Source organism: Crinia signifera, chromosome 6, assembly GCF_055691185.1.
Source record: "Crinia signifera chromosome 6, ASM5569118v1, whole genome shotgun sequence".
NCBI classification, from domain to species: Eukaryota; Metazoa; Chordata; class Amphibia; order Anura; family Myobatrachidae; genus Crinia; species Crinia signifera.
Genome location: NC_139222.1, coordinates 175,721,926 through 175,866,104, shown reverse-complemented (window position 1 = coordinate 175,866,104; position 144,179 = coordinate 175,721,926). Strand labels below are relative to the sequence as shown.

At 45.0% G+C, this 144,179-nt stretch overlaps 1 protein-coding gene across 1 annotated transcript; it reads left to right on the top strand.

Moving 5' to 3' along the window:
- The first annotated feature begins 27,920 nt into the window (after positions 1-27,920).
- On the top strand, positions 27,921-104,305 carry CACNG5 (calcium voltage-gated channel auxiliary subunit gamma 5). The gene is made up of 6 exons (XM_083148197.1): positions 27,921-28,386; positions 73,718-73,952; positions 75,400-75,486; positions 97,095-97,235; positions 100,106-100,251; positions 101,453-104,305. The coding sequence occupies exons 1-6, from the start codon at positions 28,312-28,314 to the stop codon at positions 101,708-101,710; spliced, it is 942 nt and encodes a 313-aa protein (XP_083004323.1). The 5' UTR covers positions 27,921-28,311; the 3' UTR covers positions 101,711-104,305.
- The last annotated feature ends 39,874 nt before the right edge of the window (positions 104,306-144,179 follow it).

Here is a 144,179-nt window from a genome sequence, read left to right as displayed (position 1 = left end):
TATATATATATATATATATATATATATATAATGTGGCAGAGACAGCATCTCTCCACATGAGAGTAATGTGGAGGATCCAGACCAAGTCTTGGAAGCAGTAGCATCAGCAGGGTTGTGAAATCAGCAGTATGTATGACCACACTTAGGTCCCCATCCTTCTATATTTTGACCACACTGAGGTCCCAATCCATCTATATCATAACCACACTGCGGTCCCCATCCTTCTATATTATAACCACACTATGGTCCCCATCCCTCTATATTATGACCACACTGAGGTCCCCTATCCTTCTATATTTCGACCACACTGAGGTCCCCATCCTTTTATATTCTAACCACACTGAGGTCCCATCCCTCTATATTATAACCACACTGTGGTCCTCATCTCTCTATATTATAACCACACTATGGTCCCCATCCCTCTATATTATGACCACACTGAGGTCCCCATCCCTCTATATTATAACCACACTATGGTCCCCTATCCTTCTATATTATAACCACACTATGGTCCCCATCCTTCTATATTTTGACCACACTGAGGTCCCCATCCTTTTATATTCTAACCACACTGAGGTCCCATCCCTCTATATTATAACCACACTGTGGTCCTCATCTCTCTACATTATAACCACAATATGGTCCCCATCCCTCTATATTATGACCACACTATGGTCCCCCATCCCTCTATATTATGACCACACTGAGGTCCCCCATCCCTCTATATTATAACCACACTGAGGTCCTCATCTCTCTATATTATAACCACACTATGGTCCCCATCCCTCTATATTATGACCACACTGAGGTCCCCATCCCTCTATATTATAACCACACTATGGTCCCCTATCCTTCTATATTATAACCACACTATGGTCCCCATCCTTCTATATTTTGACCACACTGAGGTCCCATCCCTCTATATTATAACCACACTGTGGTCCTCATCCCTCTATATTATGACCACACTGAGGTCCCCCATCCCTCTATATTATAACCACACTGAGGTCCCCCATCCCTCTATATTATAACCACACTGAGGTCCCCATCTCTCTATATTATAACCACACTGAGGTCCCCCATCACCATATATTATAACCACACTGAGGTCCCCCATTCCTCTATATTATCACAATGAGGTCCCCCATATCTCTACGTTATATCCACATTGAGGTCCCCATCCCTCTATATTACAACCACACTGAGGTCCCCATCCCTCTATATTACAACCACACTGAGGTCCCCATCCCTCTATATTACAACCACACTGCGGTCCCCATCCTTCTATATTATAACCACACTATGGTCCCCATCCCTCTATATTATGACCACGCTGAGGTCCCCCATCCCTCTATATTATGACCACACTGAGGTCCCCAATCCTTTTATATTATAACCACACTGAGGTCCCATCCCTCTATATTATTTATAACCACACTGCGGTCCCCCATCCCTCTACATTATAACCACACTATGGTCCCCATCCCTCTATATTATGACCACACTGAGGTCCCCCATCCCTCTATATTATAACCACACTGAGGTCCCCATCCCTCTATTTCATAACCACACTGAGGTCCCCATCCCTCTATATTATAACCACACTGAGGTCCCCCATCACCATATATTATAACCACACTGAGGTCCCCCATCCCTCTATATTATCACACTAAGGTCCCCCATCCCTCTGTTACAACCACACTGAGGTCCCCATCCCTCTATATTACAACCACACTGAGGTCCCCATCCCTCTATATTACAACCACACTGAGGTCCCCATTCCTCTATATTATAACCACACTGAGATCCCCATCCCTCTATATTACAACCACACTGAGGTCCCCATCCCTCTATATTACAACCACACCGAGGTCCCCATCCCTCTATATTATAACCACACTGAGATCCCCATCCCTCTATGTTACAACCACACTGAGGTCCCCATCCCTCTATGTTACAACCACACTGAGGTCCCCATCCCTCTATGTTACAGCCACACTGAGGTCCCCATCACTATATATTATACCCACACTGATGACCTCACCCTTCTATATTACACCACCAGGGGTGTATTGGCAATAGAAGTTACAGGGAAGATTCCTGGTTTGCCATCGTGCCTGCTGGGCTGCCTATGGCCAATAGAAGGTGACATACTTGTGGTGTGGGTGTGTTCTGGATTAGAGGGTGTCATGCTGGTGTGTGTGTGTGTTTGTGCGCGCGCAGGTTAGAAGGGAGGCAGGCTGGTGCTGTAAACTTGCAAAGGGCCATTTTTTCCAGGGCCACTTTAAATTCACAATCCACCCATGACACCAGGGAAGGGGAACTGTACTGTAATTAAAAGACACATCTGCAGGAAAAGACATTTCCTGCAGACAGCTACAACTGTGTCCAACTCAGAATAGGGCCCTATGAGGAGGGATTCTGCCCCTTCAACAGATCTCACCCACTCAACCGACCCAGTCTCCATGAGGACTACTTCCAGAAATTTCCCAGGGCTGTTTTTTTTGTTTTTTTTTCAAATCTCAATCCGCCCCTGTACACAACACATGCAGTTCATGCATGTGTCACAACTGAAGGGCTGGATGGAGTCGTGTGGTGTGTAGCAACTGGAGACGGACCAGAGGAGGAAGGATTAAATCGTGCAGGTTTAATAATAGAATTCATAAATGGAACAATACACACTTGAATACTTTCTTTAAGTGGCATTTAGTGGCAATAAGAATTGAGCCAGCACGGCACTTTGAAAGAAGAAAAGTTCATTTAAACAATGACAGTTCAAGCACTGCGGACGGCAGGCTGGGGTCTTGAGAAATGAAGAAATCCGGAAAGAGAATGTACTTGATGGTAATGAGGGATCCTTGAAGACTAAAAGAAGATGGATGATGACAGAAGAAATGGGAAGTTGCTTGGAAGCAGACGGCTTGAAGAGCTTAGGCCAGGAAGCTCAGGGATGCAGGCAGAGACCAGACTGTGGAGAGAACTGGCAGCGATGGGGTTAAGCTGAACCGAGACCAACACAGAGCACTGAAGCAAGGCACCAAGTCAGGAGAGGTGAGTCAGAGAGCCAGAGTCAGCTGGGAGCTGTGAACGCCTCTGGAGACTCTTTGTACTGACACTGAACAGGCCTAGGCAGATCCCCTATATCCCTAGAGGGCGGCTGCCATTGGCTGTCAGGTCAGTATGGGCGGAAACCTCAGACAAGGACCAATCTGCTATTTGCCCTTAAGCAAGATGGCGGCGCCGGCCTCCCGGCGCCCCTACAGCACATACCGCTACACTTGCCGGCGTCCCACGCTGCCTGCTACCCACCAGACTGCCGCTGCCTGCTGCCGCTGAACTGGAGACCACTACACGCTAGCCGACGGCGGGCGCGAACGGGTGAGTAGTAAGCCCGCCGCGCACCGCCGCGGCTGAGTGTGACAGTACCCCCCCTTTCTGGGTGACCCCAGGGCACCTACGCACCTTGTGTGGATTCCTTTGAAAGAATTGTCTCACCAGACGGGGAGCATGGAGATCTGCAGCATCAACCCAGGAATTCTCTTCAGGACCGAATCCAAGCCACTCTACCAGATACTGAAGATGGGTATTGCGGCAACGTGAGTCGATAATGCGCTTCACCTCGAACTTTGTCTCTCTCTCTGAGCCAATCTTGGGCGGTTTAGGCACCTTTTTCTGATATAAGTTCAATCGCAAAGGTTTCAAAAGAGACACATGAAAAGAGTTTGATATCTTTAAGGAAGAAGGGAGCTGTAGTCTGTAGGCCATCGGATTAATCACCTGAGTGATTGCGTACGGCCCGATGAACCGAGGAGCCAGCTTCATGGATGGTAACCGAAGGCGTATATGGCGGGTAGACAGCCATACACGATCTCCAACCTTCAACTTGGGAGCCGCTCTTCTTTTCCTGTCCGCCATCCTTTTATATCGAGCGGATGCTTTAAGGAGAGCGGTATGAACGTCTGACCAGATCTTTGCAAACCGTTGTAGGGAAGAAGCAGCTGCATGGACATCGGGCAATGATAGATCTGAGAACTCTGGAGATCGGGGATGTTTGCCAAAGACAGTAAAAAAGGGAGTGGTGCCAGAGGATGAATGATAGGAATTGTTGTGCGCAAATTCCGCCCAAGTCAGAAGGTCTACCCAGTCGTCTTGAGAGGAAGAGATGAACAAGCGAATGAAGGCCTCCAAGTCCTGGTTGACACGTTCTGTCTGTCCGTTGGTTTGTGGGTGGAAAGCAGTGGAGAACTTGAGCTTGACTTGTACAGTGGAACAGAGGGCCCTCCAAAACTTTGCGACGAACTGCACGCCACGGTCAGATATAATCTCTTTCGGCAACCCATGGAGTTTGAAGATGGTGGAAATGAAGAGCTGAGCCAACACTGGAGCAGATGGAAGGCCTTTTAATGGGAAGAAGTGCACCATCTTTGAAAACCGGTCAACCACCACCCAAATTACCGTATGCCCTTTGGAGGGAGGAAGTTTGCAGATAAAGTCCATAGAGAGGTGGGACCATGGTTCTGTTGGTATGGCTAGAGGTAGAAGAGGACCGGCAGGAGACGTTCTGGAGGACTTATGCTGAGCGCACTTTACACAGGAGGCGACAAAGCTGGTTACATTGCGACGAATGGTAGGCCACCAGTATGAACGCAACAGGAACATTAAGGTCTTCTGTGCCCCGGTATGCCCTGCGAAGCGGGAAGCGTGTGCCCAGGACTGTACTCTCTTTCGGAGACTGAGGGGAACGAAGGTCTTGCCTGGTGGAGGTGAAGGCTGGACTGTTACTTGAGCAAAGACCAGAGGGTCGAGGATGGGTCGAGGAGGAGTCTCTAGGTCAGCTGAAGTTTCAAAAGAGCGTGAAAGAGCATCGGCCTTGGCATTCATCGTCCCGGGTCTGAATCTGATTTGAAAGTCGAAGCGTTCGAAGAACATGGCCCAGCGGGCTTGACGAGCTGTAAGACATTGGGCGTGCTTGAGGAATGAGAGATTTTTATGGTCGGAATACACAGTAATTTTATGTCGTGCCCCCTCCAGGAGGTACCGCCACTCCTCCAATGCAGATTTGACTGCCAGTAACTCCTGCTCCCCAATGGGGTAATTCTTCTCTGCTGGAAGAAACTTCTTGGAGAAGAAGGCACAGGGGTGAAGCACCTGGTCCTCCCCTCTCTGCGACAAGATTGCCCCTACCCCCTCTGAGGATGCGTCCACCTCAAGAATAAAGGGTTTGTCGAGGTTTGGCTGGAGAAGAATTGGGGCGGAGACAAAAGCATCCTTAAGTTGTTGGAAGGCTTGGGAGGCTTCAGGGGACCACTGACTTGGATCGGATCCCTTACGGGTGAGAGCAGTAAGGGGTGCAGCAAGGGTGGAGAAGTTCCGGATGAAACGACGATAATAGTTTGAAAAGCCCAGGAACCTCTGGATGCCTTTGAGCGTGGTGGGCGCTGTCCAGTCTAAGATGGCTTTTACTTTTTCTTGATCCATCTCTATCCCAGTGCTGGAGAGGATGTGGCCAAGGAATGGAATGGAAGTGACCTCAAAGACACACTTGTCTAGCTTGCAGAACAATTTATTTTGGCGAAGGCGCCGCAAGACTTCAGCTACTGTTTGCCGATGGAGATGGAGGTTAGACGAGAAGATGAGGATGTCATCGAGATACACCACAACGGAATGATACAGTAAATCTCGAAATATGTCGTTTACAAATTGTTGGAAGACGGCTGGAGCGTTGCAAAGACCAAATGGCATCACCAGGTATTCATAGTGGCAGTCTCGGGTGTTGAAAGCCGTCTTCCACTCATCTCCAGATCGGATTCGGATCAAGTTGTACGCCCCTCTTAGATCCAATTTAGTAAAGATGGAAGCCCCTCGGATTTTGTCAAATAATTCGGTGATAAGGGGTAAAGGATAGCGGTTCTTGATCGTGATATCGTTCAGGCCCCTGTAGTCGATACATGGCCGGAGGGTTCCATCTTTTTTCTTTACAAAGAAAAACCCCGCTCCGGCTGGCGAAGTAGATGGGCGAATTAACCCTTTATTCAAGTTTTCACGAATGTAGTCAGACATGACCTTGGTTTTAGGCAGAGACAAGGGGTAGATGCGGCCCCGTGGTGGGAACTTCCCAGGTATCAACTCTATCGGACAGTCCCAGGGACGATGAGGCGGCAGGGTACCGGCACCTCCCTTGCTGAAGACGTCAGAAAAAGAAAGATATGGTGTGGGTAACGACAAGGGTGAAGCTGGTGAAGACGAAAGACTCGAACCTCCTACTTCTTGAGGATTAGTTTGATGGAGTGGAATGACACGAGGCATGCAAGTAGTTAGGCAGTTCGTACCCCAGGCTTTGATCTCCATACTGGTCCAATCAATATGAGGGTTGTGCTTAGTAAGCCATGGTAGGCCCAGGACTACCTGGTGTGAGGACTGAGGAAGGACAAAAAATTCTAGAGTCTCTTGATGTAAAGCACCCACGAGAACTGTCACTGGATTGGTTTAAAGGGTGATTTGCCCACTGCTGATGCGACTCCCATCTACTGCAGTGAGAACCAACGGATGGGCCAAAGGTTGCACCGTCAAGGAATGTTGAAGGACGAAAGAAGAAGAAAGGAAGTTCCCGGCCGCTCCGGAATCTAGTAGAGCCTGGATCTTGATTTTTCCCTGAGGGCACACAAGGGTAACAGGAATGGTGGGCACCGTTGAAGAGGGAGACGAAAGCAGGACTCCTAACCTGACCTCCCTCGGGGAGGTTAGGAACGGTCGTTTCCCGGACGCAGTGGACAGGAAGACAGCAGATGAGCGGAAGAACCGCAGTACATGCAAAGATTCTCTCGACGTCTACGGAACTTTTCTTCAAAGGAAAGCCGAGAGCGGTTGATCTGCATGGGTTCGTCTGGTGGTGTAGTTGTGGAGGGACTTGGTCTAGGAACAGGAACAGCGTTGGTGGTGAGACGAGGGCGGAGACGATCGGAGCGATTTCTCTCTAGTTGACGCTCCTGCATCCGTAGATCTACTTTGTTGCACAAGGAGATGAGTTCAACCAAGGTAGCAGGAGAGTCACGGGTAGTTAATTCGTCCTTAATACGACCTGCCAGCCCATTCCAGAAGGCGGAGACGAGAGCCTCTTCGTTCCATTTTAATTCCGAAGCCAGAGTCTGGAACTGCACAACATATTGTCCCACTGAACGACTGCCCTGGCGAATCCTCAGGAGAAGACACTCTGCCAGGTTCGTCGAAGATGCGACGGAAAGAGGTAATGAAAGCTTCATAGTCATTGAGCAGGGGATCAGTGCGTTCCCAGAGAGGGGACACCCAGTCCAAAGCTGACCCTGCCAGGAGAGACACAATATATGCCACCTTTGCCTTGGAGGTAGGAAAGTGAGAAGACTGCAAGGTGAAATGAACATCGCATTGGTTCAGAAACCCACGGCATCCTCTCGGTGAACCATCATATTTGCTGGGGGTTGGTAATTGCATATGATGAGGAACCACGGGTCCAGGTGTAGGAACAGGGACTGGAACTTCTGGTGCTGAAGCCACAGAAACTGAGGGAGCCGCCTGGGGCGGAGCCAAGGCCTGAAGAAATTGAGCCACTTGACGTTGGGTAGCCTCTACTTGCTCCAGACGAGCCATGATGCTGTGAAGTGCGTCCGCCATGGAAGCCTCTTCTTCACCCGACTCCATCGGGTCAGTACAAACTGTCACAACTGAAGGGCTGGATGGAGTCGTGTGGTGTGTAGCAACCGGAGACGGACCAGAGGAGGAAGGATTAAATCGTGCAGGTTTAATAAAAGAATTCATAAATGGAACAATACACACTTGAATACTTTCTTTAAGTGGCAGTCAGTGGTAATAAGAATTGAGCCAGCACGGCACTTTGAAAGAAGAAAAGTTAATTTAAACAATGACAGTTCAAGCACTGCGGACAGCAGGCTGGGGTCTTGAGAAATGAAGAAATCCGGAAAGAGAATGTACTTGATGGTAATGAGGGATCCTTGAAGACTGAAAGAAGATGGATGATGACAGAAGAAATGGAAAGTTGCTTGGAAGCAGACGGCTTGAAGAGCTTAGGCCAGGAAGCTCAGGGATGCAGGCAGAGACCAGACTGTGGAGAGAACTGGCAGCGATGGGGTTAAGCTGAACCGAGACCAACACAGAGCACTGAAGCAAGGCACCAAGTCAGGAGAGGTGAGTCAGAGAGCCGGAGTCAGCTGGGAGCTGTGAACGCCTCTGGAGACTCTTTGTACTGACACTGAACAGGCCTAGGCAGATCCCCTATATCCCTAGAGGGCAGCTGCCATTGGCTGTCAGGTCAGTATGGGCGGAAATCTCAGACAAGGACCAATCTGCTATTTGCCCTTAACTAAGATGGCGGCGCCGGCCTCCTGGCGCCCCTACAGCACATACCGCTACACTTGCCGGCGTCCCACGCTGCCTGCTGCCCACCAGACTGCCGCTGCCTGCTGCCGCTGAACTGGAGACCACTACACGCTAGCCGACGGCGGGCGCGAACGGGTGAGTAGTAAGCCCGCCGCGGCTGAGTGTGACAGCATGCTCCATTTTACCACATTTGTCACTGGAAATATGGCACCCAGGAGAATAGGGAAAGGTGCAGGAGCCGTACACCCTGGCTTAGAAGATAGACATTTTGACTGCTTGTATTATTTCGAAGTAATATTTATAAAAATACAACTAAAACCTATAAAATCCTGGAAATTATAAAGGAATTGACAATTGCAATAGGTTTCAAACCAAGCCTCAAAAACTATGCAAGTATAGTCACCATATTGTTACAATGAAACTTTTAATTACTGATGGCAGATAGAATGTACTACAGTATATTTCATTGACTATTTTCTCACTTTCCGTAGCTAACCAGTCCTTGGACCGAAGTATAGGCAAAATGAAGGTACTTATGTATTTGCATCTGCTTAGTGGGCGATTCTGCGTAAGAAATGCGATGCGATTTCCCTACGGTGCCGTGCGTATGTTAATTCGGCGCCCTGCTAATACATAAGTACCAAAATTAATTAAAAGTTTCTTAAGAGTATAGCTCTATTGCAAAGTGTAACATTAAATTAGTTCTTGCAGATATATTATAGAAGCTATTAGCTAATAGCGTGATAATTACTATCATAGCAAATTACTATCATAGCAAATTAAACCAATAACAGAGATCAGCTGTTTCATGGAAGACTTAATGAAATATCTATTTTCAAACTCATCATTGTCCTACAAAACCATCAGGTAGTTTTCTATGTTGTATATTTGGCAATAATCACTCGTAGTGTGATATAACAGTATGGTGTGGACATAACAAACCTTTGCATACTTATTGCTCAGTCTGTCTTCATGACATGACACATGCGTGTGCTGATGTTCCAGTGTAAATAAGCCTGCGGACAATACATTATATGCTTGGAACGCCTTTTGATGAAAAATAATATAATAAATGGCAAATGAATGGCAAATGTTATGGCCAGATGTGGGCAATACTGTGTAATGGTTAGCATTACTGACTCCCCGAGGTCATGGGTGAAATTTTAATAGGAGAGATTCCGAAAGTGAGAGATTTGATAAGAACTCTCCAGTTTTTTTTTTAAACTTCAAAATTAGACTAGTTTTGCCGTGTAAATGATTGCCGCTTTAAAAAAAAAACCAAAAAACTGTAGATTTCTTACCAAATCTCTCACTTTCTGAATCCCTCATCCTATTAAATTTCCCAAATGTGTTAGATGTGCACCGTGGACCTGTGTTGAGTCTGTATATTCTCCCTTCTTGCATGTGTTGCCTCCCACAACCCAAAAATATGCTGGCATATTGCACAGATACATAAAGTCAAATAGAGTTTGGATGGCATCTCTCACCACCACTGAATTTGGACTTCTTTACCTCTGGCCCTATGGGCCTAATTCAGACTCGGGGGGGAGGGGGGGGGGCAAGACGGCCAGGAGGTAGCAGCCACCACTGGACATAACTGCTGTATTAGACTATCCAGCAAAGAGTCCTGAGATGAAGAATAGGTGGTTGAGGCAACACTGACATGTATTGAGGGGTTGATGTATCAAGCAGTGAAAAGACCCATAGCAACCAATCAGCTTTTACCTCTCATTTCATAAAATTTAATGAAAAAGTTTTTTGATTGCTATGGGCAACTTATGCACTGGGCCTGCATTATACATCATCTGATCCACAGTGCCCTACACTCCCTGAAATGGTAGCAATCTCCCTGTCTACCTGAAGTCATCTCCCTGATGTCACTTATCCCACATTATGCATTTGATCTTTTGGGAAAAAATAAATCCGAGTTCTATACATTCAAATGAAATCATCAGTTTCATTCCCTTCACTGGTTATAAAGCACAATGATACCTATGACTACTTGCATTTTAAATAAGATTTCTTGTTGCCACTTATATGGAACATCTAGTAATGCACAATACATGAATAGGTATTGACACGTATCAGTGTCTTTTCTTCAACAAATACAATATATCTTACGGATTTTAGTCTCATCTACTGTACATTTGGATGGAAGTCATTTTATGACACCCCCCTCAGATGTAGCAATACACATCCGTACCTGTAGGTGCCACCTTCACAATATCCCTGACATGCTTTTTCAGAAGTACTGTAGGCAAGTATGAGCTGATCTAAGGTAACTGCATAAGCTCTGACTGTATGCAGCTGTACATAAGGAGCCAGTGTTACAGAAGATCAGGACCAGAATAGAACCCAGTCTTGTTAAAATGTTCAAGTGGAAGAGATGGAGAAACCACATAGAAGTTTGTACCCACAGATGACATATCGATATCTCCCAACTGTCCCGATTACAGTGGGAAAGTCACACTAGATGGAGACTATCCTGCTGTCCCTCCCACAGGTCGCAGTGTACCGTGGTTGTGGGGGGAGCAGGAGATCACCACTGCCCTGCTCTGTAGAGCAGCCGGTGATCGCTGAAGAGATGCCGTACATCTCCAGTGCAGAGGGAGTCGGGGGCTGCTCAGGGTGCCTCTAAAGTGACAAAAAACAGGGGTCCTGGCTCTAGGCCATGCCCCTACTTTACCCGAGGTATGCCATAACTGTACAGTATTAACAAGGCATAGTTGCCCATAACTCAGTCATCAGCAGTTAATCTTAATTAGTGAATCAGATTGTAAAGCCACTACAAGCTTCTAGTTGCAAAGATCACAGCTAGACACAGCAGTACTCAGAGCTGGCCCTAGGCATAGGCATTCTAGACGATTGCCTAGGGCGGCAGCCTATGCCTAGGGGCGGCAGCAGGGAAAAATATGTAATGATTGGGTCCATGCCCATGAATATGTAATGAGCGGGAACACGCGCGGCTCATTCAATATGCACTGCGCTGGTTCCCCTCTCATTACATATGCGCTCTGCTGTAGCCGCCCGGGAGCTAATCACTGTGCAGCTGCAGCAGCTAAGAGCCGGCTCACCTTGGCAGGGACAGAGAGGAACTTCTGCTGCAGTGCTGACCGACCAGGACCCATGCCGGCCAGGTTAGGTCATTGTCAGTGCTGAATTGGAGGAGCTGTTTTTTTTTATTTAAAAAGGGGCATGGCCGCAGAGGCCCATGATTAGGCCACGCCCCTCACTTTATCTGGGCCCAGTGATCTACGTGCAACGCTGCCAGTGCCTGCTCCCCTATGTCTGGTTAGTGCAGGAGGAAATGAAGCCACCATGTGGAGCCCTGCCATAATGGAGGACCAGAGTAACCCATTCAGGAAGGAGAAGGTAAGGTGTGTGTGTGTGTCAGTGTTATTGTCAGTGTATCAGTCACTGCCACATATATAGGGGTGGTTATGAGGTATATAGTATTCCCTGTCACAACACTTTCAAACCTCCACTCTCTCCCCAGCTCTAGCTTAACTTCCTTCTCTCTCTCACTCCCTCTTTCTCAAACTTTTTTGAGGTACCCCCACCTTCTCCTTCTCTCCTGCTCTCTCCCTGACCACCTGTTTGTCTCATCTCTCTTTTCCATTGCCTCTCTCCCTGTATCATCTCTCTTTCCCAATGCCACCCCCTCCCTTTCTCTGTCTCATCTCACTCTTTAGATGTCTTTCTCACTCCCTCTCCCATCTCATCACTCTCTCTCTCTATCTATCAGGGTAGCCTACCTGACCCTCTCCTTCAGGGAGAAAATGCTTTGTTCCTGGACATCCCTGGTAATGTATGATTGCCATCACCTGTGAGGAGCTAGGTAATTGATAAGAAAGGTGTCATCACAGGTGATGGCAATCATACATTCCCAGGGAAGTCCTGGAACAGAGCATGTTCTCCCTAATGGAGAGGGTCAGGTAGGCAACCCTGCTCTCTATGCCTCCCACTCTCTCTCCCTCCCTCCCTCTCCCTCCCCTGTCTCATCTCTCTCCCTATGCATGCCTCTCTCTCCCCGTCTCATCTCTCCCTATGCCTGTATCACTATCCCTCCTCCCTGTCTCACTCTCTCTATATGCCACTCACTCACTCTCTCTCTCTCTCTCTCCTCCTCCCTGTGTCACTTTCTCTCTGTATGCCTCTCACTCTCTCTCCTCACCTGATCACTATCTCTCACTACGGGTGAGATTTAATAGGATGAGAGATTCAGAAAGTGAGAGATCTCCAGTTTTTTTTAAAGCGGCAATCATTTACACTGCAAAACCAGTATGATTTTGCAGTGTAAATGATTGCCGCTTTAAAAAAAACTGGAGATTTCTCACCAAATCTCTCACTTTCTGAATCTCTCATCCTATTAAATCTCACCCCATGTCCCTCTTTTTCCAGCCCCTCTCAATATTTCTCGCTCCACCCTTTTTTATTCTCTCTTTCCTTCCACTCTTTGTCTCTCACTCCCCTTGCTCTTTCTTCTACCCCCCCCCCCCCCCCCCCCCGGGGGTATTCCAGTGACAATGATGGGGTGGGGGGGAGGTCTTTCAAGATTTTGCTATAGGGCCTATGAAATTCTAGTAACACCCCTGTGTCAGTGTATTTGTCATTGTATTTGTGTGTCAGTGTCTTTCAGTGTGTCAGTAAAAGAGAGTGTGCCCGTGTATACACACCACTGCATTGATCAGGCTGGATACCTCTGATTTTGGCTGGGGGGGCACCAGCCAAAACCTTGCCTAGGGCATCAAATTGGTTAGGGATGGTTCTGGCAGTACTGATGCTAATATGTAGCGACATAAAATAAAAATCCAATGGTGGCAGCAGTCAGTAAAGCTCCAAATAAGAATACAGTATGTAAACTGCTCATCTTTTAAAGAGCAGATTAACAGTAGTGTGACAAGAGAGAACTAGAATAGTGAATAAATCACCTCCTAACCTGCACTTATTAGTTACATAAGATGGGCACTGTTCACCAAACTCCTCACAGCTTCCAATGGCCCTACCATAGCCTGCACCCCCAGCCTATTACCTGGGTGGCTATTCCACCATCAGAAGCAATTAACCTCTGCCATGGACAGAGATTTAACAGACAGCCACAGGTGCCGCTAATCAGCCAAACCCTGATCCTGAACAGCCTAGGAAACCTGGATTGGATCCAAAATTATCCTGCTGCTGCTCTAAAACCTGGTCCATGTAGTTCATTCAGGTCATGGGAACATATGCTGTCCCTGCCACTATATATGCCACTATATATATATATATATAGAGAGAGAGAGAGATATGTGTGCACTATATAACACTATGCACTATATAAATAACTGGTAGTAAATAATATATATGTGTATATGTTGGTATATATATTTATTTATTTATAAGTGTGTGTATATACTGTATATGTACATACAGCTGGACCCTCTTTCTTCAACTAGCCTTCACCAATGTTTATTATCATCTATTGTGCTCAGCTGCAATACAATACATAGAACAGTACAGTAGGGGATTAGCAGAGGATTATGTCCGACAGCTCTGGCTCACTTAATTCTATTAAAGGGTTAGATAATGATGGCTCGATCTGTGTGTGTGTATATAGATAGATATATAGATAGATAGAAAAATGATACCCAGCGAATAGAGTCCTGGGGCGAAATGTAATAGGGTGCGATTTTTTAGACATGTGCGATTTTTGGTAAAAAACGGCCGAAATCGCACATTTTCCGAAAATCGCACATTTAATAGGTTGAAAATCGCGGTAAAAAAAAAATCACACTTTTTACCGCGAAATCGCACTTTTAGAAGTGCGATTTTTAGTCACATTTCAAAAATCGCAACAAAAATAGACCAGGTTCTGACAGGCGAATTTGACAGAACCATGCACAGATCATTGAGATCTGTGCATGGTCCTGTTAATAAAAATGTGTAAAAGTGTTTTTATAAAAAAAAAACGGCGTAGGGTCCCCCCTCCTAAGCATAACCAGCCCCAGGCTCATTGAGCCGGACCTGGTTCCAAAAATACGGGGGGACAAAAAGCATAGGGGTCCCCCGTATTTCTGAAACCAGCCCCGGACTCTTGGACCGGTCCTGGTTCCAAAAATACGGGGGACAAAAAATCTGGGGGTCCCCCGTATTTTGAAACCAGCACCGGGCTCCAACAGCCCACGGTGTCATGCCACAGCCGGGGGACACTTTTTATACAAGGTCCCCCGGCCAAAACATGAGCACCGTGGCTGGTCAGCCTTGGACGGGGTACCTGGAGGAGTGGGGTCCCCCCCCCAGGCTTCACCCGTCCAGGGCTGAAGCCCGGGGCTGTCACCGGCGTCCGTGGCCAGTGGACGCCGGCCTGATAGGGTTAAATCGATCATACGTTACATTGCTTTATACCGGAGAACTACAAGTGCCAGCAGACCTCCCCCGCATGCTGGGACTTGGAGAACCACAAGTCCCAGCATGCGGGGCATTAATGGGCCCGCTGGGACTTGTAGTCCACCTGTAAAAAGAATGTTTATAAAAAACACACACACACACAGGCACTTGTAGTTCTCCGGTATAAAGCAATGTAACGTATGATCGATTTAACCCTATCAGGCCGGCGTCCACTGGCCACGGACGCCGGTGACAGCCCCGGGCTTCAGCCCTGGACGGGTGAAGCCTGGGGGGGGGGGACCCCTTTATTGGGGGGGTCCCCACTCCTCCAGGTACCCCGTCCAAGGCTGACCAGCCATGGTGCTCATGTTTTGGCCGGGGGACCTTGTATAAAAAGTATCCCCCGGCTGTGGCATGACACCGTGGGCTGTTGGAGCCCGGTGCTGGTTTCAAAATATGGGGGACCCCCAGATTTTTTGTCCCCCGTATTTTTGGAACCAGGTCCGGCTCAATGAGCCCGGGGCTGGTTATGCTTAGGAGGGGGGACCCCATGCCGTTTTTTCCTAAACTTTTTTTTTTTTGCACAAAATCGCATTTATGAAAATGCGCACATTTTCATGACTAAAAATCGCCCGAAATCGCGGCAAATCGCATTTTTTGCCGCTAATTCGCATCTCATTACATATGCGAATTCGCTGCAAAAAACGCGATTTTTAAAGGTGCTATTTCTGGCGAGTTTGGAACTCGTCCAAAAATCACACCCTATTACATTTCGCCCCTAGAGTCTTATTCCAGTCCCAGAATCTGTGCTGCTTCACTTTTAGGATCCAGCCAAGAATCCCGAACAGTATGCTTGTAGAGTAAAGATAAATGAAGCGCACCAGTCAGCGAAAGATATAAACAACATTTACGCATAATAAGCTGACATACATAAGGGTTATTGAATAAAAGCTTGCCAGAGGAAATCACGAGGCGGTACTGTAGGACATGCACAGATGCGGCAGCCGCTTAAGTGATGATCAGTCATCGGCGGAACATGGAACCAACAGCCACCAGCCAGGGAACTCCAGAGACGTCATAGCGCTGAGACCACAGCAGCCACAACCAACGCATTTCGTCACAGGCATGGACTTTGGCAGGGGGTGTGGCTACCTCCTGATATCCACATACTCTTATACACACATTTAATTTATCACAGGTGCCGCCAGGCAAAAGATTATTGCTATACATTTGAAAGTTGAAAGCCACATTTACAAAAATATTAATACATAATATTTACAATTATATTAAATAATTACTAGGTGATAAAGTGATGAGTGCAAAACTACGTAAAAATACATATTTTAGAAAAGTGCAAATAATGTAATGAAAATATATAGCATATAAATATATATAATAATAATAATTAATTAGGGCTTAAAAATATCTATAATAGCATATCGCTCTATATAATAATAATAGTAATTAGTGCTTGAATGTCTGTAGTAGCAGCTTTCAATAGTATCAGCCTGCAAGATTCACAAAAAGAGACATAACATATTATATACATACAAAATATATATATTTCAGCAAGTCCAGTAATTCATAAAAGTATATATATAAAAATAGGATGGGAAACACGGTATAAATAAACAGTATATATCAGGGTTGCCTACCCTCCCGGAATGGCCGGGAGTCTCCCTAAAATCGGGGTCCCCCTCCCGGCCCCCCGGAAAGGTGTGTAACCCACCCGGATTCAGTGGTACCCCCACTGCGCCCCCCCCCCCCCCCGATCGCGGCCATCTTATCCCTACCTTGGCATTTAAATCCCAAAATCCGCGGGTCTCAGAGGAGGGGGCGGAGCTAAAACAGCACAATCGCGTCATTTTAGCCCGCCCCCTCTACGGGGAGGGCTAATTGATATCACGTCCAAGCCCCACCCCCAAGCTGCTGCTGAATGTCTCCTCTCCGGGCTTCTTCCAGCTGGTAGGTGTTGGTGATTGGCTGACCATAATTTAAAAGGGGCTCCATGGAGATGGTGCCCTGAGCTTCTGATGAAGGACCCCTTAGCTCCGAAAAACGCGTTTAAAGCTTTCAGGGCACCATTTCACTGGATTCCACTGGGACACCTGGGAAAATCCTTTTGCATTCAAACATCGACCAGCTGATTGTGGGAGCCGGCACCCTTATTTCCAGTGGCTCAGCAAGTATTTATCCTGGGCAAATCTCTTCCTTCATTTACCCCTGTGTGGGGTTACATGCTGTTTTTAAGTGTTCTAAATGTGAGTGTACACCTGTAATAAATCCCCCTGTCTTTAAATGATACAGTGTTGCACTATTGCATATTATTTAAGTTGCAGGAAGTGTGGCAGCATCATTGGAATCCCTGCGAGTGATCCATGCAGGACCACAGTGTCCATAATACGTTTTATAACCCATATACCATGTGAGTGGAACTCTGAATAATAAATTAGTACAGTATATGTTGTCAATACCATCTACACCAGGGGTGTCAAACTCAAATTCATCGGGGGCCGCATCAGCAGTTTGGTCACCCTCAAAGGGCCGGTCCCCCAAAAAGTACAAATGACAGAAAACTTTTACAAGGTGTACTTTAAAGCAGTATGAAACAGGACATGCATATAACAATAATGCGATAACAAAAATGGTGGGCCATCAAACACAGAGCTATGCTGCAGAAATTTAATTCCATATCCAGTACTAATTATATTGAGGTGCAGTGTTCAGTGGTAGACAGGGACAGAAGGTACAGAGCTGCCTTAGGGATGCTAGAGGAGGTGACACCATTTTGGGAAAGACATTTTAATGTGGGCTAGCAAGATAGACACGCAGTGACTAGAAGAGAGCATGGCCTGGTGTGTAAATGTCACCCTCAGTGACACAGTTCCCCACGTACAGCGACCAGCCAGAGCTATACACTACTAACCTATTTCAGTCAGTCGCCTCGCACACACGGTTACCGCTACTACCAGCAGTCCAGCACGGATCGCCAGCTGCGTGACGTCCCAGTCCCAGCAACCAACCCTGCAGCTCCGGTGAGCGAGCGAGTGCGCACGGGGTGGGGGTGGGTGAGAGGAGGTGGCCTAGGCAGGAGCTGGGACACACTGCCCCTGCGTGCTATCTCCTCGCGCGGGCCACATGACAAGGTCTGGCGGGCCGGATTTGGCCCGCGGGCCTTGTGTTTGACACCCGTGATCTACACCATGGTTTTCTTTTTGTGAGCCTTCTTTTAGATTGGCTCTATGAAGCAATGAAACCTCTAAAAATAAAATGGTTTTTCATGTAAGAAATCAGTTTATCTCTCTGTACATGTGGTTTCACTTAGGGTGACAAAATATTCTGTGGTATTGTGGTTTCTTTTTTACTTTGGTGAAAGGTAAATTATTTTTGTCCCTTTAGCTGAATACCAGAGGTGGAGCTACAGGGGAGTTTTAAAATCACCTGCAAGCATACATACCAGACAATATGCACGATATATAGTTAACAATAGCAGTATTATGCATATCATTAACAATATAAATATTTGTGTGTTCCGATCATAAAAAGAGACTTTCCTGCATTCCTCTCAGATTCTCTTTACATGTGCTGGACTTTGAACCTTGTGTAAAAAAAAATCCTAGGCTTATCAGCTTCACCCAGCCTAGGGTTACCACCTTTGTGTTGAGAGGTTCCTGGACAGTGGCCCGCCCCTTGACACATCCACAGCCCACCAACTGACCTGCCCACAGCCCCACCCCTCAACCCATCTTTACTTCAATTCTATTCTTGATTTTGCGCACTGTAATGCCCATTAGACGTTATGCCACACACTGTGATGGCCATTACACGTTATGCCACACACTGTGATTCCCATTATACATTATGACACACACCATGATGCCCATTACATGTTATGCCAGGACTCAACAATTTAAGTTTAATTAATGCTCCTTGCCAAGGTTGAGTTTAATTAATGCTTTTTGCCAAGTAGGAGCTAAGCAGCTGGGCAACCACTGGAGAGTTCGCCTCAGACCTAGATGCTCGTTGGCTATTTGAAATATCGCACCAGCCCGTGGTCCGACAGCCAATCAGGAGATGCTCCTTAACTCAGACATTACTGTATGTCGCAGAAAGGATGTTGTGGGCTAATGGATAGTGGGTGTTTTCATGGTCCCGCTATGTCATCAAAGTGAATGGTAGCAAGCATGTTTTCATGGTCCCAGCTATGCCATCAAAGGGAATGGTAGCAAGCATGGAGGCTGTCTCCCGTTCACTTCAAAGGGACCTGGCAGCAATGCAAAAATGTTTTGGAACTTTTATGAGTGAGATGTTCCTCGGAGCTTTGTGTTTTGGTTTTGATTCTAATTTCATTGTCGTGCTTTTGGTTTTGCAAATCCACACTTGTGTTTTGGTTCGGAATTCGGATTTAAAAATCTGAATATTGGGTTTGGATTTTTTTTAAATGGATAAAATCAGCGCAAAATGTATGTTATTTTGCAATCCTAATTCTACAATTTAAAGTCAAAATCTAAATTCCAAACTGCGGAAGATACAGGCTGGGTTCTGGATTGACTCAGATTCACAACATTTGAGAGGGTACGAATTTTTAGAGAACTGACCCTCAAATATCTGTGATTGAGGTTCAGTTTAAAGATTCTAACCAACCCATTGATTGATTCCAATTCCCCTACCAGGAACCACCTTGTGCTGAATACCTTTCTTTCTATAGGCTTAAGGACATACAACAGTACACATGATCAAAACAGTTTGCATTGGTAACAAACAATAAAAGCTAACAAGAGCTATTAGACAATATTTGAAAAGTATTCAATTAAGAATCAGAGAATTGCTTATTTTAACTATGCAGAGCCTAATTGCAAATGACTTACAGGTACTTTAAAACGTAAACTGATTAGTTCTCCGTTTTAGCAGCACAATATTTCATTTATTGTAAAACTTTATCTAGCATGTCTTGAACTCCCAATGGCTTATTGTCTTCCTCAAACCACTTCTCATCAGGGACGGATGAAGGATTTGGATACCTTAGGCTAATACACTTGTAGCACCCCCTGTAATTCTTCTAAACACGAAGCACAGTGCTCAGGAAATCCCCATTCATACTGTGTAAGTGGAGGCAATGAATGTTGTACAACTGACATGTTTAATCTTTGCATCTAATGATGTTCGTGGAGTGTAAAGGAGATGTTGGGATCTGGGGAACGATAAGGAAGCCTAAAGATAATCACACACAACTCTTCAGTCTGGATAAATTGTAGCACAATGTAAATAAAGCTTTTAGTAGTACGTAACATGGTCACACAGCCATCTGGGAGTACCTTTAAAATTTTCTCTCAACACAGCCTTGGGCTGCCTGGATAACAAACATGGTTTTTTAATTAAGCTGTGCTGCTGCTAACATGGAATGAATTAGGTCTTCATTTTATTCCCTTGCTGCCTACTGTGTGTACCCCCCCCCCCATGCCCCAATACCTGATGACTAACCAATAGGCTGATTATGCTGCAGCCTAAGGCACCAAGACTGGTTGGGGGCAATTGCAGGTGAAAGCTTTTATTCCTGTCTTGTTAGCTATCACCTGTCCCGTTGTACTGAGGGGGTAAAGTGCTTAAGGTGACTGCCAGATGGCTTTACCAATGTAACTTACTGATAGAACCGTTACTCCATGTACATTGTGCTACAGTGCCAGCTGATCAGCATAATTCACTCACCACAAGCATTAGATCATACATGCCAGTTATATGCTCATGGGCAGTATAAACAGCGAGTCCCTTAGCACCCATACATGTGTGTTTAGCAGCATTACAAGGGAGATACATGTGTATTAGCCTCAGGGCAAGTGACAGGGGGTCAAAGGAGACACCCATAATGGGCCCAGACCTTGCAGGGGCCCCAAGGATCTGAGTGACTCGGGCTTTAAGCATGGACAAACAGGTTAAATACAATCAGGTTGTGGTATCAAAAAATATCAACTGGAACATATATTTAATGTAAGGTCCACTGATCTTCAGCCCACTGCAGCCGTCTATGGAAACCTCCTTATGGGTTTTTCTAAATGGGGTGAATAGCTATATGGAAGAAAATACTGTGAGAAAGGTGAGTGTCAATTACATTATAAATACACAGAAAAATGTTAACAAAAAAGTTTCATTAATAAATATACTTTTTTAATTATAATTTTTCTGTTTAAATATATAAAGTAATTGCCACTCACCTCTTGCCCCATGCGCAGTCTTTTCTTCCAAACAACGCTTTAAGCATGGATGCATAAATGCAGTGCTTAGTAATAGTTTATGAAGGTGCCGGCTGGCTGCCTGGGTTTCTGGAAGGGAATTTGCTCAAACCCTTGTCTGATATATCCCCCTGGGATTGGTCACCTGTTCAGCTCTCAATGCCACTGAGTTTAGTTACATCAAAAGCTCCGACCTCCACCTGCCCTTTTCCTGTTCTGTCCCTGCTGTGAGGGTGGTCTATCCATCTAGGCGGAGCAGGACTTCAGCATAACATATAGAAAAGGGTTTTGGAACAGACTCCTCAGGAGGCGCATAAACGGAACGTGCAAAGTGATACTATTAAGTGCTGACACTCAAAAAATTGTGACTTTGTGTGATAACAAAGAAAAAAATAAATGAATAAAGTAAAATAAATGTCCTTGAGTTTATGAAGGTGCCGGCTGGCTGCCTGGGTTTCTGGAAGAGAATTTGCTCAAACCCTTGTCTGATATATCCCCCTGGGATTGGTCACCTGTTCAGCTCTCAATGCCACTGAGTTTAGTTACATCAAAAGCTCCGACCTCCACCTGCCCTTTTCCTGTTCTGTCCCTGCTGTGAGGGTGGTCTATCCATCTAGGCGGAGCAGGACTTCAGCATAACATATAGAAAAGGGTTTTGGAACAGACTCCTCAGGAGGCGCATAAACGGAACGTGCAAAGTGATACTATTAAGTGCTGACACTCAAAAAATTGTGACTTTGTGTGATAACAAAGAAAAAAATAAATGAATAAAGTAAAATAAATGTCCTTGTCTGATCTTTCTGGTGATTATCGGCTGTGTCCTTTCTTTAAAATAAAGGTGCTCCATGTTGTGGTGGTTATTTTCCAAGAATGATGTAATCAACGGTGTACATACAATGCGAGGTGAAAAATTGATGGTTAACTTCTTCAGCCGATAATCACCAGAAAGATCAGACAAGGACATTTATTTTACTTTATTCATTTATTTTTTTCTTTGTTATCACACAAAGTCACAATTTTTTGAGGGCCAACCTAGGTTTTTCCTAGGTGTAAAAGGGGTATTACCCCCTTTTACACCTAGGCACCCCCCTTCCCCTGTCGCTGCTGCACAGACCTGCTCTCCTCCCGGTCCCCGGCGCCTGTGCTATGATGACACTCTCTGGGACTGGCGCATGCGCAGTACAAACGTCTGTACTGTGCATGCGGCCAGCTTCTATGGGCTGCTTCGACAACAGCCCATAGAAGGAATCTTGGTCCTATACAATACAAATGACAGGCACCGAGACCAGCATGTGTGCAGTACCGATATAGGTACTGCGCATGTGCAATTGACAATTTTGCATGGCAGCCCGCAGAAAGGCGTCCCAGAGGGAGGGAACACCTTGGTGACTGGCAGGTCAGACTTCCAATAGTAAGTTACTGCCAGTCACAGATAAGCCAGTGCAGTCACACAGACGGCATCTGGCTTCACTACAGTGGTACCTGGGGGGTGGCTGCAGCCCTGCAGCCCATAGGCAAAATCCGCCACTGACCGATAATAACAATTATACCCGAATAACAGAACAGAACACAGTAGGGAACACACAGACATACAGGGGATCACATACGTATATGTAACAGTCACAATGGCAGTGAAGCCAGAGTGACGCCTTCACAAAATCAGAACTTCCAGTCATATCACACATAACCATGAGGCCACAGGTAGGCCTAGTAGCATAAGCAGGTTCACTCCTGGCGACCCTGGCTCAACCGTCATAACTAACTGTCAAACATGTAGTAGGTATGAATATAGGGCCTGGGTAACTACCAATAAGAAACTGATGAGGAACTCGCAGTCCTCCAGGTTCAATACTATGGGCTTTATTCTGCTAGGTGCAGTCCGTTTCGAATTCTTTCGTAAATGACAGAACGCTACGCCGTGCGGACATTCTAAGAACACACGCCCACAGGTCGTCCGCATCCCTTCGGATGGACTCTCTAAGAAGAGGGAGTGTCTTCGGACTACATCTAAACGTGCATGTGCGGTGGGAAAACAAAGATTCTGCACGGTCTTACAGCGTCCGAACGGACGGGAAGCTGGCCGTACGCATCGAGTTGGTGTATTTTCGCAAACCTCACTACTCTATTCGGAACTCATGCTTCTGCAACATGACACACTTATGCAATTAGCCAACCTCATAACAAATTGTTTGTTTTTAAATGTAATCAATTAATTCCTAATTAATACTTAAACACATTACTAGCACTTTAGATTAACCCTTACATCATGTTAAGTGGTATTACTTCATTGTTGCCCCTTTACCGGTCTTAGTGGTTCCAATTGAACCTGTGAAAAGAGTGTAATTAATCACTAATGAGTAGAGGAGTGGATTGTATTGTGGTCAGCTGAGAGTGCTTCAGGTGCGGCCGTACTAATTGGGCGAACCGAATGCCTAGCGCATGAACAAGTGCTCTCCGCAAACTGAAACATGCTATGGACACTTTCATGCGAGTTGGTTCGCTTGCAGTCGGTGTCCTGCCCGAAAGCATGCCTACCACAGTTCGTGGACTCCCACGTGTATGCCCAGATTTACGCCCAGTTTTGCCCACTTTGAAACCGTGCCCTTGTGTACGGCCGCATGACGCCCATATTTCCTAAGTCAATTCGGTGCACATTTCTGGACGGTATTGGTGAGAAAGAGTGGGGAGACTCTACGTTGCACATGCGCATTACGTTGCCTACACATGCGCAGACGGCTAAAATGCGCCCTCCGAAAGAATTTGGAACGGACCGCACCAAGCAGAATAAGGCCCTATGTGGGGAAATCCATTGTTCCCCTCCAGCATGGAAAATGCCACATTTCTGAGATGGAGGGATAGTGGCATTGCATTCGATAAAAGATGTGTTTGACCCGGGTGGCGTACTGCTTTCTTTTTCAGCGCTGAAAGAAAAATTCAACTTGTTAAACTTTTACATGTTCCTGCAAGTTTGGCATTTTATCCAAACACAACCTACTCCCATGCAATCCGAAGGTGCCACAGACCCTGTTCAAATGCTGCTATCCACCACTCGAACAGGCACATGTAGACTCAGATTATACTATACGCATCTACATAACTCAAATAGGGATAAGAAATGGAGTAATTCTCTCACTAAATGGAAGTGTGATATACCAGATCTTACATCTGTAGAAGAAATTCTGGGACACTCACTCTCTACGCTGAAACATCTATACTGTGCCTCCTTACAAGAGGTCTATTTGAAAATCATATCCCATGCCTACATATCACCAGCTCAAAGGGCACATGTGGTGCCCGGCTCATCTGACTGCTGTATTAAATGCTCGAGCCGAGCAGCATCCCTATTCCACAACTGGTCGGGATCTGGTAGAATAGCTAACTTCTGGAATAGAGTGAATGGATTCATCAATTCGGTGTTCACATTACAAATTGTTAACTCCCCTTGTGCATGTGTATTGCTGAATTTTAAGGAATGGGATTTAGGCGTAAGAAAGAAGGAACAATTTATACCTATATTAACGGTTGTTTTAGGTGTGGCAAATAGGTTGGTGATGAAACACTGGTTCAAGCGTTCTGCTCTCTCGGTAACAGAACTCAAACAGGCTGTACGTAACATTTTATACATGGAATGTAGAGCCACTCTCCCAGATGTAGAGAATGGCATTTTCGATTCTATAAAAAATGGGGCCTATATCTCTCACCTACTGCGCAAGGACATGTTTTGAAATTGTTTGAAAACACAAATTGCTTCCTGCATCGACAGTTATACACCCTTGCTGTTGTGGGGCCTCAAATACAGAATGTATCGCGTTCTTCACAATGATATTGCTCTTTGCCCTCATATATCAGTGATCTGGGAAAAGTTCCACAGGACACACTTTACATTAGATAATGCATATTATCCTAGGTCTTGATGTTGTTTTTGTGTGTCTATTAGAGTAGCTATTTTTGTCAATTGTTCCTTTATGTTCATGCATCAGAACACTTTACTGCAAGTTTATTTCCACTTGTTACGTAACTAATGATAATGTATAGTTTTACTATTTATAATAGAGGGAATGACATTATGATATGTTGTTTTATTTTGATCACTGCAGTGGCCGAGCACGTTGGATATTAGAATGTACGATGCTATGTTGTGTTGGAAATGGACCTGCGTACTAAATATCATTTTGGCTATGTAATATACAAACGATGAGAAACTCTGTCACAATGTTAATTGTAAAATGCAAAATTCCACAAATAAAATGTTAAAAAAAAAAAAAAGAATAATAGCGTCATCTCATTTGGACAGTATGATCGGCAATATCTGTCCCTTGAGCTGTTCTCAAGTGTGCCCCTAGATCTAGATATGCCCAAATCAGTTTACAGCCACCTCAACTGTTCAACTGTTATTTACTCGTCTCTTCATTCAAAGGGCCAATGTATTTTATTTTTGTTACCTGTTGGGGACAAGTGTGATTGTATTTATATGGAGCCAAGAGGTTTGTTTTTTTCCTGTGGTGGCCAATGTTTTTGGCCTGTGGGGATCTCATGGTGTGCCTTGGCAATTTTAAAATCTTATTCAGTGAGCCGCAAGGTAAAAAGGTTCAGACGCTGCCTGGCCTACAGCACTGTGCAGCATGACAGTCAGAGGTCACGCTGCAGATGCCAAACAGCCGCTCTACCCACCCACAGCAGCACTGCATGCCTCCAGTTCAACGGTCAGCAGTCTGGCTCCCATCTACCCAGCCTCCCGCCCAGATCCCAGGTGCTCCCGCCAGCACCCTGCCATAAAGGTAATTTTTTTAATTAGGGAAGCCAATCCCGGGATCCCAGGATTGGGCGTTTTTCAATCCCTAATTCCGCAATACAACAAGTATTGTCCATCTTACTAAGGGGGAGATTCTCTTCTCAATTATAATTATAGCATATGTTCTAACATATGCGATAATTACAGCAAAGGACAGCTCTTGCGTTAAGAGCTGTCCTTTGCGGTGAGAGTCGCCGGGTCCCAGCAGGTCCCAGCGGCTCCCCCCTCCCTTCCACACCCGGCGCTGCTGCGCCGGGCTCTCCTTCTCCCTGCACCCGGAAGAGGATCAGTGCAGGGAGGAGGTCACAGGTCCGGGCAGCACAGCTCTGTGCTGCCCAGACACAGGTGAGGGGGCGATGCGGGGCGGCGGGGGTCCGTGCGGGGCGGCAGGGGATCGGCGCGGCGGAGGGTTGCGGTAGAAGCCCATTGGCTTCTATGGGGCATCGCCAGATTTTTCTGGCGATGCCCCCCGCCGTAGTAACATCCCAAAAATGCGGTAAAAACCCTGATAACGAGTTTTTACCGCATTTCAAGCTTAGAGAATCTCCCCCTAACTGCTTCTTGGCTCATCTGCATTTGGATGCATAGTAAGTCATTTTATGACATGCCTCTTAGATGGGTGTGGATTATTAGATATAGTTATAGACAGTCAATAGGTCAACATGCAATAGGTTGACAGTGTCAAAAGGTCAACATGAGAAAGGTAGACACATGACAAGTTCTGAGTGTTTCAAATATTTGGTGCCAATTTCAACAACTGTCGACATGGCTCCTTATTAGTGTAACATGTATCCTCGCTTAGTTTTTCATACACAGCTCACTGGCGTTATCACCACTTTACCAGGCCTAATACATCTGTTCTAATGATCCCTATGGGTACAGTACATGCATTTGTAAATGAAAAATTCTCGTAGACACAGTTTCTCTTTAATACTAAGTAGACAAACAAGCCCTGAGAAATCAGTGATCTTTCAACAACAGAATGGGGTGTTCCAGACCTGCTTGTCCTTCTATAACATATACTACGTACTGGTAAGGGTATAGATCATTGGATAGACAGACATTAGGTCGACATGGGTTAGGTTGACACAAGCATTGGGTCGACATGGGAAAGGTCGACATTCAAAAGGTTGATATGGGGTTTTTCACTTTTTTTGTCCTGGATATTGACACAGTCGACAAGGACACTAAAAAGTGCACCCTGTCCCCTCGCTGTGCTCGCCATGCTTTGGGCTAGATGACTCACTATGTTTGTCACACTATTTTGTTCACCCACCACACTGTAGTGGATGGTAGGGCATTAAATACTGCCTGTCGGCACATACAAATGGAGAATTCCCATGTTGACCTTTTGAGATTGTCAACCTTCCCCATGTCGACCTAATGCCAGTGTCGACCCATTGTCCCTGTCAACCTAACCCATGTCGACCTTCAGTTATGTCGACCTTCATGCATGTTGACCTCCAGTGGTCGACCTGTTGCTTGTCGACCTAGTGACCGTGTCCCCTAGGTAATGTGTTTCATTGTGAGTGACGCTGACTGTAGGATAGAATATGCAAGTTTACTTTTCCTACATTAAAGTCAATCAAGGAAGCCTCATAGGTTGCTATACTGACTGATTTTTAGCTGTATCGCACACATCTTACATATAGCAGTAATCATCTGCGCTCATACTGTAGGTGTAACTTACACAAACATGCTTTTCCAAAAGCAGGCAAATATGTTCCATGTACTTGTAGCAACTTCCCAATCACTGCCTAGGAATATCCATTATCCTCCCACCCCATTTCTGGTCCAGTCTGTCTGGATTGCAACAGCACCTTTGTGTACTAAACACCAATTGCAGCACTTTTGAAGGGAGCTGTCCCAGTGCTGAAATTCCATCAGATACAGGACAAGAATAACGCACACACACACACACACACACACACACACACACACACACACACACCAACACACACGCACACCAACACACACACACTATAGTAGGTCAGAAGACAGCAGTGTATAGCAACATTTGGTGGCACGTATGGGTATGAGACTGCCTTGATTAAGTTAATGTAGGAAACGTAAGCTTGCACATTCTATTCTACAGTCAGCTTCACAAGGAAACACATTACCCCAGCACGTAATATCTATTATAACAAGGCAAGCAGGTCTGGAACACCCCATTCTCTGGCGCACCTGCTACCAGACTTCTCCCTTCTCATCATCTCCTCAGTCTCCCCCCTTATTAGAGGCAGGGGCGGGGCTGGTGTAATGTGCTTCAGGGGGCTGGGATGGGAAGCCATACAGAGAGTGACAGAGAAATGACATTAGTAGCAGAATCCAGGCTCTCCCCCTCTGCATTGTGTGCTCGGAGCTAGCTGAGAGAAGGCATCCACATCTCATGCCACACAGACCGAGCTCCCTGCCCAGGGAAGCCTGTAGCTGCCCATCCGCACAAAGGGGAGATACAGGACGCCGACCCATCCGTGGAGGCACCTAGATGGTAACCCCCAGGTCCTGCTCCGGCTGAGTGAGTGTGGCGGCGTGCTGCTGGCAGTGTGCTTCCCTCCCATGCGCTGGTGCAGGCTGCTGCTTAGAGGCGGAAGAAAACCGAGGAAGTTTGTCCTGCGCCTCCTGTATACACAGGTGAGAGGGCCGGCGGAGGGGGACACATGGCACGGACGTCTGTGCATAGTAGTATGTCAGGGACTCTAGTTTAAGTTATGCACTATGCCAGCATTGTGGGGTGGGAGCGTCTATCCTTACACAAATGCAAAATAACACTCCCAAGTGAGTATGATGTGTTTAGTGGAAAACATATAAAGACAAAACAAACAGTGTATCTGGATTAGCAGACAAGTGGATTAGTGTCTGCAATGCATGAGCTGTCCCATAATATATCCAGTACATCTGGGCAGTCTGTAGGACAGTAGGGACTCGGAGTAGGCACATTCTGATCTATAGTGTACTTTTGACTCTACATATGTAAGCCTGAGGGTCTAGCACTATGCATGGGTAGAAGTTTCCTAGAAACAAGGGGGCAGTTTCATACTGTAGGTAACAGAGGGTGCAGCACACATTCCCAGTCATTATCTGTACTTTGTAGGAGGTTTTATCCTTCGTTATTATCATATAGACACACAGCTAGTAACTATTTCCTTACCTTGCTTTCTAATCAATTTGTGGGGCAGATAGCAAAACATTGCTCAATACTTTCTTTTGTACATTGTGAAAGTGTTGATCGTAAGGGAGGGATTTTTGATATGGGAAAGTGTGTACTTATTTCAGAAATAATTGTCTAACGCCTGACATTGAAAATTCTTATTTGCTTTTTAAAAAGTGGTGTTCTATGGGATTAAGTAAAAACTGGACCCGGATAAGACCCCGGAACGCCCGACCGGACATAAAACTCTGCATTCCAGAGCTTCTAGTGTCCGGTCCGGGGGGTGTCCTATCCGGAAGGGGTCCTTTGGGGGGGGGGGGCTGCCTGTGATAGCTTTCACCAGGGACAAGGGGAAGGGGAGTTTACAGCCTCCCCGTGTGCCGGAACCATACAGGGAGGCTTAATTCTCTCCCTCCTCTCCCTGGTGACTGCTGTCACAGGCAGCCCCCTAACCCCCCCACAGGACACCCCTGGACCGGACACAAGCAGAGTTTGATGTCCGGTCCGGCATTTTAACATAAACATCCATTGAAACCATCATTTGATGGTTGCCGACCATCGAATGATGTGGAACATACACGCATATCTAAGTGACTCTCAGTTTACTTAGATTTGCATGCACCCTCTGGAGGAAGTGGGCGGACACTGACATTTGGTGATGCCAGCTGCCCGCCCCGACACCGACGTCACAGCCCGATTACCATGGGAACGCCCAGCGTTTACATAGGAACGCTCATGAAAGCTGGACATTCCCATGGGCGCTACTATCTGCCACCGCCGCACACCCCCCTAGGCGTGTGCACCCAGCGAACAGTCTGTTTGCCTTGGCTGCACTAACCCGGCGTATGCACATGCTTAGAAATGCGGCTGCGCATATGCCAAACATCAGTCCCTGTGCGAACATACGCCAGCTGCGATCGGACCAGAATGAGGTCCTATGTCCAGGACTGAATCAGGCCAATAGTCCAGTGACCAGGGACTCTACAGTAGTTAGATGCGTGAGATCTAGTGAACAGCTCAATACATAATAAAATGACAATGTATCACAGATCAGTGGGATGTAAGAATCCTGTTGTATAGAGTGATGTGATGGCTTTGCAAAGTGTCACATCTGCAGCCAGTCTGAGAGTTACTAAGCACTGATAAACATTCTGGGTGAAAGTACAGACAGGCGGCAGGGGTGAAAGTCAGGGGATACAGGGGGGGGACTGAGTTCCACCACCTCTAATGGGTGAGGTGGAACTAGTGCAACCTACACTTTGGCCCTGCACATTCATTCTAACAGAAAAGCATTACATGGGGGTGCCAAAAAACCTTACCAGTGGCCCTGTCTCTAGCTAATGGGGGGTGAATTAGGTGTCAGCGGGAAATGAGTTCCACCACCTCACCAGGACCACTGTAAGCCCTAAGGAGGCATAATCTGCACAAGTCTTGGTTTCACTGCATGGTCTCTGAGAAGAGGAGGAAACAATTACATTGTACATTTATATACAGTAGGAATGGTTTCTTCCATCATTGTTAACAGATTTTAAGGAATTGGTCCATTACAGGGGTTCTCAAACTCTGTCCTCAGGACCCCACACAGTTCAGGTTTTCCAGGTCACCCCACTGACACATTTTAAAAGATCCACAGGTGGAGCTAATTATTTCACTTGATTTTGTGGGGAGACCTGCAAAACATGCACTGCGTGGGGTAATGAGGACCGACTTTGAAAACCTGTGGTCTGGTATTATACTGTACAAGAACTAAGCAAAGGTCAGATAGATATTGGTTTGGAATCCTTGAGCTTTAAAACAGTAATATGATGTAGATTTGTTGTTTTGTTTTCCAGTAAATGTCACATACTGTAACACAGATGCCTAGAAACAGAGAAGGTCACTGGGTTGATAGCAATAGATTTTCTTACGTATTGCTTTAGAGTTTAATACAATGCTGTGGCAGTATAAGATCTGTGGATGTTAAGCAGAGGCAAATTACTGGTGCTCTACATGAAAATGAGATGTGTGTAATTTATCCATCCACCTAGTACTGTACAACATTCTCTTCACACTGATTACAGTAACCTCTAATTTGACCTGAGAAGGGCACTTGTTATCATGCACAGAACAGCGAGGGAAGTGTGGCCAACGGCGCTGACAGATTTTTACCAAAACAATCTGCTCATCCCATTTCCCTATAAGAATGGGAGATTCAGATAATCGCTAAACCGGAATAAATGCGTAGATCTATGCAGAGCTGTAAGCATCTCAAGATGTGCCCCCTTGTGTATGTGGCATATGGGCCTAGTTTACTACTAGTCATCATTATCAGTATGCACATGCTATACAAGGTGTAAGCAGGGCCGGTCTGCCCCCAGGCAAATCCCCCGCGCCGCTGCCCGCTCCAGTGCGGCACTACCTGCAGATTACTGTGCTTGGGGGGGTGGTGGGTGCCGCACAGGGATTGCAGGTGGGTGCTGCACGGGGATTGCCGGGGGGGGGGCGTGCGTCGTATCACTTAACTCACCTGCTCCCCGCTCCCTGACCCTGCACCCTGCTTGGATGAGTTCTGGCACTTCAGCTTCTGCAGATTTCTATGTTACTTGGCGGCTCAGTACCACCCTCCAGTGAACAGCACCCACCTGCCGCACTGGGATTGCAGGTGGGTGCTGCACGGGGATTGCCGGGGGGAGGGGTGGGCATCGTATCACTTAACTCACTTGCTCCCATCTCCCTGACCCTGCTTGGATGAGTTCAGGCACTTCAGCTTCTGAAGATTTCTATGGTACTTGGCAGCTCAGTACCGCCCTCCAGTGGCCGGCGCCCTAGGCAAATGCCTAGAGCTCCCTAGTGGTGGCGCCGGGCCCTGGGTGTAAGAGATTTGCCCCCAATAAACTTTACCTGTGTGAGATCATGTTGTCACAAACCAGCTACACCTATTCAGTTGAAAGTGTAGATCAGATAGAAATGCAAGACACTGGGGGAAATTTACTAAGATGGGATGGGAGTTCTGTTTCACATGGGATGTTGCTATGGGCAACCAATCAGAATCCATTTTTTTTAAATTTAGCACCTTCTAGAAGATAATAGATAGTATCTGATTGGTTTCCATAGCAACATCCCATGTGAAATAGAACTCCCATCATAGTATACCGTGTTCTTCACAAACAGGCATGTGTTCAGCTCCTCTGTCAAAATGAAACAGAACAAGCTGACCCAGCCAAACCATAGTAAGAGCAGGTACCAGGTATAATAAAGTAAGAAAATAGATAAATTCATGCCCAAGTCCTTGTTTTGATCATAAGTAAAAAATAAAATAATAAAAAAAAACTAAATTAATATGTATATAAATTGTAGTTAGTGATGATTCTGCAGATAATATAAATACCTACTTAGAAGATAAACATGCTTATGAATTGTGTACTGAACAAGCCCACTTCTCCCACAAGGAAGCAATACATCAGGTAGATTGCTGGCTAATCTAATAGCATATCCTATGCGCATATCCTATATATGAATAATGCTTCATCTCAAAAAGTTTCTGATTCCTCTAAGATACTGTAGCAGCTTTCTTTTTGGCTCACTATCAACAGCTACTGTATACGAGGTGCCACCTGATGATCCTGCTTTGGGCATGAGGAGGAGAGGGACTTGCTGAAATCACCAATTACTGAATTGGAACTTACACCTCTGATTAAGTCTTTGCCACAAGGCAAATTGCCAGGACTGGATGGTTTGAGGGCAGAATTTTACCAACTATTGACTCTTCATTTACTACCACACTTACTTACCCTATATAACTCTTTATTCAAAGGGAATTTCCCACCACCAGGGTTTAGTGATGCCATGATTATTATATATCCCAAACCCTGCCTTAGTTATAGGCCCATCTCTCTATTGAATCAAGATCTAAAACTCTTTTCAAAACATATGGCTCAACGCCTTCAAAGGGTATTTTCTATCCAGCACAGAATGGGTTACTGAAGGGGCAGGCATACTTCAGTACATAATTTTCCCTATGGGGAATATGGATATTGAGGTCTCCGCTTTTGCGTATGATATTTTGTTATATTTTAGTGAACCTACAGTAACGATACCCCTTTTGCAGTCGATACTTAATGATTTTCATAGTGTTTCTGTTTTTTTTTATCAATTTTTCTAAAACGGAAGCTTTGGTCTTACACCCTGATGCAAGGTCTGACTAAGGTGCTGATTTCCCATTCCGCTGGGCTGGGGACTATTTAACATATTTAGGTTTGAAGATCCCGTCTTCCATTCAAGACCTTTATAGATATACTGTAACATCTCTTTTCATGTGCAACAGATAATGCCACTGTATAGGTCATTGGTACAACCTCATCTAGAGTACTGTGTTCAGTTCTGGAGGCCATATCTCCAGAAGGATATAAATGCATTAGAGACTGTACAAAGAAGGGCAACTAAAATGGTGCATGGCCTACATCACCAAAATTACCCGGAAAGACTAAAAGATCTTAATATGTATACTTTGGAACAGAGAAGGGAAAGGGGGGACATGATAGAGACTTTCAAATATAGCAAGGGCTTTAACAAGGTACAGGTGGGAGACATTCTTCACAGGAAGAGGAGCAGCAGAACAAGAGGACATGCATTGAAACTAGAGGGAGGAAGATTCAGGGGAAATTTGAGGAAGAATTACTTCACAGAAAGAGTAGTAGATAAGTGGAATAGCCTCCCATCAGCGGTGGTAGAGGCAAATACAGTAGTACAATTTAAACATGCTTGGGATAGGCATATTCATATCCTTACAAAGAAATACAGATCAAATATGTTTTGAGGTAACATGTTTAAAAAAGGGGCAGACTAGATGGGCAAAGTGGTTTTGATAAATGGAAACATCTTCCGATCTCATTTCTGGGATGATGTCACCTTAACAAAATGGTTGCTTTTCCTCGGTTACTCATCCAATCCAGATGCTTCCTTTTTTGGTTTATAAAAGATATACCCAAACTGCTCTTAATCATTTTATTTGGGCTTGCATGAAGCGTCGTATTTCTTTATACAAGTTGCAACAACCCACCTCTTTGGGAGTTAATTTGCCTTGTGTTTATGACTATGCTGTAGTGGTGAATTATAGATATGCACTGGATTGGATAGGGTGCGGTGAAAAATATACTTTTCTCTTTCAATGGTCCTGGTGACCATAGGCGAATCTAGAATTATGGTAATGGGTGGTCCCAGATCTAGACATAACAGCAGGGGGGACCTTTGTGCGGCGTAGCCGCGCGGCAAAAGGGGGCGTGGCCTCATGGGAAGGAGGTGTGGTATTACACTTTAGACCATACACAGTAATGCCCATTACACATTTTAGCAAACGCAGTAATACCCTTTACACATAAAGCCACACACCGTAATGCCAATTACACATAAGACCACACACCATAATGCCCATTACACATTGTGCCACACATCATGATGCCCATTACATACTATATAACAAACCGTAATGCCCATTACATATTTGCCACATAAGTGCTGCTTACCTACATGCTCATTGCTAGGGGGTTCTTGTTTGATGGCACCATAGTACCCATTACACATGATGCCGCACACCATAGTACCCATTACACATGATGCCGCACACCATAGTACCCATTACACATGATGCCGCACACCATAGTACCCATTACACATGATGCTGCACACATAATGTCCCTTACACATGATGCTGCACACATAATGCCGCTTACACATGATGCTGCACAGCGTAATGCCCCTTACACATTAAGCGACACATTATGCGTAATGCCCCCACATACCGCCACTTGTAGCGTCCCTTAAGCAATGCCCCCAAAAGTGCCACTTACTGTAAATTTTTATATGAGCCTTCGCTGCTGCTGCAGGGAGAGATGGAAAGCGGTGCAGCTGCTTCTATGAGGAGAGGAGCAGAGTGCAGGGCGCTCCCACTCCCCTCCTGGTGTCCCTCAAAGAACATAAACAGTCATGAAATTATATTTAAGAAATAAAAAAAAAAAAAAAAAACAGTTTAACCTCAATATCCCTGGAACCAATTAACCCATATGGATCCAGCCTGGTATCAGATTAAAGGCCCAGCGATTTGGGTACGACTTAGAACAACCTCGAGCTTCAGTGATGCCAATGGGGGCACTGGCAGCCGTTGATCTGGATGGGGGTCGGAATTAGCGGGTCCCATGTTATCCTTTAGGGAAAACGTTCCAGGTTTGCCTGGCCGTATCTCCGGTTCCCAGGGGGCTAGAGACACGGGGCTGGGCTCGTTGGATAGCCCCATCCCTCAGCTACAAAATGGGCTAATGGGTGGTCCTGTGCACCCCCGGACCACCCCCTAGATTCGCCTATGCTTGTGACACAGCTCAACATTGGGATGTAGGAGGGTCCGAAGGAGCCAGGCACCTATCCTAAAGCTTTAGAGGGTAGGCTCCTCCCCTACTGCATCCCAGACTCTTCAGTTCGTGTTAGGTGCCCACTGGAGTGGGTGCTCTTCTAAAGGGCTGCGGGAGCAGCCGAAGAATTAGAGTAGTTAGGGTTTTTTATTATTTTATTAAATTTTCACTCTAGCTAGGTAGGCACAGTGTGAGGATTCTCATTAGTGAATCCTCACACTGCTAGCGCAGCAGGAGCTGACAGAAGCACGTCCTGTCAGCTCGCTGTGCACAGGGGAGACGCTGTCTGGCCTCCCTGTGCAGCGCTTACAGCTTCTTTTAAGAAGCTGCCTGGGCTCCGGAGCGCTCTGAATCCGGCTTCACGCTAGGTGGAGATCATGGGGGACAGGCGCTCCGTGATGGCGGCGGCCATTTTCTGCGGAGCTTACACACTGAGCTCCTATATGAGAGGACAGCAGTGTGTTACAGGCATGTTCAAAGTGGTCCCCAGCCGAGGGGGAGATACTGGAACTAGGAGATCCTACTAAGGGAGCGGCTGTCTGGGGGTGGTTGGCGCCAAAAGTCACAGACCCCGCAGCAGCAGGGACTTGGTCTCTTCCCTCACTCTGTTTTGGCGCCATTCGGAACGCTTGCAGCGGAGCTGAGCTGGCTGACAGATCCTGACAGAGTGATTGGATTTCCTGGGCATGGCTTTCCCTATCTGAAGACTACAGACAGCTAAGTGACTGAGTACATTGGCTCTGTGTAAACGCCTGTACATTTGCGCTGTGACTGTGTTAATTGTGAACATCATGTCTGTGCATCAGTCTGTGGTTTTGGGGGAGGGAGCCCCAGATACATTGAGCGCTTGCAGTGTTTGTACACTGAAATTTATCCCTGAGCAGATGGCCAAGGGGGGCTTGTGTATTGCTTGCGCTGCTGTGAAACCCATGGGGAGTGAACCCCAGAGGGTAGAGCAATTGGAACCAGCGTGGGCCAGTGCCCTGGGCAGGTCGGTTAATGCTTTAGTGCAATTGCTGGACAGACAGAGTGATGTCTTGGTAGATTCTCAGAGACCTATGTCATCATCTCAGCAGTCCTCGGGCTCCTTGCCTCTTACCCAGGCAGATCCTGCTTTCCTACAGGTGATGCAGGATACTGCAAAGGGGATCAACAGGTTTAGTGAATTGCTAGACAAAATTGATGTTGAGGCTGTGGGGACCCCTAAAAGGTCTTACTCAGTGCCTTTAATGGTTGATGAAGAGGATGGAGCATATGCAGACATCCCCTGGGAGCAGGGTGATGATTCTGAGGATTCCTCAGCCGCAGGGGTGGAGGATTTGATTACTGCTGTTAAACAGGCGTTAAATTTGTCTGTGGAAGATAAAACTCCTGCAAAAGGTGTATTTAAACGGCAGCGTAAGGAAGCTGTTACCTTCCCTTCAGATAAAGGTTTACAGGATTTATTGGAAGGGGCTTGGAAAACGCCCGATAAAAGGCTGCTGATGCCTAAGAGATTCTTAAGTCTGTACCCCATGCCTGAGTCTCATGCGGATCTCTGGGAGAAAGTTCCAGTGGTTGATGCTTCTGTGGCACGTTTGTCAAAAGCTACTGTTTTACCAGTGCAAGGGGGAGCAGCTTTTAAAGTCCCCGTAGACAAAAAGCTGGAGGGTAACCTCAAAGCAACATTTGAAGGGATGGGATACACCCTTCGTCCTCTGATTGCTTCAGCCTGGGTCTCTAAGGCCATGATTGTGTGGGCTAATGATTTGTGCACTATTTTACATGCTGACCCTTGTGTGTTGTTGCTTGCGGAGAAGCTGAAAGCAGCAGCAGAGTATGTGCTGGAGGCTGAGGAGGAAGCTCTCAAAATGGCTGCTAGAGTTTCCACAGTGTCTGTCAATGCCAGGAGTGCTCTGGCTTAAGGCTTGGGAGGCAGATAATGAGTCTAAAAAGGCCTTAGAGGCATTAGCTTTTAAGGGAAAGCTGTTATTTGGATCTGAGCTGGAAGAGATTATTAAGCAGGCCACAGGTGGCAAAAGTACCTTCCTGCCTGCCCCCGCAGCCAAGCAGACATCAAGATTTTCTGCTTTCAGGCCGTCCTTTCGGCCCTCCCCTAGAGGAGGTGCGTCCTTTCGAGGACAGTCATTTAGGGGAAAGTTTCAGTCCTCCAGGGGTAAGGCCCCAAAGTCAAAATTTGGTTCCTTTCATAAGAAACCAAACACCAAAGGAGAGGACAAACCCTCCGCATGACTGCCAGGGGATTTGCCCGGCGGTGGTCAAGGTGGGGGGGCGTCTGTCACAGTTCAGGGACGCATGGGCATTGTTAGACCAGGATTCCTGGGTATTAGACATTATAGCCCAGGGTTACAGAATTCCCTTCAAAGGTCTTCCTCCGAGAAGATTCATTCCCACACCACTACCAAAGGAGGCTAGGCTCCGTACAGCTCTTTTGGGAGCGGCTCACTCTCTCTTAGAGAAGCGGGTGGTGATCCCGGTCCCCAGAGCGGAGTGGAAAAGAGGCTTTTATTCCACTCTGTTTCTGGTGCCCAAACCAGACGGGTCCTTCAGACCAATTCTGAATTTAAAGTCACTGAATGTCCATTTGTGGGTAGACCATTTCAAAATGGAGTCTCTACGGTCAGTGCTACTAAGCCTGGACCAGGGAGAATTTTTGGCGTCCATGGATGTCCAGGACGCGTACCTTCATGTTCCTATACACCCAGAACATCAGGCTCTGTTGAGGTTTGCGATAGGAAACCTGCACTTGCAATTCCAGGCATTGCCCTTTGGACTGGCCACAGCGCCAAGGGTATTCACCAAAATAATGTCTGTAATGGCGGCTGTGCTTCGACTGAGGGGAATCACGGTGATACCATATTTGGACGACCTGCTGTTCAAAGCGGAGTCAGCAGACATGTTGCAGAGTCACTTGGCAGAAGCCATCAGTTTTTTGCAGGCTCACGGCTGGCTTTTAAACTTACAAAAGTCTCAGTTGGTGCCGTCACAGAGACTCCAATTCCTTTGAGTTGTTCTGGATACCCACCTACATCGGGTATTTTTACCAGAGGCAAAGGCCAGGGATCTGGCTGCCTTGGTCCAGGAGATTCTCGGCTCTCGGAGCACATCAGTATGGAGGTGCCTCAAGCTGCTGGGGAAGATGGTGGCGTCTTTCGAGACGTTGCAGTTCGCCAGGTTCCACTCTCGAGTGTTCCAGTGGAACATTTTGACGACTTGGTCAGGAAACACGCAGACCATGAAGTTAGAACAGATAGTGCTGTCTTCAGAAACTCGATCCTCCCTGAAATGGTGGATAGAGGTGGATTCCCTTCAGTGGGGTCGGTCCCTGCAGTCCTGGAGCTGGCTGGTAGTCACTACCGACGCCAGTCTCAGGGGCTGGGTGGCAGTAGTCTTGGACCTGTGTCTGCAAGGCTTGTGGACTCCAGAGGAGTCTGCCTTACCGATCAACATCTTGGAACTGAGAGCTGTGTGAAAGGTGATTTCTCTGGCGGGAGACAGGTTACAGAGGCTCCCTTTAAGGATTCAGACCGACAATGCCACAGCTGTGGCATATCTGAATCACCAGGGAGGCACACGCAGCAAGCTGGCTATGTGGGAGGTGTCCAGAATCTTCTTGTGGGCGGAACAGAATGTTCCAGCATTATCAGCAATATTCATACCAGGTGTGGAGAATATAGAGGCCGACTTCCTGAGCAGGGAGGAGCTGATGGAAGGGGAATGAACCCACAAGTATTTCACCAGATTACTTTGAGGTGGGGAACCCCGGATGTGGACCTGATGGTATCCAGGTTCAACCATCAGGTACCCAGGTTTTATGCCAGGATAAGGGACCCACTGACAAAAGCAGTGGATGCCATGACTATCCCCTGGGAGGGGAATCTTCTTTATGTTTTTCCGCCAGTTCCAATGCTGGCAAGAGTGTTGGAAAAGATACAGGCCCAGGCAATCCCAGTGATTTTAGTGGCCCCAGATCGGCCAAGGAGGTCCTGGTACTCGAGGCTTCAGAGATTGTCTGTGGACTCGTGGCGTCTACCTCTGAGGTCAGACCTTCTAAAACAAGGACCGTTCAACCATCTGGATTCAGCTCGATTAATTTTGACGGCCTGGCTGTTGAAACCGCCATTTTGAGGAATAAAGGATTCTCAGAGGCGGTGGTTAACACAATGATAAAAGCCAGAAAGTCAGTGTCTTCTGCAAATTATTCTAGGGTCTGGAAGACCTATATTCGATGGTGTGAAAGACAGAAGTCACACACATCATGCTTTAAATTGGCAAAATTGTTGGAGTTTTTGCAGGATGGCTTTTCCTCCGGGTTAAGCCTTCAGTCACTCAAAGTACAGATCTCGGCCTTGTCTATTTACTTCCAAAGAAGGATTGCATTATTACCGGAAGTACAGACCTTCCTGCAGGGGGTGTCTCGGTTGAAGCCTCCCTACAAACAACCAGTAGCACCATGGGATTTATCTCTGGTTTTGGAGTGTCTTCAAAAGGCACCTTTTGAACCATTAAGGTCGGCTGACCTTAAATTCCTTACATGGAAACTGGTATTTTTGTTGAGTATCGGAGTTGGGAGCATTGAGAGTATCGGAGTTGGGAGCATTGTCATGCAAGTCTTCCTTCCTTATATTTCACGATGATAGGGCTGTCCTTCGGACAGTACCCCAATTTTTACCAAAAGTAGTCTCTGCTTTTCATCTAAATCAGGAAATAGTTCTGCCTGTGTTCCAACCCCCAGAGGGTTCAAGGAAAATGGACAAATTGAGAAATTTGGATGTTGTGCGCGCCTTGCGCGTTTATGTGGACAGAGTAAAGAGTATCAGAAAGACTGATACTTTGTTAGTTTTGTATGACATACACAAAATTGGTTGGCCTGCTTCTAAGCAGACCATTGCTAGGTGGTTGCGCTCTGTTATAGCGTTTGCATATACTAAAGTTGGTAGGCCTGTACCGGCCAGGATTAAAGCGCATACCACCAGGTCAGTTGCCACCTCTTGGGCGGTTCGACATGGGGCAACAGCTGAGCAGGTTTGCAGGGCTGCCACTTGGTCATCTGTTCATACCTTTGCCAAATTCTATAGGTTCCATGAGTTTGCGTCGGAGGACGCATCATTCGGGCGAGCAGTAATGAGAGCTGCAGACCTGAGCGTACCCACCCAAAGGACCGGCTCTGGAACGTCCCAATGTTGAGCTGTGTCACCAGGACCATTGAAAGAGAAAAAGGGATTTTTGTAAGAACTTACCGTTCGAATCCCTTTCTCTGATATGGTCCTGGTGACACAGCGATCCCTCCCTTACGCTCAGTAAGTATGTCAGGTTCATGATGTTTCATGTTATATGGTTAAAAGTTATTTTTGAAAAATGTGCATATAATGTGTGCAGGCGTTTGTACTGAGTTAATGTATTCCAGTGGCTTTGAAAGATTGAACTGAAGAGTCTGGGATGCAGTAGGGGAGGAGCCTACCCTCTAAAGCTTTAGGATAGGTGCCTGGCTCCTTCGGATCCTCCTACATCCCAATGTTGAGCTGTGTCACCAGGACCATATCAGAGAAAGGGATTTGAACGGTAAGTTCTTACAAAAATCCCTTTATTGCAAGTTGGATACCTATTTCTGCCCTCAGAACAACCTCTTGTCTATATTACACACTCCAGCTGGAAAACTGCCTCCAGATGTGATTTACAATCTTCTACTATATACTCCGTGGCAGACCTGGCGCAAGAAAGTAATTGGAACTGTCACCCACCCATTCTTTATCTTTACTGTTAGTATCTAAACCCAATTTACAAGTTGGGGATTTGGGCGTGATGATAAAATCCTGGCACCTTCAGATACTCAAAATGGCATCAGTTTTCAGATACATGGTGTGAAATTTAATAGGATGAGAGATTCAGAAAGTGAGAGATTTGGTAAGAAATCGCCATTTTTTTTTAAAGCGGCAATCATTTACACTGCAAAACCAGTTTGATTTTACAGTGTAAATGATTGCCACTTTAAAAAACCTGGAGATTTCTTACCAAATCTCTCACTTTCTGAATCTCTCATCCTATTAAATTTCACCCATAATGCTCCTTATTTCTTATTATTTCCCAACATATGGAAAAAAACCCTCCTTAAATTTTCCCCTATTCATTTTCTTCCAAGTACATAGCTATGTTACCCAATTATTGCCACGGTTAACTCCTATAGAATTGTCTTGTGCTTTGGACTCAGTAGTGAGATTTCAACCACTCAGCACTCATACCACCTCCTTTATATACAGCTACTGTATACAGTAGGAAGCGTAAGATAGATATGTACAACTGGCTTGGCTAAATTGAAATCAGCTGGGCCTGGATTAGCATTAAAATTGGTGCTGTCCTCCTTTATTTTGTCTAATAAACAATTGGTGTCCTCCTCTTATGCGGAGATGCACTATAAATGATTGCACAGGGCGTACTACAAACTCAAATTGTAACATCTTACAGGTATTGCAGACAACGCTAATTGCTCCAAATGTGCGGCCCCTGAGGCTGACATAATTCATTATATGTGGACCTGCCCTTTTGTACTGGCATTTTGGAAGTCTCCAGACTTATATTAATATAAAATTCAAACTCCCCTTTACTACAGTACTTCCATGTCTTGGGCATTATATAACCTAAACCCACCTGTTAATTCTGCTGTGATCTCCCGGGGGGAGAAATGAGATGGAATGTTATTTAGATGCGGAATCTGCAGTTAAAACTTTCTTTGATATCTGGTCCCCGATTATGATTGACCATGTTCATATTGCACATACGCCTGACCACTTGGTACAATACTGTATAGCCACTTTAGCAAATGGTATTCCTCAATTTTATTACTATATATGTATATATTTACTTTTCATATTTGATTACCATGATGCTGTTTTTATGGTATCGCACTTTGTATATTAACATGGTAGGTGAAGCTACCCTTTCCCCACCAGAAAATAATATTGACTTTGTGGACAATAAATGATTGTTTTCAGTTTTTGTTCTTGTTAAGTCATTTTTTGAGATGCACTCACAGAACATTTACCAAAACAGATATATACATATGCTACCAGCACTGGTATTCGTACCGGAAACAGAGGGCATCTCTCTGGAGACCAAGTCTTCGGGGCTGGTAGCACAAGGATTTTATTACTATTCATGTAAATTTAGCAACAGACTTATAACCATGCTTTGTGGTTATTCTGGATAAAAAAATACAAATTGTGTAATATGGAATGTTAGGAACCATAACTTACCTTCTGCATTTCACAGGCTACACCCCTGGTCCTGCCTGGTACATAAGAATAGTTTGAAAATCATGTAATGAGGGTATTTTTTGTAGTATCTGTGACCTTTCAGCTACAGGCATGTCTGTCCTTTTGCCAAGTCCTGAACTAAGTGAAAGTGCAGTTGGTGCTCTACTGGCCACGCCCAGTTATTATATGAGTGCATTGCTGTGTGAGTGTTGACTGATATAGCAAGCGACGAGGCATATGGTTGCTTTGCAGTGCAGACTGTTAGTGGATGTGAAAAGTCTATGTGTAGTCAAGCTATTCCTAGTAAGAAACATTCAGCCGCTTTGCTCTGTGAACCAGCAAGAGACCCATATGTTCCGTAATGTATGAAATGCTCTGCCTCGCATAAGCTCCACTTCAGAAATATAGAAAGCAAGTTGATATGTAATATTCAGAGCACTATTCTGTCTCATGGGAAATGCTACTGCAAAGAGGAAACCAAATTTGATTTTGTCTAATGCTGTACAACACAATGGCCTTAAAGTGAAAATACCCCATTGCTATAAAGGGTTAGTAAATATGTCAGAACATTATGGGGCCTACACACGTAGCGATTTAAGTCCTGCACACATGGGGCGCCCCAGCTTTTCTGGCTGAGTGACGTGCTGCAGAACGAACTCTCAGCGCATAGAGCATCGCAGTGTGCTGAGCATTCGTGCTTAGTGGGGATTTTGCCTATTTTTATAATAAGCAACACCCCACGATCTGGGGAAAGCCCCTGGCTTTACCGTGCACCGGTATCGCTATAGGGCGTACACACGGAGCGTTCAGTGCTAGTTTTTTAAGTGATCTAGTCAGATCGCTTAGAAAAGGGGCTGAAATTGCCCCATGTGCATGCCCCTTTAGGGACATTTTCTAAGCAATCTCATTAGATGTGTAGCTCCATGTGTAGGGGCATTACAGTAGCGATGCGCGTCCTCGCGCATCACTATCGCCGGGCGATTAATATCCAGTATGCTGGATAAATCTAGTTAATCGCTGGGGTCACCAGGATCAGGGTCAGTATTCTCAGCGGAAAGCACTGGCCCTGACAGACCGCTCAGCACAGAGCGCTGACACATCGCTGCGTGCTGAGTGATCTTCCTGAGCTTTCTGAGCAATCTAGCATTGCTCAAAACGCTGCTCAGCATCTCCCCGTGTGTAGGCCCCTTTACTTTTCCTCCAATATAAAGATTAATGTCAACTATATACAATGTATATAGCAACTCCAGGGATTTAGGGGATATCCTGAAGGCTCGGTATACCCTATCTGTTTGTGAATAAAACTTGTCCTATATCATAACCTAATACACAATAGCATCTGTCATGTCAGAATTCATCTCTTTATACTGACATGACACTCATCTCTTCCTCATGTTCACCCTTCTGCCTACAGGAAATTACAGCGCATTCTTGTTGAATGAAAGGAGATCACCATTCTCCTTTATTAGTATTTAATTAGCCATCCACTTATTCCCTTACCAATGTTTAAAGCTTGTATGTTTACATTAAACTCATTATTTACTAATTAAACTCAACAGAAAAACACTATTTGAATTGTGTTACAAATTACAGATACAGGTTTTCCTAATTGTTGTATGAAGCTTTCATAATTTTCATCGTATATAAGGTGAACAGCCATTCTCCTTTAGGGAGGACAGTCCTTAATTTGTCATTCCTGTCCTCCCTCGAAAAGTGTCCTCCTTTATTGCCCTTAATAACATTGCTGCGGCTGTGGCTTCCGCCATCAGACCTCTCTGATTGTGCAGTGCTGTTCCTTTCTTGGGCTCAAACAGTAGCTTCTGCACATGCAGAGAAGCACTGTACATGGCCATAATATAATAGCCACGCGGGAGCTTCTGTGCACACCCGTCCGCAGCAGCGGCACTCCAGGGAGAGAGATGTCAGTGCTGATATGTGTAAAAATGTTTTAAATGGGTATGTACAAAATGGGGTTGTCTCTTATTTTTCACTGACTGGGTTTGCAGGTCACGCCCCTTTGCTGTCAGATAACTCCCCCAAATTTCTGCTGAGTGCCATAGATACATGATGATGTCCCTCCTAGCGTGGATTAGAATTTGTGAGGTATGGGTTGCTGGGGTTCAAAGTATATGCTTGCACCTGGTCCTACGAGTCGCTAGTTCTGCAACTGCTCCCCCTACTAGTCTTTTTAGGTTTGCTTCTTGTTTATTTTATTTACTTAATTTTTTTATGCAATTTATTTGTGTCCTCCTTTTCATTGTAAAAATGTTGGTCATCTTATTGTATAGCAGGCACTACAAAGGCAAGTACAGAAATGTACAGCTGTGCTCATAAGTTTACATACTTTACAAACTAGCAAAATTTGTGATTTTTTGGCCATTTGTCAGAGATTATAAATGATATCTCACAAACTTTTATTTCCCTCATGATAAGTGGTTGGGTGAAGCCATTTATTGTCAAACAACTGTGATTTACTCTTTTTATATCATAATTACAACAGAAACTAACCAAATGACCCTGATCAAAAGTTTACATACCCCAGTTCTTAATACCGTGTATTGCCCCCTTTAACATCAATGACAGCTTGAAGTCTTTTGTGGTAGTTGTGGATAAGGCTCTTTATTTTCTCAGATGGTAAAGCTGCCCATGCTTCTTGACAAAAAGCCTCCAGTTCTGGTAAATTCTTGGGCTGTCTTGCATGAACTGCACGTTTGAGATCTCCCCAGAGTGGCTCAATGATACTGAGGTCAGGAGACTGAGATGGCCACTCCAGAACCTTCACTTTATTCTGCTGTAGGCAATGACAGGTCTACTTGGCCTTGTGTTTTGGATCATTGTCATGTTGGAATGTCCAAGTACGTCCCATGCGCAGCTGTCGGGCTGATGAGTGCAAATTTTCCTCCAGTATTTTCTGGTAACATGCTGCATTCATCTTGCCATCAATTTTGACCATGTTTCCAGTGCCTTTGTAGCTCACACATCCCCAAAACATCAGCGATATACCTCCGTGTTTCACAGTAGGAATGGTGTACCTTTCATCATAGGCCTTGTTGACTTCTCCAAATGTAACGTTTATGCTTGTGGCCAAAAAGTTCAATTTTGTTTTCATCACTCCAAACGACTTTGTTCCAGAAGCTTTGAGGCTTGTCCCTGTGCTGTTTGGAGTATTGTAAGCGGGATGCTTTGTGGCATTTGCGTAGTAATGGCTTTCTTCTGCCGACTCGACCATGCCGCCCATTTTTCTTCAAATGCCTCCTTATTGTACATCTTGAAACAACCTGTATTTCAGCCATTTTCCTGGCAGTTGTGGCTGAAATTTTTGTTGGTCTACCTGAACGTGATCTGGTTTCCACAGAATCCCTTGTTTTCCACTTAATTAGAGTTTGAACACTGCTGATTGGCATTCTCAATTGCTTGGATATCTTTTTTATATCCATTTCCTGTTTTATACAGTTCAATGACTTTTGACAATTATTTTGTTTTCCCCATGACTCAGAATCGATCCACCTCAGTGCAGCACTGGATGAAAGATGCAAGGGTCTTTCAGGAGACCAGAAACTCACTGACCTTTTATACACACACGCAAACAGATCAGAGGCGAGGATGGTTAACTTACCTTTACCTTTAGTAGCCATTCAAACCCGTTTGTGTCAACTTGTGTGCATATTATCAGGCCAAAATCTTCAGGGTACGTAAACTTTTGATCAGGGTCATTTGGGTAGTTTCTGTTGTCAATATGATTTAAAAAGAGTAAACACAGTTGTTTGACAATAAATGGCCTCACCCAACCACTAACCATGAGTGAAAGAAAAGTTTGGGATTTATCATTCATATTCTCTGACAAATGGCCAGAAAATCCCAAATTCTGCAGCTTACATTTCTATGTTTCGCAGACTTGACTCATTCCACGATTTACATTGTGCACTCAATAAAGACTGGTGGGAAAAAGTTATTTGGCACTTGTTTCTGGCAGGAGACAGCTCATTTATAGTCAGTGTGAAGTCCTCTCTCGGCAGAGAAAACACTGACAGCACACACCTTCCATCATAATCTGACAATTCTGTGTGTTTTTGCACCTACATATGTGTATCTGGTTGAGATTGCATTTCTGTATACCACCATATAAATGAACTATTTGTTGGGTCTGCGGTAGCATTTATATAAATATATATTGTGTGCGTATATGTGCTCATATAGAAACTTTCACCTGTGTTATAGATGCCAATTGTTCTTAACTGTGACAGTCACATTTTAAACAACATCTGCCACTGTATCTTTATGCTGTTACTGTTTAACCAAGTGCTCAGTATTACTTGACTGCATGCTGGGTGTATTGCTCAATATTGTATCCTATGATGTTTAATTTATGATTTATTAAGAATTAAACATGAAATGCAATACATTAGTACAGTAGTATGCAGTAAAAATGGTGTTATACTGTTCTATTTAAAATAAACTATATGTGATATGCTTTTGCTCTCCAGAAAGTTATTATTGGGAATTATTTTCCAGTGTTGGCAAATATGGCAGCTGTGTGTATAGTATATGATTTTGTACAGGTATATAGTTTTGTACAGTACATAGGGGGTTATTCAGACACGCTCATAGCAGGCCGAATTCAGTCCCTCGGAACAAATATGCACATGTGCGTTCCTTCAGTGAGGGGAGGGAAGGTGGTGTGCAGGGTCCCAGGAGCAGGGGAGTGCACAGTGTTTTATGTGGCCATTAGAACGCTGGGCGTACCCCTGCACATTATGCTTGCTTGGGGCAGGCTGCTGTCATCACATGATGTCAGCGCCCACTCTGAATTCGAAGAACAGCCTCGAAATGAAAAGTCAGTCCAGGCTGAATTTTTTATAGCGAACAGAGGAAAAATCATTCAATGGTGAGCGACCATCGAATAATTTTTCCTTTGTGCAGCCACTTGCGATTAGATGTGTAAGCATACATATCCATTCGCATGCAAATGCTGGGATTCACTTGGCGGAGGGGGCGGGGGGGGGCATTTGCCGCTGCCTACTGGTCAACCTAGTGACTGTCAACCTAGACATTGGGGGAAATTTACTAAGATGTGTATTCTACTTCACTTGTGATGTTGCTATGGGCAACCAATCCGATCCTGTCTGCTATCTTCTAGAGCAGTGGTGGCCAACCTGCGGCTCTCAAGCCGCATGCGGCTCTCCCCTTGTTAAAGTGCAGCTCCTGCCCTCCGTCCCCCATCCCTCCATTACCCGCTGCTGGTTCCCTTCTCCCTCTGAGGGGAGGAGATCGCTCATCTCTCCTACCCCTCACTGTGCATCCTTGTGACTGGGCCTTCCGACAATCGGAGCTTGCGGGCCGGCAGCCAATCGGGAGCCGGCCCGTGAGCTTTGATTGGCGAACGATCCAGTCACAGGGAAGTGAGGGGGGAAGGAGACGCATGGTGTGCTGAGCTGTGCTCTCCTCCCCTCGGCGACATGATAGGACCGCAGGGATGGTTGATGGTTTGGGTCTGTGCATGTGCAGTCCCCAGCTTCAAGCGCCTTTGGCTAAGTTTTTCTTCACCAAGGCGCTCGCAGCCTGAGTATTAGGCAGGGGGTGTCCCTGGGTGGACCCACAGCGTTTTAAGGGCATGCCCACAAAATGATGTGTGTGCCCATAGAAAAGCTGGGTGGGCCCCAGCGAACACAGGCGTTCCCCTTTCTGCTGGGGGTGAGCGGATAATGTAGGCACCCATGCCAATTGTCATCAATCCGTGCAGCAGCCGAGTGAACTCTAGGGTCACAAGGTGGCTGCAAACACCGGGCAGAGGAGAAGAAATCACGTGATGGTAAGTAACCATCAAATGATTTCTCCTCTGTGCACATCCGTTTTCATCCCTGCACAGGGATTCGTGGGGGGGGGGAGGCGTGTGTTCAGTGGGGCAGCGTTAGCTATTGCCGGTGTTGATGTTGTTGGTATGTATGCGCTATTAGCAGTGAATTGTAGAGCGCTGTAGCTACACCAATGTAAAGGAGATGCAGTGGACAGCCCAATGGTACTTAACCATGTGTCTGGTTTATTTGAAGTACAACATAGTCTGTAAAGCTGTATTCACAATTACACACTTCTGGACTACATTGGACTAGCAAGTTATGTATGTAATTAGTGGTGTGGCTAGAGAGCCTCTGGTACTTGCAGGCCAAGCCATGTACTCGCAGGGACACGGCGCTAAGTGGAACACATCATGTCCCATTGTGGCTCTCTAAATCTGGCCATACACTACTGCTATCTACTATCGCAGCAGTGTTTGGCCATCCTGTGAGCAACCTGGGACCTTCAGGATACATCACATGCGGTTCTTTCACATATGATGTATCACATGCGACCCCTGTTCCCTGCCGCTGGAAGGGGGGTCCGAGTCAGAGGTCGGACCTGCATGCATACATATTCTGTTTGGGCCAATTTCTCTGCCCGATCTGTCGGAAATGGGTGAAATCGACCCAAATTGCTGTAGTGTATGGGGGCCTTTACATAGTAACAAGATGGTCCCATGCATTTGCAGAAGTGCAGAAGGCAGGTATCTTGGTTAGGTACAGACTCTTCAATATTAAGTACTGGTCCCCTGCACGTGTCATTAGCCCAGGATGTTCCCAACAGTCATTAGCCCGTCGGGATCCGAACTGGCCGGACTCAGACAGCATGGCGAGCGCAACAAAGCCCCTTGCGGGCACGGTGGTTCGTTACACTCGTCACCTATTCTATTTTCCCTCTATGAGGGTCGTGGACTCCCATGAGGGGGAATAGCCGGTGGCCGTCGGGAACCCGTCTGTCAGTGTTTTAACAGTCAGGATCCCGACGTCAGGTACAGATGTAGCGGGATTCATCTTTGCAGGGGATGGCGACGCCAGCCGCCATCCCCTGCCCCGCGCCATCTGTATGCCGGAAGGGGACGCGCGCGCACGAGGTGCGCGCGTGTCCCCTTCCGACGGTGCTGCCCTCTGTCGCCCGGTGCCCACACCGGGCGACCGCACCCCCCGCAGTGTCCTCGAGTCCCCCCCAGCCCCCTCGAGCGGGAGGCGGACAGTATTGCGTCCGCCCCGCCGCCCGGATACTGAGACGCGCGTGTGTGGGGGACGCACGCTCGTCTCAGTCAGATGAAGCGCCGTGTTGCTGGCGGATCGCCAGCAACATGCTGCTGGTGGTTCGCCAGCAACAATAAGTCCGGCTCCATCTGTAAATGACTGTCGGGATCCCGTCCGGCACCCGTCTGCAGTAACCAAAACATAAACAGAGCACAATTAACAATACAGCTGGGAAGCAAGGTGAGCGACAGAGTAATTGGCAAAAGGTGGAACCTGTCTCCAATATCGAAGGCATGAATAGCAGGAATTCAGCTGCTGGAAAAGACGAACAGCTGTGAGCGAGAGTAGGTGAAGGCTGTCATTGAAGTGCTAGAGAAAAGGGCCAGAAGTGACAAATATGCTGCTTCCAGGATTTTACAATCTAGGGGAGTTGGGAGATTGACAGATAGCATGAGGGATGTGCATGTGGCTGGAGACCTGTGGGCAGGAGGTAGGCAGGGTAGAGATGAGTGAGGTACGAAAGATGGTGGGGTGATCAACCTGGTGACAAGGTCATGTGGTGGAAGGGTACGCTTTAATGAAGTGGTGAGTTTTCAGTGTGCGTTTAAGCTACAGTATGCATAGTTAGGAAGAGCATGATGGAGAAGGGGCCACATGGGCAAAATCTTGGTTTTGAGAATGAAATGTCATAAAAAGGGTAGAGGAAAGGCGACGGTCATCAGTGAGGCCGTGAAGGAATATGTGAGGAGAGAAGGATGGAGATGTAGAGAGATGTGGAGTAAGGGCGGGATGTATTAAAATACATAGCCGCCCTTCGCCGCCCCCCCCCCCCCCCCCCCCCGCCGCGATGCTGCCGCATATGTACTAACATATGTGGCTGGCATCGCGGTGCGGTGACGGAGGCCCCCCGCGATACCTGTACACTGGTGTGCGGGGGTCTCCCTCACCTCCCTGCCGCCACGCTCTCCCCTCACGCCGGGGACAGCTAAGCAGGCTGTCCCCGGCGCTTCCTCCTCCCCCTGCAGCCGGAAGGAGGCAGGGCTTACCTTCCGGGGTCCAGGAGGACCCTTCAGGAAGGTAAGCCAGAGGGGGGGTCGGCGAGGCGGCGGGTTTGCGGCGGCGAAAAGAAGCCCATAGGCTTCTATAGGGTATCGCCACCCAAAGGTGGCGATACCCTTCACTGCGGTATCATTTTTGATACATAGGAAAATGCGGTAAAACCAGGGTTTTACCGCATTTTCCATTTGATACATCTCGCCCTAAGAGAGGGCCAGGAGTGTGAAGTACTGTATGCTATAGGTCCAGTGCAGGATTTGGTGGAGGGAAGTGGTGGATGTGGAATGGCAGGATAGGATGTCTAGCTGCAGCTGTGAGAACAGATCAGTGGAGAGCAAGATGGAAAAATGGTAGGTTACTAATGAGAAGTTTGCAGTAGTTGAGCCAAGGAAGTGTGGTATAGCTCACAGACAATGTCTAGGTCAACCCCAAAATGTCTACATACAGACGGTTGACACAGGGAAAAGGTTGACAAAGAAAAAAGTAAACGCATTCATTTTTTTTTTTACATTCTTTTGGTGTCAACACCTCCTGAGCACTTGGACCCACAATTAGTGTCCCATTTGCCCAGGTGCTTCACTGCAGCTGCACTCGGCACACTTTATCATTACCAATCAGAGTCCATATAGATGATAAAGTACAAAGAAGTGCAAAAGAAATCATAAAAACATTCACGTCAAGCTTTTTCATGTGTCGACCATTGCTATGTCGATCTAGTGTGTGTCAATCCTTTGACCATGTCGACCATAGGGTGCTGACCTATTGACTGACACTATATGCAGCCCACACTGTATCCCACACTGTGTCCAACCCACACTATATCAACCCGCTCTGTATCCTAGTGTATTCAACCTGTGCTGTATCCCGCTTTATATTTAATTTGGACTGTATCCAACCTACTCTATATACTGCACTGTATCCAACCGCACGGCATCCATCCGCACTGTATCCAACCTGCACTGTAACACGAAGTATATCTAATCTGCACTGTATCCAACCCTCACTGTATCTCGCTCTGTATCCAATCACATGTGATATCCTGTGCAAACCTTTTGTATACAATATATTGTATGCCATCCCAGCAAGGACTGAGTTAGGACAGCAAGGACTGAGTGATCTGACAAATCCTATGTGATCTCTGGCTCTGATGCGCATGGGACCAACTTTCAATCGATTTCTCGCCCGATGCATCAGAATCGGTGAAGTGCCTAAATCGTATAAGTGTACTGAATCACCCCCCCAAAAAAACTGTGATTCAAATATTACAGGAGCTGGTTGGTTGGTATCTCCGCCCACTTTATCTTTCTCCAAGGCTTAGTACATATATATATATATATATATATATATATATATACTATATATATATATATATATATATATATATATATATATATAAGGACAGGTTACCCCAACCGCGCTTTGAAGATATGTGGCAGCAATACTGGGGGGCCCTCTGTTAGACAGGACCCAAGATAGAGATAGAAATAGGATGGGTTTCCCAGAATGCGCCTTTCCTAGAATACAGGATAATGATTCAATATATCCAACACTAGACAGATCTTTAGTGATAATACAGAAATAATTCTCCTTTGACAGTACAAAATCTTAATAAAAATCTTTTTTATTGAAAGATGTCTTCTCAGTGACGATTTGAGCCCAACGCGTTTCGTCAATGAATTGACTTCATCAGGGGCATTTTTGACAGCAGAACAATACACACTGTAAATTGTAATAGAACTGTGTCAAATAAATAATAGATGCAGTATATACACATAATAATTAAAACTTAGTTAAAAAATGAATACAAGACATGATGAGGAGGGAGGACAAGATCTGAAGAGAGGGATGATGGAGACGTCACCATACCAAAAAACACTCTTAATATTTTTATAAAAGAGGTAATTGATAGATAGTAATCAAGAGGTACATGAAAAACCCGTGAAAGACCTGGCCTTTTCTGTGAATAGCCAATCACCAAATTTAAGACCTGTAAGGTCATCATACCCGGTATATATTCCTTAAATGGGATACAAGTAGCGGTCTGTTCTCCTATATTGGAAGTAGTCTTGACAATAAGATCTGAGATAAAAGACAATAATCCGTACTATAAGCTGTCTATACTCCATATGGAAACCAAAGGAAGGAGGAGCTAGTGGAGGTTACATACCATTGGATATTACCATAAAAGAAAATCCCAGGTGGAAATTAAGTCCACTGATGAATCCCAACTAGCGTCAGAGGGAAGTTATATGACCTCAGGGACAGAATTTGAGGAATTGGCACCGATAAAAAGAATTTTATCTATAAATGCAAATACAAAGGATTTCATGTAAAAAATATACAATTATGTGACAGTGATTTAGCACCAAAAGAGGGTGGAATTGGATTACTTACATAGTGGTGATCAAACCGGATGTGCTCTCCTGGATTCCAATCACTGAATGAAATCCCAGGACCTGTTAAGCTCTTATATAGGGAGCAGCATATTGCGTCACTTCCTGTTGTATTATATCCTATGTATGTTTATTTATTAATGGGTTCTTAAGCCTCTAAGTGGGCTGAAAGCGTTAAGATATACTAACCTAGTACCAGCCTTCTCTAAGGAGTACTTTAATAATCATTCCCAAGCTTATAATAACGATTTATCATGTTTTAACGCCGTGGAACGCACGACTGCGGCGTCCTGCGTTCCAAACGGCGTTTGGAACGCAGGACGCCGCAGTCGTGCGTTCCACGGCGTTAAAACATGATAAATCGTTATTATAAGCTTGGGAATGATTATTAAAGTACTCCTTAGAGAAGGCTGGTACTAGGTTAGTATATCTTAACGCTTTCAGCCCACTTAGAGGCTTAAGAACCCATTAATAAATAAACATACATAGGATATAATACAACAGGAAGTGACGCAATATGCTGCTCCCTATATAAGAGCTTAACAGGTCCTGGGATTTCATTCAGTGATTGGAATCCAGGAGAGCACATCCGGTTTGATCACCACTATGTAAGTAATCCAATTCCACCCTCTTTTGGTGCTAAATCACTGTCACATAATTGTATATTTTTTACATGAAATCCTTTGTATTTGCATTTATAGATAAAATTCTTTTTATCGGTGCCAATTCCTCAAATTCTGTCCCCGAGGTCATATAACTTCCCTCTGACGCTAGTTGGGATTCATCAGTGGACTTAATTTCCACCTGGGATTTTCTTTTATGGTAATATCCAATGGTATGTAACCTCCACTAGCTCCTCCTTCCTTTGGTTTCCATATGGAGTATAGACAGCTTATAGTACGGATTATTGTCTTTTATCTCAGATCTTATTGTCAAGACTACTTCCAATATAGGAGAACAGACCGCTACTTGTATCCCATTTAAGGAATATATACCGGGTATGATGACCTTACAGGTCTTAAATTTGGTGATTGGCTATTCACAGAAAAGGCCAGGTCTTTCACGGGTTTTTCATGTACCTCTTGATTACTATCTATCAATTACCTCTTTTATAAAAATATTAAGAGTGTTTTTTGGTATGGTGACGTCTCCATCATCCCTCTCTTCAGATCTTGTCCTCCCTCCTCATCATGTCTTGTATTCATTTTTTAACTAAGTTTTAATTATTATGTGTATATACTGCATCTATTATTTATTTGACACAGTTCTATTACAATTTACAGTGTGTATTGTTCTGCTGTCAAAAATGCCCCTGATGAAGTCAATTCATTGACGAAACGCGTTGGACTCAAATCGTCACTGAGAAGACATCTTTCAATAAAAAAGATTTTTATTAAGATTTTGTACTGTCAAAGGAGAATTATTTCTGTATTATCACTAAAGATCTGTCTAGTGTTGGATATATTGAATCATTATCCTGTATTCTAGGAAAGGCGCATTCTGGGAAACCCATCATATATATATATATATATATATATATATATATATATATATATATATATATATATATATATATATATATATATATATATAGACCCCTACTATATATGTAATTACTGATTGGTTGCAAACTTTGCACATTCATTTAATGTTTGTAATTGAGCCATAAAGTGTAAACTGTCTCAATAATTATTCTAACATTGCCTGGCAACATGAGCAAAATAATCACATTTGCTGGCTATTTAAAGCAAAGTAACTAGGAACACATGTAACATTGCTTGTTTTGTAATTATGGTCATTTAAATGTAGTACTAGCTTGCTCTAAGCAAACGCTTGAAAAAGCTAGATGTAGTTTTACTTGCTGCCAACAGATGGCAGTGTTTCGGTGACACACGGACACTACACATATATATATAGATGATTTCTACATTGACATTCATGCACATTTTATTGATATAGTACTGTGCAGGAACAGTGGCATAACCTGTGAGTTGTGGGCCCAGGTGCAAAAATGTAATTTGGGCCCCCCTCCTCCACCATCCCAACCCAAGTTCACAATATGCAACACAGCAGTGGGTGACAAACAGAGGCAGAAGGAGGGAGAGTGTGACAGGGAAAAAGCAACAGTGACTGACAGAAAGAGTGTGAAATGGTCAGCAGTGGGCCCTTTAGTCCTCAGGGGCCCCGGTGCACTGCACCCCCTGCACCAATTGTAGTTCTGCCTGCAGGAAACCGTTTATATTTTTACAAGCTTCCCTCCATTTCAGGCACTGTCTGCCCACAGCTCTGGTTACAGGGACTGCGGCTGTAATTGAAATGTTTTATCTCCTGAATTGTGACAATGTTTGACTCTGTACGCCAACAGCAATTCCCAGCCAGGAACTGCAATCAGACACTCTAATCAAAACGTTCATTATTCTGCCTCTTGTCTCGGGCCTGCTACACACTTGACTTTCACACAGAGAGGCCTCTAAAGTGTCCTTTATGTATCCCAGCAGGAAAACCATCACCGGTCCATTCATGGCGGATTACAATAATGACTCTTTATAGCATGGATTTACTAAACCCCACTAGACTGTAAGCTCGCATTAGCAGGACCCTCCCTTTATTTTGGTTTCATATCTGCATTTATTTTCTGTATTTCGGATTTCTATTTTAAGCATGTCCTGTTCTCCATACTGTGCATCACTGCATAGCTCTGTGGTGACTTACAAATCACCAGTTATAATAATAATAATAATACATCAATAGGAAAACGTTCTACAGTACATATTTAAAGTTTCTTTCTATCAGGAAGGATTTCATGGTATGGAAAATCGGTCAGTGTGTATGCATTGAGCGATTTTCAGTCCAGCGATTTTCCCCATCATCACTGTCCATACACACTGGGTAAAATCGCCCAGTATATATGGACCTTAAATCAGAGCTGAATACTCTGAATGTCTGCCAACTGTCACAGACAGTCGCGGCGGCACATGGCGGGTCTGCTACTCACCTGTCCGTACCCGCCGTCAGCTGACTGTGTGAGCTGTGCTGCTTCAGCGGCAGGTGGACTACGTGGCAGGCAAAATGCTCTTCTCTGCAGGTGTGTCTCGGTTCAGTGAGAGGGGCAATGTAGAGACGGCCCCGGGAGGCCGACACCACCATTTTGGATATGGGCAAAAATGGTGTTGTGCCAGCCAGTGGGGTTTCCTTCCTGCACTGATGGCCAATAGCAGTTACCCTGTAACTAGTTAGGGGATCTGCCTAAGCTGCTCAGTGTCAGTACAAAGATTCTTTTGAGTAGCTAACCCCTGGACTTCTGGCGTTATTTGGCCTGCTGCATTGTCCCAGCTCAACCTTCCTTTATTCGCTGCTCTCGGGATTCCGGTCTGCATCTCGGCTACTCCTGACCTCTCCTGTCTGCCGCTTCTGGTTCTGCTCAGCCACAGGGTCCACTGGACTCCGTCCGTGTACTCTCCTCGCCTTCATCGCTTTGTCTTTCAGTTCTTAATTCAAGATCCAAATATCTACGTCACCACCCCTATAGTTGCGTGCAAAGATGTATTTGCTCTTCTTGAATTATCTTTTGATTTAGCTTAAAGACATTATTTGGGACTAATCTATTTGTTTTCAATTTTTAAAGGAGTCCGTCACTTTAATCCTGTAACCTCGAGTCCAAGTGTAATTCCTGAGCCTCACATGAACCCATCCATCAGGCCCATTGTATTTATATGCAATCCATCGGGTTTGCATACAAATATGAATTAGGCCCAAAGTACCAACCAGTTCCTGTCTTTTTTTTAAACACGGCCTGTAACATGGCAGTAAGGAGCTAATCGGTTGGTAATTTATCTCCTTCCATTATATCTCTCTCCAAGGATTACTACATAGGCACCTTTATTCCATGATCAGTGCTTAAAAAACTCCCCTCTGACAGGGATAATACTTTTGTTTTTTTCACTGCTTGCACTGATTCCTAAAACAGCTAATCCCCCCTTTACATCTGAAAAGGCCCCAAAACACGGGGCAATTCAGCTGGAATCTGTGCACTTTTTCTGTGTTTGCAGCAATCAATTGCAAGAAAAGAGCCCAAATTGCAGATGACTGACCTCGGGTCCCTTGCACATCGCATCGGACCATCTGAGTCGTCCCGGCAGAGTTTCTTCCGGCTCCAGGCAGGCTCGGTGGAGATTGCATGGGATCAGTGGCGAAACTACCAAGGGTGCAGCTGCTATGGGGCCGGCGGCTGGGGGGGCTCGATGGACAGCAAGCACTCCCCTGCACTGTGCTTAGATATTTTATTATTTCTTAAGGGGGCCGCTGCAGCTGCCTGTGTGAGGCTGAGCTGCTCGCCGGCGGGAAAGTAAGTAAGAAGCCGAGCGCGGGGGGGGGGGGGGGGGGCATGGGGGCGATACGTGAGTCCAGACGAAACTGTGGGAGGAGACATTGTCTGCTGCGCTGCTGCCTAGCTCTGGCACGGTGACGCAGGCAGTGGGACTGACAGCGAAGGGTGGCCGAGGGAGGAATCCTGCCTGCCAGTGAAGTATGGTGGTCAGTGGCTGTGTTCAGAGACACACAGCCACTCACCACGGCCACCACCTCCCCCAGCCTCCCGCCAGCTGACGCTGATACTCTCCCCGTCGCTTACACCCACTGTGGTCCCCGGCAAAAACCCTTGTGCCCCCCACTAGTGAGACAAACTTGTAGTGACAGCGCAGCAGCATTAAAAATCTGCCGCTGTCCGTGAACTAATCACTGCTCACAGATCGGCAGGCTGATTGGCTGCTGATTCATGAGCTGTGATTTACTTCAGGAGAGTGGCAAATTCCAAATGCTGCATCTCTGCTTGACTCAGAGGCTAGAGCAGATAGTACTAGGAGGAAGGGGGGGGGGGGTAGCAGCGGTCTCCTGTTGTATCTGGGTCCACAATACTGCCGTGTCCCCGTCTTTGGGCCTGAGACACCAGTCCCATCTGTGCACCTTATGGTGGCCCTGCAGCAGAATGCACACCTGCCCCGCCCCCACTCCTACTATTGTCGCATTATTAAATGGACCCCCATGCTCCTACATGTACTGCCTAACAGTAAGGGTACAGTGCACATATCTCTCGTACTCCAGCACCTGTGACGCAAAGAGGAGCCACGGCGCCTGAGGAGCAGCGTGGGACAGAATAAGAAAGAATATTGGTAAGTTTGTAATTGTTGCATAATGTGTAATGGGTTTGCAGTGTGTCGTGTAATGTGTATTGGGCTTTGCGGTGTGTCGCGTAATGTATAATGGGCTTTGCAGTGTGTCGCGTAATGTGTATTGGGCTTTGCGGTGTGTCGCGTAATGTGTAATGGGCTTTGCGGTGTGTCGCGTAATGTGTAATGGGCTTTGCGGTGTGTTGCATAATGTGTAATGGGCTTTGCGGTGTGTCGCATAATGTGTAATGGGCTTTGCGGTGTGTCGCGTAATGTGTAATGGGCTTTGCGGTGTTTCGCATAATGTGTGAGGGGCATTACCCTTTGAGACGAGGCCACACACCTTTTTATATAATGTGTGCATTCTTTATTTTTAAAATATCTATTGGAGGGGCACATTTATACTGTTCCTACTAATGATGGCTACAAACAGTGTGCACTAGTAGAGACCTAAGTTAGGGGGCCCCATTATTACACAATATCATGACAGGTGAATAAGAGATGTATCAATGCTTGGAGAGAGATCAGCCACTGCTGTTTGCACAGCCTGCTAAATGGCAGAAGCCGATTGGCATTTTATCTTTCTCCTCTTCAAGCTTTGATAAATCTGCCACATAATCTGCTTAAAAACAAGAAACTATGTTTAATGTTTCCTATAGTTTTTTACCTATTATATCCTTATTGTGTGCAAATATTAAGAGGTAAATTTACTAAAGCTTCTAAAAATGAAAAGAGGTGATGCACATATAAACTAATCAGATTCTGTCTATCATTTCTGTATTGTATCCTAAAAAATATAGAATCTAATTGGTTGCTATGACAACCTATTTTCATTTACTTTACTAAATTTACCCTTCTTAGAGCATAGCTGCCTACCCTCATGCATTCTGCAGGAGACTCCCTGAAATAGCAGCAATCTCCCTCTCTCCCTCATTAGTCTTGCAATCACCCTCATTTCACCTAGCCCACATTACACTGTTACATTTGGGGGGGGGGGGGGGGGGGGGGATGGAATGAGAGATCGATACATTTACATTGAATCGTCAGCACCATTTCCCAGCACTTTAGCAAGTATAGTTGCTCTTAATAATTGCTTTGGGGCTCATCTACATTTGTATATAACTAATTATAAAAGATTCCTCTCAGATGTAGCAGTACACACCCACGCTTCTAGGTGCCACATTCACAATCTCTTTTCACAATATCACCATATATGGAATTAGACACGCCCTTTGAGTGGAGCATGACACACCCCCTCAATGGGGTGCTGTGCAAAATTCGACAACCAACTATAATCTCCCTGAAACTAATTTTCAAATACTTGAAATTTTCAAATACTCTGCTTGTTATGGTAACCAGACATTACTTTGTACCCTGCAGAAAGATGGGCATATCCAATGTTTGACTCACAGCACTTACAGTACATCTTAGGCTCTCTCAGCAATGACTGAGCAGCAGAATCAATTTCTCTGCAGCAAAAGTTAAGTGAATATTCTGAGCTCCTGACTATGAGGCAAAAAAACATAATTGTCCTCATTTGCCTCAAAATACCAGCTAGCTGGCCGATTACCAAAACACACAGCCTGCATCTCTTTATTGACTGACAATCATTCATGGACACACAAATCTCTGCGTCTGCCATTAAAGCATCTGAATGAAATGTGTTATTATTACAGTGTGTGTGAGCATCAGAAAGAACATTTGTTAATTATGTGTACTCTTCCAACAGTATATTGTCAGCTTAGTTATTGTAGTGCAATGTCTGCTTTATATAAACCTTTATTTTCATACATGTCGTGTTTATTTTGCCTATCTTCTCCATTAAATCATTTTAACAGTGCTAGTGTGTCTGCTGAATGTGTGTCCTTCTTGTCGTTTACATGCTGTTTTAGTGGCCATCTTTCTATTTAAATTACAAGAATTCTACTCAATATGACTTCTCTCGTTTACATGAAGTGCCAATGGCATTACTAAGGGTAGACATATATAGGTCAGTTCTATCCAGTGTGAAAAGTAGTTCATGTGGGCATGTAAAGATTGTATTAATGATCCTTTTTTTTTTTTCTGATAGTACTGGCTACACACCAACTGCTCTTACAGCTTGGCATCCATACCCAGTTCTACCACACATGTACAGTTGATAGCACAATTTGAAAGAAAATCACATGGCATAGGTGTGGGTTAAGAAGATGAATGAGGGAAAGTTAGGAGTGATGATAACCCAGAAGTGCAATATAGGAGGAATAGAACACTACAGGAAACCGGTCCATTCTGTCAATGTTAAGTGGTAGTTGTCATGTTGGGGTACAAAGACATGTCTGTGTATTATATATTATTATATAATGTGTATTATGGATAGAATATCCTTTTTTTTGTGCAGAACAGTGATTTATCTAAGTGGCTGATTGACTTTATGATAGCTATCTTATGTTTGCCATATTTACCCAAAGGTAGAAGAATGTTTCAGGATGCAGCATATGTTCCCCATACTGCTGTATATATGTATACCCTATTTGCTGTCTGTAATATGGAAGAGGCCTGGGTTCTCACAAAAGACCACAGTCTGATATAACCTTTAATAAGAGTTAGCTGTATTAGTTTGGGAAAAAAAAGTGATGGTCCACCTCTGGGAGAGGCATCGATAATATACCGTGCTGCATGGGTATGTCCAATAGGTGGTATGATGTTCTCTAATATCTGATGGGAATTTGTTCAAAAGGGTTTCCTCCCTGGAAGCAGCAATCTTAGGTAACTGTGGAACATCTTAGAGAATACATATGGGAGGACTTCATGCAAGCAATAGAATAATGTACTGTATATGCAGTTTCCTGTTTTCCACTTCCCTGTCCCATAGTATATCCTCCAGGTCTGTTTCCAAGTAAGTTTGGGTGAGATGTACTAAAGGGAATACACTTTCTTAACTTTTATTCTACTATCAGGACAGCTAGTCTGTACACTTCACACCTTCTCTAAATGTTGCCTTACTGCAGGTACAGTACTGTACCTGTGTCCTACCATGTGTATTACCTGTGTCCTACCATCTGTACAGTATGTATATCGGCCTCAGTCCTGGTTTAATGGTCAGCTTAGCTTGCTACACAGCTCCACCTGAACTGTACACTCTGGGCAGCTCCAATGTGTAGGCACACCAGCACCTTCTCCCTATGTTGGCAGAACCCCCTTTAGCCCAACACAGACACAGCGGCTCACCACTGCCCCTAGGTTCCTTCTACTACAGTACTTATATAACATTTTCACCTACACCGTTTTCTTTATACTTTTTCTCTGCTCTGTGATAGTGCCAACATGATCAGCAGTGTGGGTATAAACAGTGCAAAGTGGTTAGTCATTTAAAAAGTTAGCAGATTATGTGGGATTACTTGTTGTAGGTTGTTCTTTTTGGCTTGGATAACCAGAGTGTTGAGGAAAGCATAAATTGTTGTCTTCTACATTGATCCATACATGCAGAAATGTGCAAGTGGTATACAGTATACTTTGGGCCCGAGCTACAGCTGTAATTTGGTTTATATGTTTGGCAGTAAATGCAGATCCCTGACTCTATTAAGAGGTGGATACATTTATGTGACCGCCCCAACCATATCCACCTGCAGGAGAAATCAGGCGTCATCATCACCAGTACTCATTTGCATCAGCTCTCACTGAATAGACCACAGTTTTGGCATCAGTAAAAAACACCCACAAAGAAAAGAAGTATTCTTAAGGATGCACTGAGGACCAAATATTTCATACATAAAAATTTACTTTTAATGTTAGTCTCATAAAAATTGCTTGCATCAGGCCTTTTCTCTCACTGAGTGCAACTAAGCTTATCATCCACTCACTGTTCATCTCACAGCTTGACTACTGCAATGTTCTCCTCACTGGCCTCGCTTGATCCCAATTGGCTCCTCTCCAATCTGTCCTCAACTCTGCAGCCAGGCTTATCTTCCTCTTCCGTCACTCTAATTATGCCACTCCCCTTCAACAAAATCTGCACTGGCTCCCATTCCCCTACAGAATCCTCTTCAAACACCTCACACACATACAGGGCCATCTTTAATTCCATTGCTCCTTATATCTCTAACCTCATCTCCATTCATACACCCTCCCGTCCTCTACGGTCGGCCGACGACTGTAATCTCTCCTCCACCCTGATCACTGCTTCCCATGCTAGACTACAGGACTTTGCCCATGCTGCACCCCTTCAGTGGAACACACTGTCTTGCTCCAATGGACTCTCCCCGACCTTGCAAAGCTTCAAAAGGGCACTGAAAACTCACCTATTCATCAAAGCGTACCCTTCCGCTGAATAAACTAGTCCTGAGGCTGGTTCTCTGACCCCCTGGCTTTTTACATCCTGCTATATAACCACCACCCACTTGCTTGCACCTCTTGTAATCTATCTGTCTCCCCTTCCTACTAGATTGTAAGCTCCTCTGAGCAGGGCCCTCTTCCCTCCTGTTGTCAAAGCCCTCTCCTCTTCACATTTCACTCACAGCTCTCCCATACTCAAACACTCAGTGACCATCTTTGTCCGCATACTCATCTCCATCATTGGCATCAAGCCTCTAGTTGTATGTTAATTGAGTCCTCACTACTTATATTCAAGCTGTAATGTGTATTGAACTGTGGCGCTCTTTACTTGTACTCTATTTTGTTACTTATTCAATGTAATGCCAAGTTATTTCTCCCTGTACTGTTCCTTTGTACGGTGCTGCCAAACACTCGTGGAGCTTTATAAATAGAATTATAATAATAATAATAATAATAATTACAAGCAACTTTGGAACTGACTCTTTGGGAGAAATTTACTAAGATGTGAGTTTTATTTCACATGGGATGTTGCTATGGGCAACCAGTCAGATACTATTTATTATCTTTTAGAATTTGCTAAAAAATGAGAAGTAGTTTCTGATTGGTTGTCCATAGCAACATCCCATGTGAAATACAACTCACATCTTAGTAAATTTCCCCCTTTGTGTGGAAGGAATAATAACAGTTTGTTTTGAAGATGCGTTCCACCTGAGACTGGCAGACTGCTGCCTTGAGAGCGTTGATGCATTGTGCTAATCTTAAATATTACCTGCTTTCTTGACCAGATGAGGTTAGATGCCAGTAAGTAATTGATAGTCTTGAGGGGCATTGGTAGATGTTTTTACATGGTACATTGACGTCAGAATTGCCTGTAATAGATAGCAGTGGAAATTCTCAATACATCTTACAATAACAGCCTTTCTTTACAAGTGAGAACATGAAAAAAAAACAGGTTGTTTTTCATTTCATTTATCATATAAGAGAATATTTCCAGAAAAGTGACACATGATGGTGACTAGTAGGTGACAACAACACATGAGACATAACCTCAGATCTCATGATCTCCTGGCAGCAGCTGCCTGATAATATAAAGTGTGACACTTTGAAATTGGACCCTTGCTGTGGTGACAGAAAATCACTATATCTGTGAATATTGCACAGTTATCTGGAACATTTTATTAATCTGCTTCACAGAACAGCGTTCATAGCCTCTCTCTCACTGGAAGGTTTAGTTTACAGCAGATTTTATGCAAATTCTTGTGAGTTAAAGGGCCAGTAAACCTAAATATATTGCAACATTTCCATTCCTTAGCAAATAAGACGGATGCTGTATTTACATCATACCTACTGTACCTCACAGAATTTTCAGGGCTCTTGGGCTATCAGGAGGGTGGGCAAAGGGTACCTGGTCAACGGATCTACAATGTGTAGATGGACCATTTTTGTGTTGACCACGCTTAGTTGAACCCATGTAGTTAGAACCTAAAGACGTCTAGATTGACAGTTAAGGAAGTTGGACACCAGTGTTAAGGTGGCCATACACCTACAGATTTATCATCAGATCTGGCTGGTTGGAACAAAAATCTGGTAATTTCTGTATGACAGTTTGGCAGTTTTCCAGCATTTCCAAGCAAATGATCAACTGTCATTTGCTCTCATCCATAGCCATGTTTTTGTTCGAACCAGCCAGATCTGAAGATAAATCTGTAGGTGTATGGTCACCTTTAGAGAGACAGAAGCGTGGTCAACAGTCAAATGGTCAACATAAGTTTTTGATGTTTTTTTTTTTTAACGGCATATCACAGGTCAAATGGTCAACATAAGTTTTTGATGTTTTTGTTTTTGAGCGGCATATCACAGGTCGATTATAGTTCTGAGATTATAATACTGTGCTGAGCGAAGCATAGCGAGTGCAGCTAGCCATACTAAGGGACAATGTGCACTTATACAGTGTCCACGGGGACTCCTGTGACATTCAGCACTAAAAGAATTATGAAAAATGTATGTCGACCAGGTGACGTCGATCTAACGCTGGCATCTAACTTCCCTTACTGTCAATCTAGATGTTGTTGACTATGTTTAGGCCCCTAACTAGACAGGTTCAATTAGGGGTGGTCAACCATAACATGGCCGTTCTAGGCAGCGTCAATACGCTGCACCATTTCCCTGTGTAGTGGGTGGTCTGTGGTCATAATGATGCTATTTATGGTGATAAAACCTCATTGGTAGGAGCTATGGGGCAAATGTATTATTATTACATTAATGTTTTAAAAATATCGGGTCCTGCTTGGCCTGCATAAAGATTAGAAGCGGGCATCCGTATCACTGCGATGTAGTGTGCATGGGGCAGCTGATAAGGAGAGCCATTATGTCCTGCATCCATGGCTCTCCTTATCGGCTCTCCCATCAGGCCTGCGCAAGCGCATTTTAAAAAAACTTATTGCAAGATCTTGTACGCAGCCCAGACCCAGCAGCAGGGCTAGCATTTTCCATGCAGTGGGAATAGGGCAACGCTAGCCCTGGGTTGGTGGGTGGCTTAATGGGTGATGTATGCCGGACAGCCGGTAATGCATCGCCCGAGCCATAAACTGCTAGGGGGTATGAAGGGGACAGCCGCACCGAGTGTTAATCGGCAGACTGTCCCTAGCGCTTGATCATACATAAAAAAGTTATCCTCACAATTGAGGATACATCTACCCCATTATTTGCGAGTATTTGGGAGTTGTGAAGATTGTAAGCACTCTTCAGTAAGGTACAGTTGTGCTCATAAGTTTACATAACCTAGCAGAATTTGTGATTTTCTGGCCACTTGTCAGATAATTTGAATGATAACTTACAAACTTTTCTTTCCCTCATGATTAGTGGTTGGGTGACGCCATTTATTGTCAAACAACTGTGTTTACTCTTTTTAAGTCATAATGACAACAGAAACTACCCAAATGACCCTGATCAAAAGTTTACATACCCCAGTTCTTAATACCGTGTATTGCCCCCTTTAACATCAATGACAGCTTGAAGTCTTTTGTGCTAGTTGTGGATGAGGCTCTTTATTTTCTCAGATGGTAAAGCTGGCCATTCTTCTTGGCAAAAAGCCTCCATTTCCTGTTAATTCATGTGCTGTCTTGCATGAACTGCATGTTTGATATCTCCCCAGAGTGGCTCAATGATATTGAGATTAGGAGACTGAGATGGCCATTGCAGAATCTTCACTTTATTCTGCTGTAGCCAATGACAGGTCTACTTGGCCTTGTGTTTTGGATCATTGTCATGTTGGAACGTCCAAGTACGTCCCATGCGCAGCTTTCGGGCTGATCAGTGCAAATTTTCCCCCAGTATTTTCTGATAACATGCTGCATTCATTTTGCCAGCAATTTCCAGTTCCTTTGTAGCTCACACATCCCCAAAACATCAGCGATCCACCTTTCATCAGGGGTGGATTAAGATCTGTGGGTGCCCTGGACAACAAAATTGTGGGGGCCCCAACAGACAACCACCCCACCTGGGGGAGGATGGTACCTGGGCAGCGCAGGCGGGCAGGAGGTCCCTGCAGCGGTCTGAGCAGTCAGCTTCATGGTCCCTGCAGCGAATTGGAAGTCAGCGGTGGGGTCCCAGCAGCAGATGGGAACTCGTAGTGGTATTGGCTTCCTTTCCTGGCAGTTGTGGCTGAAATTTTTGTTGGTCTACCTGACCCTGATTTGATTTCCACAGAATCCCTCATTTTCCACTTCTTAGAGTTTGAACACTACTGATTGGCATTCTCAGTTGCTTAGATATCTTTTTATATCCCTTTCTTTTTTTATAAAGTTCAATTACCTTTTCCCGCAGATCCTTTGACAATTCTTTTGCTTTCCCCATGACTCAGAATCCAGACATGTCAGTGCAGCACTGGATGGAAGATGCAAGGGTCTTTCAGGAGACCAAAAACTGACCTTTTATACACACACACACTGTATACAAGCAAACAGATCAAAGTAGCCATTCAAACCCGCTTGTGTCAACTTGTGTGCATGTTATGAGACCAAAATCTCCAGGGTATGTAATCTTTTGATCAGGGTCATTTGGGTAGTTTCTGTTGTCATTATGAATTAAAAAGAGTAAACACAGTTGTTTGACAATAAATGGCTTCACCCAACCAAAGGGCAGGAGTGAAAGCAAAGTTTGTGAGTTATCATTCAAATTATCTGACAAATGGGCAGAAAATCCAAATTCTGCTAGGGTATGTGTATGTATATATATATATATATATATATATATATATATATATATATATATATATATATATATACTGCTCAAAAAATAAAGGGTACACTAACATAACACATCCTAGATCTGAATGAATGAAATATTCAGTACTTGTTTCCTAGCACGGCGCCCATTGCATCGTATACCATAAGACTAAATAAGGCATACGATGGTATGCGATGCGGCGCAATGTTGTACAATAAAAAAATTATTATATATATATATATATATGTATGGTGTCCTCCTGCAGTAGGAGGTTTTCCAACATACTTCATGTTGCCCCATCGATGATTATGTGTACTTTGCTGACTCATGCTCCTTGATAAAGGTCCGCCTATATTGGACCGAAACGTCGGAGTATCATTGAGCACAATATATTGTACCAACTTATTGGATGACTAATAAATCAAAATACTTGGATTACAACAAGTTTATGACTTTACTTAGGAGAGTGCCTATTTTCTCCCCGGAGAAACCCTCGGATTGTACTAAGGTGTTCATACTTGAAATGAACTCCCTTTAGGCACCCCGCCCGCTGCTACTATTACACACCCCGTGCGAGTGCGGTCTTCCACAGAATCTATATATATATGTATATATATATGTGTTGCCTCCTGGCAACAAGCTATTTCACCCCCCTTGGCAACGAGCAAGCATTTTTAACGACATCCACAAGGAAAGGCAGGGCTGACCCAGGTTCAGTGGAAATGGTGCAGACCCTGGTCAAAGTGCTGTGTAAATGGGGTATGAAGCAGGGTCAGACCCTGGAAACTCCAGCGTTCAAAGACCATGGTCCGACCAGGGTTTTTGGTGTAAAAGGAGTATAAGTGATCCGGATGTAGGCCCCATTAGTCACAGGAAGACCAAATTGCTTGTACATGGTCTTATAGCCTTTACCTTTTAATGTGCTTTTCTTTCATTTCCTTTCTGATCTCCTCAGGCAACCCTCTCATTTGCTTTGTCTTGCCCATGTTCATTGTGCTGAACACAATGAAACCTGTTAACAGTGGTCACTACTTTTCTCCTTTTAAATAGGCTGAACGACTGATTAGAAGATTGAAGATGTGTAATACAAATTCTAGAAAGCAATTATTTTGAAATATCACTATAATATAATTACATCTATTATAAGGAGTACCAACAAATTCATTAAGGTCATTATAGAATATCTTTGGAGCATAAGCTGTAATTTATCTGTTTTCACAGTTCCTTTGGTTTATTATGTTACATACCAAAGGTATGCAGTTATACATGAAACAATAGTTTTTAATCACTTTTCAGGAGGAAAAAAGCACTGTTTCAAAGAGTTGTAAAGCTGGGTACACATCTATACAATCCCTGTTTCTTGCAACCGTTCGGCCGACCGTACTCCCGTCGGACCGTCCACAAACAACAGCCGATCACGCGCGTACACACCTGTACAATTTTACTTGCGACGTCCGATGTACTCCCGTCCAAACAGTCGCAAGAAAAAGATTGTACCACCGTACACACTGTCTCGATTTGGGCTATTGACACGTCATATGTGAGCAAAATTATCATAATGGGCTGGGTTAGGGCATAATTATAGCAAACCGTTATATACGCAAAATTAGTCAGCCGGCAGGGTGACTAAAATTTAGATGCAAACCCGTCTATAAAGAACTTTAGTCAGCCGGCAGGGTGACTAAACTTCTATATAGATGGGTTATGCGTCTACATTTTAGTCACCCTTTTACCCATTAAAAAAAAAAACGGCGTGGGGTCCCCCCCCCACGGCTGTAACCAGCACCAGGCTGAAAGAGTCGGGCTGGTATTAAAAAATCAGGAAACCCGACAAATAGGGCTTCGCTGATTTTTTAAAACCAGCCCCAGGCTCCGGTTCCGGGGCTGGTTCCCAAAATACGGGGGACAAAATGACTAGGGGTCCCCCCCCGTATTTTAAGAACCAGCCCCAGGCCAAACCAGCCAGCAGGGTAATGCCACAGCTGGGGGACACTTATTATATAAGGTCCCGCGGCCAAAGCATTCAGCCCTCTGACCGGTCAGCCTGGCCAGGGGTCCTGGGGAAGTGGGGACCCCCTCAATAAAGGGCCCCCCACCCCTCCAGGACTTACCTGACCAGGCTGAAGCCTGGTGCTGTCCCCGGTGACCCTGTGCGGTGGTCACCGGGCTGATTGAAGTGTAAAAAAAATAGAAGAAAAACTATTGTCTTTTACTGTGGAACTATGAGTCCCAGCAATCCTCCCCCGCATGCTGGGACTTGGAGAACCACAAGTCCCAGCATGCGGGCATTAAAGGGCCCGCTGGCACTTGTAGTTCTACAGAAAAAAAATGTCAAATAAACACACACTGACACACAATACAAATAAAACTTTAATACATCCAAAGCCCATACATACTGATACTTACCTATCTTGAGCCCGTCGGTAGGTCCCTGGGTCTGGTCCGGTGGCTTGGTTCAGGGGCTGGTCCGGGGCTCCAGGGCTGAAGAGTCCGGGGTCCTGGATCCAAAGAAATCCATGGGGAACCTGTGGAAGGAAATCCTACTCACCCAGGTCCTCTGGCGATGATCTCCTCATCTTCTCCATCTTCTTCATCTCCGGCGTCTCCGCCGCCGGTACACGATTGGAATGAAAGGCGCAGAGATGTTTCATCTTCCGCGCCTTTCATCCAAATGATTCTATTGGCCGCCTAGCGGCCAATCAGGAGCCGAGAAAGTCTGCTCCTGATTGGCCACTAGGCGGCCAATAGAATCATTCGGATGAGAGGCGCTGAAAATTAAACATCTCTGTGCCTCTCAAAGTCCATCGGGTACCGGCGGCGGAGACGGCGGAGATGAAGAAGATGGAGAAGATGAGGAGATCATCGCCAGAGGACCTGGATGAGTAGGATTTCTTTCCACAGGTCCCCCATGGATTTCTTCGGATCCAGGACCCACCAGGCTTCAGCCTGGTCAGGTAAGTCCTGGAGGGGGGGACCCCTTTATTGGGGGGGGTGGGGGTCCCCACTTCCCCAGGACCCCTGGCCAGGCTGACCAGTCAGAGGGATGAATGCTTTGGCCACGGGACCTTATATAATAAGTGTAAAATACGGGGGACCCCTAGTCATTTTGTCCCCCGTATTTTGGGAACCAGCCCCGGACCTGGAGCCTGGGGCTGGTTTTAAAAAATCAGCGAAGCCCTATTTGTCGGGTTTCCTGATTTTTTAATACCAGCCCCGGCTTTTTCTGCCTGGTGCTGGTTTCGGCAGTGGGGGATACCCCACGCCATTTTTTTTTTTTTTAGTCACCCTGCCGAGAGATCATGCAGCTATGGAACTAGAGATGAGCGGGTCCGGATTCCCGAGATCCGACAGATCCGAATATCGGGGATCCGGGCCAGATCCGAGCCGGCTCGGGAGTTCCCGCCTGAATTCCGGACCAATAATGAGGCCGAACGTCATCATCGCGCTGTCGGATTCTCGCGGGAGCGGGATCTTCTAAAAGACGCACGCGCGCCCCGCCATCTTCACTCCAATCTTGGAGAGGGAAGAGGGTGGTTGGGAAGCTCTGTGTGCTCCGTGCTGTGCTCTGTGCCATGTGCTCCGTGACCTGACCTGTGCCCTCACTGCCCTGTGCTGTGCTCCGTGCCATGTGCTCCGTGCTGTGCTCCGTGACCTGCCCTCACTGCCCTGTGCTGTGCTCCGTGCCATGTGCTCCGTGCTGTGCTGTGCTCCGTGACCTGCCCTCACTGCCCTGTGTTGTAGACTTGAGAGTCAGTGACTGTTTATAGGCCTGAGCCCTGTAGTGTGATTTAACTAACTAGGTGCTGCAGTGCTCACACGCAGGGGCTGCAGTGTCCACTGTCCAGGGGCTGTCCTGTGGCCCGTGCCCTGTTGTGATTTATTTAGCCCTAAGCCCTGTGTTGTGATTTATTTTATTTAGCCCTGAACCCTGTGTTTTTTTTGTGATTTAATTAACTAACTCAGTGCTGCAGTGCTCACACGCAGGGGCTGCAGTGCTGCTGAGTAGTACACTGTGTACAGGGGCAGCATTAATACAAGGGGCTGTGTCCAGTGTGACGGCCTATATCTTATCCATTGTCCAGTGTCACGAGTCACTCACGACATATATCCTGTGTCCTGTCCTGTGTGACGACTGACGACATATCCTATGTCCAGTGTGACGACATATATCCTGTGTCCAGTGTGACGACATATATCCTGTGTCCAGCGTGACATATATCCATTGTCCAGTGTGACGACATATATCCTGTGTCCAGTGTGACATATATCCAGTGGCCAGTGTGACGACAATATATCCTGTGTCCAGTGTCACAAGTCACAACATATATCCTGTGTCCAGTGTGACATGTAATGTGTGCCGGCATATATCCTGTGTCCAGCTTGACATATATCCATTGTCCAGTGTGACGACATATATCCTGTGTCCAGTGTGACGACATATATCCTGTGTCCTGTGTGACGACATATATCCTGTGTCCAGTGTGACGACATATATCCTGTGTCCAGTGTGACGACATATATCCAGTGTCCACTGTGACGACATATATCCTGTGTCCAGTGTGACGACATATATCCTGTGTCCAGTGTGACGACATATATCCTGTGTCCACTGTGACGACATATATCCAGTGTCCAGTGTGACGACATATATCCTGTGTCCAGTGTGACGACATATATCCTGTGTCCAGTGTGATGACATATATCCAGTGGCCAGTGTGATATCTAACTATTGTGTGACGGCATATATCCAGTGTCCAGCGTGACATATATCCATTGTCCAGTGTACAGGAGCTGTGTCCAGGGGCGGTGTCCAGAGGCTGTGTCCAGTGTGACGGCTGTGTCCATTGTCCAGGGGCTGTGTCCAGTGTGACGGCTGTGTCCAGTGTACAGGAGCTGTGTCCAGAGGCTGTGTCCATTGTCCAGGGGCTGTGTCCAGGGTGACAGGCTGTGTCCAGTGTCCAGAGGCTGTGTCCAGGGGCAGTGTCCAAGGGGCTGTGTCCAGTGTGACAGGCTGTGTCCAGTGTAAAGTAAGAAAAATAAATAAAAGTAATAAATAAAATAAAAACACATTTTTGGAGGATGATGGAGGAGGAAGTAGTGGGAGTGCTGAAGCTGTTACCACCAGTCATGACAAGGCCGATACCTCTTTGTATTTGCTGTTTGGAGCATTTCTCTTTTTTTGGGATAGTTTATTAAACTGCCACCCTGTCTGCCCCTGCAGTGCCGCTCTGCCAGGTTGGAAGTGTAAGGTCCACATGTATGTGATGCCGACTGCTGTCGCTTAGCTTAGTCATCCAGCTATCTCGGGATAACCTTATGGCCCTACTACAGTATATGAAAACGATTTTGTGAGCTGTGAAGTGATCAAAATTGTCTAGAAATGAGTGGAATGTGAGCTTAATAACACTTTAGGGGCAAAAACAGGCCCGAAAACTATTATTTTAGCAATTTTTAGCATTTTTCCAAAACAAAATCCATATCCAAAACCAAAACCCGCAAGGGTGGTTTTGCCAAAACCAATCCAGATCCAAAACACGAAGGGAGATCCAGATCCAAAACCAAAACCCGAAAAAGTGGCCGCCGCACATCTCTATATGGAACGCCCACATGGGCGTTCCAGCTTTGGCAGTATAGTCGCAAGGACGGCAGCAAATCGCTCGAACGTGCGTACACACTGCACTTTTGTTCCGATCAGGACGACAGGGGCCGTCCTGTCGGATGAAAATTAAACAGCAAAGAACTGCCGACCGACCGAGTATGGACGGTCAAGACAGTTTTTTGCCGATATACAATTAAACGGCCGTCCGACCCAGAACGGAAGAACGGCCCGACAATTGTATATATATGTGTACCCAGCTTAAGGCTCCTAACAAATGTATCTGCAATGTACAAAGATAAAGAGGCCTATTTATCAAGGAATGCATTTTCAATGCTATCAGGGCAGAATATTACCGCCCAGGATCGCATTGTAAAATGCAATCCTATTGGCAGGATGTATTATCCCTGACGCGCAGGGTCAGGGCCTATCGGCGGGATGTATCATCCCTGACACGCAGGGTCAGGGCTCTGAAAGGAGCCCATCCCTGAGATGTACTGAGCCGGGCGCCAGGAGGGATTACATACATTTGGTTTATACATAATATTTGCAGCTAACCCCCGGGGATTTCGCCACAAATATTGAATGATAAATGGGCCCCAAAGTCCTCTACCTGGGATTTCTTTTCCTTTGGCCACATACAGATGTAGGGGGCAGGGCAGTGCCTTATTCAGCTCTTCTATATAAGATTGGACTCCAAATACGAATGAAAAAAGAATTGCTGTTTTTGCGCCAATATTTTTTCTGGGGGGAGGGGAGCAGCTCTGATATGGTAAAAAGTGTCAATTGGATGAAATATAATCAAAGCGCTAGAAGCAACTGGGATAAAATAATTAAAATAAATAAAAGATGAGTTTTAAAGTGAAAGGAGATAGATAAAGATAAGACAAGTATGCACGGGACTCCAAACGTGGAGAAAAAGCTGCATCCCGTTACGGTACTTTAGCTAGGGCTAGTCAGCTATCCTTTGTGCATACAGGTCTCGGAGACACTCGCTAAAGACGGGAGCCGGGACCACTGCAGCGCTGACAGGCATCCCAGCTCCCACCCGCACCCTACCGCTATTACAATAGCACCGCAGCCCCCCGGCGCCCGCACTTTCACTGCGCCTCCCCGCGACCGCGGGGGCTGCGGTGCTATTGTTACGCCACTGTGTACTACCCTGTCAGAGTTATTATCTTTGCACATTAGTAAGATATTTCTTTTAATTACAATGTGGAAAGGAAAAAACATATATGTTGTTGTATTCCAAGGTAACAAACATGAATAAATCTACAGACAATAATGTTTTTTTAATGTGGGTGAAGTTCCCTTTAATGTAAAATGTATTTATTTTTAAGATTTTTGTGTGCACCACAACTGGTTAACTTGTGTCCCCTTGTCTCCACAGCTTCCTCTCTGTTCCTTGTCTTACTGGATGCTCTGTGGGATGGGTGCATGCAGCAGGAAGGCCCTGACTTTGCTCAGCAGTGTATTCGCTGTGTGCGGCCTGGGGCTTCTGGGAATCGCAGTCAGCACTGATTACTGGCTCTACTTAGAAGAAGGGATCATTCTGCCCCAGAACCAGACCACAGAGATAAAGATGTCATTACACTCTGGGCTATGGAGAGTCTGCTTCCTGGCAGGTACATTTTTTAGTGACACAGGCTGACAGGGAAAATGGTTTTGTAGACATCCAAGTATGAGTTCATTTAATACTGGATTATTTCATTTATTCTGACTAAGGTGGTATGGGAGGGCCTGTGTGAGTGTGAAGATGTACAGTAAATACAGTTCAGCTGGGCAGACTACATTTTATAGATGAGCTCCCATGAATGACACTGTCCCTACTGTGGACAACAGAAGTTCCATTGACCTGAAATTGCCCAACCCCACCACTCGCACAGCTCCCATGAAGCATTACAATAGGCGCAGGCCCTCCCATACACATCTACAATAAGACTGCAAATTAGATTTATTTTAAAATATTTAGTAAATTAAATACTGGTCAGTTCCTCAGTGATCCAATGCATCTGAAAAATCTACAGTGGGAGGTTTATCAATTCTTCAAATACAACCTGCAAAATTTTATACACTAGGTTAATTGGTTGGTACTTTATCTCTCTCTAAGATTTGATACCTATCCCTTGGATGTTTCTGTGGTAACTCTTCTCATCTATGTAAACACCGCCATAATTATTTTACATGCAAGACTCCAGCATGTGTATGGTTAAATCAATGCCAGAACATTTTATATGGTAGTAGTATAATAATGGAGGAGCATTGTGAGAGTAACACCTCACCCAGGGCAGCCTTCCTGGCAGCGGAGACCCCAGTGTAAGAGGGCATGGCTGTGTGCCAGACATATTTTGCATGACCCCATTACTGTGGTATTTTTAGCTCCTGCACTGAGCACTGTTATCATTTATAGAGTAACATCTTTGTTTAACAGAACTGGTTGCTGGGATCCAAAGGGACCTGACTGAGGGGTAGATGTATGAAGCAGTGATATGGGAGGAGAAGTGATAAAGTGTCTGGTACTTTATCAACGGCCAATCAGCTCCTCACTGTTAAGTTACAGGTTGGGTTTCAAAATGGACAGTTAGGAGCTGATTGGCAGGTGATAAAATACCAGGCACTTTTTCACTTCTCCTCCCTTATCACTGGTCCATACATCCAAGGGCGTAACTGCCATAGGTGCAAGGGGTGCAGCTGCTATGGGGCCCAGAGTTGAAGGGGGCCCATCTTTACCATCTGAGTAATATGTTTTACATACATTTATCACCATCAGTTGCTAAATAGGGGGCCCTTACAAACATTTGCTATGGGGCCTATGAATATCTAGTAATGCCCCTGCATACATCTACCCCTTTGTCTCAAATGCGGCCAGGTTTCATATGGTGCACGACCCAACCTCCAACTAAACTCTGTGCCTGTAATGAATGGAGATCTGGTTTATGTAAATTAAGTGCAGAAGAAATATCATTATACTTGTATATTAGGGCTGTTTTACAATTACTTTTATTGTACTACCAGGTTTCTGCAACTATCCAATGAAAGTACAAAGTTTATAACAGATGTGTTTTCTCACAGGAGAGGAACAGGGACGCTGCTTCACTATAGAGTACGTCATGCCAATGAATGTCCAGATGACATCAGAATCTACCATCAGTGTACTGAGTACGTAAATGGAGTTATTTGCATTTTAAGTCCTGAACTGTATTCATCATTTTTTAAATACAAAGGTACTGGATATGACATTTTCATACATTTGGGGTAGTTTATGAACTACACAAAATGGGAAAGTGTTACTGGTTTTCAGTCAGAATTTGAAGGGTTCTGTTATAGAAAGTAGTAGAGAGCACACATAGGGCCTGATCTGTTACGGAAATTGTAAGTAGTGGCCCAGGTGCAAAAATATAATTTGACCCCCCTCCTCCACACCCGCCCAAGTATATATACTAAAGAGACACTATATACATAAGCCTGGTTACTTTGTAGAAATAAATCTGTACTAGCACCCGGAAATTAAGCAGAGAATTAAATTTTGTATCTTTCCCAAAATGCTGAGTAATAAAGTGCTGTTGCTGTCACTTTATAACTTTTTATAACTATTTAGATAAGTAGAAAAGAAAAATAAATCTAAAATGATTTGTGATCACTGCAAAAGTTTGGTGCTGGGCAGGGCCGGACTGGTACCAGAAATTGGCCCTTGCATTTTGAGCACACAGGCCCACATGCAGTAGGCGGGACCTTTGTGCTGAGAAAAGGGGGCGTGGCCTCATGGAAAGGAGGCGTGGCATTAGAAAAAGGAGGCATTACACATTATGGAACACACCATAATGCCCATTACACATTATGGAACACACTGTAATGCCCATTACACATTATGGAACACACCGTAATGCCCATTACACATTCTAGAAAACACCGTAATGCCCATTACAGAATATGACAATCCGTTATGCCTATTACACATTATGACACATACTGTAGCGCCCATTACATATAAGGCTACACAATTCGTTATGCCCGTTACACATTGGTGGCACACACTGTAAAATGCATGCCCATTAAGCATTGTGCATCTACTTAAGGTAATAATTCTTGGTTCATCATGGATATATATCGTTAACACACATTCGAGTCCTCCTGAATAACACTTTAGTGGATCACAGTCACTCTATAGAATTTAAAAAATGTTATCCCACAGCAGAACTACAAGTCCCATTAGTGGGGCCAGAATCCCCCCACACACAGCTCTTCCATACAGGCCTCCCAGCCCCCAAATACACACACACTGCTCTGCCTCCTGCTTTTACACAGTGCACTACCCCTGCTTTTACGCACAGTGCACCCCCTACCCCTGACAATTTTATCTCCCACACCTGTCTCCCTACAGCAGTGGACGTCCGGGTCTTCTCCATGGGGCAAAGTACCTCTTCCCACACTTAAAGTACTTTGAAGGTAGGCGGTGTGCAGCGGCTTGCGCCATGTCGTCAGACGGTCAGTCCGACGTCCACAGATGCATCTCAGCTCTGCCCTTTCCCCGACACCAATCAGCTCTGCCTCGGCCCCTCCCCACTAAAGCCAGAGCTGCTCACACTGGAAGCTGGAGAGCGGCTCAATATGGTCACGTCATGGCGCAGCTGTGTCATGACGCCATATGCAAATTAAGGCACCGTCCACTCAGCAGCAGTGAGCACCGCTTCCTGGGCATCATTGTGCTGAGTGTCAGTCAGTACACACTAGCACTAGGACAAAATCGGCCCAGCTGGTCATCGGCCCTTCTGGCATTTGCCAGAAGTGCCAGATGGCCAGTCCGGGCCCTGGTGCTGGGTGTATCTAGAGTGGGCTATGGGAGAATTCAATTGCAAATGAAGGGAGCGAACTGCTTTTGTTGATGTGCATCCCTTCACTCCTCCCTATTCACACTAATTCGCTCATGTAGCTATCCTGTGGGAAAGCAAACACCTGTAAGCGTTATCCCGTGTCTGGATAAAAGAATATTGTAGTATTTCTAGGAAAAATGCATGACAAAATAGATGTTTAAAGTAAACAAGGCAGAAACAAAATATTGAAACATTACAGTAGAAACTGCTTCCTCAAATATAACATATTGACAAGTAGAAAAAAAATTCCTTGAAAAGCAGTTTCCAAAATAGTCTCTGGAAGTCGAGAGTAAAATAGGCACGGTGGGTATTCAATCCTTGGCGTCTTCTTTGCCAGGCAAAAAAAGTCAACGATTCACCAATTAACATTCAATCATTGGCTTTTTCTCCTGTTTTTCGGGCATTTCACTTTTTTTGGAGGGTCAAATCAGCATTGGGCGAAAATGCCCACAAATTCGTCAAAACATGGGGATTCGCAGCAAATTTTTCCAATCCACATGATTTTTACACAGAGCTGGGTTTTTTTTTGGGCACTGAGATTGAATAGGGTCAATCTTATTTACAGTACCCTAAAAAGAGGCAAAAATGTATGCTTTATCGTCTGCCAATAAAGCCTGCACAGATTGAATGTCCCCCCTCAATAGGGAGTTCTATTGAAGAAGGGATGTTGCCAATAGCAACCAAACCGAATCTGCTTATTATTTAATTAGCACCTACTAGAAGATGATAGAATGTTATTTGGCAACTCTCTTTGGGGTGACTGTACTAAGATGGGAGTTCTTTTAAATATGAGATATATTCAAAAGAACTCCCATCTTAGTAAAGTCACCCCAAAGAGAGTGTTTTAGAGTGGATCTTCAGAACCAACAGAATATGAGATAGCTGTCATTATTTGTAAGATAGACAGGAATGAAATTGTCACTCATGACTCTACTTATTTAAGACAGCAATATATTTTATGAGATGGCACTGAAAAGTATGATCACTGCGAAAGAGCGACAAGCCTACATCACAAAACGTACCAGGAGAGACTAAAAGATCTTAACATGTATAGTTTGGAGCAGAGAAGGGAAAGGGGGGACATGATAGAAATCTTCAAATATATCAAGGGGTTTAACATAGTACAGGAGGGAAATTTTCTTCGAAGGAAAAGAAGTAATAGAACACGAGGACATGCACTGAAACTGGAGGGAGGGAGGTTCAGGGGAAATGTTAGAAAGAATTACTTCACAGAAAGGGTAGTGGTTAAGTGGAATAGCCTCCCATCAGAGGTGGTAGAGGCTAAGACAGTAGAACAATTTAAACATACTTGGGATAGGCATATGAATATCCTTACAAAGAAAAAAAGGATCAAAAAGGGTTGAGATTACCTGAAGGATAAAAAAGGGGCAGACTAGATGGGCCAAATGGTTCTTATCTGCAGTCACATTCTATGTTTCTATGTTAAGTTTTGTTTTTGTATCAAATTGTTAAAGTCACTCAGCAATGGAAACATTAAGATTATGTAAAGGGACATGAGAGAAAAATAGAGTATGCACATGAGCAAGTGGCCCATCAAATTCTGATGTTAAAAGGAAGAGACTCTAACGGAATCCTTACAAGTGACTTGTTCAGCCTGCATTAGAGAAAGATGGTCTTGCTGTAAAGCATAGAGCATATGAAATAAAGATTCTCCAAGAGTGCTTTGAAAAAAGAGATACTGTACAGTGGGGGAAATTAATACCCCCTTTTCCACTAGCAGAAATAATCTGGTATTGTCAGCGGGGATACACATCAAACCGTGTTTTCTGCTAGTGGAAATGCTCTCATGTCAAATAACCCGGTTTGGATTCCCTGGCAAGTCAACCCAGGTAATCACCAGGGTTGTACCCGGTTAGCACCAAGATGCAAGGGCAGTGGAAACACTCCCTACCTGGGTTATTTGACTAGGAATGTAAAAATCTGCACTGATTGGTGCTGCTGGGGCACTGGTGAGTGATGTAATCACTCAGAGCCCTGCAGACAGCACACATGGTAGGGAGGACAGCGTTCTGTGCATATGCGCTGCATGTCTGTCCTACTGACTTTCCCCTGCTGCACCACAGGTGGCTCCAGGAGCCACATTCCACTCTGCTTACAGCACCATAGACTGCCCCAGCACACACTGCTGGTCAGCCTGCAGTACATCAATATATCTGTCACCTATTGGTCCGACGCTGAAGCCAAGCGACTGGTACCGTAAAAGACTCGGTTGTGTACCAGAACATCTCCCAGATGCTGGTGTCTAGGGGGATACACTGCTCTCATCAGCAAGTGCTTAACAAATTAAAAGCACTGAAGAGGCAGTTCACCAAGGTCTCTGACCAGAACAGGAAAAAAAGTGGTGCCGCACATGTCGACTGGGTCCATATATTATTAATGGACTTCGACATGCAGGCCAAGGAGCAGAGGCGTAACTAGAACTTTGTGGGCCCCATAGCAAAATTTATAATGGGCCCCCCCCGGCAATGCCCATTACACAATGTGCGACAAACCAAACGGCCCCATAAACATTATGCGACACACCGCAATGCCCCTTACACATTATGCGACACACCATAATACCCTAACACAATATGCAACACACCATAATGCCCTAACACAATATGCAACACACCATAATACCCTAACACAATATGTGACACACCGCAAGGCCCCATACACATTATGTGACACACAATAATACCCTAACACAATATGTGACACACCGCAAGGCCCCATACACATTATGCGACACACCATAATACCCTAACACAATATGCGACACACCATAATACCCTAACACAATATGCGACACACCGCAAGGCCCCATACACATTATGCAACACACCGCAATGCCCCTTACACATTATGCAACACACCGTAATACCCTTACACATAATGTAAGCCCTGCACACTGCAAGCCCAAAAACACATTATGCAGCCCACCGTAATGCTCATTACAATCTATGCCAAATATCGTAATACCCTTCACATTATGCAATACACCGCAATGCCCCTTACTCAATATGTGACACACTGTAATTCCCTTCCACATTATGCGACACACCGCAAGGCCTCATACACAATACGTAGCACACCGTAATGCCCATTATAAACTATGTTAATCGTCACAGCCTGGTCAACACATACAAAAAAATAAATGCCGATAAACACATAAAAAAAAAAAAGTAAATAAAGCATTTTAAACTTAAGCAGGGGAACGGCTGCTGCAACATGTTGTGCAGTAGCCAATCTCACCAGCAGCAGCATCGACCAGTAGGTATTCTCCTGTACTTTCCCATTCACACTGAGCTGTCAGCGTGGGTGGATGGCCAGTCTATCAAGCAGGATGTGGGGCGGGCATCAGCAGGCTCCGTGCGCAACACTCCTTCTCTACCTGCTTTTGATTGTCAGCGGCCGCTGCGACAGGGGAGCTCCGCTGAAGACCGCTGGAGCGGAGGGGCTGGGGGGGGGGTGTCACAGGAGGGGAGGGGATCGCTGGGACCAGGGCCGGATTGGGACCAGAAACCGGCCCTGGAGTAAACTTTTTATGGATACCAAGGCTGATGAACTGACCTGACACCTTCCTGCACATGCACACTGCATTACACAGTGTTCAAACACCCACTGTCACACACAGCACCCACCCACTGTCACACACAGCACGCACCCACTGTCACACACAGCACGCACCCAATGTCACACACAGCACGCACCCACTGTCACACACAGCACGCACCCACTGTCACACAGCATGCACCCACTGTCACACACAGCACGCACCCACTGTCACACACAGCACGCACCCACTGTCACACACAGCACGCACCCACTGTCACACACAGCACCCACCCAATGTCACACACAGCACCCACCCACTGTCACACAGCACCCACCCACTGTCACACACAGCACGCACCCACTGTCACACACAGCACGCACCCACTGTCACACACAGCACGCACCCACTATCACATACAGCACGCACCCACTGTCACACAGCAAGCACCCACTGTCACACACAGCACGCACCCACTGTCACACACAGCACGCACCCACTGTCACACACAGCACGCACCCACTGTCACACACAGCACCCACCCACTGTCACACACAGCACCCACCCACTGTCACACACAGGGCGCACCCACTGTCACACACAGCACGCACCCACAGCACGCACCCACTGTCACACACAGCACACACCCACTGTCACACACAGCACGCACCCACTGTCACACACAGCACCCACCCACTGTCACACACAGCACGCACCCACTGTCACACACAGCACGCACCCACCGTCACACACAACACGCACCCACTGTCACACACAACACGCACCCACTGTCACACACAGCACGCACCCACTGTCACACACAGCACGCAAACACTGTCACACACAGCGCGCAAACACTGTCACACAGCACGCAAACACTGTCACACAGCACCCACCCACTGTCACACACAGCACCCACCCACTGTCACACAGCACCCACCCAAGGTCACACACAGCACCCACCCAAGGTCACACACAGCACGCACCCACTGTCACACACAGCACGCACCCACTGTCACACACAGCACGCACCCACTGTCACACACAGCACGCACCCACTGTCACACACAGCATGCAAACACTGTCACACACAGCACCCAAACACTGTCACACACAGCACGCACCCACTGTCACACACAGCACCCACCCACTGTCACACACAGCACCCACCCACTATCACACAAAGCATGCACCCACTGTCACACACAGCACGCAAACACTGTCACACACAGCACGCAAACACTGTCACACACAGCACGCACCCACTGTGACCCACACAATGCTCTCACTGCGGGTCCCGGCGTTCCCCTGTCTGACCTGCAGCTGTAAACCGTCGGGGGCCGGTGGACTCTGACTGCGGCTCTTCTCCTCCATGTGAGCAGTTCCCGGTGGCTGTCAGACGCAGAGCCATCAGTGCAACAGGGGGGTGGGTTGGTGGGGGATGTCGCACGGCCAGATCATAGTGCTCCGGCGGCATCATACAACTGAAGCGAGGGGTGGGGCAGCACGGCGCGGCACAGTCACACTGTGAAGCCCAGGACAGGGTTCAACAGCAGCGCTAATGCAGAAAGTTCTTACTTTCTGCTCCGCTCCTTATGCAGGGCACAGTGCCAACTCCTTCCGCACGCACGCTGATGTACATTGCCTGGCTCAGTAGCTCCTATTGCACGGTGCTGCTGCATGGCGCTTCCCTCCACCCTGCTCCTTCCCCAAGGCTGAGGCACACTGAAGCAGACAGCCGCGGCGGCTCTATAATACCATAATAAAACTACCGAGGGTGCAGGGGACTGCTTGCTGTTCACGGGCCCCCCCAGCCGCCGGGCCCCATAGCAGCTGCACCCCCTGCACCCTCGGTAGTTCCGCCACTGCCAAGGAGGATGTTTGGTGGAGAAGTTCTTAGAGAATGAAATACAGCTGCAGCACTCTTTCTTGGATCAATTAAAGGACATGCAGGACAGACAATTGGCCTTCTTGGAACGGATATTTGCTCATGGATATACGCCTCATCCGCATTATCCACATTATCCGCCATATGCTCTACAGATCCCAGCATACCCAGCACACCAGGAATATGGATATGGCCAATTTGCGGATCAACTTCCTACGCCCCTAGCACTTCGCCCCTAGCACTTCGCCTGAGGACCAAGAGTGTACACAATATAGAGGACCCAGTAGCCATGCCCCCAGCACAGCTACTAGATACGCCCCCACTGGTGCTAGCTATGCCCCAAGCACTACCACTAGCTACGCCCACAAAACTTCCAATAGCTATGCCTCCAACACTGCTACCAGTGCCCCACTAAACCCAGAATCCATGGAGTATAGTGGGCCAAACACCCCTAGCCCTGACAACATGCCTGCTACACGGCCGCCAAACCTAGACTCTCCTGAATTTATGGTATACCGTAATTTGTCATAAGAAATACCTGTTTTTTTTACTTTGGTGTCCAATTTTTAAATGGGTGTGGTATGATTCACCGACAGTCGGGATCCCGACAGTCATTATCCCGACGTCGGGATCCCGACTGCCTGGCCTCAGACAGCGTGGCCAGCGCAACAAAGCCCCTTGAGGGCTCGCTGCGCTCGCCACGCTGCGGGCACGGTGGCGAGCTACGCTCGCCACCTATTCTATTCTCCCTCTATGGGGGTCGTGGACCCCCACGAGGGAAAATAGCCGCCAGCCGTCGGGAACTCGGCCGTCGGTGTTTTAACAGTCGGGATCCCGACGTCGGGTTAATGACTGTCGGGATCCCGACTGTCGGGACCCCGTCCGGCACCCTTTTTAAATGCATTGCTTCACTAATATTTTCATAATTGATGTTTGCACTTTAGGGTATCCCAGGGCTGAGCAACAGACCAGGTAGGATAGGTAGCTGGTATATCTTGATCACCTGGAGTCCGGTGTAATAGTGTCCGAATTCATCAGATGTGCAGTATGCCGGGCAGACTTGGAGTTTTCAAGGAATGGGGCAACCATTTACAAGGCCAAACCATGCCTTGTACATGACTGCCCCTTTCCAAACACTTCCAACTTCGGCCTGCATCCCACATCAGTGGCGTAACTATGGAGGGTGCAGGGGGTGCAACTGCTATGGGACCCGGGCCTTTGGGGGGCCCGAGGGCTAAGCAGGCATCCCCTGCACCCATTAGACATTTATTAGCTAGTGCCCTGATCCCTACCACAGCGCGGCGTGCCTCTTCTCCCCCCCCCCTCCCCAGCACGGTGTTGCCAATGAAGGGGGGAGGAGCTGGTCGGGCTAAAACCAGCCTCTGCTTTCCCCCTCCCTCTATGATGCTGCCGGGGCTTAACGTCACTATCTGGTGACCAGCCCCGGCGCGAAAAAGAGCTAGTGCCGGGGCGACAGCAGGGAACGGGGAGTGGGGGTGACAGCGAGACCCGGGCTGGCTGCCTGACATCTGCGGCACTGAGGGGACCCCACGCTGAGTAAATCCTCCCCTCATGTGGACACGCTGCGCTGCCGCTGAGGTCCCGGGGCTGTAGGTACAGTAACCGTTTATACTGTGGCAGGGCAGGGGGGCACAGGATGCCTGGTGGGGTGGATTAAGATCTTCCCTCTCTCTCCTCTCTTTTTTTCCTCTGTCTTTCACTCTCTCTCCCTCCCCAGCCCCCTCTCTCTCTCTCCCTACTCCTCTTTATCCCCCTCAACCCCCCCCCCCTCACTCATCCTCCCCTTGTCTCATCTCTCACTTTTCCCCCCTGCCCCACTCACTCTCCTCTTTTTTTTCTCTCCACTGTTCTTTCCCCATTCACCTGTTTTCTCTCAACCCTCTTACTCCCCCTCCATCAATCTGCCCCTATTCTCTTTCTCCTCCCCAGCTATCTTTTCCCCTCTCTTTCTCCCCCATTCTGTCACTCTACCTGACACTGTCTCTACCAGACCCACTCCCTCCCTCCCTCCCTCCCTGACATTCTCTCTCACTCCTGCTCATATCTCTCTTTCTCACTTGCTCCACTCCCTTTCTCCTTACATTTCTTCTCTTTTCCTGACCACCCCTATCTCACATCTTTCCCCAGCATCATTTTTTACTTTCAGCGGCACGTGGGGGGGGGTTAGGGGGGGGGGGGTTAGGAGGGGGGGGAGGGGGGGCCCATAGCTAAATTTTGCAATGGGGCCCAAAGACTTCTAGTTACGCCTCTGTCCCACATGGCTGCTAGTCAGCCGCCTTGTGGACACAGTTTGGTTAACCTTACACCTTGCACTTGTCCAGTGCACTTTGAACATGTTTACGTGCACTTTCTTCATGTATATGTACACCGAAGGCTCAGGAATACGGCAAACAGTTTACCAAAAAGTTTTACATGTCTTGTGTGAAGACACTTTTAAAAGTTTTTAGATTTAATTTTTGGAAGTAAAAAAATAAATAAAAAAAAAGTATTTTCCAAAAGATAAGTGTGGTGTCTTCTTTAATATGGTAATGTCTTTTTTAAATGGTGGCCCTTTTGTGTAATTATGTAATGATGGCCCTGTTTTGTCACCTTCCCCTTGGTAAAGCCCTTTAAAAAGGCCTTTTCTTATGTAATCTATAGGATGATACAGGGTGTACCTGGTAAACGGGGCTAATCCGACAATTTACCAGGTAGGACTGCAGTGGAAATGTGTCTTAATCGAATCTTAAGTCGAATAGCAAAGGAATTTTACTGTGTGTACACACCATAAGATTTGATTGCTATGCATCTTTGCTAACTTGTGCTATTTACATACAATCCATACTGTACTATCTACAATCAATCTGCACTATATAGTTATTGCTGCGCTGTCTATTTGGCTTTTAGATTTCAGCTGAATGGGAGCACGCATCAGCATCGTATCAGGATAGAAAGCGTAAAAACATGTTCTATCTCCATCCGATGTCTATGCGATACCGATTGGATTTTGACTATATCGTCAAAATCGAATGTCAAATTGTACCGTGTGTACACAGCATTAGCTCTGAGGTTTCGGTAAGGATATACTGCAATAACGTTTGAGTGTTTGACAGAGCTAGACCTAGACCTCTGGACATTGGGAGTTCAGAATTGGGATGAGAGGCTTGACGTGACTGTGGAATAATGGGGCATGTCCACCTCATAGTTTGTATTGGGTGATGGGACCATATTCACGATCAACCTTTTCAGTTAAAAACATGGGACAGACATGGGGCAGCATCAGCTGAAGGCCCAGTGTTTTATCGACATCCCCATAAAAATGCTGGTCATTCCCCTGGAAACGCAGGCGGGCTAGTGCCTGCTGGAGGCAGGCGGCTGATGTCACATTACGTTAACACCTGCCGCATGTGAGGGGGTGTGTTCTTGCATGTTACCGAGACGGCGCTGATGGTGGAGGGGTTGGTCATTCGTTGGGCGCCGGGAGGCATTTACCTGCTTGCTAAGCAGCTAAAGAACTGTATTTCCAGAATGCTCTAATGCCTTACTGCCACAGCCAATCTTTGCAAAAGTAACGGCATCTTTTTATTCCGTTTCTGAGGTAATTATCAGGCAGTTTTCTACAACTAGCCAGGTTCAGATACCTGCTAACGATTTAATATCTTTCCACCATTAAGGGGGAAATTTACTAAAGGAAATTTGTAAAAAATAGGTGTAAAAATGGGTGTATTTGTATCCAGAAATACACTTATGCTTGACATTTACTATCCCGAAAATACGACAATTCGTAGTCGTATTGATGTGCTATCAATACGAATACGAATTGCCATATTTTCGGGATAGTAAATGTCAAAAATAAGTGTATTTCTGGATACAAATACACCTATTTTTTACAAATTTCCTTTAGTAAATTTCCCCCTAACTGTCAAAATTAATTATAATATATTTTGGTACCTGTGCAGATGATCGGGTTATCCCACATTCTATTGTAAGGTTATTTCATCTTCAAATTGAATAAAAGCATGTCAATTTTAAATAATTCATTGAAGGATGGAAACATGTGCTTCCCACTTTTTTATGACTTCCGGAAATCAACTTCCGCTTTTGACTAATAAAGTTTTTTATCTATAAAAGCGCAAATTGCCTACAGACACACTATCCTTGAAAAAGTGCGCTCAGTCGCATGAAACGCTTTGGCTATCACAACCAGCATCCACCCACATCGGCACGCTGCCCCCACCGCCTGCTGTAACTGCCCGAATGATCTGCCGTTTGGACTTCTGGCAACTTCCGGGTATCAGCATATCAGCTGCCACGGATGCGTTGTGCAGCCGGTTCCCACGCTGAAGGACCTCTTTCCAACAGGGACTCCTAACTTCATAACCGGACAGCCTTAGCAAGTTTCATCTATCACCATCTTGGAAGACATGGCATTGAGCTTACATAGGGTTAGATAGGGGCAGCCACCGCACTGAGCAAATTGTTCTTAAAAACATATTTTCCCCAAAAGGGTGTAAACATTATTTTAACAAAGTTCCTTTTTTTACAGGTACCACTCGTTATTCACAAATAACCATTAGCACCACATTTTTTAAGCAAAATATTATTTTAATATTTACATATTAGTAACACTATTTTCATTATTTATATAATAATTATACAGTATACAGTACCATTAGCACTCTTTTTTCTTGAACTATACTTATCCCACATTCTACATGAAACATCTTGATCTGCTCAAGTTTTTCAGCTCTCCCCATTATAATGAGTTAAAATGAACAGCCCTTATAATCAACATCTGTAAAAAAGAGGAAAAGACATAAGTCTGACCATTCAGTGATGGATGATGCATGACCCACATCAAAAATGTATATTAGTAAGCAATAAAAGCAACATAAAGGGACTTTCAGTTCCGTCGATCCTATGAGAGCCAGATAGAAGGATCATCTCCGTAGCCGGATCGCCCATATCACCCTTTCAAAGGCACCGCGCCTTAATAGATGGCTCCCCCCGCACACTGCCACACCGCTGGACGCTCACAGTGCATGGATAAATACCTCACCGCAATGCCCGGCACCAGCAAGCGCAACAGAAAGGAGGGGGACGTGATGGCAAGATGGCGCCGCACACCGCGGCGAGCGCATCCCTCCCAGGGTCACCCCAGCACAGCAACTATGCATCTTATGAGGATGATGACAAGGAGAGAGAAGAGATGCGGGTAAAACCTGCACACCCTGGCACCCCACATAAGCCCCACAGTGAATCCTCTACTCCTGATGCCCAAGCTCCAGTCACATATGGGGATCTCATTATTGCTGTACAGGCAGCCATGTCCCTTCTCCTGAAGGAGCAGACTGCTACTATCAACAAACAGATTGCACAGCTCCAGCAGTGTATGTTAGAGTTCAAAGTGAGATTGTACTGCTTCTTCTATCTCTTTAAGGCTAGGTATGTTCGTTGTCCTCCAGTTGCGGGCTAGGAGACGTTTAGTTGAGGCCAATATATGACTAACTACATACTTATCGGAGTATGAGGCTATGTCTGGGAGGACGTGAAACAGTGCAACCTTCGGCCGTGGGTCGATAGGGTAATGTAGTATATTGGAGACTAATCGGAATACTCTCCTCCAAAGGTCAGTTACTAGAGGGCAAGACCAAAATATGTGGTATATTGATCCCACTCCGCCACAATTGCGCCAGCATGAACGTGGGTTCGAAGCGCTTATTTTGTGGAGAAGGGCGGGGGTCATGTACATCCTATGTAGTAGTTTAAAAAATTGTTCTGTATGGGATACACACTTAGACATTTTAAAGCACATCTGAAAGACGGACTGCCACTCCTCTTCTGTCATAGTCACACCCATATCTGTTTCCCATTTAATTTGAGATGAGAGTTTTGAATAATGTTGAGGTGTGACTAGAGAGGTGTACCATCTTGATATTGCACCTTTACTATTTGTCTTATGGAGTAGAGCCCCTGTTGTATTGGGTATTGGCTTCAGGGCCTGAGAGGATGGGGAGACAGCCTGTAGCCAGTGTCGCACCTGCAAATATTTATAATAATTTTTAAGACATTGAACTATCTCCATAAAGAATTAATGTGGGCGGCCTCTCGTAAAATAAAATCCTTGTCCTGGGAGGGGAATGAAGGCAAGGAAAGATTTCTCGCCTATCTGCACCAATCTCATCCGAGACGGGCGCAAGTTTGCACTTCTATATCCTCCCAGACTTCAACTCTTCAATGGATCCTCCTTTAATGACTTTTTGTCCTCGTGTGATGTAGAAGCCTACCTACAGGAAACCACCACATCCTCCAATGACCCTGCACGCATGTCAAACTGTGACTGACTTCACGTGGCCTCCAATCCTCTCCTCACCTACTGTGAGAAGCAAGATTTGGTCAGCTTTTAGAAGCAAACTCACTCACAGAATTAATATGCTCCCTACACCGCACTATGAACTGTGATAGATTTGACGTACAGGTTCACTTTACAAGTTCTACCAAATTTACAATGAGCTGGAGTCCTCTAGCGAAAGAAGGACGCTAGAGGGCGGTACTGTATGAAGTTGAGTTTAGCTTCTTGTAGCTCTGAATATGTTTGATAGCCACATCAATGTTCACTTACTTTACACACACAGGTCAGATGATCACACTCCCGAATGTGCTCAACACTTAAAATAACCTCAAGAACCCCCCCTCCCTCCATCTCCTACCTGTCTTCCTTCTGTCATCCCTTTCCCCATCCTAATACAGTTTGATTTTAGTGATTATATTGTGTATTCTCTGGAATTTGTGCCATTGTCTTGGTCAATGTTTATGTTGATTTTTTTTTAAATCCTAAGATACTTTACTATCATCCGATGCACCTCAGATTTATTGACTAACAAGTTCTACATGACGTTAACAGAAGGTGACGCGCCATGTCTACTACCAATTTATTTTGTATTTTTGTCCATGTGTGTTGCACAATTCTTATGCATGTTGTTACACAATTATTATGCACATTCTATTTACATTTGTAATGACTGAAAAACCTCAATAAATATATTTGAAGAAAAAAAAAAGCAACATAAAGGTGTGTATGTATCTTATTGTCCGCTCATTCAGAATGACTCCTCTTGATGTTTCCAATCACACTCTGTCACATGCACATTTCCAGTGTAGGTGACATAGATCTGTTAGGAGAAGAATTTATTTAAATTCAGATGTTTCGCACCTGTTCTCTTCTTGATATTGTGCAGCTGTGGTTACATACAGATGGAGCCCATTTCATCTTTGCAGGGGCTGGCGATTCTATCGCCACAGACGCTCGAGCTCCGTGGCGACAGCTCCCCGCCTCCATCGCCAATCCCCACCGCTGCCTCGAACCACCCCTCTAACCCTGCCCGTCTCCCAGAAGCAGAGACGGGCAGCGTAAAGCCGCCGATAGACTGGGATGCGCGTGCATATGCGACGCACACTTGTCCTAGTCTGATGGAGTCCCTCTCTGGTGGCTCTGGCCAGTGGGGATGGTCTGGCAAGAGCCGGGCAAAGAAGACAGGGGCTCCATCTGTATCTGTGCCTATAGCCATTTGGGTATAAGGTGAAATGTTCCTGCAAAAAGTGACATGACCCTGACTCCATAGGTTCTCCATGTTGGATTGTTAAGTATCTGTCTGTAATAATATAGTTACATTTTTGTCAGATGTCATGTTTGTAATATGAAAAATAAATGGATTCATACTGTACCCTCAGTAATGTCAGATGAAATTGTGTGCCATCAATAACCACAATGATATTTATGTTAACGCTGACAGGCATCTACAAGAGAAAAAGCAATGACTGGGTTTTGCCCTCTAGACCTGGCCCTACATCATTCCACATACACAGGCTTGGTACCAGACAGTAAAGACTATGCCTGACTTTCAGGCTGCCACCGGGGCTTGTAGTACAAAATAAAAAACCTCTGTTGTTAATGACATAAATTGCATAGTTCAATTATTTTGCTGGTGGAAAAATATTCGGTACTTATGTAGTAACTGGGCTGCCGATTTTGAAATCGGGTCCATCGCATCGCATCGCACCCGACCAAATCGCATGCGATGCGATGCGATGCGATGCGATGGACCCGATTTTTCCATAGGATTCAATGTTAAAATGGACTGAGTCCATTTCAACATGGAATTCAATGGGAAAAGGGGTCCTTTTCATACCCCTACTATCCAAGTGGGCATGGAGTTGGATATAAACCTGTGGCGAGCGTAGCGAGCCACCGAGCCCGAAGCGTGGCGAGCGTAGCGAGCCCCGCGAGGGGACATAGAATACCGTCCCCTCGCGGGGCTCGCTTTGCTCGCCACGCTTCGGGCTCGGTGGCTCGCTACGCTCGCCACAGGTTTATATCCAACTCCATGCCCACTTGGATAGTAGGGGTATGAAAAGGACCCCTTTTTCCCATTGAATTCCATGTTAAAATGGACTCAGTCCATTTTAACATTGAATCCTATGGAAAAATCGGGTCATCGCATCGCATCGCATCGTATCGCATCGTATGCGATGCGATGCGATATCGCATCGCATCGCATCTGATTGTATGCCTTAACTTAAGGCATACAATCAAAAAATCGGCAGCCCAGATACTACATAAGTACCAAATATTCTTTACTGCTCCTTCTCTGTTTAATTTGCTGTTGGATGTCAATTGTCCAATTTTCGACCGATCAAAATAATTCCGGAGAGCCAGCGCCGGCAGCGCAGCACATTTTTCCGGGCATACCACAGAAAAGGTTCAAATTTTTCTGAAATCTTAAGATAAGCTTACATCGTTAGCAAAATGTACTTTTCTCAAGGACTGATGGGGGTGCATGGAAAATCTTAAGATCACAGATCTTTCTAGTGTGTAGGCACCTTAAGTATTTATAGAAGATACATGAAATAATTAATAATAAAGTATTAATGCGTTATTTTTTATATCATTATAGCATATATGTACAAGATTTCTTTGAGCAGTATCAGAGAAAGAGCTGCAGGACAGAAGTGACCAGATAATTATTGGAATGTGCCTGCTGCAAGTCTTGCATCTGTTTTTCTTACTTTGCTATGGCGATCTCTGCAATGACACTAATGGATTGCTTAGCAACACCAGCCACTGAGCGTAAATGCTGTTGCGTCCAACAGTGGTGTCAGACATTTCTGCTAACGTTCATCTATCAAATGTCACCGGTATATGAAATATAGCTCACTGTATATAGATCATAAGCCTAGTTACTGTATTAACCAATTACAGTAATTGCAAGCGTTTGCAGTATATCAAAATTCCCTCTGGATAACACAACTAGAAAACAGATGCAATGTGACTTCTTCTTAAAATATGTGTCTTAATCTGAGACTTTATACCAGTTCCTTTACTACATATTTTCTAATTCCAGAAAGGAGATAGCACCGTATGCAGACTCAATCTGCCCCCCCCCCCCCCCCTCTCTGGCCGGCAGCGCTGCAGACTCTGCAGTGGCGTAACTATAGCACCGCAGCCCCCGCGGTCGTGGGGGGGCGTTGTGCATGTGGGGGCACCGGGGGGCTGCGTTGCTATAGTTAGCACCCTTCCGTCCGCCCATCCACCGCTTGCCGCCCGCCCGCCCATCGCCCGCCAATCCGCCGCCCGCAGCCTTACCTGTCTTCAGTTCTAGTGAGACGGACCACAATAAAATGTCCGTCCCATATAGCAGACAGTTCTCTGAAACTGTCTGCTGTATGGGGGCGGACATTTTGTGTTGGTCCGTCTCCATAGCAGAAGGATGAAGCCAGCAAGGGAGCCGGGACCAGCGGCAGCAAGACAGGTAAGGCTGCGGGTAGGGGATGGGGGAGGGGGAGGGGGGGTACTGCGGAGGGGGGGGGAGGGGGGCGCCCCCCCATTAATGGCGGGGGGGGCACCCAATTCATAGTTACGCCCCTGAGACTCTGGGATCTGGGCAATGGGGTCACTTGTGGGCCCTAGAGCTGTCCCAGAGTCTACTGCGCATGTCTAGGTGATTTTGTTAATGCACAAGCGTGACATGCTGAAATAATGGCCACCGCATAATTTTCCTGGTGATCCCTGTAGCGCTGCTGCTGCCGACATGGGTAAGTATTGTAAGAAATGAGTGCAGGGTGTGCAATATAAGCCCCCTGGACCCCCAAGGCCCCATATACACTGCACACACTGCACCTAAATACACCAGTGACAAAAAGTTCAAGAAAAACTGTACATTCTTCGTAACAGAGGAGGCAGAAGACTGAGGTCAGATACAAGTGATCTGTGCCATACCACACGCCATGCATTATTGTTCTCAATGTGCACGTTTTGGCCCGATTCAGACCTGCTCGCTAGGCTGCATATATACCCTTCCTAGCGAGCAGGTAAACGCCCCCCCCCCCCCCCCGCCAAACGCACGCTCACCCCACTGCCTGAATCCCCACGCTGCGAGCGGATATGTGCGCTTATACATCCGCTTGCATGTGGCCGCACAGATGAAAAATCATTTGATGGTTACTCACCATCAAATGATTTTTCCTCTGTTCCTAATGAAAAATGAGCCAGGACTTACTTTTCATTTGAACACTTCTCGACTAATTGGGGGCGGGCGATTATGTCATGTGTTGTCAGCCGCCCGCCCTGAGCAGGCAGGGGAGTGTCAAGATTCCGATGGGCCTGCCCAGCATTTCTATGGGTGCGCCCACTGCTCTTGTGGGCACAACCAAAAAACAACCACAACCATAAAACACAGATTGCGCACCACGGAAGGTATTCAATCACCCTCGACCATCTCCTAAATGGGGAGATGGCCACTGGGCCCTATTCAATGCTGTTTTCCCCAACAGCATTGGACAGGGGAGCTTGCAAGAACGGACCCGACTTCACAAGCAGTCGGGCTCGTTCTGCCGAGAACGGCCGGGAAGTGACGATCCCTTGGCTGCAGCTCGCGGCCCCGCCCCCATCTCGTCCCACTGTTCTCGGTCGAGCTCGACAGCTGTGACTCCCAGATTCAGTACCCCCCCTTTATATTTGCAGAAGACACTCACTGCGGGGTTTGCCCATGCGCATTATCATGCATGCGCAGACTACCACCATCGGGGTTGGGGCCGAATTCGGACCTGGGCGAACAGGTCTGAATCGGCAATTCCTTTGCAACAAAAATGCTTACATACCATTATTTCTAAGGACTGAGGCCCATATGGGAAATTTACTGAGATATGTATTCTACTTCACAAGTTATGTTGCTATGGGCAACCAATCAGAATCTACTTATTTATTTAGCACCCTCTAGAAGATAGTAGACAGGATCTGATTGGTTGCCTATAGCAACATCACATGTGAAGTAGAATTTCCCCTCTTGTTATGTTCTTGGTATTTCACAATGTTGTCTGTCACCTAATGTACCTTCCTGTTTCTTTCCTCTCCTCATTAACATACAATAAATAAGTACTGTTAGCAAGCACAGGGAAATACATAAAACAGTATCTTTACATTATTTTATTGAGCCCTTTATAGAAACATAGGTAATTTGACTTTTTTCTGTTTTCTTCTGCGCATTGTTTGTTATACTCATGACAATTATAGTCAGTAATGGTGTTTGTTATATACTGTAGGCTTGTAGAACATGCAGCACATCTTTTATCCTCTGTATTTTGCATTTTTTTTTTAAATAAATCTTTGAATTGTAGATATTTTCCTCTGCTAAATAGAGAACACACCCATAAACATAAGCATAAGCTCAAATCCTCATGATCCTATAAATATATGGCACGCACCAAATTTCTCTACCTGTTCATTACAATATATGTGTAATAAAATCCTATTTTGCATTAATTGAGTTTTATGGCACAACATGCCAAGTGTGGTATAGCTCACAGCAGGATACATACTGATGACCGGCGGTGAGGCTGTCGGCATTCAGAATACCGACCCCGACATCCTGATAGAGGGAATCCCGACAAGGGAATAGGTAGGTATTACCTACCCCTGCCTCCTCCTAACCCTAAGTTTTTCCTCCCTACAGCCTAACGCTAAGCCTTCCTCCACAGCCTAACCCCCCTAGTGCCTAACTATTGCCCCTGTCTCCTGCTGCTTAAACCTAGCCACCTACCCTGCAGCCTACCACCCTTACCCCCCCCTACTAAGTGCTCAACCATAACCCTCCATACCTAGGTGCCTAACCCTAATCCATCCCATATCTTACATTTAGCATCCCGGCAATAGGGATTCCGGCACCAGCATCCTCATTGATGTCGGGATTGTGGCGCTTCTCTCCTGACGGTACTCTGAATGCCGGCATCTGTATTGTGAATGCCAGAATCCCTACCCCCGAGATGCTGAAAGCATACCCTCACAGACAGTGTCATTACATCGACTGCAGAAGGTCGACATGCACAAGATCGACATTAACATAAGGTTGACACAAGCAAAATGTCAATATGGAAAAGGTCAACACATGGAACACAGGAATTTATGGGGTTATTTTCAACAACTAAGCACGTAGACCCCCAATTAGTGTAGTGTTGAGTCTTACATGGCAGTAATAGTGCTTAAGTGTGGACAAAACTCCCAATGGGCCACAGAAGGATCCAAATGGATTTATTTTCACAACCCGAAAGCTACACCCTCTGTTGATGGGGTAGGTCCCTGCGGTCAAGCTCATAAAAATTTAATTTTTTGTGGCTTGGTGAATTTCAGTCCCCTTTTTTATGGGGACACTGGGCCAGATTGAGACTGAATAGTAAGCAGGAGATATCCATAATATATTTTGTGTTACTTTTATATTGAATTGCCCTGATTGCTAAAAAAGTGGGTTAAAATGCTAATTTCTAAGGATAATGAACACACACCCTACTCACTACAGAATCTCACACTCTGGGCCTTTTTCATATTTGTATGCACAAGAGATGGGGCAGGACGTACTAAAGAAAACATGCAGTAAAAACCCAGTTCTGCACACATGCAGAATTTGTCCTGTCACTCATAGCCTCTTGTCATCAGCATGATTGACATGCTGTGATGTTTGGGGGCTGCACCTTTTTTTCAAACTCAGACTTCCTGGAACCATAGCCAGATTAAAGAGGGGGGCATACTGCACCCGGGCCGCCCTTTTTCTTGGGGCTCCCCCGGCTGGAGTGAAATTACATCAGTAGCTGTCCCTCTTATGTAGCAGCAGGACCAGGTAGTCAGAATTCAAGCAGAGTGCACACAGAGACACAAGAGTATTAGGTTTCATGAGCTGGAACTGGAATAGGTCATGTTGGGAATTATGCATAATATCGAATATAACCCACCACCACCAATTACACCACCTTCCACTGGGGCCCCATGTCTTAAGTGCCCTGGGCAACCCCAAGGCTTAATCTGGCCCTGCCTGGACCCCAGTGTTTGGATCCTATGGCCAGCCTGAGTATGCTTTAGCTTACACAAGGTGGTATGGGCCCGTAACCATTACTAATTTAAACTGATGTTCATGATGGTTATCCTAGGCTGCACTCAGATCCTCTCTAATGCTAACGGGGTAGCTGTAGGCTTCCATACAAAACAAACTAGGCTCTCTGTGCTTTACCTTTACTTACAGCTTTGGCATATGTTCTTCTGCCCATTATGTATAGTATGTATGTATGTATGGGCCTTATCATTTCTGGCAGCATTAACAGAAATGAAGAGATATACAGTAGAAAAGTAGAAGCTATTATTTAAAGCAGTATACGACGTGTGACATATTATTGTATTTTTGTCAGTATAGTATGGAGGAAGTCTTTAAATGGACACTAATGAAATACTGTAGGTGGTTATTTATGTTACCCTCTGACCCCAGTGGTCCCCAAAGAAACCTATATCGTATAGGGTTATTTTTATTGGCTCTGGTTGATAGATTGACAGTCAATTTGTCGACCACTGCTGGTCAACATACAATAGGTCGAAATTGACAATGGTCAACAAATGCAAATGTTTGACGGATGAAATGGTTGACATGAGTTTTTCAGGATTTTGTTTTTAAACCAGCTTGTTCTTACTTCTCCATCCATGTCAGCATAGAATGAGAATATAATAGTGCCCCAACCATGGCGAGCCATGCGAGGGGACGTGTTACACTAATTGGGGTTCCTGTCGACATAGATACCACGAAACATGAAAAACTCATGCCGAACTTTTACAGTGTCAATCATTTTTATGTTGACCTTTTTGCTTGTGTTGAACTTTTATCCATGTTGACCTATTGCATTTCAACCTTTTTTCATGTGTCGACCTAGTGCCTGTCTACCAATGGTGGTCAACCTATTGACTTTCGACCCAGACACTGTGGATCTAATGAGCTACATCTGTTTATATTCACACCCACTCTATCATGTATCTATACAATTCTTCTTAACGGAATAGCTAAATTCTTAAAATAAATAAAAACAATTCCATGTACGATAAAAAAAAAAGATTTCTTACAAAAATCTCTTCTGTATCTAGAAATGATTCGATCCGCTACTCCATTCCCTTTGGTCAGCCTCTTCTTCATGTTCATTGGGTTCATACTGAATAACGTAGGGCATATCCGCCCTCATCGGACCATCCTGGCTTTTGTTTCAGGGATTTTCTTCATTCTCTCTGGTAAGTTTATGTTTCTAGACCAACTGTACTAGTCCTGTGATGCATATCCCCAGCCTGGAGACTAAGCGGCAGATTTATTATGCCCGGTAAAGTACAGGCTGGGTTTGAAAATTTTAAGTTAGGAGCTCACTGACTGCTGTGTTATCACATTCCACTTTATCACTTCCTCTGTCTTAATACATCTGCCTCTGAGTCTTAATACATCTGCCCCTGAGTCTTAATACATCTGCCCCTGAGTCTTTTAGCACCACAAGTTATATGCATCTGCCAACCTGCAGTGCAGCATGGCTTTGCCAAGATGCAGTGTTACGTGGTATTTTTGTCTTTGCTGCCATCTAAGAATCATACCCCGGCTGTTGCAAAAAGATGATTACCCCTAAAGTTTATTTACATTATTGGTAACAGAATATGCAATGGAAATACAATATTCCAAATTAAACAGGAGAAAAACAATCCTCACAAGAAGCCTATGTATACTATACCTGTTCAATTACAGTAGATGGTCAAATCATTTCAGCCAGAAGCAGGATCTAGAGACTGTGAAACTGCATAATATTCCAAACTGTATTTGTACAACTTTTACTAAGCAGTGAAAAATCCTTATTTATCAATTGTATTCAAATATGACAATTGTAAGAAAGGTCTGCGTATAGGAGGTACAGTAGGATGCACAATTGTAGCACTGTTTTTCGAATACAGTTACTGTCCTCTTCTGTTCACTGTAACTAGAATAATGGGTGTTCTATAACTGATCCTCATCAAAATGTAACTGTTCTCTTTGTGTAATGTTTCCCTTTCTCCAGCTTGTTGTCCCTGTCAGTAATGATGTTGTACCTGTTGATTTTCTGTCACCCTCTATTCCATTAGCACCATGTTTATCACTCTGTTTAATACAATATTTTCTTGTCTAACTTTGCCCTCTTTATCTCTTCCAATTTCCACATCTTTTCCATGAACAATCTTTTTGTAATCCAATACTTCCTGTCACACTGGCCCTTTTGTCTTATCTTTCTGCAAATCCCTCAATCCTCACCGCAAAGCTAGGATTAGCACAATTGTGATTTCTATAAATATACAAGCGATATTTCATACATGCTGGGAACATTTTTAGAGACAAATCTATGTACATTGGGCATCATTCAGCATGGATTGCTTAACTGCTAAAAAGCAGTTGCTGCGATCAAATGGTTGCCGGCCAGAAAGAAAACATGGCTAGTGCAGAAATTGGGAATGCATCGCAAGACACGATGCATTCACTAACCAATTAGCAAATTCCGGAACATCGAAGAGTGCTTCCATCTGCACCAGGCTAAGTCATCCACAATTCTACTAAAGCTGACGTCAAAGACCCACCCACAAAATGCCATGTTTCCTTGCATTGAACCAGAATGCAAATGCATAATAATTTGCAAATTTGGGGTGCACATGCGCAATGCACAGTTGTTTGATTATCAGATGGATTGCGTTTTCTCCATTTTATGATCCATGCTGAATTAGGCTTATTGAAGCAGTTGTATCAAGTCTGGTGAAGAGATAAAGCAAAGATAAAATGGATGGTTATAATGCACCAGCCAATCAACTACTGTCATTTTTCAAACATAGCTGATTGGCTGGTGCGTTATCACCTTCTACTTTATCTCCACTTTATCTCTTCATCACGCTTAACATGTCTGTCCCATTTTCCATTAAGGAAAAAATGTTACTGTATATTTACTACATAAATAGGGAAATTCAATTCAACATAATGGTTGCAAAGTGCATTAGAAGTAATCAACAAAGACACTTTTTACCAATAACATCATAAATTTTTTCTCACAGTCTATAAACGAGCAGGAAATTAGCAATGATAAGCTCTCCTAATGTATTCTCGTGTGCTCAGCCGAACATCATGGTAGCATATTCAGTGAGTGTGACGGATCTATAATGGAAGCAGCTTACAGACACTGCCTAGTGGATGCGATCCAGTCACGATGGCGACCCATTGCTGTGCCTTCAGAGGCAGCACTCGGATCGCAGATGCTGCTGGTAGGTGTCTATTTCCTACAGACGCCTCCAGCTACATTGGAATATTTGCTTTGTATACACATTCCTTCTGTACTCATTAACTGTGACACTAATTCCTGAATTAATGAATATGAAGCTAGCCTGCAGGAGATCCTTAGGGAAATCTGTTTTCTTCCCTGTCCTAACACCAATATTCTATAGATAGCTATCTATCACTATAGGGCTATTGTTACTCTTGGGTACATACCTAAGAAACAGTAATAACATGTTTATTTTACAGCAGTGTTTTCCTTTCAGGGATAGAGAGGAGAGCTGTATCAAATCCTATAAAAAGGATAAAAACGTTGCCCATAGCAACTCCTTAGATTCTAGCTACTGTATCCATTATCTAGTTAATTAAATTAAACTATAGGGACAGCACAATCTCCGAGGCTGGATTGAAAATGAATGCTTCTATGGCTATTATTTTTTTATTTGAACACTTTTTGTACAGTACATGATAACTCAGATTATCCTCTATGTAATGCACTATTCACTTTTCAACGTAGTCCCCATCCCTTTTCATGCATGTGCGCCAATGTTTCACGAGTCAGGTAAACCCGTCGGAGAAGAAAGGTAGTGGTTGTTGTCGACACCAGGACCGAACAGCAGCTTTCACCGCTTTGTCAGAGAGTTCTCTTTCATCTTTGGGAAGAGGTGAAAGTCACAGTGCGCAAGGTCAGGGCTGCAGCCCTCTTCCCACCAAAAATGAAAGAGCACCTGTCTTCTTTAGTAGATTTGAGTCATCTCCCCAATAGTATTGGTCAATTTGTTGATGTTTACATTTTGAATATAATTTGATTTTTCTTGTGTTTATAACTCCACAGGTCTTTCCTTGGTGGTGGGTCTAGTCCTTTACATATCTAGCATTAATGATGAGATCCTGAACAGAACGAAAGACTCGGAAACCTATTTCAGTTACAAGTATGGGTGGTCCTTCGCCTTTGCAGCCATATCATTTCTACTCACAGAGGTAAATTGGATTATTTTATTTGCCTGTCCTTATCATATGTACTTATTAACATCTATTTTTATAGCGCACACATGCCCAGTGGAGCTTACAAACCATTTTTCCTGCTAAGTTTGAGGAGAATGTGCAAAATCCATACAGATAGATGACTGGTTAGGAATTGAACTCCTGGCTTCAGAATTGTAAGGCAGTAGTAATATTACTACACAGGGGTAGCCCAAAGCAGTTTTTAAGGTGCCCTAACGTTCCTGGGTTTTAAATATTTTTATTTTAGGGGCTCCACGCAAATGGCGGGTAAATTATTGGAAGGTATATCGGCTCATATTTGCTCCCCCTTTGCAGCTACCCATTATTCAGGTTACTTCCTCTCCCTTCGCAATCCCCAATGGTACCATCTGTTATATTGGCAAAGGTTACTGTAGCAGGTTAAAATCCATGATAATAATTCTATCACTGGAATTATATTGGACCTTCTTGGCATAGGATTGTACTATGGCCCTCATTTAGTAAGAATTGCATATAATAAGCTGCTCGCAGCAACGTGCAAGTAACCACAGGCAAGGAGAATGGAACCCCTGGCAATGAGCATGGAACCCCCTATGGCAATGAGCATGCAATCCCCCTTGGCAACAAGCATGTAATCCCCCTGGCAATGAGCACGGAACCCCTGGCACCTAGATTTTAGGTAAGTGGCAATTATGTGCCTATCAATGTGATTAATCAATGTTAATCACGGAAATTTCATGCGATTAATCTCGATTAAAAATGTTAATCATTGCCCAGCACTACTTATAACAAACACATAATAACAGCTAACTTACAGATGGAGTGCCTGCCATCGTTGGCTGGGGCTCGCCAGACCCTCCCCGCTGGCGAGCGCCGGCGGCAGGGGCTTCGCGTCCCAGTCTCTCGGCGGGGACGCTGCGTGTTCCTGCCCGTCTCCTCTTCAGGGAGATGGGCAGGGTTAGGGGGGCGCTCGGGCAGTGGCGGTGACGGTCGGCGACGGTGGGGGAGGCGGCGGGAACCGGAGGAAGGCTCCGTTGCCCAGGGGGCGCATGAGCGTCTCGCCAGCCCTGCAAAGATGAAGCCAGCCCCATCTGTATACTTATAATAACTTATAACAGCTAAAAGAGTACCAAATATATAACCATTCCACTAAAGTGATCTTTAGTCAGATGATTAAATACTCCTTTGTCTTTGACAGAGCGCTGGTGTAATGTCCGTCTATCTGTTCATGAAAAGATACACAGCAGAAGATGCATATAGGCCACACCCAGGATTCTACCGACCCCGTCTGAGCAACTGTTCTGACTATTCTGGCCAATTCCTGCACCCCGAAGCTTGGGTGAGAGGTCGCAGTCCTTCAGACATCTCCAGTGAGGCTTCTTTGCAGATGAACTCCAACTACCCAGCCCTCCTCAAATGCCCGGACTATGACCAAATGTCCTCGTCACCATGTTGAAAAAAAGACATTGGCAACCATTTCAAACTGTTTTTAAGTGTTCTGCAGGACAAGCCAGCATTCAATATGTTCTATAGTCCACTCATCCTACTCCTTATATCTAATGCCTGATCTCAACAACCACCTAGCAGAGGTTTATGCTCATAAATTGTATGGTGATGGTCTTGGCAGTTCATGTGTTCCACAATAGGTTAGACACACCAGTTCTGTTCAGTATACGGTCTGTAAAGTAACCAGAACACCTGACATGACATAACATTCAATGTAAGTACGAATCCTTATTTTTATCCAATCACAAAAAGGTATGATGGGCAATGTGCTGCTTATATCACATGGTCTCTATGGAGGTGGGATACATTCTCATAGCCATGTGTTGACAATGTCAAAACACGATTACAGCTTGATATTTGCTTTGCCCTTGTGCCATATTTATGACTTCAGCAGTAGTATCTGGCAAGTCTTGGTGGACAACACTGAATAAAGTGGTAGGCTATGTGTCCACCATTATGTATTTATGTTGTTATATATCTGTTAGGAGAGTAAATATCAATGTATCTAGAATACAGGGACATAAGGGAAGCTGAGCATCTTGTACACAATGTCAGAAGATCCAATGTTCTAGTTATTGTACCGTGAGTGGTAATGTTAATCCCTTGTGACATGTAATCCCCAGTGCCTCTACAAAGACAAGCCTGGAGGAACCGCTGTAATTGTACTGTAGTCTCACAGAACACTTGCTGGAATTAGAACATATACTGTAGATGAGTTTTCTTCAACCCAAAAGTATCAGTTCAGTTTTGATATTAATCTGGTAATTGAAGCATTCAAGTTAGTGTGTGAATGATAATTGAGCGAATTGCCCATGCTTTTCTATAAATCAGTGTGTGCAAAAATATTCTTGCTATTCTTTAAGGTTACCCTGGCCGAAACTTAAACTTAGGTGTAATTGTGTTGTCAAGTGCACAAATATGAAGCCTTCATGCTTTATTAATATAAAATATTGAAAAATGTAAGAATTATTCAGCCCATACTGGAAACCACTCTGCCAAGTTTGCCACCATATTGGCCAGTGTCAGATGCTACAACTGCGTGAGAGGAGTGTCAGGGAGAAAACACAAACTTTCCTGTGTTCTTAATACATACGGCCACAGAAATACTAGATAAAAGCAAAGGACACCGATGGAAGGGTGACGTCAGAGCTACTGTATACCACACAGTACCACAGTGCTTTGAATTTTTATGAAGATAAAAGAACATATAAAGCCAATGCTGCCTGAACTTATTGTACATAAAGGTATATTCTACAATTAAGGTGTGTACACACGTATTTAATTTCAATTTGATTTGCTTTCGATTTCCCCTCTTCCACCCAATTTTGATTTGGCCTTTGCTTTCACATTCGATCTGCACTTTTGCATTCGATTTCGAATTTGTTTACATTCAAAGTACAGTGTACACATTTGATTTACTGGATCGAATTCAATATTTCCTTGCCTGCAGAGTCTATTTTGCTTTTCGATATAGAAAAAAAGGGAGCGCACATCAAATATGGATCGAAAGTGTCTTAAAAACCATTTGATTTCAATGCGATTTTGCATCTATAAGCAAAATCGAATCAAAAACCTGTCAAAATCGAAACGTGTGTACACCACTTTAGATCTGAAATGAGTAGAACTTCACATATTGAGTTTAATTCCCTGCAGGTAGGTGGAATTTGTAGGTGCTGTATGTAGAATATACGATAAGTATCACTGTAATAGTATAAATTCTAATTGATTTTGTTCTAGTGCCCAGATTAAGGGTAAGGATTTACTAAACATATTTACTTTGCTTGCCAGTGCAGTTAGACATTTTTGTTCTGCTGTTTTGTGACTACTAATTAATAAATAATGTATTACCTTTTTTACATATTAAGTATCTTATTTTATTAAATAAAAAAAAAATAGAAAACTTGATGCTGAAAAATCACTTGATGCTGAAAAATCAATGATATTTAAAAAAAACAGAAAATGTATTAGTTTGCTATAAATAATCGATTACACTAGCTAATTGGACCCAGTCTAAAGGCCCAATAGCATGGTGTCATCAGATACATTTGCATTACACTTTGTCAAGTGTCAGGAAACTAAAATAATTTACAGTATACAAAGTTTCAAGATGAAAGCTGTATAAAGTAGCAAAGATGTATTTCTAAAAATTGTGGAATTCTGGAGAGTATGATACTTGGCTACATCAGCTTAGATAAGGACTATTTACTAATTTTTTTCTAGGAGAACAAATGATAAATTAGAGGTCTTGTGTAATGTCCTTGTTTTCTCTCTTTTTAGAGAAAAATATCAATCAACATTTGAATGATATTGTATTCCATTTCTTCTTTTTTTTGGTAAGACAACTTATTCTAAACAGGTGGTGTGGAGATATTTGGGTTACTTGTAATGGGTGGCACCAGAGCACGCAAGGTGCAGTATGGCTGCTATGGTTCCTATTATTTAAATATGTCTCTTGTATTTATAAAGTACTGATCCCTGAGGGTCTTCTGTATTTCAGCAAAAGATTTGTGCTAAATAAATTATATTTTGTGGGTCTTGACCATTACTTTGCTACAAATAATTACAAGTATAATAAACACATGCACTTCATTGGTTGGTTGGGATATTTCTACCATTTTTGAGTTATGATTGGAGGAGTTCACTAACGTGCTGGGAAATGTGGTCTTTCCCATTTCAATCAATTAGATGTCGTATCTGAAACAATCAGATGTGTTCCTTTGCAGCAATTTTAGAATTATGTGTAATAATGTGACTTGTGCATGGGCCAGATGTATCAAGATTCAAAAAGTGATAAAGTTGAAAGTGATAAACAACTAGCCACCTGTCATTTTTTAAACACAGACTGTAAGATGACAGTTAGGAGACAATTTAATCTTTATCACACTCCATTTTATCACTTTTTAAAACTTGATACTTCTGGCCCTAAGTGAGAAGAAAAAATGACCTATTCTATGGTATTAACTAAAAAAGGAATCAAATTTGGTGTAACGGTGGGTCTACATCTTCTTCCTTGTTCCCCCTAAGCTTAGCAAATGGGAAATAGAAGGAAATAGAAGGTGAAACTCCTAAAGGTTGTGAACATGGTTTAGGGTGGAAACATCAAAGTGGGGCCAATGTACTAAGCCTTGTTCAGAGATAAAGTAGAAGGAGATAAAGTACCAGATCCTAACTATCATTTTCTAAAACAGCCTGATTGGTTCATAGACCCTAACTGTCTAACTCATGCTTTCCTGGATGGCTTACGTTAGGGAACATTGGCCTTAACTTATTCTTAAAATTATGCTGACACATATTGTTTGTAAACTAGAAGTCAGAATGGTATTATTAATGGACCATTATTCTCGTTTCAATTCGTTCTTTGCCTCTAAAATAATTTAAATAATTAATATATTTTTATATTTTAAAATAAATATATAATTAAACGTCAAAATGTAAAGAGAATGTAATCACCAAACTGATTTTATAGAAGAATATTAGTGTGTCGGTAATGCAGAGTAAATGGTGACACTGTGGGAGTCATAGGAAATTACAAAATGTAATCTGTAATCCTCATGCTAAATATTTACAGCAGAGAGACATCAACTGTAGCAGAACTGATGAAAGATCAAAGGAGATTACATAGAATGTTTGTCTGCGTTATAAATATATATCACCAGAACATATGGCGGTTACATATATATCAGGAGGCAGAATGCAAATGAATCTGATAAAGCTTTTGAATTCGGACATTAACAGACTGTCTTTATTTTTACCAGTAACGCCTACAGCATATGTTACAGGAAAAATATATAAACATTTTCTTCTTATAGTGCAAAATGTAGTTATGGTACATTAATTGGTATGGTAGGCACAAATAATGCTGCTTTGTAATCTTTCTTATTACTTACAGATACAAATGCTAATCAGAGTAGCTGTTGTCTAATAGGAAAGGAATGAGGGTATATATATATACTGTGTATATATATCAAATTCAAAGCAATTTTACTAAAGTACAAAGCTTACATACATCAAAGTTAAAAGCAATCTGCTTGCCACTAGTAGAATCAACGACCAACGCGTTTCGTCACTGTAGGACTATGTCAGACACCCCCTGACGAAGTCCTACAGTGATGAAACATGTTGGGCATGGCCTTCGACAAACAATGCTATCCTTGAACATCCTAGTCCACTGACCATTCAGTGGTGCTTACAGGCTGGTCCCGGTCTCCCCCGTCAGCTTGGTGTTATCGCCGATGCTGATTCTACTAATGGCAAGCAGATTGCTGTTAACTTTGATGTATGTGAGCTTTGGACTTCAGTAAAATTGCTTTGAAACTAATGCTCATTCTGTGCTCCCTCTCCTCTTTTTTGCAAATACCACTTGGGACATTGGAGCCGTGATCTGGCCCCTTGGAGATAGCTGCAAACATACATATTAAGGACATACTTAATTAAGTGACTGTGCACGGTTGTACTTCCAATACATATATATTAAACTATTACAATACATGCTTCATATCAGGAACAGACAAGTGTGTACGACTATATAATAACGGACTCGTGGTGGAAATCGGCTGCCTTATTAGGATTACACAGGAGTTTATAGGATCATTATAATGTTAATCAGTACTGAAAATAGAGACTTCCAAATGATCTTTTTCTGTTTTCACCTGAAGGGGGCTTCAGAATAAAGTAAAATTCATGTTTCTTTAAATTCTGTATAAAAGAATACGACTAGCTGACGATTTTACTCTGCAGTACAGGAACACAAACTTGGTTATGGAAGGCTCTTCCTCAACATATACACATTATAGATGAGACTAGAGAGGGTCAAATGACAATATGCGACATAACGGGAGAAGCTTTGTTATATTGGAAAGGCTAAGAGACTATTAAGTGAGGTCCAAGGGCCACACTTTTTGAAAAAGACGTGGAATGTACATGGCAAAATACTAGTTATATGGGGCCAACTCTAACTTTAGGCAGCTGCATAGATGCCCCAGAATCTTTGAGGCGACACTGAGTCGGATTATCACAAAAGGAAGGATAATTCCGATAGAAGCATCTTTGTTAAATTGAATGCAAACACCAGGTAATGCCACCTAGACACTGTCACCTACGGTTCTGGGAAGTCGTGTCGGTGTGTGGGAGGTGGTGGGAGCAGTAAGCTGCAGGCCATTACTAAACAGCCCATATCCTCCATAGGAGTACAGAAACAGCACATGAGAACTTTTTTAGGGCAAATTCGCACTCCTGCTTCATGGGGTGCAATGCTGTTATTTTTTTTTGGGGGGGGGGGGGGGGGGGAATTCTTATGGCTAGATTTACACCTAACTTTAAAAATGTCCCTAAAAGGTTTGTTATCTATTGGATAAAAATCCTATTTCCAGTAATAGAGCTTTCTTAAATGTATCCAAAACAACAAATATCTGCTGGTACTGACACACATATCTGCAAAGACTGGCCTGGGGAAGTGACATGCCAGCTATTACTGCTTTGTAACAGAAGGTAATTATACTGGGACTAGTGCAGACAAAACACCAGTTTGCAGCTTGTAGTGAACACCAAGTGTGCTGTCAACACGAACACTCAAAAAATACATGACAACGGTAACAAAAATAGGTGACACCACTTATTAAGTGAGGCGCATACTCTCTGGAACTTTGGCTGGACTGCTACCCACCCTTCCTGGACCTTTAGAAGACTGGGGATTCCGGTGACCTGAGCTTCTCAGATTACCATCAGGTTCCAAGGTTGGACGGGAGAAGATTGTGCAGCAGCTTTGCCCAAGGAATTGTGTGATTATATGCTTTTTTATCTACTTGAATTGTGAGTTCCCTGTATTAGAATAAAAACCTTTGGTATACTTGGATACTACACTATGATCTCTTCATATTGATATACCCTTGTGTTCAAACAAATCCCATTAACGTGGGAGAAAGGGTATACCATTTGTGTTGTTATAGGTACCTGCAAGAACCTGATTTACATCTGGATCACTGTTCCATTGAAAGATATGTAAATTATCCTTTATTTGATCACCTAGTTAGCGCTAAGTGGTGTCACCTTTTTTGTTACCATTATTACTGCTTTGTGCCGTTATTGGGGCAGCACGGATGGTGTAATGGTTAGCATTACTGCCTCACAGCACTGAGGTCATGGGTTTGATTTCCACCATGGCTCTAAATGTGCGGAGTCTGTATCTTCTCCCGTACTTGCGTGGGTTTCCCCTGGGTACTCTGGTTTCCTCCCACAATCCAAAAATATACTAGTTAGGAAAAAAAAACAGTTTGTATCCCTATTGCACACTGAATGAGAAATATACATATAATAATCAGATAATACAGAGATCTTGGTTGCAAATATACTAGTAGGCTAATTGGCTCCCAACAAATTAACCCTAGAATGTCTGTTTGTGTGTACGTGTACATGTGGTAGGGAATATAGATTGTAAGCTCAACTGGGGCAGGGACTAAATGTGAATGTTCAAATATTCTCTGTAAAGTGCTGCGGAATATGTGTGCGCTGAATAAGAAACTTAATAAATTAATTATCGTCAGAGCAACTGAGTATTATTTTGGTAAACTAGGATTTATAGAAAAAAATAGCAAAAATTGTAAAAATGAGGAAACGGCAATGGTAGTCTCAAGCTATTGTATAGCTAATTGTGGGTTTCTACAGGCTGTACTACATGCCTACAGCATACCCTCCAACATGACCCATTCCAGTAGGTACAAAATACTCTGCTCCTTGACTTACCAATTACTGTCTGATTGCCATCACATGTGTTGAAACTCCCTTCTCATCAATTAACTAGTTTACATCAATTAACTAGTTTAACACAGGACATGGAAATCAGATAGTGAGAGGGAAGTCCAGGAGCAGAGATTTTTGTACCTACTGGAATGGGTCATGTTGGAGGGAATGTTACAGAGCCAAAGCCAACGGCATATTAAAAATTGATCTCCAGAGAAGGCTCAGAAGAACATGGTGTCACGGTTCTATCTGCATTTCTTCACACATCATTGAGTTGAGAAACTGCTCCGAATGTAACAACGGCTGTGCATATCATGCAGATGAATTCTTGTGCAGAGGTGTAAGCCTGAAACTTCTCACGTTTGTTAAGAAAATAGAGACAAATCCTCATTATGTAAATCCTCAGAGAAATTAAACATGCGCTTGTCTTGAATTCTCGCAGAATCGAGACTCTTAATTTGATTTTCTGTGACAGATTCAGGCAGCAGAAAGAAGGCTGATGTTTGTATCTAAGAAATATGTTAAAGCTAATCCTTCATTTTTGTCATTTACCATTGAGGTTTATTCTCATTTGAATAAGCTGTAAAGTGTAAAATGAAAGCCAACATTGTAGTTCATGCCTAAGTATTATTTTTTTTATACACATTTGCTTATTTGCAAAGGCCAATGACATGACAAATTTTAAAAATGGAGTAAGCAGCTTTCCTATGTACACCAGACTTCAGTCACTTAGGCCAGAATTTACTAAAAAAGGAGGGCTACAGTATTTCACATGGGATGTTGATAACGGGCAACCAATCAGAATCTATTTCAGTACTTGTGTCACTTACTTAGTCAGCGTAGTGTCCCTGTCAGCATCAGCGTTGTGTTCCCGCAGCCAGCGGCTGAATGCAGTCAGCGTCCCTGTCAGCATCAGCGTCGTGTTCCTGCAGCCAGTGGCTGAGCATAGTCAGCATAGTCAGCGTCCCTGTCATATTACATTGTGTGCAGTGTTTACGCATATGTGTACATAAGCAGTGACACAACGCTGACTGACTACGCTAACTGCATAAGCTCCATGCAGTTAGCGTAGTCAGTCAGCGTTGTGCCACCATTAATTACATTGTGTGGGTTATGGCCGAACCATTCACCATTTTTAACATGCCACAGACCAAGGAGGAGTCAGTGATTTTTTTCAGCAGCACCACTTACTGGCCAATGGCTATCCTATGGCTACAGGAAGAAGGTTAGTCTCTACGGGGCAAATTGGTTTCATGGATGTCACCTATCCTTCTGCGCTTCATGTTTTCGTGGGCTGAGGAGTTGACGAGTGTAAGGTTTTGTGAACGGCACCTCAAAATCTCCAACAAAACTGCCATATTGTACAACAACCTGATGCGAGAGGCGTGTACCCTTGATCTCATGGCAAAACCCCAACGCGGGATTGGTGGACCTGGGAAAATTGTAGAGATGGACGAAAGTCTTTTTGTTCAACGCAAAAGCCACGTTGGACATGTCCTACCACAGCAGTGGCTCTTTGGTGGGATATCATGTGACACTGGTGACTGTTTCATCACACCAGTGGCCAGCCGTGACGCCCGGACCCTAATGTCTGCCATTGAAGCACACATTGAGTCAGGACCACCATCTACTCGGACAGTTGGCGTGCGTATAATACGTAAGAACTTGAGCAGGCAGGGTACCACCACATGTGCGTCAACCACCGTTATAACTTTGTGGACCCGGACACTGGGGTCCATACCCAGAATATTGAGAGGCTCTGGGGCTCCTGCAAGTGGAGGAATAAGAGGCAGAGGGGCACTGCACGCCAGTACCTGGACTCATACTTGCAGGAATTCATGTGGCGCAAAACCTTTTGGACCTTTCTGGGACTTGTTATTCTATGTTATTATTTAACATTGTTCATTGTTTTTCTTCTTTATTCTTTATGTCAGTAAAATCCATTTGACAGTTAACACGTATCATCATTATTGCTTCAGATGGATGACATGACAGGTGTGAATGTGTTCTTGAAACACCCCCACTATCCACGCCAGCCCGAAGTGTGGCGAGCCCCTCGAGGGGATGCAGTATGCGTCCTCCCGACCTGTTCATACTCCCACTATCCACGTTGGCATGGAGTTGGTTTTATAAAGTGTGGCAAGCCACCGAGCCTGGAGCATAGCGAGCGTACGCGGAAAATAAGCCTAGCCTAGCGAGCCCTGGGAAGGGAACGTGGATTACTTGATGTGTATTCCGTGGACCATCGCAGGGCTTGCTGCGCTCCCCACGCTTTGGGCTCGTTTTATGCGGCCCCTCGTGGGGCTGTCTGCACTCGCCACACTTTGACCTATGAACAGGTCGGGAGGAAGTTTACCGCGTCCGCTCACCACGCTTCTGGCTGGCGTGGATAGTGGGGGTTTGAAATGGAGGCATTTGCCAGTATTTAACATGGAGCACTGGCAAATGCCTCCTTTATTGTGCATGAGATGCACTTGCGCCCGCACCCTCTCTTTGTGCACGAGGCGCACATGCTACCGAACCCCTAACCCTGACCGTCTCCCTGAAGCGGACATGGGCAGGGTTGCTGTACCCTGCTGCATGAAATACTGAGACGCACAAGCGTATCAGATGCTCGGGTGTCTCAGGCAGATGGAACGTCTCTCCGCCTGCGCCCACATGATCGCCTCTCTGCCGGCGTCCGCCAGCGCAGGGGATCTGGCAGTTACCGGGGCAGTTGGGCTACGCTGACAGTGTAGCATTAGATGGCACCATGAAACTACACAGTACCTCTATTTCTTATTTAGCACCTTCTAGAACAGTGGTTTCAAACGCATGGCCCTCCAGCTGTTGTGGAACTACACATCCCAGCATGCCCTGCCACATATTTTATCGAATGGATTGCTAAAACTGTGGCAGGGCATGCTGGGACGTGTAGTTCCACAACAGCTGGAGGGCCATGAGTTTGACACCACTGTTCTAGAAGATAATAGATAGTATCTGATTGGTTGCCCATAGCAACATCCCATGTGAAATAGAACTCCCATCTTAGTAAATTTCCCCCTTAGTGTAGTTACAAAATCTATTAGTAAATACTTAATCCCATTTTGATAATAGAGGGAAATATCTTGCAGTGTGGTAGATTATACCCTTATTGCTTCAAAAAATGTACTTAAAAAACACCTGCCCCTGTGTGGCAGCCAGTAACAATGGGAGTTATTCAGGACTTAAAGTGGTCTTTGAGGGGTGGTGGAACTCATTTCCTCTGCATGACATCACATATGCTGTGCTGGAAAAGGAAGATGCTGGACCTGAGCTGGGGACAAATGCCTTCTGACAGACACAGCATATGTACCAGGAGAGAAATGCCACAGGGGGAGAGAATCATGGAGCTTCCAGGACCTAAGGAAGATGGAGGTGGCTGCAGTTCATCAGTGACACTAGTGCCGCCTGCATCTATTGACTTGGGTGTTGGGGCTGACTTTTCTGTTGGACTTACTGTGCATGGCCATGGGGGAGGTGGAACTAGGTCCAGGGCCGGCAACAGAAATCTTGGTACATGGACATCTCCGGGCCCCCTCTCCTCCAAAAAAACCCCTGTTCACGCACACAAATATATATATATATGTACATATATGTGTGTGTGTGTGTCTGTTAATAGGAAACACTCCATGGCCTGTAAGCATGATAGCGATAGATAGATAGATAGATAGATAGATCAGAGTGATGATAGATAGATCAGAGTCATGATAGATAGATCGATAGATCTTGTCCTCACACTCCTGTTAAGCTCCGCCCCTTTTTCTGTATCCTCTATTTTTTCTGGCTTCTCATTGGTGGCCGGTGGCTGTCTTTGTGTAGTCTTATGGGGGCGGCCATCTTCTTTTAGCTCCTGCTGCTGACAGCAGAGACATCCTCTGCCTGGCTTCCGCAGCTAGATGGCCCTGAAATACTTCTACCAGGTGACGGGTAACGGGGGGGAGAGAGAGAGATCACTCTGCATATGTTTGTTGTCTGCTCTGACCCAGCGGCGGAGCAGACAGCATAATAAAAAAAACGGAGTGCATTTTTTTGTGTGCCCCGTGATCATGGGGCCCCTCCGACCCTTGGGGCCCGGGTCAGATGTTCCCCTTGACCCTCCTGTCACTGGGCCTGACTAGGTCCACCTACCGTTACAGGCGGTGGAAATTAAACTTGCAACATCAACAATTTTTTCTTTTTTTTCACACCACTTTAATGAGACTTTGTAGTCACGCCACTGTAGTTTAAATACACAAAGCTGAGCGATAATCGGCAAGCTCAGAAGAAATCCTTGTGCACGTGCAAAAAAGTTCAATGTCCTATAGATACAGTATCATCGCGTTCACTTAAGTGGGCATGAGGTGAGAACCAGCCCTGGTGTTGGACACAAGATTTGGGAATTTGGATGGATCGTCTCTGAGTATATTGTGAATTCTGATTAGCATACAGTACATTCGTTCTTACTTGTGTCCACATGAGACACTTTACGTGAGCAGCTCAGGGTTCGCTCAGAACATTAGGCCCGATTCAGACCTGATCACATGGCTGCAATTTCACACAGTAGCTGATCATCAATGAACTGCGCATACACGACATTGGCCAGTGATGAAGCTACTATTTCTACTCGCAAGCCGTTTGAAAGGCGTGTCAAAAGAAAGAAACACTGGCAGTGTCACGATTGGAGGTGTGTCAATTTCACAGATACTCCAATCTAAGAATCGCTACCCGTGACACCTTACTGATTACCTCAGCGATTGGGGTAAATCAGTGCACTTACTCTCACCAGCCATACACATTAAGGACCTTATTCAGGTCCATTTGTTGGCCTGCGTGCATTCGCACGGGGCCGATGTTTGCGCTTTGCATGAACCCATCTTTGCAGGCGTAGGGCGCCGGGCTTGGCCATTAGCATATGGGAATGCCCAGCGTTTCATGGGTGTTCCCATGAGAACAGTGAGCTTCTCATGCTAATGCGGCTGTGACGGGCATGCAGGGGACACCGGATGCCAGCTGCCCACTCACTTCCCCCGAGCGTACACGCTTATGTATGGTTGCTCAGAGCAACCTCACATATACGTGCACCTTCCACATCCAATAGTTGGCGACCACCCACTGACATATGAATGGATGTTTATGTAAAACATCCATTTGCAGCCATTGCAAACTTACACGACTTGTAAATGGTGGGCCACCACTATTCACAAGGTGGGATCTGGGTCAAATTTTCATCCGAGCGAATGAACCAGAATACCCCCCATAGTCTGTTTCTCTTATTTAAAACCCAGGCTGCACTCCTCCTTAGCCACCACCTTCTTTTAACCCTTCCAAAACTAGACTGGATTAAGGGCATGATTCAGACCTGTTCACTAGACTGAGTGTAAATGCTGCTTGGTCTAACGCCACCCCCCACACACACACACCGCGAAAAGTATGGTATGTTGTATGGCTGGTAACACACCCCTATGCATGCAGCCGCAAGGCCGAAAAATTATATGATGGTTGCTCATCATCGAATGATTTTTCTGATGTTCAGAATGAAAACTGAGCCTGGACTGACTTTTCATTTACATGCTGTCTTCCAAATTCCGGGAATTTGCCCCAAGCAGGCATTGCCACATATATAAATACAAAGAAAATCAGGGTGCGCTAAGGTAAATCATACAACTGGTAGTAATTCAAAAGTACAAATATTTAATATAAAATGCCAAACAATGGCTGAAAGTAAATATCATGCAAAGTTACACCTTTAAATCACACAATAAGTTTTACAATCTGAAGAAAGGCCCAACGCGTTTCGTCAACCACGTGACTTCATCAGGGGCGTTTGATGTGTTGATTGAAAACTCGTGCGAAAGCACTTCTTAGAGCGGTAAATTTTAGAATGTCCCAAACAAGCGGTAATTGTCAGAACATCACAAACAAGAATTGTACAGATGCATATATATCGCCAAAACCCTCAAAATGTTGATGGAAATAGATAAACAAAGGTAAATCTCCAGAAATTCTGTATCTCCACACCTTTTATAAAATGGTGTTAGCATCAAGGGTCAACCAAAAAATAGACCTGGATGGCCAAGGTGCTCACTCTAGTGTATCCAAATGCTGAATGCTACATGTGAATTGCCACATATATGTCTGCAGTAGAATACCCTAAAACGCTGGGCATTCCCGTTATCCCCATCCGGAGCAAATGGCCCGGTGAGTGTGAAACTCGCTGAAGCTGTTCGGGGATGGGTCTGAATTGGCCCTAGTGTACAGCTTGCACTCTGGGGTTTCTTAACAATTCTGTCAGGGGTGGATGGCCTTATCTTTGATAGACTTTGAAGCTAGGAGACCAGGCTTATATCAATCATGCCAGCACAAGAGATTTAACACCTTTTGTAGCCAAAGCATCTTCCCTGGCCTATAAAGATGACCCACTGTTGTTACAGTAAACAGACCTCTTTCCGGGCAGATCCATGCCTTTGATCAGCATTCCCCAGCCGGGAGACAGTTTTCTGGGCATTTGCCATAACATTTAGACCTGTCAGACCTGCAGCGTAGCAAACATGTAAACGCAGCCTGACCGAACGCCCCCACCACGCAAATCCCCGCAATTGCATGCGAGGGGATGTGTACGCAGTCTGGGTTGACTTAGACTTGTGCCGTCCAGGTCCAAGAATTTGCATTCGTATTGGGATGCCCATCGTTTCCCAGCGTTTTCGAATGATTTTGCCCCATTCGCTACCCTACGAATGGATGTTTATGAAAAACATCCATTTGCAAAGCTGCAGGGATGTGCGGATCGTGGCAGGAGGAATGTGTTCGTATGCCAGGCAGCAGGACCGGCGCCACCACTAGGCAAATCTAGGCATTTGCCTAGGGCGCCGGCCACTGGAAGGCGGTATTTTGCCCCCACTTGCTGCCCGGGTACCTGTCCTGCGGCATATATGTGCGTAAAAGCTGGCGGCGGCGGCAGCGGGGGGTCCCTGCAGTCAATAAGAAATAACGAGCGCTATCCGCCGGGCTATGCGGAAGCGCTTCTGTTTTGGAAACACTGTCCGCATGCTGATTGGCTGAGATTCAGCCAATCAGCGTGCGCCGTGTGGCCAGTGTTTCCAAAACAGAAGCGCTTCCGCATAGCCCGGCGGATAGCGCTCGTTATTTCTTATTGACTGCAGGGACCCCCCGCTGCCGCCGCCAGCTTTACAGCGCCGCAGGACTGGTACCCGGGCGGCAGACACCGGGGCGCCCCCACCCCGACTTGCCTGGGGCGCTCTGGTGCCTTGCACCGGCCCTGCCAGGCAGGAGATGTTAGAAGGCTCGCTAAGCAGCGAACTTTTGCTGCTCAGCAAGCCAACCAGAATGACCCCCACAGTACAATACACCCAATGAAGGCCTTTTGCATTATATGTATCGTATGCGATCCCAGTCATCATTTTGGCAGCCATGACTATCTCCAGCTCCCGTGCGCATCGGATCGGAATCTGAGGTGACACTTTTCAGCTGATCACTCGGCACGATGCTTCGAAATGAGGTAAAAAGGGCCAAAATCAAACTAGTGTACTGTATGGGCACCTTTAGTTTAAGCATTGTGTATCAATGAAGCACCTTATATTGTGTTAAGTTTAGTCAATATTTGGACTTTGGGTCTAATTCAGCAGGGTTGCAGTGCTTGCAGTTCAAGGAGGTTCTGCCACACCTGTCGTACAGCCCCAACCTTGCGACCTGTGAATTTCACCTCTTCCCAAAGATGGAAGAACACCTTAATGGTCAACACTCTGACGACATGGTGAATGCAGCCGTTTGGTCCTGGTGTCGACAACAACCACTAGCTTTCTTCTCCGATGGGTTTGCCTGACTCGTCAAGTGGAAAGAGATGGGGACTATGTTGAAAAGTGAATAGTGCATTACTAAGAGGATAAAAAAAGCATTCAAATGCATTCACAAATAAAAAACTTTTTAATCCAGCCTCGTACCATTTTATGTTTTAATTTAGAAATGAACACTAAACATTATCCATGTGTTTTATAGTTTACATACAGCAATATATCCAGAAAGTTTACTGGATCCCTATGTGCTCTGCAACACTAATACATTGCACCAATACAATGGGATCTACTGGGACCACTGTACCAGGCCTGCATCTTACCCCTTTGCTGTATTCTTAAGAGGAATTTGCAATGAGGAGTGGAGTGAGATCCCATAAAACTTACATGACAGGAAGCGGTGGAACAACAAGATGCTTCAATGTTTCATCTTATTAAGCAGAAGTAGGTCATGTTCCCACATTACTGCAAGATCACAGATAAAAGCGTTGGACGAGGCCGGGTGTAAGGTTAGATAATCTAGGTCACTGTGTGTGCTCATTGGTGAAATAGCATTCTGGCTCCACTATGGATTTTGTTGTTCTGATGAGAGAATTTTAACTTGTTCACCCCCACAGTGATTACATTGACTTATATGATGGTCTCATCAATTATATGTGAAACGCAGCCTAAAATAATCGCAGTGTGCTTTGCATTCAAATCCAATAATGCTCTGTAAATGACCTGATAGAATGTCTATGGGAAGAAATGTTTGGTACTTGTGTATTATCTGGGCGCCCGGCTACACTACATTTTCAACGTAGGCTAAGCTATGTTGTCAGCGTAGCCGTCGCCGTGATGATACAGGAGGCAGCAGGTTGGTGTGGTTTATACTTACCCCCTCCGGCCCAGGCACCACATCGATCCCCTCGATCCCCGCTGACTCCCTGCGATCAATGGTGACTCCCCGGAAGTCGCATTCAGTCCCCCCACTCTGGCCTTGCAGCAGACGCTGTACGTAATTCAGCGCATCACATCGTTTCCCTGATCCCCCAGTGGCACTACGCAAATTGCGTAAAGCGTCCGCGGCGAGCGCCGGGAGTCAGCGGGGATCGACGCGTTGCCCGGGCTGGAGGAGGGTAAGTATAGACCAGCCATCTTACCCACACTATCCACGTCATACCCCCACTATCCACGTTGGCGTGGAGTTGATTTTATAAAGTGTGGTGAGGGCAGCGAGCGGTGCGTATCCACGTCCCCTCGCGGGGTTTGCTGCGCTTCGGACTTGGTGGCTCGGTACGCTCGCCACACTTTATAAAATCGACTCCGCGCCGACGTGGATACTAAGGTTATGACATGGATAGTGGGGATATTAAGCATTGTGTATTTTTAGGGCTCCAGAGCCACTTACATAGTTTATGTAGCCAGCATAGTGCTGTATTGGTATTCTCAATACACCACTACGTAAACTATGTAATGGGCGCCCTAATAATACACAAGTACCAAATGTTTAAACAAATACAAGTAGGGGGTACAATGGATATTTTATTGTACATGTTTAAAAAGGAGTTTACAGCAAATTCCCCCTTTTACATTTTTATAAAAAGTAACTTACCTCTTTTTAATGATCACTTGTTTCTTTTACAGATATCCCTTGCCTCCCCCTATGCCATCTGGGACTTCTAATTAAACAGGAGTATCTGTGGTATATGGGGCCTAATTCAGACCTGATCACAGGGCAAATGTGTTCTTAAAACCATTCTGAGTTGCAGGTAGGGCAGATGTAACGTGCAGAGAGAGTTAGATTTGGGTGGGGTGCATACTTGAAACTTAAATCTAAATTGCAGTGTAAAAATAAAGCAGCCAATGTTTGCCCTGCACAGACACAATATAACTCACTCAAATCCAAATCTCTCTGCACATGTTACATCTGCCCCACCTGCAGTGCACATGATTCTGCCAATTTTGAGAACAAATTTGCCCTCACTTGTCCCCCCACTTCATTTTGTCAAAGTTTTTGTTTCAACCAGCCAGATCTGGTAATAAATATGCAGATGTATGGCCAGCTTAACACAGGGGCATACATATGGATGACAGGCGGTCAGGATGCCGATGGTCAGAATACCGAAGCTGGCATCCGAAGGAGGGAATCCTGACAGGTGTCAGGTAATTATACTTGTACCTCTCCTAACCCTCTCTTCCAGCAGCCTAACCCTAGTAACCCGCCACCTAAACCTAACCCCACTTCTAAGTGCCTAACCCCCCTTCCTGCATCCTAACCACCCTTCCCTCTATGTGCCTAACCCTAACCCCCTCCACAAAGCCATAACCTAAAGGTAAGATTGTAAGGCCCATTCTGTGCATGTTGCATATTCCCAATAACCAGGAATCTGAGCGTGGTGCAGAAGCTGCACCAAATTCTGAATCAGGCCTTTATACATAGGATACAATCTTTTTTTAAGAATAAAGGTGTGTACACATTATACGATATGTCATTAACTATAGCCATGATAATGATATTGTTTCCAATATACAGTATTGTTATGATGCACGCTTGTAGTTAGATATCCTCTGTCAAATATTAAGGATGAGATTTAATAGGATGAGAGATTCAGAAAGTGAGAGATTTAGTAAGAAATCTCCAGTTTTTTTAAAGCGGCAATCATTTACACTGCAACATCAAACTGGTTTTGCAGTGTAAATGATTGCCGCTTTAAAAAAACTGGAGATTTCTTACCAAATCTCTCACTTTCTGAATCTCTCATCCTATTAAATCTCACCCTACATGTTAAATGGGTGACATCAATGAATAATATCCTTAACAACAGAGTGTATGAAGTCTATCATTCTCCCAGGAGTGAACGCATAGTGTGTATGCACCTTAAGGCAGAATATGTATTTTTATCTGTGCTCCCCGTGGGTGTGGTATAGGGTTCCGACAGTTGGGATTCCGACAGCCATTAGCCTGACGTCGGGATCCCGACTGGCCGGACTCAGACAGCATGGCAAGCGCATCAAAGCCCCTTGTGGGTTCGCTGCTTTCACCACGCTGCGGGCGCGGTGGCTCGCTACGCTCTCCACCTATTCTATTCTCCCTCTATGGGGGTCGTGGACCCCACAAGGGAGAATAGCCGGTGGCTGTCGGGAACCCGTCTGTCGATGTTTTAACAGTCGGGATCCCGACGTCGGGTAAATGACTGTCGGGATCCCGACTGTTGGGACCCAGTCCGGCACCCCTCCCCGTGGTAGTAGGACTATTGGCAGAATGGTTGCAGGAATGTTCGTAAATCTTAGATGAGATCTAGAATAAGTAAAAGGAAGAAAAAGAGTTGCGTTGGTGGATGCACACATCGGTGTGCATCCACCAACGCAACTATTTTTCTTCCTTTTACTTGTACTCCCTTTATGTTGGCAGGATAGGACCCCCGCAGATGTGCAATATTAAAACTACGGTTTAAGTCTACCTAAAACGAAAGGTAGCATAAATTTGTGTGCAGAATCATTTTCCCTTCCTTTTCGGGTCAACTCAGTTTCTTGATATCTAGCACCAACTATCTGATACAAGCACAATAAGCTCCATACATTAATAACGAAAGAGCAGACCAATCCCAGAAATGTCAAATTTCAGCCTAGCCAAAGATCTTGAGAGCAGGAGAGACAAAAAAAGAATAAAATAAGAGAAATGGGCTGCGCCAGTAGGGGAATGGTCCAAGACTTTATAATAAACACAAATATTAAAAATAAAAATAAAAATAAAATAATAATAATAATAAAATGTAAATCAATGTACAATTATTAAAGAAACAATGTACTTCCTCATCTTTGCGGCCACAGCTTATGCTATAGAACTTACGTACTGTAGGGCGAGCCACGCCACCCTCCTGTGTCCACACCACCATCTATTACCTTTAGTAAAGTCGTGGCGAGAGAAGTGGAGCGGAACGAGCAACCGAGTCCAAAGCTTGGCGAGTGAAGCGAGCCCGCGAGGGGACAATGGTGCTCCTAACGTAGCATTTAAGTAGCGGCTAACGTAACTGTCTTATCGGTGGCCACAAAGATGAGGAACTACCAAAACAATTGTGAACATAAATATAAACATATGGCACACTGAAGGGAAAAGAAGTTTGGCTATATGTACACAAAAACTGTATATGTAACACTCTGCTTAAAACAATATATGGAAGTGAGAATCTGTGTTTATTATCGTCCCTGGAATGATGGACAATGGGTATGGATAAGGAGTGAGATTCAAGCATCCCTGGGTCTCACTTAATCCAGACACAATGTGGATGCAGTAAAACTGCTGTGGCTGTCTGGAAGGTTTCACAACCAGATGGCATGCTAGGATTCCAATGTTTACAGACATGTGCAAATTATTCTGAAAACACATACAGTGCATTACACTAATGGCCTGATGCTAGTTGATGCGGTCTCATGCAAATTCGCATGGGAGCACAATGTTTTTGTGCTCCCGCCAGGGTTGCCACCTCACCTCAGATAGTACAGCGCACCCGGGGAGCCTCAGCGCTACTAGTGAAGACTTCCAGCGCATTTTCTTGTGCGCCACACGATGACCCCCGAAGTTGCGACCTGATGACACCCTTCCCCCGCCGCAACAATGACCCCCCCTGCAGCGACCCCGAACTTGCCGGCAGCAACCAGCAGGCCGGGCAGCGCTACAGTGGGAGGCTGTGTAGGCTTTTCCAGTCACCCGGATTCCGGGAGAATCCCAGAATCCGGGAGACTGGAAAAGCCTCCTGGAGGGTTGCCACCAAATCCGGGAGAATCCCAGAAATCTGGGAGAGGTGACCCTAGCCACAGCGAATAGAGTTTTCGCCAGGTGCTCACACACAACTGTGCTGGCATGGGGCGGAAGGCTGAGGAATGGGCCCATGGGAACACCCAGCATTTCATGGGCGTTCCTATGAAAACCTTGGCCATTCTCATGGTAATGAGAAACAAACAATGGAATAGAAGATCCCAAGGCGCAATCTTAAAGTTTTTTTTTCCTAACCAGATTTACCCCTCCCTGTTGGCACCTGAATGACATTACCTCTGATTGAGCAGCTTGCCAATAAAAGTGTTGTGCAGTTGAGAGAGGCATAGATGGGTCAGCATTAGGAGGGATTGCTGACACCTGAGTGCCATTGGAGAAGCCAGGGGTATCTCCAGGTAAGCTGGCTCTCAGATGTTGTAAGCCATTATCATGTTGCCTTACACTGGGCTATTAGGCCCAAAAATTTGTTATTGTGCATGGGATGGGTTTGGGAGTGTGATTCCCTCTTTGTTGGTATGGCTGGTCTGCTCCAGGTTAGCACACCCTAACACTTTATTAACATTTATGTTTTTCCCTATCACATTGTATGTATTATTTTAACCACACCTTCACCTCCTTACATAGCACTTATGTGCTTCTTATTAACACCTACTAATTTTCATTTGTGTGCTGCCCTGGAGTAGTCAGCCTGTGCCGGCATATTGGGGGCCCACACCCCAGACCCATACCCAGTGTTAGGGACCCCCAGTGACAGAGATGCCTTGACGTACGGCCTGGGGGCTTAGCCCTATATCTGCAGATATATGCAACCAAGATCTCTGTATTATCTGATTATTATATGTATATTTTTCATTCAGTGTGCAATTGGGATACAAACTGTTTTTTTTTCTTAACCAGATTTACCCCTCCCTGTTGGCACCTGAATGACATTACCTCTGATTGAGCAGCTTGCCAATAAAAGTGTTGTGCAATCTTAAAGTCCTTGCTGCCTCAGTGTAGATGGAGGGTCACTGGAAGGTCCTCCTTTGAAGGAAACTATGGTCTGCGAACGACACTGATGGCGCTTGACTCCAATATTTCGTTTGTACGTGTTGATAGAAAGTTCAGATATGGAAAAAGGAATATAATGTGTGTCAGATTAATTCAAGAATTGAGCGGAATTGGTCTAGACTGGCCCGTACATCACTAAAGAAACAGCTATATGCACATCAGTGACGTCCGTGCTGTAAGTACGGTACGCTATTCAATGTATTAAGGACGCCCCACATCAGGTGCAAAAGATAAAGATACCTTTATGAACACGGTGTAAGGAGATTCCCTGTGAGTTGGATACGCTTTTGGTGGTAGATACTCGTGTGAAATTAAATGTGTCTTTGAATCTTTGCTGAAATATATATATCTGCACCTTATTCCACATACGTGATACAGTATATGACTGGGTGAGCTGTATATATGAACAACACATCCACAGATGTCAAAGAAACCTTCATGAGAGGTGAAAACTCGTTATTCTAGTGAGTACGGTACGCATACCGGTTGCTAATTATACCCAGACACAGTTGGTGATCCCATAAATATACCTTTACACACGGGGGCTCATGATTAACCTTGTGAGTTCGGTACGCTTTGAAAACACCTTTCTCAGTAGAGTTGTTCCGCTCAATTCTTGAATTAATCTGACACACATTATATTCCTTTTTCCATATCTGAACATTTGATTCTACCAACACGTACAAACGAAATATTGGAGTCAAGCGCCATCAGTGCCGTTCGCAGACCATATTCTCATGGTAATGGCCCGATGACGCAGGTGCCACTTGCATTTTCTCATTGGGATTGTCACGGAGAGGTGATATTGAAATTAGACAAGTATGATGTAAACTAATGCACTGTTATGGGGCATAAATGAACAACCAGGGAGAGGTTTCTCAGACCATATAAGCATTGGAACAGGGCCTCCTTTTAATATATTGCAATGGGTTCCACCAAATTCTGGCTACACCCTGGCATCTTGAGCTTTTCTTCCTCCTTGTAAACCTACATTTACTTCTTGTTTTCGGAGGACTCTCCTGATAGCAGCGGGTATGTAGGTTTCCTCTACTGTATATTGTTAACACTGGAACGTTTAGTTTGATATTACCACTTTATTTGTGTTTTTTCTTCCTGACAGTAGAGGGCAGAAAAGTCATTAATATGCACTGTGAGCTCCTGAGCTAGAACAGATTTAGGATATTTTAGCAATATATATACATTAAAGTCCCTTGTGCTGCAATCTATATATTACACACATTATACATAAACCCCTAGGTATATCATTTGTGGATTGCTAAGATTCAGTTTTCCACTTGATAAATGCTGTTAATATTGTTCGAGGGATCTGTAGGGGGAAATAAAATGTAACAGATTACATTAGTAATCTGTGATGGTGGCTGCATCTGGAAGAAATTGGAAATTGCTTTATAGAAAGAGTGGTGGATATCTGGGACTGTGTTTCAATTCTCCTAGATAGAAGAAATGAAAGCAATGGTAAATACAACTGGCTGAGGAACTGAGCTGTTAACTGGGCCTATATAACTGCAAAATCAACACCTGCACTCATGTCATTTCCAACAACTAGTATGTCCCTAATCTATACTTCCCAACATCCTCGGCCTAGGGGCACATTTACTTAAGATTATAAAATTAAAACAGAGAGGAAATGCTGCTGTTGCCTTTCTCCAGCTCTGCACACAATGCTCAATGCCATGTGCTGAGTGGGGGAGAAAGGCAGCAGCAGACTGGTAAAAGGGACTTGACCAATGAGAGAGGCATGGTCAATGGAGGGAGTGATCACAACCCGTAAAAAAAAATAGCAGGGGGTGCTGGCCATGCGGGGACGGCCGACCATCCGTCAGGTGGTACACCTGCTCAGGGACAGAGAGGACAGGCTGCTGCTGCCTTTCTCCCCCGCTCAGCACATGACATTGAGCAGTGTGTGCTGAGCTGGGTAGAGAGGCTGTGCTATGGCAGCAGCCTTTACTCTCTACACCCTGGCTCACTGCAATGGGAGAGGGGGGAGCAGGCACCCGTGGCCCTCAAGCAGGCCGAGGCCCAGATAAAAAGTGCCTGACCCCCCCCCCCCATTTCGCCGCCACTGAGTAAAGTTACCTTCTAATGTAGAGTGCCAGGATTTTGTGCATGTGCTTGTGAATAAGGGGGTGTATCCTGAATTACCATTACCATGCCCACTGGTCTTTGATGATTTGGAGGCATGGCTTGTTTCTCGTCACACTAGAGAAAAGACTGGCACTCTGGCAGCCTCTGGGCGGGTCCGGCTGTATATATTCTCTGCGATTGCATAATGCGCTGTTAATGGGCCAAGGGTATGAATAGCTGCAAGAGCACCTTATTGTTAAAATTTGTTTGCCTCACTATCGCCTAATTCTGGTATGAGTTCTAATGAATGAAATGTATTTTAACAACTCCTGTTATATGCCTGTTTTATTGGTATGCGCGTGAGTATAATATTAAAGATTTATATCTTTTTATGAAATCCGGTTGCTGTTGTGCTAGATTTTCATTCACTACAATATGTATTTATATTTTGGAGTTTTGGTCTTATAAGAAGCAGAAGGGTAATAAAGAAGAACAAAAGAAGCTACTGGATGGCCCTTTCTTTATTATATCAATAAGCAAACCCTAACACAGGTCCTGTTCATAGATGGATGCAGTTTGTTCAGCAACCACTGCTTTGGATGCAACTGCGGTAGGAAAGAATGCCAAAGTGGCAGAAGGTGGCCTGTTGCTGTGTCTGAAAACACAGCATTGGATTACTTATGTGAGCATAGGCTATGTGAGCAATCCACAGTTTGGAAGAGTTGTTCACGCTGCAGTTGTCAGGACATCAGAGACCAAAGATCTATCTTTGCATGTGATAATTGATACATCCCTGTAATTTATTCAATTATTGCACTGTGGATTGTGATGATTTTATGTCATCCTCACCCTGAAATGCGGATTGTGATAAAACCACCCCTTAGTATTAAAATAATTCTGTGCTGTGTTCTAACCTTAAGGGTGATTCAGGCTGGTTTGCAAAGCACATTTGGGGTCTAATTCAGATTAATTTGGAATGTGGCGAATAAGGCCCCTTTCCGATGTTTGGCGGTCTGCGCGTATTTGCGCATGTGAAGATCCCAGCAACGAACGGCCTTGGCAAGTCACACACGCAGTCACAGGTGGTGGCGGTAAATGGGGCTCGCCCATGTGACATCAGCATGAGCCTGGATGAAGACGGAAAGGGAAGCTGATGTCCTGCGACATCAGCTGCCTGTTCCCGGCAGGCATCGGCCCACCTGTCCGTGTACTCACGGAAACGCCCAGCGTTTTCATGGGGACGCCCATAAAAGGATGGGCGTTCCCAAGGGTACACGGACAGGTGGGCCGATGCCTGCTGGGAACAGGCAGCTGATGTCGCAGGACATCAGCTTCCCTTTTCCGTCTTCATCCAGGCTCACACAAATAAAAGTCAGTTTTCACCTGCAGTGCACATGGTTTTGTCCATTTGAGAAGGAATTTGCCTCTAAGAGTGAACCCTCAATGCTCTTCAGTGGTGACAAGATGCTCTCCACATGAGAGAGACTGGGTGCATGACCAGCAGCTCCCAGACAGTGATGGCAAACAAGAGGCGTGGCTTGCGTTTGCGTCATTCCTCCTTTTAAGGGTGCGTGTGTCTTCAATGAACGGAGGAGTCCATAATGTTGGGAGTTATGCAATGGTGCTAACCTCTTTTACTGTTTTCTCTTAGTTTCGCATAAATTATAGTCTCTGGCTTTTTGATTATGTTATCAACATTTTGGGCTATGGGGTGGTTTTGAATTAGCCGTGGTAATTTACTGCAGCTAAGTGATTGGCAGGGGGTTAAGCCAGTGGCGTAACAAGAAATTTAGCTCCCCCTGCTAAAAAAAAGTGTCGAGAGCCCCCCCAAGAATTTACACGTATGACTTGCCCATTCCAAAAAGGGTATGTGGCCTCACTGAAAGGGTGTGGCCTTGACACACACTGTAATGTTCATTACACATTATGCCCCTTATATATTATGCCCCACACCATAATGCCCCTAACACATTATGCCTCCAAGCGTAATGCCTATTACACATTATGCCACAGACCATATTGGCCATTACAGAATATGACACTCACCTTAATGTCCATTACACATTATGCCATGCAGCATTTCGCAGGATGCTGTTTCGCAGGATGCTGCTGTCGGTATTCTGACCACTGGCATCCTGCAAACAAGTCACACATATTGATTCTAACTGTAGCAGTATAATAAGTTACTTATGATCAGGGGTGGGCAACATACAGATGCGGCCCCCAACCTTGCCTGGCCCACAGCGCCGTTGAGGACATGATTTGCACTCCACAGAGGGCAGGATTTCCTCAGCGGCACCGCATATCTTTTGCATTTGACAGGGCCCCCCTTTGCCACAGATCAGATCTCTGTTATGGATCCGATCCGTGGCACTGCGCACCCGGCTCCCTGCTGCCCTGACTACTGAGTGACAGCTGAGCCATCTGTGCCGCACAGGAGTGCAGGGCAGCCGAGCGAAGGCTGTCCCGTAGTGTGCTGGGTAGATGCCAGCGGTTCAGTGATTGGCTGAGCCACAGGCTGTGCAGGGATGCAGGAGGCAGGATCCCGGGAAACGTGTGCCGCGTGGACAGTGGATGTATGGAGGAGAGACAGAGAGAGTCTCTGCTCTCCTCTTGTTCCTGTGCTATGGACTTGCTGCTCCCCACAAAACAAGCCTGTTAGATATATATACAGTATATATATATATATATATATATATATAGATAGATAGATAGATAGATAGATAGATAGATAGATAGATAGATAGATAGATAGATAGATAGATAGATACAGATATAGCATGTACAAAAGCAGCACTCACAATATTCCTTATATACTTGCTGGGGTGTCCATAAACTCAGGTACCAATATTCTCATATGGATCAATAATATCCAGAAATAACAATGAGCGCACTCACCAGACTTTTTTCAAATGGGATACCTGTGGTTGCTGTGTCTTGACAAAGGGTCAGATGTGGACCGGAAACGTCGACTGAACTTCTAAAGATGGATTATTAAAGTTTTGCTTTTTAAAAGACATTTGAAAAAAGTCTGATGAGTGCGCTCATTGCTATTTCTGAAATATATATATATATATATATATAGAAAGGATAGTGGCCCCAATAATGCGCTTAAAAGAGCAGCACCTCTATAGTACCTCGCTGTCGGTGAAGGCACAAGTGGGAAAGAGATAGGAAAAGAAAATAGGAGTGCGCTAGGTATACCACTAAGTGGCTGTACATACAATAAATCAATAAAAATTTGTAAAAACAAGTAAACATTTATTAACGGTTCATCCAGCAATAAGATTTCATTGTTTCGGATTTTTAAAAAAAAAACGGTGCCACATACAGTGCAGATCCGCGGCCCGACGCGTTTCGTCCCTTAGGACTTCATCAGGGGCAATGAATCAATCCAATAAGGAGATGTATCCTATACAATTTATGGGTGGACTTATATCCTCTAATCGTAAGATTGTAGTCTTATACAGAAGTTTTTTAGGGCTACCGATTTAGGTGAAAGAGATCTCTCAAGTTAGATTCATACATAAAGTGGCAGTGTTCTTCTGTCCACAATGGTAGATTTACACCTCCAGTTTAGGCGAGCGTGGTCTCTCAGACCAAAATTTGGCAGATAAATTCACACACGTAATAGCAATGTTCAAGATGGTATTCCTCTGTTCACAGTGGTAAATTTGTACAGCCTCAATAGGGTGAAAAGTGGTCTCTGAAACCAAACAATGGACTGATTCACAAAAAAGTGGCAATTTTCACTAAGGTATCTCTTTGTCCACAATTTAAACAGCCTCTCAATATAGCCTGAACCAAGAATCACGGGGTCTCCTGGAGCCAGTGTTGCTGTTTCTTGACAAAGGGTCAAATGTGGACCGGAAACGTCGACTGAACTTCTAAAGATGGATTATTAAAGTTTTGCTTTTTAAAAGACATTTGAAAAAAGTCATTGCTATTTCTGGATATATTTATATATATATATATATATATATATATATATATATATATATATATATATAATTTTAAGAGTGCACAAAATTCAGGCAGGAACTGGGATGAAGTTACAGTAGAATTGATTGGAAAGAGACCCCTTTCCCCCTCCCTTCCCATCACAGAATTTTGCATCATTTGGTGTGGATTGATGTGAATTTTGACTTATACCATGTGGCTTAATAGGAATTTTGGCTCATTCCGTGTGGCTCCTTCTGTGTGGCGTAATGTGAATTTTGGCTCCTTTCGTATATAACATAATGGCTCATACTAGACGTTTATTATTTTATATATACAGGTATCAGTGTTAATTTTCTTATTCTGTTTGTCTTGTAAAATGTTTTAAAACATTTCTTGCTAAAAATAGTACAGCATTTGTTTGCAATTGGTATTGTATATAAAATATATTTTGTGTGTGGCCCTCGAATATTTACTGGAATTGTTAAGTGGCCCCTCAGCCGAAATAATTGCCCACCCTTGCTTATGATGATAAATCAACACACATACGTATTTGTACCATATACACATAAGTACCCCCTTCTAACACACATATACAGGTATCCTCTCATCTCCCCCGCCCGTACACCCAGAAGTGAAGCAGTGCTGCCCCTGGAGCCATGCCAATCACAGCTTACCTGGGGTTTGTGTTATTGGAACTCAGAGAAGAGGCAGGAAACACAGAGAGATGCTGTGGGACAGAGGGAATGATGGGAGACGAGAGGAGGGGCCAGCCTGTAAAGGAGTGCAGCTCATTGGTCTTTGGTCCCAGGAGAGGAGCCTGCTACTGTACAGCACAGCACTACTGGGTAAAGGGGCTGGCTAATGTCAGACAGCAGCAGCTTTGATTGAATTCAGAGACCCACCTATAGCCTACAGCGGATCTAACAGCTGCAATGTCTGCCAAGAGTAGCATGCCCCCCACACAGCAGCAGCATGCACAAGCCTGCCCCTGCTGACAGCACTGCCCATCTGACTGCATAATTAATTAACGTCTTCTCACTTATCAGTCCCAGGATCGCCTGCAACAGGTCAGATGTCAAAGGTCAGGTGCCGGCAGCCCAGCGCAGCAGCATGGCAGTTAAGTGTCTGAAGCCTATGGGAAGCTGCTCTGCCTGTGATGCAGGTCGGGTCTCTGCTGCTTAAGCAGATGGCAGCTCCTGCACCTGCCTGTCAAAGCAGCAGCTTCCTGACCCGGTGCTCCCCACAGGCCCCGCCAGAGCATTCTCCGCCAAGCCACTGCGGGGTCTGAGGGCCCATTGTTACCCCACTGGGTTATGCAGTGTGACATACACTGAAATTCAAATGAAGACATTGTTCTTTATTTTATAAAGAAGGTCACAGCATACCAGAATAAATCCATAGGCAAGCATAGTTACGGGAAGCAGCATACAGGTAATCACACCTTAAACAGTCTCTTGCAAATGCTTCAGTGGTACCTACCACATCATTTTTCAATACAATATATGGTACACCCTCTGATGGTAAATCATCAATTACTTTACCATTAACCACTTTTACAGTCTCAAAGGCGTGTACCAAATTGCTGTCATCGCGTTAATCTTGTCCAAGTCTTCTCACCAACCGAGTTCCATTGGACCTCAGACTCGGTCTCCTGAGGTGGTTCAGAACCTGCAGTACAGTAGCTCTCCTGGATGCCAAGCTTTAATAGCCTCTGGTTGCTTCAGTGGCTGACGGTTTGTTGGTGTCATGCCAGGTAACCAGCTCCTGCATCAAGGGAAAGTCACGGCCCAAAAATTCAAACGCATTTGAATTTTGGACCGTACTGCAGCCCAACCTCTGGAGCATTCACGATTAAATACCCACTGGGTTAAGTCTTCTGGTGTTAATAGTAGCCATTTCTTTCCAAATATAACACTTTTCTATTGTATTACACCTGTCTTAAAGTTATACACTACTAGCAAGGAGCCGAATCGGTACTCTTTACCTAGCACGGCGCCCGCGATTACAATCGCGGGCGTCGGGGGTAAAAAATCGCGGGCATCGCGGGTAAATCAAAAACGGGTGCGACGCGATGCCCGCGATGCCCGCGATTTTCCCATAGGGATCAATGTTAAAAGTCAGATTGGTCGCGATTTTAGCGTTAATTGGCTCAATGCCCGCGATTTTTACATAGGAAACAATGTTAAATGGGCCACAGAGCCCTAATAGTCCCCCTGAAGTGTGAAATGGCCCCCACAATTTTTAACGCCACCCCACGATCAACGTGAACCCGAAGCGTGGCGAGCGCAGCGAGCCCGCGAGGGGCGGCGGTACGCGTCCTCCGACCTTTTCATACCCCCACTATCCACGTCGGCGTGGAGTTGAGAATAGAATAGTGTGGCGAGCCCGAAGCGTGGCGAGCGCAGCGAGCCCCGCGAGGGGACGCGGATACCTTCACAGTTATACGCGTCCCCTCACGGGCTTCACAGGTGTCCGTGGCGACGCGGACACCTGTGAAGCCCGCGAGGGGACGCGTTTACCTGTGAAGGTATCCGCGTCCCCTCGCGGGGCTCGCTGCGCTCGCCACGCTTCGGGCTCGGTGGCTCGCTGCGCTCGCCACACTATTCTATTCTCAACTCCACGCCGACGTGGATAGTGGGGGTATGAAAAGGTCGGAGGACGCGTACCGCCGCCCCTCGCGGGCTCGCTGCGCTCGCCACGCTTCGGGTTCACGTTGATCATGGGGTGGCGTTAAAAATTGTGGGGGCCATTTCACACTTCAGGGGGACTATTAGGGCTCTGTGGCCCATTTAACATTGATTCCTATGTAAAAATCGCGACCAATCTGACTTTTAACACTAAAATCGCGACCAATCTGATTTTTAACATTGGTCCCTATGGGAAATCGCGGCCATCGCGGGCATCGCATCGCACCCGTTTTTTAGTGCATGCGATGGTCGCGATGGTCGCGATGGGCGCCGTGCTAGGTAAAGAGTACCGCCGAATCATATCCCGGGTCACCTCAGTGCAGGGCGGATTAAGCCTTTGGGGGGCCCGGGTCACTTTAGAAAGGGGGGGCCCCCTCGCACTTGTCATTACTGGCTGCAAACTGCACAGGAGAATATTATACTGTCAAAACACAGAGTAAAGGCTGTATAAACTTGGTAAATGGGTAACTTAGGGGGCGCAATATAAACATAAATATATATATATATATATATATATATATATATAAAAGACCACATGTAAAGCCTGTGTTTGTTCCTCTGTACCTTACTTTGTAGGAGACCTGACAGGCTCAGTGCTACCTCTAATTAAAAACCCTCCCAGGATGAGGCTGCTACTGCTGCTGTCCTCCATGGGTCTGAGAAGTATATGATGAGCTCCGCCAAGCATCTCAGCCTCTGACCTCTTGTGCAAAGTCTCATAGAACTAAATCAACTCCCAGTAATGCACTGCACACTTTTGCAGTCAGTGTGCCTTGGCTACTGATGCTCAGGACCATTAATCATTGTCACATTGGAAGACAGCTGAAGCTGCAGCACTACCCCACTCCCATGCACACAACCTTTAGCTAAAAGAATATATATTTTTTTAAACATGCCAACCACAGACGGGCCCCTAGATAGAGGGGGGCCCAGGGGTAATGACCTCCTGTGCCCCCCCTTAATCTGGCCCTGCCTCAGTGGCAGCCTACTATTCTGTCCAGCCCCCCTCTCCATCTGCTTCTCCTTCCCTTCTTCTGTTCTATATTTGTTTGCAACTCTGTCCCACCCACCCAATATTTGGCTGCTACTGCTGTATCTCAGCCACATCTCTGCCTTCTCTGTAAACCTTCACCCTGTGCTCTGTCCCCTTCCATTCCACCCCCACACTTACTGTGTTCCAAGGAGCACTGGTTCTAAGCCTCTTCTACTTCTAGGTTACACTATCATGTCTCAGTAGCAGATGGACCCACTGAATCGCACCCCCAGCTGCCAATGTACATGCTTGTAGGAGAGAGGACAGACCATTTCCTTATTATATAAAGGGGATGCAGTTACAATCCCGGTGGTCGGAATCCCGGCGTTCAAAATCCCGACGCCGGAATCCCGACCGCCAAAATCTCGACACTCTCCCTCTGTGGGTGTTCACGACACCCATAGAGGGAGAATAAATTAGTGTGCCGAGCGTAGCGAGCCCGCAAAGGGGGGCGATCCACGTCCCCCCCTTGTCGGGATTTTGGCGTCGGGATTTTGAACGTTGGGATTCCGACTTAATCCCATATAAAGTACTCTTGGGGAAACCTACTTCTGTATGTCATACTAAATAAAGGTCTGATGTTCACTGTTATACAGTATTTAAGGCTACCTAATGCTTTTCGTTGTTGTAACCATTGGGCACCACAATTACCAAACCCACTAATTACTTCAATTGGTGGTGTCAATTGGATGTTATCTTCTACCTTTGTGCCTCCAACCAAACCTCTAGACTGTTATGGGTCCCAGAAGTGTACTTGGGAACACTCCTGCCAGGTGGTTTAACACTTGGTTTGCAGTTATATCACTTGCATGTAAATTCATTAATATAGATTAATAGTAAAACCAGGGTTGTACACATAAAAGAACAAAATTAAACTCTTCTTTTCATAGTACAAATGTTCATCTACTGTGATCCACCCCACACTCACTCCTACTGAAAGCTAAAATTCCAGTTAACCTTATATAGTATGGGTTCTAAGCAAATAATGTGTTACATCCATAGTTAAAACTAACTCACTTAAGTGGTTTGCATGTATCAGGAACTATTCTACACAGTGGCGTAAGTTCGCCCCAGTTGCCCGGAGGCAAGATAAATATTGGTGCCCCCCAAATAGCTCAACCAGTAAGGTGTCTGTCTCCAGTAAGACAGGTCATGGGTTCTAATACAGGTTTGACGCTTGCAAAAATGATATTAGGACAGAGGACAGCAAGGTGAAATTATTCACCCAAACTAAGTTCCACAAACAGCATAAGTATTCCACTGTAATTTCAGTGCATGCCATGACATTTTATTGCCTCAAGCAGGGGTTAAAGTGAGGGGGAACGGGGTGGAGGTGAGGTGGAACATTTTAACCTCCACATTGGGCCTGCACGGTAATTCTTACTGAAAAGTATTGTAGTTTGCAGGGCGATGCCGAAAACCCTACCACTGGCCCTGTCTCTGCTTAATGGGGGGGGGGGGGGGGGGGGGGGGGGGGGGGATGGGGTGTAATTAGGTGGCATAAAGAAATGAGTTCCCCCACCTCTGCATGACCACTTTATTCCCTGGCCTCAAGTATATATAGTATGTATAAGTTCTTTTACTAGCTACTACATGGAAAAAACAGCTGTGAGAGGACAGGAAAGGGTCTATGGACTTTTTATGACTAATGACATTACTATTTATAATTAAGGACTCTTCTATTGAATAACTCATTGAAGCTTCATCATAATTTATTATTTATTATTTATTTACAGTTTCTTATATAGCGCAGCAGATTCCGTTGCGCTTTACAATAGTAGACAGTGATAAAACAAACTGGGTAACAGACAGACTTGGGGGTTAGAGGGCCCTGCTGCAAGCTTACAATCTATAGGGATATAGGAGGGAAACACAAGGAGAGGCACCAGTAATAGCATAGCAGTCCCACCAAGTTACAAGTCCAGAAGGGAAGCTATATAATACATAAGTGCCTCAGAGGGTTATGCGTGTAGAGCTTAACTAATTACATAATTGGCAATAGCAATTTATTGAGCGTCCCTTTTATTGCTTCATTTATATATTATGAAAGTATGAATTGTGTGAAGTTTTAATGTTCTAATACCGGACGGTGTTTAGCATACAGTATATATATTATTGTATGTTACTATATAACTTTTAGAAGTGCAATAAATAAAGATACAAGAACTTTTCATTTCCAAATAGCGTTGCCTTTTCTCTTGCTTGCTTGTACAATTGCTGTACAAATTTGGTTTTGGAAATTATTGTAGTAAGCTGCATACTGAAACTTACCATTTAGTTCAATTAAATGACCAATAATAGTGACCAGTAAAGAAATGGCAACATTCATATTCAATGTAACATAAACATGAGGATCCATGCTTTATTGTGTAATTCCTCAATCCTGACAGAAGATGGCAGAAGAGTCTTTAGTATGCATAAACAATACTTTCTGGATATTGTAGCAATATTTTTCCATTAAAGTCATGTGTACAGTCGTCTATACATTACACACGCCATATGTACCCCCCAGATTATATTATTTGTGGATTTCTAAGCTTTTAGGTCTGCACTTGATAAATGTTGTTAATATACTCACTGTAAGTACAGGGAGCCGCAGGGAAGTATTAACACTTACTGATTACATTACAAATAAATGTGTTAAGGGGAATACACACGGGGCAATTTTAGCCCCATTTCAAGTGATGTGATTAGATGGTGCTGAGAGATCTGTGCCTAGCGATCTGAGCGATTCAGTTTCGCTTAGCACAGAGCTCAACTTGCCCTGTGTGTACAGGGCATTGTATGCATATACAGGAAACATGGGATTATGGGAAATTTAATATGTCAGAGTCAAGTAAGACAGACTGGCAAAGGATTTGCTTGTATACACTCAGCTGTGAAATAATGTGGACATACTGTAATACTCCATGGTCTTGCACAGTACGGTGGCACTCTCTTATTTGATTCAGAAAACATGCCTTGTTTATACAAGATATCTGTGAGGCATTATAGCACATTGGGGATTATTTTGGTTCACTCTTTCTGACAAAATCCTTCTTAGATGGACAAAACCAAGTGCACTGCGGGTGGGGCAGATGTAAAATGTGCAGAGAGAATTAAATATGGGTGAGTTATTTTGTTTCTGTGCAGGGAAAATACTGGCTGCATTATTTTACACTGCAATATAGATCTAACTTCGAAGTGAAACCCCACCCAAATCTAATTCTATCTGCACAAGTTACACCTGCCCTACCTGCAGTGCACATGGTTTTGTCCATCTAAGAAGGATTTTGTCAGAAAGAGTGAACCAAAATAACCCCAATAGTGTGGTGATGGGCTCTAGTCAACACCACAGGTTACCATGGCTGGTGATTCGGAACCTGCAGCGCTCAGCTACAGTGTATTATTCACTTTAATTCTCTGCTTTGTTACAAAACAGAGAACCAATATTGTGTTATAACTGTTTTTAAGAATCTAGCCCGATGCACAACCCTCTTTTGTTCTTTCTCCAACTTACGGGTGTGACAACCCTTTTCCGTACACTGCAGCTTGGCATAGCAACCCATTGTTTTGCGCCTCTATCCTGATAAATCATTATCATAACACCCCCACATATAAAGAATATGCATGTAAATAAGACATATATATAGTATCAACAAATACATGAAAAAAGTACATATCATAAAGAAAATACAACCATATATAATACATGATATACAAAAATAAAAAATATCCCGAAAAATCATAAAAAAATGTATAATGGACATATAGGAGGAAATCAAATGAAGCACTGGTGCCCCAGTGTCCCATTTAATTATCCAGGTGCCACTGTATTAAGCAAATAAATTCATCAGCTTTTTTTTTGCAGGAGAGTTTTATTTCTGTTACCACCCTTTAACCGAGGGGAAACATCATCAATGATCATGGTCCTAATGCTGGTTTTGCTATGTCAAAAAGATAGACAATGGCGTGCCACAGGGTGATCACTAATTGGATAATGCCTGAAGTATTGCTGACCTACTGTATGCTCTCCTTGAAGGAGTGCTGGGTCTTCACAACATAGGTTAGCCCACAAGGACAACTTGGATAACAAGTGGCAATAGTAGATAACATAAGTAGAAGTACAAGTGAGAGGAAATTTTATTAACATCTTTTTACCCGTTTGAGGATGATTGAAAGACCCTCCAGCAGACATGTACATCCAAAGCAATGGTGACACCCATTCTTCTTAGAATTGGGTATATCAACCAGTTATATCAACTTCTCTTCCACTACTGGGCATCGGTGCGGAGCATGTAGTGGCAGATGCCGGGCAGCAGTGCGGGAAGCGGATGCTGAATTAAAAAAATATTTTGAAAAGACTGGCTGGCTGCTGATTGGCTGAGAAAACTCTCTCAGCCAATCAGATGGGAGGTCACTGAATGTCTGAGAGCATTCTCTCAGCCAATAAACAGCCGGCTAGTCTTTTCAAAATATATATTTTTTAAATTCAGCAGACACTTCCCACCGCCCAGCATCTGCCGCTATGTGCTCAGTGCCACTGCCCAGTCCCCACTGATCATGGATGCCAGGACTCCGCTGTCCGGACCCAGCTGGCCGACCCCTGCATGCGATATATTGCATGTAAAAATGGCATGATCAGGTGCCAGATCATATGTGAGCCTCCCTGGAACCTGCCAGGGGAGCTCAAGGGCAAACTGGACCAACTTGTCCTCAGGACAAGTCGGAGTAGTGTAGGGGGACCTTAAGCCAGAGCAAACTGACATATACATACACACTGCCTATGTCTGCCTTCCAAGCCGCTGCCGGCCTCCCAATATGCTACCGCTGCCTGCCTCCAGAGATGCGTCCGGTGTCTGCCTCCAGAGATGTTCCCGATCCGCTGCCAGTGCCTGCCTCCATACACTGCTGAGTAGTACAGTGGCTACAGCGCCCGAGCAGAGGTCCTGCGGCTCCCGCTGCTTCTGAGAGCAAACCTCCCCAACCAGTGCTGTACTTGCTGACAGCAGCTCGTGGTAAAGTACCTAGAAATCACAGAGAGCTCTGATAAGCAGATTTAAATCTGTTCCGTCAGTGGGGATTTCTGGGTACTCAGAACTCCCCGCCCCTGTGAGTCTTGCCCAGTCCTTAGTTCAGTCCATATTTGATACACGATATTGTATCTTGTATATCACATACACAAGATAGAATATGATCTGAAGCAGTGTTTACCAAACTTGTTATTTAAGGTTCTCTAAGGGCTATTTCACACGCTCCGAAACCCCGCACGGCCAAATGCCATGCCGCACACAGTAGTTGTTAATGGACACGATTGTGTCCATTCACTCGGGACGACCACGGCCCGGCCACCCGGTTGCAGCCGGATCCCCCCACTGGAAGGGACAGCTGCCGGACTGTGACCATCCCCACCATTGTAAACTGCTGTGTGCGGCACGGCTTCCTGGCTGTGTGGGGTTTCGCCGCCCAGCAGGAGCCGGAGCATGTGAAATAGCCCTAACAGTCCATGTTTTAAGGATATTCATGGTTGAGTACAGATGACTTACGTCAGTCAATGTAAATGAACTATTTTTGCTCAATCATGGCCATCCTTTTTTCCTAAAATCTAGACTGTTACGGTGCCTTGAGGATTGGGTTTAACTGCTGGTCAGGGCAGTTATATAGACAACATGTAAGTCTCATTTTGTCATATATATGGGATGAAACACAAATCTATTACAATGAATAGAAACCTTTATTTTCCATCTTAATAAAACCCCAAAGAAACAAAATGTTGTCTCCTACGTATTTAAGCAATGCCATGACATGATGAAATATAGCTGCAATGCTTAATGGTTTAAGTACTGTACTATAAGCAAGGGGGGAAAAATTCACTCAGAAGCTGCTACATAGTGCTAGATTTAGCACTCTCCCCCAGTGGTCAGGAATGCATCCATTGGCTCCATGTAGGAGTGGGCAGCCTTTCCTGCACCCAATGGAGAAGACAGCGCCTAGTCATCCTACAGCTACTTGATAAAATGCAGGAGTGGGGGAAAAAATATATTGGGACAGGTGAGCAGCAATGTACACTAGTAACCATATCTGTAGCACAAAAGGCATTCTAATTATAGATGTAATAGACATAAATCAGGAGCAAAAAAATAAAACAAAAATGACCATCTAATTGAATTCTGTATAAATGCAGCTCCCAATTGTAATCTGGAATATTACTAATTTGTTTAAAACAAAGAGAATATAAGAGAACTGTCTCTCAGAGAGCGTAATAGTTAAATGATTAGTAGTTTATTAGAATTAATAATTTTATCAGAGTATAAATAAAACAGCACAATTCATAAAAACAAAGGTAAAACAAATACATATACATATATAATTCAAAACAGCCACTAATTTCCACCAGAATTATGCTAATTAATCCTTTTATGTTAGTTAATATTGACTATATTGATATCTAATGTTAAGGGATAAAGTACCTCGTATTCAAATTGAAAAAGGTATACAATAATTTGCGTCGTGAAAAACCACCAGAAAGGTTTGTTCCAATTGATATATCGGGGCACACTCACAGAAGCCGGCACTGGGTTAATGTAGACAATATGCAATTCTTCATCTCCAGATGCAGTTACAAAAAGTAAAAGTTATTGAGGAGGATATGGAGGTGTGGTCTGGGAAAGAAAGGGGCAGGTTGTTGAGCATCTGTTGGGATGTGATATCTTGACAAATAGAGTACATTTTGGATGTAAAGTAGGTGGCAAGGTCACCTACTTTGGAATAGTTTCTTAGTTGTGGAAGGATCTTGATGCAGTAGAGCTTGCATATGCTGCTTTGAAGAACTACGGGCAGTTCAGAATCCTATGAATCTTAGAATCCCAAATATTGGCTCAGTGATGCAAGTGTGACCACTGCTCCTCTGTCTTACATGTTCCACTCTTCTACAATTTTTTTTGTATATTTTTATTTTTATCATGTAAGATGAATTACTGTACTGAAGATGTTAATTCATTTTGTCAAGTGTATGTAGTGAGCCCTCGAGAGCTATAACATAACCCACAGAAATAAAGGAATTTTTTAAAGTTGGATATAAAGTAGCAATTTCCTAATAAATGACTTGATTAAGAAAGAAGGAAATGAATGTGTAACTATATAATGTAGTGTTTATGTATACAGACAGTACATATTCATTACATTATTGTATGGTTAAACCTACTGTATTGCCTGAATTATTGTCTGTATGCAGAGAGACAGTGTTAAAACGAAAGGCTTTTTGCTATGTTTTTAGGCTTGTGCAATTTTGTTATAAGGTAAGGTAAGATATATAGAAAATATATAAATAATATTGCATTTACAGATTTATTGCACAGACAGTGATTGGAAAACACTCTTGGACTGCTGAAGATGTACTTCTAACTAGTACCCAACCCCCCCCCCCCTTCATCCCCCGATGGTCCAATTTTTTTCCTAGTGCTGCCTACCACGATCCCAATGCCGTTGATTGTAGATCCACCCTCTCATGGTATTAGGCCCAGCAACTTTAAACCATTGTGCTGCGATTCACAGGCAGGTGGAAAGCGGTGCTGCCCATAGACAGACCCCGCTTTCCACCTGCCTGTGAATCTCAGCACAATGGCTCAAAGGTGCTGGGCCTAATACCATGAGAGGGTGAAGATACAATCAAGGGCATTGGGATCGTGGTAAGCAGCACTAGGAAAAAAAATTGGACCATCGGGGGATATGGGGGGGGGGGGGTGGTGGTTGGGTACTGAGAACCACCCATTCCATGCACTATTGGCCATAGTTAGGGATGTGGGAGTGGTGCTACCGTGCATGGTTTGGGGAGCAACTCCACCACTGGCCCATGACTCGTGAATTTGTTTTGGCAGTGTTCTGTCTGATGCTTTGCAGGACATAACACTTTAGTGTTTAGTGTGGCTACACTTAGTAGCACCCGTGGACTGATATGGCACACTTAGCATCACCCCTGGTCTGGTACAGTACACGTAGCATCACACCTGGACTGAAACGGCACAGGTAGCATCACCCTATGACTAATACAGGAAATTTAGCATCATCGCTGGACTGATACATGAATTATACAGCAGTCTGGGCTCACCCCAGGAATTATTTAGCACCGATGGCGGCACACATGGCGGCACACATGGAATTAAATGGAACATCATGACAGCAATCCTGCAGTAAAGCGAAAAACTTTTTATTCTTTTAATAAAAAGTGCAGCTCGCCAGGAACTATACGGCTGATGTAGCAGCAAACAAAAAAAATACACACAGCTCACTAAAAAAAATTATATAAACACACTTGGCTCCCCTCAGGAATTATATGACACACTTGGCTTACCCCATAAATAATATGACGCACTTGGCTGACCCCAAGAATTATACAGCACACTCAGGGCCGGTGCTAGGGTGTTAAGTGCCCTCCTGCAAACTATAAATTTGCACCCTCCCAAACTATACAAAGGGACAGTGCACTCCAAAAGAAAGACATGTCATCTCACAAGGAATGAGCATGGCCACAAAATAGTAATCCCATTCCAAATTACACCACACCGTAGCGCAACAGAACCAGTGGCGCAACTAGCCATTTTGGTACCCTGTGCCAGAAAGGGAATTGGTGAGTGCCCCATCATCACACTAAAAACAGGAGAGTGCACTCCGAAGGCGCGCAGCAAAATGTAGGAGCAATGCTTCATGGGTAAGGGGCGTGGTCATATAAAGGTTCTAATAACATCATAATGCGCATAACACATTATACCAAACACAGTAATGCCCATTATATATTATGCCACACAGCGTAATGCCCCTTACACAATATGCCGCACACCATAATACCCATATGATATTACGATACACATTATGCTCCAAGCAATGCCCGAGTACACCTGCATATGACTACAGCATTGCCTTTACATAACACCCACACCAGTTTCTGACAGTAGTAGAGCAACTTATACGTAATGCCCACACCAACACCAGTCGCCGACAGCAGTAGCGCTGCCTCACACCAGTTGCTGACAGGAATAGCACTGCTTATAGGTAACGCCCACACTAGTTTAGGACAGTAGTAGCGCAACTTATATGTAATGCCCACACCAGTTGCCAACTGTAGTAGCGCTGCTTATACAAATGCCCACACCAGTTGCCAACAGCAGTAGCGCTGCCTATACATATGCTCACACCAGTCACCGGCAGCAGTAGTGCTGCCTATACATATGCCCACACCAGTTGCCGACACTAGTAGCGCTGATTATACATATGCCCACACCAGTTGCCGACACTAGTAGCGCTGCCTGTACATATGTCCACACCAGTTGCCGACACTAGTAGCACTGATTATACATATTCCCACACCAGTTGCCGACAGTAGTAGTGCTGCCTGCACCTATGCCCACACCAGTTGCCGACACTAGTAGCGCTGATTATACATATTCCCACACCAGTTGTCGACAGTAGTAGTGCTGCCTGCACCTATGCCCACACCGGTATCAGTATGAAATCCCGGTGGTCGTAATCCCGGCGGTCAAAATACCGATGCCGGAATTCTGACCGCCCCAATGCCGACAAGGGAAGGGCCCGTGGATCGTCCCCCTTGCGGGCTCGCTGCACTTGCCACACAGCGGGCCTGGTGCCTTGCTACTCTCGGCACACTATTTTATTCTCCCTCTATGGTTGTCGTGGACACCCATAGTAGGACAAAGTGCCGGCATTGCGGCGTCGGTATTTCAACCATCGGAATTTTGACCGCATCCCGCCCACACAGTAGTAGTACTACCTGTACATATGCCCACACCAGTTGCAGTACACTCACATTTTACTCAACTAGTTTAGGGCACTTCAGGCTGGCAGCTCATCCTCTCCTTCTTTTTCCATTAGACAGTCTTCCTTACTTGTAGCTCCCTCCATTTGTGTAGCTCTGCCCCTCCAGCTGTTAGCCCCACCCTTTTTCGGTCCCTGCAGCGGCGCTGACCAGGGTGCTTAGGAGCAGGGATGGAGCCTCCGTGCTGTCAGCGCTGCTGCCTGTAATGCAGTGTGACACAGGTGCAGCAGCTGCTGGCAGCCACAGAGGACAGCAGGGGAAGTACAGCAGGGAGAGCGCCTCTCTTACCCAGTGCCTCCCTGCCCTGCATCCTCTGCTGAGCGGGTAGAGCTGGCCCTGAGCACACTTGGCTCACCCCTGGACTGATACGACAAGCTTACCAGCCCCTGCAGTAAGAAAGAAAAAATGGCAGCTGCCCAGGACTGAAACGTCAGACTTAACAGCACCCTACAAATTATACGGCGCACTTGGCTCACCCCTGGGCCGATACAGCACCCCTGGTATAATATGGCACACTTAACAGCCCTTGCAGTTAAAAACACTTTTTAATTTGAATTTAAAGGGGGGGGGGGCACTGGACTGATATGGGACACTGGGCAGCACAGCTGGACTTATAGGGGACACTGGACAGCACAGCTGGACTGATACGGAACACAACAGCTATGGGCCCCATAGCAGCTGCACCCCTTGCACCTATGGTAGTTACACCCTTGGTCCCATATAACAGCCCCCCTTGGTATTGCCCCCATATTAGTAGTTGTACCCTCAGTAGTTTTCCACTTAGCATAGTTTCCCCCTTAGTAGATGTACAAAGTCCCTGTACCATTATTTCCCCCTTAGTAGCTGTACACTTTAGATTCCCGATCGGTAGTTGCCCCCCTCAGATTAAGTTAGGCAGCTCCAGTGGCGGATTCAGGGGGGGGGGGCACCTGGGCACGTGCCCCCCTGTCATTCATTTTGTAGATGAGGACCAGAGCTTTCCAATAAGCCCAGCCCCATGTCTCTAGCCCCCCGGGAACCGGAGATATCGCCTGGCAAAGCTGTAACATTTTTTCCCCATAGGATAATATGGGACCCGTCAATTCCGACCCCCACCCGGTTCCGACAGCTGCCAGGTCCCCCCCTGGCATCACAGGAGCTTGTGGTTGATCTCATTCAATTCCAAATTGCTGGCCCTTCAATATGATACCAGGATGGTCCATATCGGTCAATCGGTTCCAGAGATATAGCGTGTTAATCGATTTTTTTTTATTTTTGAAATGTAATTTCATGGCTGTTCATGTTCTTTGAGGGCAGATTACTCTGGAACCAAACGTTCCAGTTTTACTGGACCAAAATCATTCAAAGCCCACTCAAAAGTTCTTCAATATGATACTTGTCTCATGTAAATGGGTCAGTTAGTTCCGAAGATATAGCCGGTTAAATGAGATAACTGGTTAAAGGGGGGGAGGGGTGGTTTTCTCTCCCCCTCACACCAGAAAATGCAGGGACTAGGATGGTGTAAAAGGGGTCAACCTGGGAATGCATTTTCTGGTGTGAAATGGGTATTATTTCAAATAGCTGGGACCTGCAGTGCTCAGAATACAGCCAGGCTCTGCCACTGTCAGTAGCTATCACTTCTGCCTGGCGGCGGCTGTCCCCCATTTACCACGAGCAATGAGCATGTAATCCCACATGGCAACGAGCATGGAACCTCTGACAATGAGCATGGAACCCTTGGCAATGAGCATGTAGATAAGTAGCACTTACTGTATGTAGCATAATTTTTAATAGGCATTATGGTGTTTGGCATAATACATAATGGACATCATGCCGTGTAACTTAACGTGTAATGGATATTATGGTGTAAATGTTTAATGCGAGCCTTTGGTGGACAATGTCCCTGTTTATGAAGCGTATTGTGAATTTTGTCTTAATCTGTGTGGCATTATGTGAATTCTGGCTCAATCCGTGTGGCATTATGTGAATTTTGTCTCATCCGTGTGGCATTATGTGAATTTTGACACAATCCATTTGGCATTATGTGAATTTTGGCTCAATCCATTTGGCATTATGTGAATTTTGGCTCAATCCGTGTGGCATTATGTGAATTTTGACACAATCCATGTGGCATCATGTGAATTTTGACACAATCCATGTGGCATTATGTGAATTTTGGCTCAATCCGTGTGGCATTATGTGAATTTTGACACAATCCATGTGGCATTATGTAAATTTTGGCTCAATCCATTTGGCATTATGTGAATTTTGGCTCAATCCGTGTGTTATTATGTAAATTATGGCTCAATCCGTGTGGCATTATGTGAATTTTGACACAATCCGTGTGGCATTATGTGAATTTTGGCTTATTCCATTTGGCATCATGTGTAAGGGGCAAGTATAATGGGGTCTAGTATTTTGTTGCATAATGTGTAAAAGTTGTATATGGTGTTGTACACTACACTCAAGGACATGCCCCCTGTTGAGTGGCCACACACCTATTTCCAGAGCGCGCCTTCGGCGAGCGCACAACTAC

Bases quoted from the DNA above. Each gene is read 5' to 3' on its own strand.
- CACNG5 (XM_083148197.1), top strand. From the start codon at position 28,312: ATGCGCTGGTGCAGGCTGCTGCTTAGAGGCGGAAGAAAACCGAGGAAG. The intron at 28,387-73,717 runs GTGAGAGGGCCG...TTGTCTCCACAG, and splicing joins TGCGCCTCCTGTATACACAG to CTTCCTCTCTGTTCCTTGTC. The intron at 75,487-97,094 runs GTACGTAAATGG...TTCTGTATCTAG, and splicing joins ATCTACCATCAGTGTACTGA to AAATGATTCGATCCGCTACT.